The sequence below is a fragment of the Aotus nancymaae genome, unplaced genomic scaffold, assembly GCF_030222135.1.
Source record: "Aotus nancymaae isolate 86718 unplaced genomic scaffold, 86718_ANA_hifiasm-v0.15.2.pri h1tg000053l, whole genome shotgun sequence".
Classification (NCBI taxonomy): Eukaryota; Metazoa; Chordata; class Mammalia; order Primates; family Aotidae; genus Aotus; species Aotus nancymaae.
Window position 1 is genome coordinate 33,218,896 of NW_026988467.1, and position 144,179 is coordinate 33,363,074.

Consider the following 144,179-nt stretch of genomic DNA (forward strand, 5'->3'; position numbering starts at 1 on the left):
CTGACCCTCCCATGCCTCATCTGTGAAAGGAAGCTGATGTACCTTGTGGTATGGTAGAGGGGATTTTGTGAGATACCATCACCTCTATGAAGCCTTTCCCAGCCACCTGATCTAAAATGACAACCCTCCTCTCTTATTTCCCATCCTGCCGCCCGGGTTGTTTTTCCCTTCAACACTTACCACCCCTATTTTTACATGCTCATCGCCTAGCTCCTCCCTCTAGCACAGAAGTTCCCTAAGGGCAGGGAGTTCCGTCTCTGTGGTTTGCTGCTGCACCCCCAGCAACCTGGGTAACATATAGTTCATAGTAGATGCTCACTAAATATAAATGTGAGTGAATGAATGATGGATAGATGTACATAACACAGTCCCCTCCCTCTGTATACACTAAAAGTTTGGGTTGAGTTAATTCATGGAAGCAGAGGAGGTATCTTGGGTTGGGAAGGATTGGGAAGCAGCTAAGCAACCCTCTGGCTCAGCCAGGCCCCGAGGAGACTTCCAAACCCAATTAGCAGTTTTATGAAAGACAATTGGATTAGAAGCATTTGCAGCAAACGTTTACTTGGCTTGAGTTCTCTCTTTCCACCCCCAGGGCAGTGCCTGGCTTCTCTGTCTCCCTGCTCAGGAGACAGGGCTCCCCGCAGGTCTGCGACAGGACCCAGAAGATGGGGGCTGGAGAGCTATAAGACTGGACTCTCTTGTCATCCCCCACTCCTACCCACCACCCTAGCAGGGGTCCCTCCCCTCAAAGCAAAAGTGGGAACTTCACACCCCCGGGGCTTCTGCCCCTGCAGGGGAAAGTGCTGTGTACATTTCCATGGTCAAATTTCCTTTCTTTTTACCCTCCTCTGGGCCTCTGCACTTGCGACATGTTCCTCCCCAGCTCTTGGTGTGGCTGGTACCTTCCCACCCTTCAGCTCTATGCCCAAATGTCACCTCTTTAGGGACACCCTGACTACCCTACCTCAAGGAGCCTACCAAAGTCACCTTGCTATTTCTTTCATAGCTCTTACCGAAGTGAAATGATCTTGGTTTGCCTTTGCTGTACAAGTAAATGATCCCTACATCAACCTTGTAATGTTAATATGATATTTTCCCAATTTTACTGATAGGGAAACAGAGGCACAGAGAAGTTATGAAGTACCTTTCTGAGGTCACACTGCAGGTTGGGGGTGGAGCTGGGAGTAAAATGAAAGTTCAATAAATGCGAAGCCCCTGCTCTTTTCTTGCCATTGCAGAGTCTCCTTCATGAACGGAGGGTCCTGGAGTGACCTGCAGTCACAACTCCTGCGTGCACAGTCTCATTCAAACACAGAGAATGCAAGAATCCCAGCTAGGGGGTGGGGGGTGGATGCGTAGCCCAGTAGGCCAGCCTCCACGCCCCCAGCCTGCTGACTGCTAAAAGCAGAGGTCAGCCTGTGGACCCCAACACGGGAGGGACAGTCACAGGCCGCGTGTCCTCCAATCCTCAGCCCAGCGGGGCCAGGAGGCTTCCCCACATCGGGCCGCAGTATATTCCCACCTGCTGCAGATATTAATTTGGGGTTTATAGAAAAATCCATACGTCGTGAGTTATCCAGGGTGGCGGTTGCTGGGAGAGGCACAAAATCAATAGTGAGAGATTGTCCTCTTTCATGGCTTCTGTAAACGGGGCTGCCTGGGCCACTCAGGGTAGCTACAAGCAGCCGGAGGTCAGTGGGCTCCGGGCCCTGTGCGGTGGCGCTCTGGCTGCCAGCCTCAGGAGACTCGTTTCGGCGCCTGCTGGGACTGATTTGTTTTCTCCCTGGCACAGTCAAAGGGCTCGGTAAATATTTATTAACACTTCTCTGCAGGTGATTGCACCTTCTTGGCTGCAGCTCCTTGGGCATCAGACTGTGGCAGAGATGCTCCTTGCCACACCCCACGGCTTGCCGGTGTCACACAGCAAGGGGGCCCCCAGGGAGCGCAGAAAATAAGGTCCCAGCCCAGGGTGGAGGCAGCAGCTTCATCTTCAGGGAGGGCTCATGAGGTTTTTGTCAAGGAGTGAAATTCATGGCTGGGCAGATGCTGAGTCTGAGAGGACCCCACCACCACCCCCGTGACTCCTGGTCTCAAGAAGGCTGGATCCACTTGACTTCACTTGCAAGCTCTGTCTCACTCTTGGCCGGGATCAGAGGTGTTGGAGCAGCACTGTCTAATAGAAATCTAATATGAGCTCCAGGTGCAATTTTAAAATTTTCTAGTAGCCACATCAAAAAAAGAAACACAGGCCAGGCACAGTGGCTCATGCCTGTAATCCCAGCACTTTGGGAAGCCAAGATAGGTGGATCACCTCGGGTCAAGAGTTCGAGACCAATCTGGCCAACAAAGTGTAACCCCATCTTTACTAAAAATGCAAAGATTAGCTAGGTGAGGTGGTGCGAGCCTGTAATCCCAGCTTCTCGGGAGGCTGAGGCAGGAGAATTCTTGAACCCAGACAGAGGTTGCAGTGAGCCGAGCTTGTGCCATTGCATTCTAGCCTGGGCCACAAAAGAAACTCTGTCTCAAAAAAAAAAGAACAGGTACAATTAAGTTTAATAACTTCTTTTACTTAACCCAATAGATCCCAAATGTCATCTCAATATGTAATCAAAATGGAAAGGGACAAATGAGATATTTTACATTCTTTTTGTTAAGCCATGTCTTTGAAATTGGATGTGTGCTTTTATATGTAGAGCACATTTAGATTTGCACTGGCTACATTTCAAGCACTCAGCTCGCTACCGCATTGGACAGCACAGTTCTAGAAAGCAGTCTGGGTTTCATGTCTTTGCCTAGTACCAACATAGGGCCAGTTGCAAGGTGGGTAGCCGGCGTGGATGGTTGGCCTGGCAGTGTTACCCACCAGATAACTGTGTTCCAGTTCTCTGGGCACAGAGTAGGCTTGAACTTGCTCAGTCTCGGAAGGTGGGGGTGATCACATGACTCGCTTTGGCCAGGGAAGTAGGATTGGATGTGGTATGTGTATCTTTAAGAGTCAAGGAGGGATTCACCATGCTTTCCTTCCCTCTGCCACAGGGACCAGCAACGATCCAGATGGTGGCTATGCTCTGTCTGTGTGCCATCGGTGGTTGTGCTCTGTCTGTGTCGCAGAGTGAGACACTGAGGTGCTGGCCTTGTTGAATGGGGAGGGCTGCTCTCTGCTCCAGAGATGGCTCTGTGCTCTCATGTCCACGTTGTGGAAGGTGGAGGGACGAGAGAGGCTGGGTGACGCCTCTTCTCTAACCGACTTAATTCCATTCACCAGGGCTCTGCCCTCAGGACTTAAGGCCCCACCTCTTAACACTATCACATTGGTGATTAAGTTTTGACACATGAATCTGGAGGGACATCCTCACTCAGACCATAGCACCAGGTGTCACTTGCCCTGTCCACCTTCTGGGGCTGTGGGATGCCAACTCTGGGGTCCCTGGATCTCACAGTAGGCTGCAGGTATATGGAGCAATACCTAATGAGCGAGAAGAGTCCCTGAGTGGCTCTTGAACTACGGTGGGGCAGGCAGAAGCTACTTAAAGTGCTGGCTGTTTTATGCCCTGTGGTGCCCTGGCTCCTTCCCATGAATGCCCACTATTTGCTAAGGTCCCAGATGAATGCACACCTGAAAAAGCCACCTCTGTCTTTATAACTTTGGGAGGGGGTGGGATTTCCTTGGGTCCTTTGTATATTTCCCAATCACAGTCATCCTAGGACTTACTGGGGGTCTGGGTAGAGAGCATACCTGGGGAAGGATGACTGAGGCCAGGCTAAAAGCTGTATACCCACCATGATGACTGTGGAATTATTCGTAATGACCCATCTGGAAGCAGCCCTCAGCCCATCACTAAGGAGTGGAGGGATCCTGCCCCGTGGAACTCTCCTAGCCAGTGGATATGGCCACGATGGTTACTGAGCAGCCCTCGAGGCCCCCACCACGGCTGGCACTGAATGGCTTTGGTGCCCAATGACGGATGCAGACATTTGAAATGTGCAAGGCAGCCAAAGAAACTGGCAAAAGGGAAGAGTAAAGAGTCAAAGGATTAGAAATGATTTTCTCTCTGTATCTAAAGAGCCTTTATTGTTTGTGGGGCAAGAAGAGTGATCATTTGCCACTGCTCTAGTTTCCAGAGAGAAACATTTTCCTCGGAATACCCCCAAGATCTAGCTCTTCACTCCTCACCCCACTTCTCCTTGGGAAGAGGAGGAACTCCTTTGATTGGTGGGTTTGGGCGAAGGCACTGAGCAGCTCAGCTCCTGCCCCTCCTCTCTCTGGGTTCTGCCTGCCTGCAGAAAGATTCCATGCATCTTCTCTTTTTCCACTAGGGAAGCCGACTGTGCCTGGGCGAGGCTGATCTGCAGTTCCAAGAGGAGGTTTTGTGTTCTCCTATGCACTGAAGCTGGAATTTTGATCTCCATTTGTCTGATTTTGGTGGGAAGAGGGGGATGCTATACTGGGCTTTCTTAAGCCTCATAGTGTCAAAAATGCATCTTGCTAAAAAAGGAAATGGATGATTTTTTTAAAGTCAGGGTTTCTGCAAAATGCTTGGCTTCAGACCCAGTGTCCAGTGGGCGATGCCCTTGGTGCTTCACCTGGGACACTCCACTGAATGCTGAAGGTGACCGGATCATGTCACAATAAAAAGTAACTGAATGGCACACTAAGAAGCACCTGAATCTGGAAGAGGCCGGGTGGTGAGGCCCAACATATCACCCAGCCAAGAGGGCACCCGTCTGCCATTCATTACCATATGTCCTTGGACAAGGTGCCTCAACAAATGCGGAGTGTCACACACCACATTGGAGTCACGCAGACCTCGGGGTAGTGTCTGACTTCTCCACTTACTGTGCAATCTTAGGAAAATCACTTAACCTCTCTGAGACTCAATTTCACCATCTATCAAATGAGGTGTTCTTTCTCCAGGGGTCCCAGGGTGCACAGGATGGTCCTGGGCTTAGGGCACCATAACGTTTCATTGCTGGTGTCCGGTGGAATGGATAGTGGTAGCCAAGAGATATCTATGGGCCTCTGAAAACTCTGGAAGTGCTGGAATTGGGCTATTTTCCCTTCCCCCTTGTCTCCGCTCTTCCTCATCTGTCTAAGAACCTTTCAAAAACTCACCCCACCACCCACCACAGAGTCAGGGAGCATGTTCCATGGTCAGTGTTCAACCCCCACCTCAGTTTCAGGCTGATTTCACGCCAACACGTCTTCACATTTTGACTCCGCCAGATCAAGCCTATTTCCCTGCAGAATTGTGGGTTTTTCTCATAAAGTGTTTACTGGGTATGTAAAATATAATCAGTTTTATGAATATGAACTAGATTATTTTAATGATTGCAGGTAATTTAAAACTTAAGGGCAATCCCACTTCCAGCCATCTTATCGTGACTTAGAAACACGAGTGAGCGGTTCTGAACAGCTTCCGTCTCGCATGCCTGCCCCTCAGCAACGGCCCTGCTCCAACCTGGTGTTACAGTGATCTGATTATTGTAATTGATGACATTAGGAATAAGGAATCCACACAGAATAATACAGGCGCCTGTCATGCCAGAGTGGTTTTATTCATAGTTAGAGAAGTTCATAAAGTTGAAAGAAAGCATCTACGTGGGCTAGAACAGCACAAAGCATGTTTCGGTCCTTTCTTAATTTGTGAATAAAATGATGAATTCCAGAAGCCTGCTTTCACTGACAATTGAAATCAGCCCCATACACCCCCGTGCCTGCTCTGTACCCCTGGGAGTTCTGCTCTGTCTTCCAGTCTCTGCAGAAAGCTCCTGTCCTGGCCAGCCCTAGGCTCCCTGCTGTCCCAAGGCCCCAGAATTCTGTGTATTCTTCCTCCATGCTGGCCTCGTGCAATCTCTCCCTTTGGGTACCCTCTTCCCAGTCTGGCTGCAGCGCCAGCCCCTTTTGGATGTGACCAATGATAATAGACATAGGGATCCGGAAACTCTCATTCACCTTTCTAGAACCCAGATCCTCTTTATAGGGGGCATCTGTAAACTCTATGGATTTCTGCTTTCCATTTTGCAATTAAATATAATAACTATCATTTCTTGAGTGTTACAATGTGCAGGTGTGGTGCTTAACTGATTAGCTAATGGAACGACTTGCAGCCATCTCATATTATTGATATTCTTATTCCCATTTTACAGATAAGGACACTGAGGCTCAGAGAGGCTACATTATCTGTCTAAGAACGTATATTTTAGTTAGTGACAGTGACAAGATTCAAACCCAGGCTTTGTGTGGCTTTTAATGGCTACAAAATTGCTTTTCCTCAGAGAAATGAGGGAGGAAGAAAGTGGGATGTACATGCAGGAAAATGTGAATGCAAAGGTGTAGAGGAGTGGGATTTGGAGACGTTCCTGATAACACTTGGAAGCTGGTTTTTGCAGGGGAGTGGGAGGGGAATTGGAAGGCAGGTCCTTGGCTGAACGAGAGATAAGGAGTTAGTTGAGTGGCAGATTGCAGATTGGTGAAGAGGAGAGTAATTTTAAAATATGGAGGGGGATAGGTGGGAGAGTTTATGGACCAGATTCACTTAGGAGGAGTTGAGTGTTCAGATGAGGGAGCAGTCTAAGAATGAGGAGACTCTCCAGACCACATGGTTGCACGAGGTTGTGTGATGTCCTTTAGCCATGTGGGGGGCTGCGGAGATGGAGAAGAGATGAGAGGTGAGAAGAGAGGTGAGGCTGCCTCCTGGTCCTTGGCACGGTGGAGGTGTGGGCGGGGTGGAGCATACGTCATGCAGTTCCAGCCTGTGGTCTACAGGGGAGCACACCCAGGCTGCTCCTACACCCCCACTTTCACCTCTCTGGCAGCCCAGAGCTGCACTCTGCAGGGTGACGCTGCAGATTCCCAGCTCAGGGACATGGTTAAGGCAGGATGATTTTCCTCTCATTCCTGCTAATTTGCTGCTTCTGCTTAAGCTCATAAAAAGTTTCTTAGCAAAACCATTTCGGCCTGAGTTCCTGCTGGAGCCTGCTGAGCTGCTGTAATTAAGCTTTGATTAGCCGGCTATAAATTCCCTTTGGAAGCCAGCATTGCCCTTGGAGGGCCCCAGCAGTGTGTTCCGTGCACGCCTGCCCCAGAACTTGGGTCAAGATTCCCAGCGTCAATGGTCAATGAGCATTGTCGGGGATGGAGGCAGAGATCATCCTACTCAGTCTGACTGAGGTGGGCACGTGCAGGACAAAGACCCAGGCCAGCCTCACTAGGTAGTGTCCACAAGTGGGGCAAGGATGGGCTGGGGTTCTGGAGCCAAAGGGTGCTGGTATGAACAGCTCCTTTGAAAAGCCCTTCCTGGCCTCTGTTTTACAACTCCAAACAATAGGCCCCAGCCAAATGTATTTTTCTAACATCAGAAGCTTGTTGCAAAGTCAGTTTTATGGATGCACTAAACCTGCCTTTTAAATTATCATCAAATGTAATAAAACGGCAGAAAATCATCAATTTTCCTGAGAATGTGAGTAAAGTGAAAGTTAGTTACATGTTGGCCTGTGAGCTGTGGTCCAGCTGTGTCTATAATCGGAATGAAGCCCTGCAAGCTTTGTGGGAACAGCTGTTTTCTCATGGAGCAACCAGGCTTGTATTTTATTTGGAGGAGGTAAGGCTGGAACCTTGGAGAAGTGGCCCCTGCTTGGGAGAGGGAGAACTGAGGGCCTGCATGTCTGTACACTCACCCAGAGGCCATTGAGGTGGAACAAGAGGTTCTGAATGTTTCCCGACGAGGATCCACCTTCCGCTCCAACCCCGCCACAACTTCTAGTGGAGAGCTAAGACAATCAAGATTCGGGATGATCTGGACTGCGCAGTGGGGAAGAGGCAGTAGTGTGCTGTATGTGTGTAGTAACTGGCTCTCAAAAAACAAAACAAAAAAACAAAGCATGACGGGGCAGGGCGCAGTGGCTCACGCCTGTAATCCCAGCACTTTGGGAGGCCAAGGCGGGCGGATCACCTGAGGTCAGGAGTTCGAGAGCATCCTGGCCAACATGGTGAAACCCCATGTCTGCTAAAAATACAAAAATTAGCCAGGTGTGGTGGCGCATGCCTGTAATCCCAGCTACTCCAGAGGCTGAGACAGGACAATCGCTTGAACCCAGGAGGCAGAGGTTGCAGTGAGCCGAGATAGTGCCATTGCACTCCAGCCTGGGTGACAGAGCAAGACTCCGTCTGAAAAATAAAATAGAACAAAACAAAATATACATCTCTCTTAAAAAAAAAGCATGACATGTAGCATATGCTAGCTTCCATGGTGTAAATACTAACAATTTTGAAGTTGGTGCCACTGAGTGGAGCTGGGAAGAGATATACAGTCGGGCACCATTGCGATGCTTCCACCATACAGATTCAATAGATGTAATGTGTAGGAGCATCAGTGGTGTAAAAGATAGCACAGTAATTAAGGCATGATGAGGTTTGAGCATTCCTTACCTTTGTTTCAATACAATTTATTTAACTCTAAGTTAATATAATTTAATTTTTAATAATAGCTGTGTCTAGCTGTGTTTAACAGCTGGCTTGCACATTCTTGAAAAATTAACGACGGACTCTCACGAGCCAGTTTGAGCCTGCACCTGCAACCACTGGCACAGGTCTGGGAGCGTCCCGCCAGATCGCAAAGTCTCCCAAGGCAGGACCGCCTCCGTCTTGCTCACTCACTGCCCGATCCTCTTCATCGAGCTCAGTGTTCAGCACTCAATAAATGTTTCTTGAGTTTATGGATAACAGGTGGCAGGAAATGTCCTTTACAATGCGTTCTCCAGGGGCTGGACTGATTCAAAGCCCAACAGTTCAGCCCCGCCTCTGCCTGGATCCACCAGGGACACTACAGGGTCATCCTGGAGAAGGCAAGGGAAGGGAGGGAAAGGGAAAGGGAAGGGAAGGAAAGAGATGGGGAGGGAAGGGAAGGGGGAAGGGAAGAAAAGCAAGAAGAGGGACAGAAATAGATACAGAATGCCAGCACCTGGACTTTAGCCCCGTGAAGCTGATTTTGGACTTTTGGTCTCTAGAATTATAAGATTGATTTGTATTTTATTTATTTATTTATTTTAGGGGAAGGAATACATCCCAAGTCATTAAAATGCATGTTGTTTTAAAGCCACTAAATTTGTGATGATTTGTTACAACGGCAATAGGAAACTAATACACCTCCTGAGATACACACCCAGCTTCTCAGCACCGACTTCCCTCTGACTCCGACCTGCCAAGCCTCACCTCCAACAGCTGACCTCCAGGAGTCCCATCTAGGCTCTCACTTCCAACTGTCACCTCCAGTCCTGGCCTCTCAGGGTTCACGCTAATCTTTGACACCTGGAGTCTCCTCTCTGACTCCATATCCCCGAAACTCACTTCCCAACTCTCAGCTCCTGAGGCTGACTTCCAAACTCTGACCCATACCGCTCACCTCCAGTTTCTCACTCCTCAAAGTCCCCCTGGTCTTCTAGTCTCCTATTTCCTCAGTCCCTGGGACCTCTCCCACTTAGATCTTCCAAAAGGCCCCCTATAGCCAAGCACAGGCAGGGCCTCGTGTATGACAGCTCTCAATCCCTTCTCCAAGGATAGAGCGAGAAGGCAGGTGCCTTTGGGGTGGCCCCGCTTGCCCGTGTTTATTTATTTTTAATTTATATTCAGGGTACATGTGCAGGTTTGTTATATAGGTATACTCGTGTCACTGGGGGTTTCTCGTACAGATCATTTCATCACCCAGGTACTAAGCTTAGTACCCCATAGCTGTCATTTCTGATCCTCTCCCTCCTCCCACCCTCCACCCTCAAATAGGTCCCAGTGCCTCTTGTTCCCTTCCTTGTGTTCATGAGTTCTCATCATTTTGCTCCTACTTATAAGTGAGAACATGTGACGTTTGGTTTTCTGTTTCTGTGTTAGTTTGCTGAGAATAATGGCCTCCACCTCCATCCATGTCCCTGCAAGTGACACGAACTCACTCCTTTTTTATGGCTGCATAGTATTCCATGGTCTATATGTACCATTTTTTCTTTATCCAATCTGTCACTGATGGGCATTTCTGAGAAGTGGCAAGAGTGCGCAGAATCGTCAGCATATGGGGATTAGCAGGCCGGCACATTTCCTCCTGCAGGAAGCCCTGCTGGGCAGCACTTGGAGACATAAGGCATTTCAGGAGAAGCATCACCGTCTAAGACTGGCAAGGTGAGGCCTTTCGGTATCCATGGATGCCACCCGTCGGCAGGGACCCCTAGCTGATTTAGAATGCAGCCCCATGGGTTACCTAGGTTGATTCCATGTCTTCGCTATTGTGAACAGTGCCGTGATGAACATTCCCATGCATGTGTCTTTGTGTCTTTATGGTAGAATGATTGATATTCTTCTGGGTATATATCCTATAATGGCATTGCTGGGTTATTCCCTGTGTTTTATGTGGTCCAGTAGCTGCAACCACATGATGGCAGAGCAACTGGCTGAAGAGGGCAGAGTTCGGCATTATCATCAATGAGGAGGAAGCAACTGCCTTATTTTGGCAATATACTTTAACAAATTCAACCAAGTAGCCAATAAATATTGAACTGAATTTACCTGAATAATCTAATACTAATCAAAGCTACTGTTTATTGAGGATTTATTATGAGTCTGACAGTTCAGCTACATTTTTCTTCTAATTCCCACAGTTACCTCTGGGAGAAGAAGTACTATTATTTCTCTCATATTACGGGTGAGTAAATCGAAGTTCAGAGAGGTCAAGGGTGTTACTCAAGGACACACAGCTGGAAGGTGGTAGAGCTGGGATTTGAACCAGTGTGGTCCAGTGCTCATGTTCTAATCACACTCTTCATGATTTCTTTTCATTCAAGCCTCAGTGTCCCCAGCTGTAGAAGGGGGATCGTGGCAGTACCAACGTCACAGACTGGTGTGGTGGTAATTGCAGAATTTCTCTGGGGCTCTTGCAGTGCCAGGAGAGGAGTTGGCCTCTGATGGCAGGCCCCAGCCCGGGCTGGGCACTGGTCACTCTGGGTCCTCAGGGACCCTGCTCCTTTTGTATAGAGCCTATCATTCCCAGAGAGCAGGCACTCTTTTCCCATGGCCTTCCCTGGGTTTCCTTTTAACGGCTGCTCTGTGCCTGGACAGTGCTTCTCCTGAAATGCCTTATGTCTCAGCGCCGCAGAGCAGGGCTGCCTGCATGAGGAAACGTGCCGGCCTGCTAATCCCCACACGCCAACAATTCTGCACACGCTTACCGCCTCTGCACTTCTCAGAAATGCTTTTTAAGTGCCAAATGCAGCTTATGTTTCCCCTGTGCCAACAGGAGCGCTTGCTGCCAACACTGATGGCCGCCCTCAGACCAGGAGACAGCCTCATGAGTCCTGGGAGATGCAGATGCTTAGGGCATCTTGAGATGGGCTGGAGCTGGGTTCTAGAGGAGCTAGGGGCCCCTGATGACAACAGGTGGCATCCATGGAAACCGAAAGGCCACACCTTGCCAGTCTCCCCTATCCCAGTCCTGATGCGGTGCCTTACATGTCCCCATGAGTGCCCTTAGGATAAAGGGCCTAGCTCCATACGGGCCTTATTAGACTACAGATGTGGTATGTAAGATGAATGAGATATCAGCAAAGCAGGGGTGGGCTTCTTTAGGGACCTCTCAGGACTGGAAACACTGTGAGTCCCCCAAGGAGGGGCGCTGAAACAGGGATCCAAATAGCACTGGCTTGAAATCAGAGGTAACCCGGGGGTAGCCTGATCTGCCTCCTACCAGCGGGGTGACCTTGGGCCAGCATCTTAACCCTTTCCTCATTTTAAAATGGAGAGAATGATGGAATCTTTTTAAAGGGTGTTGGGGGGATTAAAGGAGAGAATGCACCTTAAATGATTAGCACAGTTCCTGCCTCTTAGTAAGGGACCAGTAACAGACAGTCATCTGAGATCCTGAGGACATCAAGCTCCAGAGCCCAAAACTTCCTGGTCCCAGGCCCCCTCGGCCCAGGAAAGGTGGTTTCTCTGCTCTGGCTCCTTTCTCTTACCTCTAATCCAAGCTCAGAACACACTTTCCTGGCAGGATATGGGCTCATCGTTTGTTCCGGTCCTCTTCTGAGCTTGCAGGCTGCCCCTCTGTCCTCCTGCCTGGATCCCTCTCCCCTGTGCTTCCCTCAACCCTGAGCCACTCTGAGCCTGCGCCCACACTCCTGGGCCTTGCCCATTACCCCCTGACTCGTAGTGCCTGCATCTCCCACCTGGGGCCTGGGAATGCGGATTCACATCGCACTTGCCTGAGGCCCTGGGAGTTGCTGAGTGCCGATTTTCTTAGTCCTTGAGCATCTGACCTGGAAAGTATCCCAGGAATCTTCAGACTCAGCCCCCTCACTGAGCAGAGGGGATGCTCTGAGTTTTCAGAAAGAGAAGGGCCTTCCTAAGGCCCTGCCAAGTGCCAGGGGTAGCACCTGCATTCTATGGAAGGAGGCATAGTTCTGGGGTTAGACAGGGAGGATAACCCAGAGGGACCTTTAACTCCAGAAGCTCCCAGTGAATTGTGGGGATCTGTCCACTATTCAGGGACCCTGTTTCCGACAACCCTCTTTCCTGGTGGTCTGCGTAAGAAGCTCTGTCTTTATTATCCCAGCTAGTCTCCGAGGAGATAAAAATATTTCACTCCTTTGACATGGTTTTTGCACTGTTTTGCTTTTACAATCATTCCCTTTTAAATGTGTTTAGTTTTAAGCTCCTCAAATCCTGTTTAAGTACATGGGGATAAGTCTTCAATGAATAAAGCAATAAACAGAAATAGAAAGACTTGTGAGTTTCCTCCTCTCTACTTTGCCCCTCTTTCCCTGAAGCTGGTACCTAACGCCCCTCCTGACTCACAGCAGCTTGGGGTCATTTCCCTCAAGGCAGGGGATTAAAGTTCACCCAAGGGCTAGAAGCTCACTGTCTGGGTGTGAAGCCTGTCTGCCTACTTAACCTGGGCCAGCCCCAGACCTTAGACCCCATTTCTTGGAGCCCTGCTTGGTGTCTGTCTTAGATTCTCTAGAAGCAGAGCCTGAGACGGGGACTTAGGTGCCTAAAATGTGTTGAAGAATGTGTTGCTTTCAGGAGAGTGAGGGATCAGGATAAGGCTGGGGTGAGAGCTGAGTGAAAAAGGATGAGGTCTCATCTGGGCAGGGGTAGCTTCAAGCTGGGCCCACAGAGAGCTGCAGAGCACAGAAAGCAACGCAGAGTTGGTCCCATCTTAAGGAAAGGGGGCGGCCTTTTTCTGACCACATTGTAGGTGACTGGCTGTGAGTTGCCCTGCACAGTGGAAGATGAGAATCTTAACCTCATGGGTAAGAAGACGCCTGAGACGGGGACAACTGGGAGCCATGAGCAGCCAACATTTCCAGAAGCGGAAGGGCAAGTGCACTGTGCAATCCAAGGGGTCTGGGTGAGGAATCTCCTTTATCCATGACAGCGGCCCAGCATCTCCAGAATGGGCCTCTGCCTTCCTCCACCAGGCTGACCCTCTGTGGTCCAAACCCCAAGGGGAGAAACATTTCAGATTCACCTCAGTGCATTTTTATAAGCTCACAGGGCATGGCTTCTGAGCGCTTCTTTACTGAGGAGGCTCAGAGAGGTTGAGCAATTAATCCAAGGTCACACAGCTGTTGAGTGGTAGAGCCAGGGTTCAAATCTAATTTCCAAAGCTCCTGCTGGTCCCGTGTGCTTGTCCCTGTGCCTGTTAGTCCTCCCGGACTCCACTTTCAGGGACCCTCATTGTCTCCTTCCCAACTGCTCAGCATCCTCTACAGTTTCCCTTCTGGGCAGCTGGTTTCTCTTGACACATTGTCCTCACCCACGGAAGTCACTCATCTCCGGCTTCTGATTCTCTGCCCTTCACCCTACGCAGCTGTGCCTATCTGCCTTCTACCCCCCGGTCCTGCCTACCCCACCTTCAGGGGCCCGAGTTCTGGCAGAGCTGGACATACATGACTTGCCCACAGATTACATCTCACAGGGAGCGCGGTTCCACCGCCACTGCCTGTGCTGACACCTCCATCAACTCAGATCCTCCTTAAGACAACAGACATTTATCCCTGACAGTCAGAGGCACGGTTGCAATCAGATGCTGGAGGCCTGAATTCTGGGTTGTCACCAAGTTGATGATGGCCCTTCAGTCAGAGGAAAGGGGTTGGAGGAGGTAGGGGAGGGCTTCAGAAATAGCCCATCCTTTGTAAGAAACTACCTCCCCTGGGCCACGGCTGGGCTTCAGCCGAAGGACAGCGGGGGCCTGCATTTCCTCTGCTGCTCTTTGGGAGGAGCCATGACAGAAATGAAGGAGGAAATAGGAAAATTCTGAGCTGCACACGAGCTGGCTCTGGGTCCAGGAGAACGAAGTGGACATGGGTACAGAAAATGGCCAGTAACCATGTATACGGAGGAGGACATCACAGGTGCTGGCCAGGATCTGGCTGTCTTCTCCCTCCTGGGCATGAGGAGGATGTGCTCCTACTTCCACTTGCAACTGAGTGGAGTCACATGTCTAGCCCTGGCCTCTGAAATGTGACTGGAAGGAATGTGTGTCGCTTCTAGGCTGAGGCAGCAAAAAGCACTGACAGGATTCTCCATCCTGTTTATTTTTCAGCAAGGCAGTTATGAGAAGACCTCACGTTGAGATGATGGAGTCACAAGATCAAAGTAGACTAAATCACTGATTTTCACAATGGAGGACAGCCAACCCACGAGGAATCAATGTGCATGAGAAATAAAGATCGCTGTGTTAAGCCACCGAGACACTGGGGCTGGTTGTTGTCACGGCACGGCCTGCCCTATCCTGACTAAGGCAATTGCTGTTCCTTGATCACTTACTATGTGCCAGGTATTGTGCTGTGTGCTTTCCACGTATCATCTGGCTAGATCCTTGCAGCAGCCTTCCAGGCAGGACCTCCTATTAACTGCATTTTACAGATGAGGAAACTGAGGCTTAGAGGGATTAAGTAACTTCCACAAGTCAGACAACTAGCAGATGGCAGAGCTGGAAGTCAGGCCTGGGTCCTGAGCTGTAATTTTTAACACACAAACTCCAAAGAGGCCGACTTGGGTTTTCTGCCCTGATTGGGCTGCAGGTGCGATGGCTTGCTAGGACACACAAGAGCATGTGAAGGCTGTCCCTAGTGTGTTACACATGGCAGGGGAGTCAGTCCCTGAGTTGTGCTTGGTCCAGTGGGTGGGAGTCAGTCACAGGCCACAAACACACCACTCTCTGCTCCTGTGGGGCTCACAGTTTGGAGGAGGGACTGGCTAAGCAAATGCATAGAGGCTGAAATGAGTATTGGGTGGGGTGTGCATGTCCCCATGTGTGTGCATGCATGAGCAAGAATGGGATGGAATTGGTTCTGCAGGGAGCCTGGCATGCTGATGAGGAGGGAGGAGGGTATGTATCAGACCAGAGAGAGCAAATGGAGCCCCATCCCCATCCTCTCTAGGGAGAAGGTAGGTGTTAGGTTGAATGGACGCATGGGTCTGCCCTCTACCCATCCAAAGCCCTCCTGCTTTTCAGCTCCATCCTTTTCAAGAGGACCCCATGGCCCCTGCTTTCTGTTTAGGAGGCAGGAGACTGCATCAGGGGACCTCTTCCTATTTCAGGGTTACAGAGTGGAGCTACAAGAATAGGCAAATGGTCCCAGGAAGCAGAGTGATGAGCCCCTTGTTGGACTGTGGTCCTATCCCCACTCCAGGGGCCAGCTGCCTGTCCAGAAGTCAGGGAGCAGCCTTGTTTGGCTTAGTTTTAGCTTTGCAGAGTTAAGGGCTGAGTCCTGAGCTGGGCATAAGATGGTATATAGACTAGAAAGAGGCAGACAAGCATGAGTTCAAATCCAGCTTTTACCACTTCCCCATGAATGACCTTGAACAAATCTCATTCTGATTATCAGTATTCTCATCTGATCAATGGAACAACCACATTTCCCTCGAAGGCCACTTAGGAGGACTAAATGGCTCACAGGAAGATCCTCTCCCTCCCCGCAGCATCCCCTGGAGGATGGAGGGCCGATCATGGGTCCTCTCTGACTTGGGAGCCCTCCTCGGCCCTTCTCTGGGCCATGGAGGGAGGTGTGAGAGGGCTACCAGAGGTCCTGCTGCGGGTGGCCCTGCCCTCATCCGGAAAGGAAAGATCAACTTGAACATAAAGTTGCCCTAACTTCTCCCAGCATCACGTCCCCAGAGGGAGTTTTCAGGCCGAGTAATGTATGGCTCCATTTTTAGATGTTGCCGAATTCCATTTGCTGGAGATCTGTGTTTTATTGCCGTATCAGTGTTTCTAAATTGCACTATATTTTCTTAGCTTGATGGGAATTTACAGCAACTGGATTGGAGTGAAATTGGGCTCTCCCCAAGGCTGGGAAATCACTGGGGTCGACTGCTATGGCTGTTGCCTCCCCCTTGGATTCTTTCTTCTAATTATTCATATTAAGAAGGGATCTGAATCTGAGAATAGAGGCCTGGGAGGCCCACATGATGAGACATCCATCAGGTCTGGGAGGTCTGGGGCTGCTCTCCGTAGGGAGTTGGGGCCACCCAGGAGGAGGTGGGAGGGCTGTGGCAGAGGTGCTTGGACAGAGATGAGTTCCAGGAAGGGGAGCTGAGGGAGGCCTGGCCAGCAGCCAGCCTTGGGATTGGTGTGTTGAGGAAACGCTAGACAAGAGGTTGATGGCCACAGTCGCGGGAGCCCTCACGCTGCGTATCAGAACATCCCTTACTGGGCTCACAGCCTTCTACGTCTTCTTGATTCTTCTGTGAGGAAGAGGACAGAGACTATTAACCCCATTTTCCAGATGAGGACACTGAAGTCCTAGGGGGTTAAGCCACATGGTAGAGCTAAGATTAAAACCTGGGACTGAATCCACACTGGTGTTTACTCTCACTCTCACACTGGTGGATTTTGGTTCCCTCTCCATTTCCACACTGGAGACTTGGGCAGGGTGCTCTTGTTGATGGAGCCCTCACTATGCACCAGTCACTGAGCTAAAAATTCCAGGCGCCATCTCATTTCACCCTCCTACAGGTCGGGGGTATTCAGCCCATTTTACTGAATAGCCTCAGGACGTTAAGGCAGTTTCGCAAGGTCAGACAGCGACTCCTAAGCAACAAAGATGAAATTCTGTCTTAGCTACCATGCTCTACTGCTTCTGATGACACCAGCTCTTCCAACTCCTGCTGATGTAGGAATGAGCTGCCCGGCTATGAGGTGGGAGTCCTGATGCATTCTGGGAGTCAGATGGTGCCCGTATGGTGCTGGCATCTACCAGGCTGCGGGTTTGCCCCACGAAGGCTGGGTGCTCAGGCTGCACCTGCATTTGAAAGACACCATTTCCCTGGCTCCAGCCTCCCAGGGTGATACAGTACCCATCCAGAGCATTGGACAGAGAGAGGAAGGAGTCCCAGGCACATAGCTGGGGACTGCAGGAAGTTCTGGCCTGTCCCTCTGGCAGGTCCAGGCAGTTTATCTCACTTGGCAGCGATCCTCTGTCTAAAAGCACGTCTGACGTTTTGTGCAATAAAGTTAATGGACTTCTCCATCTTAGAGCAGCTGAATTCTCTTGGAGCAGATGCTGAGGGTTATGGATGTTCTAATTAGGAAGCTGCCTTTGGCATTGAGGAAGGGAGGGGAGGCTTGTGATGTTCCACACGCCCTGCAAAGACCCCCTGCCAACCTGCTTTCCCCGAGCCTGCCAGTGCAGACACGCTGCGGCAGAGGAAGGAGGAGAAAACACTTCCTTCCTCTCCCATCTTCCACTTCCCTTCCGGTACCAGTGGTCCTCCGCACTGAACCAGAAGTGACCAGGAGGACCAGGCGGCATGGCCGGCCATAGCCTCCCAGGTCTGAGCAACCACAAGCAGAGTTTAGGGTTGTGATCAAATAAAACTCACAACCAAGTTCATCTGACACATTTATTGATGTGCATAATTGTTATTGGACTGCACTGCAATTAGGCATAAATGGTAGGTCGTTCCTGTGAGTGACTATAATTAGTAATTCTCGTTTTTGGCCCAATCAAGTTTCGATGTTTGTTTTCTATAAGCGTGGAAGTTCCCCAGTGTCTGTAAACAGCATTGATATTGACCACTTTCTGATTCACTCATTCATTTATTCATTCGCCAAATCTGTGAAACAGAGGTCCCAGACTGGAGACTTCATTCTGTTGCTTACCGGGTGATTGTGGGCGAGTAATTTCACTCCTTTCAGCCTTGGTTTTTCCCATCTGTAATATGGGGATGACATCCCTAGCGTATAGGGCTGTGCTGAGAATCCTGTGAGATGGGCATGCTGAATGCCAAGCACAGTGCCAGGCCTAGAATTGTCGCTCAATTAGCGGCATCCTGTTATTATTAGCATTATTAATATTATTTTATTTTTATTTTTATAGAGACAGGGTTTCACCTTGTTGCCCAGGTTGGTCTTGAACTGGACTCAAGCAATCCACCTGCCTTGGCCTCCTAAAGTGTTAGGATTACAGGCGTGAGCCACTGCGCCCAGCCCATTATTATTATTGATATTATTATTCATAACAACTTCTCCTGGAAAAGTGGAAAAGAACCGAGCACTAAGAGCTTGAAGCCTTCAGTCCTCAGATGGGAGGATGATTCTGAGTGCAGAAGAGGCCTGGCCTTTGTTCACCAGAGCTGGAGGGGATCTGGATTATGCAAGAGGATACAGAACCAGTGATATTTGGGCTACGGTGACTGTTGTGACCTCATCGTTACCTGCAGGCAAGTGGGACTGGGAAGTTTCAGGTTTTCCACATCCTTAATTTTACCACTGCCCAGCTCCTGGGAAATGTTGTGCTGGATTAAATCTCCCTACAGAGAGGAGAGTGCCTGCATAAGGCATGGTGCTTAGAAGGCTCTCATGAAATGCTTGGCTCTATTCCTGCCCCAGAAGATGTGTTATTGGAGTTTAGAGAATTCTTAGTGATCTGAGGCTGAATTAGGGGGAAGGAGGGGAAGCTGGTCCTCACAGTAAACTGCAAGTAAGGCTTTGGGCTAGACAGACAGAACAGGGGCCTGCTTTCTCCTGGGAGAAAAGCCTCTCCATGTCTGCGAGCTGCTGAACTCACCGGGAAGAGGTATGCTTTGCCAACACACTTCACGCTGGGAGGAGATGGTCTGGGAGGCAGTCTGCAACAGGAAGGGTTTGTGGGGGCTGTCAGTGAGGCCAGAGCTGCAGGAAGGAGTGCAGGGGATGGGGTCGGGTGGGGATCTGGGCAGGGACCCTGGGAGCCTGAGCTTGCCCAAGGTCCAGTGAGGCACTGTTGATTTCTAGAGCCCAGGAGGCAGACAGCCCTGGGTTAGACTCTGCCCTGCTACAACATACTCACTGGACCTTGGGCAAGTTATTTGGCCTCTCTGAGCCTTAGTTTCTTCATCTGCGACATGGGGCCATAGCAGATGCTGTCAGTGTCTTGCCCTCACACCTTCTGGGCAAGCTGCCCGACTTCCCACTGCTAACAAGGGCGCTGCTCTGCCTGAGGCTTTGTCCTGGCCCAGAGTCCACCTTGCCTCTTGTGGCATGCCAGAAGTACCTGGGATGGGCCATCTCTGGGGCACCAGCCCTAAAGCAAAGATTGATAGGACTTGGTGTATACGTACCCCAGCTCTCTCACTCCTTCAATGGGAGATTCTCGAGTTGCACGTTCCATGCTGGTGTCCGGAGTTCTTCATGGAGTTAAGCTCCAGCTATCCACAGGGGTGGCTGGCTTGATGTTGTGCCCCTTATCAGCTGGCCTCCCTTTGGCATCTCACATCCCTAGTCCCCTATCTTCTTTTTTTTTTTTTTTTTTTTAATTGCATTTTAGGTTTTGGGGTACATGTGAAAAACATGCAAGGTTGTTGCATAGGTGCATATGTGGCAGTGTGATTTGCTGCCTTCCTCCCCTTCACCCATATCTGGCATTTCTCCCCGTGCTATCCCTCCCCAATTCCCCACCCCCCCCGCTGTCCCCCCCACTCCCCCACAACAGACCCCCATGTATAGTGCTCCCCTCCCTGTGTCCATGTGTTCTCCTTGTTCAACACCCGCCTATGAGTGAGAACATGTGGTGTTTGATTTTGTGTTCTTGTGTCAGTTTGCTGAGAATGATGGTTTCCACTCCGTCCCCTATCTTCATCTTGTATTCAAGCCCTTGTCTCAGGGGCCTCTTCCAGGGGATCTCAAACTAAGGGGATAATATCATACTTTTCTCCTAGCACTATGTATGGGGCATGGTGTGAATTAAGTAGCTAACATATTTTGCTTTCTATCTTTTCCCTTATATACTGTTGGATATTGGCAACTTAGTCTTCAAGGGGCTCCAGCTATTGGGGAATCAGGGACAGAGGCCTGAGCCAAGCTGGGCTGACATTCATTCAGGCCTTTGGAGAAAATGGACCACACTCCTAGGACAGAGGCAGGAGCTAGGGGCTTGTCTGGTGGGAAGCCGAGTGTCGCAGGTGCGGTGGCTGCTCCGGAAGTCCTCTCCGTGGGGCCTCCTCATCTCGGATCCTGTCTGGAGGCCAAGGCAGGCAATAAATCCCCTCGGTGGAACTGGTCCCAGCATGGGCCACCCTGCAGAAAGCCTTCATCAGCGGCCTCATTTGCATAAGATAATGAAACCGCAGTAAAAATAGTAAAAGAAAAAATGGCCTGGCAACTTTGTTTCCATAATGACAGATGCTTCTTAAACACTCAGCTTCTGTTTCCCAAGGAAGTGCCATCAAGGCTCCGGGGGAGCCATGCACCCTGGCCCAGCCTGGTTCTTGGAAGAGGGGCCTGCAGCGGCTGGAGTGCCCCAGCCCTGACCTCCTGCTGCTCCTTGGCTTGCTCCAGATGGACCTAGGTGGCAGGGCGGTAGGAAGGGAGAGAGAAAAAACTGAATGAAGAGCAAAAGGCCCTTACAAATAGCCCAATGCCTCACACTTTACACACGCTTTCACATGTCATTTTTAAAATTCCCACATGAGCTCCCTGTTGCTGTCAAAACGGGTACCCCCGATGCACAGGTGAGTAAACCGAGGATTGTGGATTGTCCAAGGCCATCTGCTTAAATTAAGATGGTAGAGGGACCTTAGAATTTGCCCCCTATTCTTAGTCCCTGTCTCCTGTTTGGGCACCTCCATGAGTGACAGGAGGCCCTTGTCAGTGGGGATGGAGGGGGAGAAGGCAGGTCCCAGGCCTAGAAGGGGTGGGGGACTGTGGGAGGTGGAAGCCACCTCTGAGGGTCTCAGACCCCTGTTCTCCAAGCAGGATGAGATGACCAAGGTCAAAAGAAAGAAGGCCACTGTGGGATGGGACTCTCCCAGACCTAGAGACCAAAAAAGAACCATGTCAGAGTGTGCTTCAGAAATACTTCGTCCTCTCACCTCCAAGCCACCAGGGCTCCGTCATGACTGCCTTGGAAGCAGAACTAATGATCATAATAATAGTAACGAATAAATTATGTCAGGGGTGATGTTTCCCCTGCTCAGAGGAAAATCTCTAGTCTAGTTGTGCTTGGCTAGGGTCGGGGGTTCCCTGCCACAGCACCTGCTTTCCTCTAAGTGTTTGGGACAGAGTCCTGATTTCCTGATTCAGTGAAAGAGGGCTTGGCTGCATGGGGTGGGGAGAATGGGGACTGAACAAGTTCTCAGGGCACAGATGGTGCTGACTCATGCAAGATGGCCAGTGGGAGTCACCTGGCTGCTAAGGCAAGTGTCATTTTGAAGCCACTAAGCAAGACATCTAGAGAGGCACCTCTCCAGGCTCTGTACTGGACTCATGCAGGTGCAGATGGGGAGATTATTCCTCGGCTCCCTGGGGCTGGCAACTGAACCTGCATGTTCAGGTGGAACCTGGGAGGCCTCCACAGCTGGCTCCATCTCTGTCTGGTGGTCCCTCCCGTTCCCTCCCAGCCTGTGGAATCTTTGGCCTAATTTGAGAGGTAGTGGAGGGGAAACTTCCAGATGTTTTGGGTCTTAGATTGGGAGCAACACCTTTGCACTTGAAGCTGAGTATCTGACCACTTTGTTTCCTGATTCCTCTGTGCCTGGGCTGGTTTCACCCTTGGCATACTGGGGAGGGGTCAAGTCATTCTTTACTTTCCCTCCACAGTAATAGTTAACGTTGGCTGAGCTAGACTGCGTGCCTGGCATGGACAATCTCATCAATTCCTCATAATGCTTTTCCAAGGTGGGTTTTAGTCTCCCCATTCTGAAGCTTAAAGAATACAGCCGGGTGTGGTGGCGAGCACCTGTGGTCCCAGCTACTTGGGAGTCTGAGGTGGGAGGATCATTGAACCCAGGAGGTTGAGGCTGCAGGGAACTATGTTTGTGCCATTGCACTCCAGCCTGGGCCGCAGAGTGAGACCCTATCTCAAAAAACAAAGTATTGGGGGGAAAGAAGACACAGAGATGCAGAGCAAGAAGCAGAACCCAGGAAGTTGGACTCCAGAGTCCTTGATCTTACTGCCTGGGGAAGCTTGCCCGTCAGTCCTAGCACAGGGGTCTTGAGCGAACTTGAATCCTAAGAGACTTGGGGCATTCCTGCCAGCATAGATATTCTGGGGCTAGATGAAACAGAAAAATATAGGAGTGAAGTGGGATGCTCAGTTAATCAGCATTTCAGATGGCGAACTAGGGGCTCAAGGGAGGGCTCATTTCTATGCTGCTCTTGAATGGGGTGGGTTGTGGCTTGTGCCTTCACAGCATGAAGCAGAAGGATTCCAAGGCCAGTGCTGCATTCAGTGACCCCCCACAGCCAGGCCACTTGCTGTGCTGGCAGGGGACGAGCAGCTCCGCAGCCCCTGAGAGCTGTGGGCAGTGCAAACACCCAAGTGTGTCCCAGACGACTGGACCTCAGCCTTCATCAGAACAAGATCCTCAGGGTGTGTGGGTCTAGAGCAACTCGTCAGATACACCTGTTCTCTGAGAACTTCACCATCCAGCGCTCTCTACTGAAGGGGTGGGCAGATGGATTGGAATTGGGACATTTTCACTGATGTGGGCCCTGAAGCTGGGGAGACCTGAACCAAGATGGGGGTGGCCATGTCCTGCCTTGTACAAGGAAGCAGAGAAGGGAGAAAGGGAATGGGAGATAGAAAGAGAGAGAGGGAGGGAAGCTTGACTGTCTTCTGTCAGACCCCCTATCATGAAGCCCCCTTTTTGCCCCGGTGAGTTGGAGTAGGGGTCTGTTCCTTGCCACAGTGATTCCTGACTGAGGAGCCTCTTAAATGTCCCGCTCCTGGTGGCCGGTGCACTAGAATCAGGAGCCCATGTATGTCCTGGAGACCGGATGAGCACAAGTCATTGACCAACGAGAGGCTGGGGTAGAAATGGCCAATCTTACAGAAACAGGGGCCTGAGCCAGGACAGCCACATCACTGCTCCTGCACCCATTGTGCAGTCAGTAACCTGAGAGGCCTCGCTGGCTCCCATCCAGAGCCCAGGGTATCACAGATGGGCTTCTGAGTTAGGGTCAGCCCTGGAGGGAGGAGTCCCCCTGTCTCTCCAGAGAGGATTCAGGCCATAGTAGCTCTTAATTTTTCTTCTCCCTGTCTTTCCCCTTTTTCTCAATGAAAATAGCTGTCATTTATTGTTGGCTTATGATGCGCCTGCCCTGTGTTAAGCACTCTGTGTGCTTTTTCTCATTTAATCCCCACAAGCACTCCATGAGGGGGCGGCTTTCACACTCATGCATTTTGCAGATGAGGAAACAGGCTCAAGGATGTGAAGTTACACAGCTAGTAGCTGGTAGAGCTGGGACTCATACATAAAATATTTAGTTAAGTCTGTGAATGAATGAATGGATGGATGGATGAATGGATGGATGGATTGATGGGTGGATGGGTGGATGGGTGAATGGATGGATGGATGGGTGGGTGGATGGATGGATGGGTGGGTGGATGGATGGATGGGTGGGTGGATGGATGAATGGGTGGAGGGATGGATGGGTGGGTGGATGGAAGAATGGGTGGATGGATGGATGGGTGGGTGGAGGGGTGGATGGGTGGATGGATGGAAGAATGGGTGGATGGATGGAAGAATGGGTGGATGGATGGAAGAATGGGTGGATGGATGGATGGATGGGTGGATGGATGGATGGGTGGGTGGATGGATGAATAGGTGGATAGATGGGAGGATGGATGGATGGGTGGGTGGATGGATGGATGGGTAGATGGATGGATGGATGGATGGGTGGATGGATCAATGGGTGGAGGGATGGATGGGTGGGTGGATGGATGAATAGGTGGATAGATGGGAGGATGGATGAATAGGTGGATGGATGGATGGATGGATGGATGGGAGGATGGATGGATGGGTGGGTGGGTGGATGGATGGATAGGTAGATGGATGGATGGATGGATGGGTAGATGGATGGATGGATGGATGGGTGCTCTACCTATTCTTTCACCCTCACTGGGGCCTTGTTTCTACCAGGTCTCTTGTCCGTATCCCTCCACTCCTTGCTGGACCTGGAGCCTACCCTGATCTCCAGTGTACTCCTCTCCAGGGATGTTCCTGAACGTGCCCCTCAATGGCTGACACCTGCAACCTACTGCCTTTCCTTGCCTCCTATCTGGCTCAGACCAAAGTCTCCTCCTGGGCTGTGGCTCCAGGTTAGACCAGAGCTCCCAAACACTGTGGCCTTATGGGTTCTGACCTTGACCTCCTCCCCATTCTGCAGAGATTGCTGCTGGTGCGTGGCTTGTCTTCCCCGGCACTTGTCAGCTGATGGGATGGGAGGTGCATATTTTAGGAGACCTGCCAACTCACATTGCCTTTTTTTTGACTTCTCCAGTTTTCCCAACCCTTCTAAAGCAGTGATCCTGGGTCTCACAATTATATTATGTATATATACTGCAGGCAGGTGTGAGAACAGGCCTGGGGAGTGCCCCCCTGCCTTCCCCAGCCCTTCTGCTTCCTCACTCCCTTGAGCCACAGCTAGTTGGACCACAAGTGGCCACGTGACCCAAGCTGGGGCAATCATAGCCACTTTCCTGGGAATTAGGCCTGGGACACTTAAGCCTGTGTTAAGGGTGGTGGACATTTGGACTGAAAGGTCCTGGAGAGTCAGGGCCTGAGATGTGTCAGGGTGTGAGGGACATCTCTCATTCAAAATACATCGTATGTGTTAGGAGCTTAGCCTAGCATCTGCCACATGGAAAGTGTTCAATAACCATGAGCTATTTTTAAGTTGATGTCATAGGTGAACATGGAGGGTTCTGGATGGAAAGGGGACTCTATCAATTAAATCTGTTTGCATGAGAGTTAGAGGCAGAGGTAAGGCAGAGGCCACCTTCCTGCTCCCCTTTGGGCTGTTTCTGTCATAGGAATATGAGGTTTTTCAGCAGCTTCAGTGGGTGCCGAGGAGACTATGATGTGGGGTGGTGGGGGCCCCAGTGTCTTGATGCAGAGACTTCCTGGGCCCTGGATTGCAGCTCTGGGGTGCGTCTTTCCCTCCCAACTCTGGCACCAGGCTCAGAGGTGGTCATGTGCTGGGGGTCAGCTCTGTATTATTCTGGGAGTCATTCCTGGAGGCTCAAGTTGGCCAGGCTCCCTCATCTCTTCCACTGGTTTTATAAACCTCCCTATTGAATCCCTTCCTGCTAGAAATGTCCCGTCCTGAACTCTGATTATATGTGCAGCTTCCATTTCCAGAGGGCAGCTGACATAGAGCTTTCTCCTTTCCAGTTTGAAAAGGCTCAGGCAAGACTCTGACCCAGCTGGGATAAGGTGTCCACCTGACCTCACCAGCTGTGACCAAAGGGACAGGGCCACATGAGTAAGTATGTGGCAACTCCCAAGGGAGTGTGTGGATGGAGATGACTTGGGAGGGATGTTGCCAAGGGAAGGGAAGACAGAGGTCAGACGGTCTCAAGGACAGACACTACATCCTCAATGTCTGAACCAGGAGCCTGGCCGGAGCCATCCACGTGCTGGGCACCAGGGTCTCTTGCCCGGGACACAGTCATCCCTGAGGGGAGATGGTAAGAGTTCATCGTCCAGCACCTTCTGGTTCTATGGAGAGAAGAGAAACAGAAAACCCACCTCAAAGGAGCCCTGTTTTCTAGAAACATTTCTTTATTTAAAATTTAAAACCATATTACTTCATACAGCAAACTGTGTACTTTGATATATCACAGTGTCTTAAAAAGGAAAATAATCGGATTTGTTTGGAAATTTATTTACATCAGCCTAGAATGATTGGCAAGTAACACAGTTACTATGAAACCCAAATTGTTACAAAATGTTTACAAAAAACTATATTCATAGAAATTCTGCATGTCCACAAAGGGCATCCCCTGAATGGCCCAGAGACCAGTGTGTGGGAACCATGTTGAGTGGGAGTGGGGGGTGTCCAGGCACTCTGGTCTGGGTGGTGGGACAGGTCCAGGGTCTCAGAGGCCCATGGTGCTGCGTAGGGGCTCAGCCCAAAGCCTGGGAACTGAGGCCCTTACCATGGACTGGGGGCTTGACGCACAGTGGTAAGAGGGCCCATGATCACTATGGAACCAAGATGGGATCTCCTCACGAGGCTGGAGTCAGGCGTGCATGGTCAGGGCCCCAGAGGCAGACCCAGAGTTCAGTGCAGACCAGTCTGAAGCCAGAGGCTGAAGCTGGGGCAGGTTGCTGACTGCATGGAAGCCCACTCCAGATCTCCTCCCCTGCATGCACGCTCCAGAGATGCTCAGACCCGCAAAAGGGGCTAAAGGACTGGAACTGTGGAGAACAGACCCATCTGGGTGAGCCAGGGACAGAGGCCTGCAGCCTCCTGCAGAGGGGGCGTCCTGCCAACCTCCCTGCAGGGGAGAGAAGGGCAGACAGACGGAGCCTGGGCCGTGCTGGGATAGGAGCTACCTTCTTGCCTCTCGTCTTTCACCTCTCTGGCTCCCAGGCTGCTCCCTGACCGCTGGCCTCTGGATCAGATGGGGTTGAGGAGGTTGTCTGAGGCGAGACAAGCCCTTGGCTGGCATTTCACTGAGGCTATGGCTGCTTCTTCATGTCTGGAAACCTCAGAGTTTCGATCCATAAAATGGAGACAATCTGGGAGGTGATTTGAGGGCCACTGTTCTAGAAGGCAGGAGGACAGGATCAATAAGGGGCCTGGGAACACTGTATCGGTGTGCTGGCAATGCCCTGGGGCGCTTTCTCTTTAACAGGTGCTTTCCCTAGCTGTGAGCTCTGCTGTGTACAAGTTGTAACTGCTTCTGCATGTGGGTGAGCATCAGAGGCAGAGGCTTTTGCTACCTAGAATAACCCCACCTTCTAGGGTATTCTAGGTGGAGCCTGAAACCTACCTGGCGATTCTGCAGGTAGGTGTGAGAACAGGGTTAGGAAGTGCCCTCCACCCCTTTCCCAGCCCTTCTGCTCCTGACGAATTGCCCCAGAACTAGAATGTAATATTGGCACAGGGGCCCAGTGCTAGCATGACATTGCTTCCCAGACACACACAGCTGTCCTGCCTCAGACAGGCTCGGATGGAGATGAGGTCCCTTGGCCACTCCTGCCCCTCCCACAGGAGGTCTTGGCTGTGCAGGACCCACCTGGCAGTGCCATGTAGCTCTGCCCTCTTCTTCAGGGTCTGGAGCTCTGATGTGTGGAGGGCCTTCCCCACCCCAAGGGGCTCTCTGCGACCTCTGTCCCGGACTTTGCTGCTGCAGCCCCCATCTCTCACCTGGTCCCCACCCATGCTGGCTGGGTTATGTACACTCCATGTGCAGACGTGCGGGGAAGGGTTGTATACACATGGGCTACAGGTCATATATACACTGTGCATATATATATATATACAGTATATATATATATATTTACATTCATATATATATTGTACAGAACATTAACCTTCTACCTCAAAGTTTTGTGACTTCACGTATGACCTCAGCTCTGAAATTTTAACTCCAGGGCAAATCCAAGATGGAAAGGAGGGCCTGATTTAAACTGCCATGGGAACAGAGGGCATGGCCCTTCCATGGCAGCGAGCAACCAGGCCCTTTCCAGATGTGTCCACCTGACCTGCAACTTCCAGATTTGACTAATCCAGAGAACTGCCCACAGAGTTGGGCCCATTTCTTGTGTCTGTTCATGGGGCTGGGCCCATCCCAGATGTTAAGTCCATGCAGCTGCTTGTCCAAACCTCTAACATCTTTGCAGCTGGGTGTCCGCACAGGACCATTTCAGATGTGAGCCACAGAGGCCAGCCTACTTTCAGATGTTTGTGCATGTACCTGGGAATGGCTCAGGGAGGGACCAACTTCATGCTGACTGACGAAGCAGGAGCTGTGACCCACCCCCCTACCCAGTACGCCCTGGAAAAGCAGGCAGAAAGGGAGCTTTTGATTGTTCTTGGTGAGCACATGCCTGGTGGAGAGGGAGCAACTTCTAACCCGTTTGGCTCTTTGCCCCGGCCTGAGCCAGGATCCCATCTTCCAGGGCCTGGGGCATAGCAGGGGTTCAGGGTGGAGCCAGATTGTGCTTCCAGCTTAGGTAGTCTTGGTTGTGAGGAGGGGGTGGCCCTCCCACCCCTCAGACACTCAAAGTCCAGCACATTGGCCAAGGGACATCTCCCCTCTTGAGAGACTCTTGCAGCATGGGGCCACTTGAACATTGACAACGCTCTCAGGATTTTCTTCTGCCCAGAGCAGAGAAACCAGCAGCAGAACAAGGGGAAAATGATCGGGAGGGCTCACTGTCCTTAAGCCCCAGGGCAGGGATGGTGGGGGTCAGTGTCTTCTCACCACTGCCCCTCAACTTGGCCAGCTGGAGCAGGTGGAGAGGAGGCACTGGCATTTGGGGATAGGGGGACATTCTTCTGTTCAGGGCAGGCATGTGGCACTGGGCAGGGACAGTTCAGCATCTGCTCAGGCAGATTCCATCTTCTGGTCCATCCAAACCAGCTTTCATGCTTCCCATTACCCCTCAGTGCCTGCATGTGTGCATAAGCACTACACGTGCACACACACAAATACACACACACGCATGCTTCTACCCCAGCTCAGCTCCACGCCCACTGGCAGGACAGACCTAAACTTAGAAAACACATGATCTGCCTCACTGGAAACACCTCCCCACTCCGTCCCACCTCACAGATGTAGCAGCACTCTCAGTCCCTGGGAGAAACAAAGCTCATACTTGGGTGGCAGTGGTCCCCACTGCACTTTGAACACTAGGACAAATGCAGGATGTCAGCCAGAAGCCGAACATCAGCCACACTGACAACACCTGAACATCGGGAGGATGCAAGGCTTGCATGGGAGAGGAGGTGAGGCAGCGTGCCCTCCTGCTTCCACACAGGAGCCTGAAGACCAGTCAGTCCCTTTTGCGGGGGTTTCTCTAATTGAATCGTGCCTCTATTTGTCCACTATTCTTTGCTCGTTTTATAAAAATTCTCACCACTTCTTCTTCCTCCTGTCATAATCCACATATATACATAGCCTCAGAAGGACATAACATGCTCATGTAGCATCACACACACAACATATGTGTGAGACAAGAGCGTGAATGAGGCGCATGCTATGAAACTTACTGGACAAAGTAAGACGGCGGCTCATGATTGTGTTTGCTGAGAGCAAACTTGCAAATACCTTCATTAGAATCCCGTTACCTGGGAATTACAAAAAAAAAAAACGTTTCCCTTCAAACAGGACATGACGTCTACAGCAAAGGCATCAGTAGCATGAGCCCCTGAAGGGTCACGCCCCCACTTAGCCCGTCTCCTGGCTAGGGTGCCCATGCAACCTCGGTGAATCTCTGTGACAAACAATCTCTCTCATGACATAAGTGCAAACAGACCCTGGTGCCCGGCCTTCCTGATTGTCCGTCTCTGCTTCTACTGTGACCTGGAACATACGTATGTGTCCCACACACACACTCGGAAACTTCAACCCCACATGGCTTCTTGTCTACAGCATGCATTGATCCATGTCACACAACCCTCTGGTCCTGGCCTTCCCTCTGCTCCCCACTGTGCACACATGCCTTCACATACCTGTCCACATGCACTCACACATGGACCCCTTGGTGACATGGCTTCTCCTTTTACACATATTTGGCTAGCTGCAGGTAGGATCCTGTCCTCCATCCTGTGCCATTCAGTGTACAAGTGCACACACACACACCAGCATGCACACGTGTGCATGTGTGCTTACATACGCATACTCACCAGGGCCCCATTATGACATGGCTTCTCCTGTTTTTACATATGTGGGGCCCTGCTGCTCACCCAGATTTGTCTCCCTTGTCCCCAATTCACTCACATACACATACACACGCATATGCACACATCATATCCCCAAGGATTCACCTATTATTGCATGCCCTGGACTGTGTTATATGTCCAGATCTGTCCTGCGCCCCAGCCCCCGAAGCTCACACATCCAAACACAAAGACACAGACACACATGCACACGCCCTCTGCACCCTGAAGCTTATGACAGCATGGCTTTTCCTAACATTACATGCATGGGGCTGTGGTGACTGTCTAGCCTTCCTCTCCCTCGTCCAATATACACAGCCAGTCGGAGCTGTTGAGATTCTGGGAACCCGTGGTTTGGTCCTGCAGCTCAGTCTGGAGGAGGGACAGTGTTTATCACATGAACCCACTGTAGTCTTCTGCTTTGCTAAAGATTAACCGTCACCCGGATGAGAAAACCCTTGAGATCCAAATGCAGCTCTCCTAACCAGGCTTCCCAACCACGCAGGACAGAGGTGGGAGGGGAGTGGCTGGTGTCTCCCAATTTGTATCCAGAATCTCCAGAACCTCCCTCCCCTGTTCAAAGACTGCCCTCCATCCTTGGCCATGGCAAACCTGCTAGCCTGTCGTGTTCTCTTTAAGGACACTTTTTTCCTAATCTTTCCTGTCTCATTCATTCCAAGACTCTTAAAGTCACAGACCTCTAGAGCATTCATCACAGCAAGGTGGAACTCACAGATCATCTGGTCCACCCCCTGGCTGGTACCCCACCTGCTGCTACTTCTCTGCTGTCTCCCCCAAGCCCCACAAGGTCGCAGCTACTCTGGACAACAGACAACGGGCCAGGATGGCCTTGTCTCTCTGTGTGGGGTCTTTGGTTAATTCTCCAGGAGGCGGCCTCTTCTTCCTCACCCTTGGGGCCTCTGTCAGCTAGGATATTATGTCCCTGGAAACTTTCTTTTTCTGGGGAGCATCTCTAGGTTTGGTAAGTCCAGGAGACCAGAAGTTCTTTTGGTCCCTTCTGGTTTCCCCCACCTAGCCCAGAGTTAGCCTGTGTAGTAGAATACTGACTCCTTTTTTGAGGAGGGGCAACTTGACTTTCACTTCAATCAACTCTTCTCCTTTCCAGAGGACAGAGGGAGGCCAAGGTCAACCAGCCAGGAATGGGGAGTTGTTGATGAGAAGATGGCAAAGAACCCAGGTTTCCAAATGCAAACAGGGTTTAGACAACAGCTTGCCAACCAGCAAAGTGAGAGCCCTTGGCTCAAGAGCTGGTGGGGCTTCTGTGGAATCTGCTTTTCCTCTGCTGGGCTTCAAATATCGGCTGAGTCTTTGGGCATCCTTTGTGAGAGGTTCGGCGGGTGTGGGGGGGCTCTCTCTTCTGGCCAGAAAGTGGGGAAGAATTTTTGTGGCCACTCCCCCACTTATATTCCTAGAGACCTCCCAGAGGAGTGGGAGCCACTGGGTCATGGTCCATAAGAATCCAAAATGGCGGCCTCTATTTGTGCGTTCTCTTCTCTGCCATACCCCAAACTCCTCTTTTCCCTTGTGTGGCTCTGTCTTCAATGCTGCCAAAACCGGGGCTGCCAGGGGTGGGACCAAGTCCAGAAGATCATGACCACGTGAACAGCCCAAGAGGGATGAGGTCTTCCTTCTGCCCAGGCATATGGGAGAGGGATCCCCCACCATGAGCTCCCATTGGCAGCCATGCTAGAAGCCATCCTTAAGGTGCCAAAGGCTTGTGTCTCTGGACTCACGGTCAAGCTCTAAGAGGCCTGGGCTCTTGGGGAAGGAATGGCAATATAAGAGCTGTCTTCCGTTTTCTGTGGCCTCTGTAGGGCTGTGGCAGAAACTTCTGACTCTGGATGAGAGTTGAGGGGCGGGTGAGTTTGGCCTGAGAGAGGCATGTGCTTCCTTTGGCCTTGGCTATCTTGGCTGGCAGCTTTAGAAACCCACAGAAGAACTGAGGAGGATGAAGCCCAAGCAGCTGGCCTGAGAGCCTGCTGGCTTCCTGGCAGGTAAGGGCAGGAGGCTCCTGGCCCAACAGGCAGGTGGCAGCTCTGGTCCCCAAGCCCAGTGTAGGGATAGAGGACGTTCCTTCCAATCTCCTTTGCTTTCTTCTGCCCAGCCCCCAGGCCTGCGGTCCCCACCCTAGCTGTGCCTAGGGGAACACAGGAGCTAAGGATGTGCTGCAGGCCATGCTGTCCTTGCCGGGAAGCCGGCGGTCATTGAATGTGTGCATGTTGATGACGGCGTCAGTCTTGACCATCATGGGAGGCTGCGGCTTGTGCTTGACTCGACGCTGGCAGGTGAGGGAGAAACGGATCTCATCGGCCACGGTGCTGCAGAAGGAACGCTGCAAGAGGGTGGAGAAGACGGGTCGGAAAAGGGGCACAGAGTGATGCCCGGTCCTGCAATTCCAGCCAGCTCCTTCCCTTTCTCCCAGAGTCTGTGCTAAGGCTACCTGTCTTTCTCACACCTTCACCCCACCCACCCCTCTGCCACCTGCAGGATGATCAGTTTGTGCAGCAGTCTACAACACCTGACAGTCTTGTTTGGAGACTAAGGTACCTGTGGCAGGCATCATCATCTTAACTTCATTTATAGCTGAGCAAATGAGGCTCTGACTGGCATGCGCGTTCAAGTCTGAGGAGCTCTGGTTTACCCGTGCCATTTTCTTCACTAGACTTGGAGAAAGGAACCAGCCAGTTTCATCCCCATGAGCCCACCCCCCTCCGAGCCCTGACCAAAGCACTAGCTTTGGCTCAGGGTCAGAACTCAAGACACATTTGACGAATATATGGATAAACTTTCTCCCGGAAAGGCTTCCAACTAAGGGGAAGAATCAGCATCTTCCCACTTAGGGAAGTCCAGCACGTGTTTCTCAAGGTGGAAAACTGGGAGGCAGGTCTCTGTAGGGCTGTTGGGTGGCAGTGACCTCCTTCTGGCCTGGGTCCCTGCACACAGCCAAGAGGGACAGCAGGAGTGTAGCGTTTCCTGCAGGCATCTGATGATGGTGGCTTCCAGAGGTTGTCCTGCAGCTTGCATGGAAGGCATTGGGGGCTGCTGATACCTCAACTTACCCAGTGAGACCAGGGCACTAGCACCTGTACCACTTGTATGCAGGGGTTGGGACTAGGCTTTGAATTCTGGCTCTGCCTCCTACCAGCTGTGACCCCTCCAGGCTTCCCTTTCCTCACCTACTACATACAGAACACCATCCCTCCTCACCTCCTTCTCTTCATTCCTCAAATACTTAATGTGACCCTACTATGTGCCAGGCACCGTTCCAGGTGTTAGGCATAGAGTAGTGAAGAAGACTGATAAGGTCAGAGCCCACTCAGGGAGCTAATGATGGGATGGAACAGATAATAAACACGTGAACAAATAAATAATTTCAGACAGTAATAGCCATTAGGAAGAGAATCCAGCAGTGAAATGGGACGGAGAAGAGGTGGGAATGGGAGCAGGTTGGTAAGGAAGGCTACTTGAGGAAGTAACATTGGAGCTGAAATAAGAATGACCAGGAGATGTCAAGAACACACACCCTCGGAAAGGAGCATTCTGGGAGCAGCACGTGTAAAGGGCCTGAGGCAGGAATGTGCTTGGTGTGTTCAGGACTGAACAGGAGGCCAGTGTGTGTGGAGCAGAGTAGGGGAGGACAGGGAGAGAGGAAGGTGGACAGAGAAGTGAGTAGATGGAGCCTTTAGGCTTTTTGGTGGAATCAGGAGCCCCTTTTAACTGCAATGGGAATTTCCAGCGAATCTGGTTGTTGTTCTTTTTTGATGTATCATAATTTTGTACCAACAGAGAATCATTCTCTGTTTAGGTGTTTACCTCTCCCTCCCATCTTTTAGTGTTATAATTTACACTTTAGCAAATTTCCCTGTAAATAAAACTGCACCTATATTTGACCACTTACACAGGGTTCATTTCTAAGAGTGGAAATTGACTGGCCAAATGTACGGATACTGTGGAAGGCTCTGAACACGCCGTGAAGTTGCCTTCCAGAAAAGTACCTGCAGAGACTCCCCTCAGCAATGCTGGACAGCGTCCCTTCCCTTACACCCTTGCAAATTCCAACATCCAGTATTATCTTTCCCCTCCTCTTTGTTGACGAGGGCTTGCTGGTTATAGAGGATTCCATTTCATTTTTTATGGATATGTAAGTTGCTTGTTTATAACGTGCCCCTCTATATATAATTTAACTGCAATCTCCCTGAACTTCTCCATGAGTTGTGCTTCCCCCAGCCCAGTGACCCTCAACTCAGACACACATTTAAATCACCCTGTAGGCTTTCCTAAAAGCACAATGCCGGCTCCACCACAGACCAATTAAAACAGAGTCTCTGGGAGTGAGGCCAGGGCATTAGCACTTGAAAACTTTCTCCCCGTGATTCTAATTTGTGACTGGGATCCAGAACTACTGCCCAACTAGGCTTGAATTAATCAGAAGGTTTGAGTCTCGTTCTACTGTCTATATGCTTGGGCCAACCCTGTTAACTTTTCTTTTTCAAACTTTTGATTATGGAAATTTCCGCATATATGCGAAGGTAGAGAGAACGGTATAATGAACCCCTATGCAACCAACACCCACCTTCCACAATTACCCTGGAGGGTTTTATGCAGGAAAATGATATGGTTTGAATTAAGTTTTAAACAAGGCTCTGGCTGCTGTGTGAATTGTGGATGGTGTTGGGGAAGCTTGAAGGCTGGAAGGTCAGTTTGAAGGCTGCTGCATAATCCAGCAGGAGGTGATGGGGCTTGGCCTGGGGTGGGGCATCCTAGAGATGGAAAAACGTGCTAGGTCAGGACAGAGGTAGAGGGCGGGGCTTGCTGGCAGACTGGATGCAGGGTGGGCTGTTGTGAGGCTGAGGTGAGACAGCACTGCGTGCCTGGCACATAGAGGGGCGAAATCGGCACAAATCTCCTCTCCCATCCTGTGTAGACCCCACGCTCTGAGGCTTACCTGCTCTCTCTCTGCTGTTTTGCGGAGCTTGTACACAAACTCGCCCACGGCCACCAGCACAGAGAGGACCAGCCCGGCGGCCAGGACAATGAAGATACCCCCGATCTTCTGGACCCCCAGGGCGCTGGCCTCTTTGTTTTCCTCCTCAGGACACCCGCTGCCCCGCCACCATTTCTCCTTCATGATGTGCAGCTTGTCCTCCTCCTGAAGCTGCAGGATGGCAATGGTGATCTTGTCCCTGTATGGGGAGCCTGGGCAGGGAGAAGGGACTCCTGGCCATCAGTGGCGAGTAGCCCATGCTGTGTTTGGCCCTGCCAACACATTGTTCAGGCCACCACCACCAGCCTTCTGGATCAACTCTTAAAAGGGGGGCCCTATCCCTGAGGGTCTCCCCTTTAAATGAATGCATGGTATCTGGGTGGGTGGAAATGTTCCGTTTTGGCAGGCGGTTGTGCCCATTGCGAATCAGTCCCTATGGGCTTCCCGAAGGCCCAGTGCCCCTGAGCTGCGTCAGCAGGGGTGGGAGAGGGAAGACAGGAATAGCCTCTGGGAACTGCCCTCGAACCTTGCGTCTGTTCCAGCTCTCACTGCTTAGACCAGGGCCACCCTCACAAGGCATGTGGCTCTGTCCCTCTGCTTCTGGGCTAAGAAAATGTCCCCTTTATCAGCCTCATGGAATGAGCTGTGAGAGGGAGCGTGAGTGGACCTGGGGGTGGAGTCCACCCTCTGCCCACACCCCTGCCCCTCCCGCCTGCAGCTCCTCGCTCACCCATGGGCGTGCCAATGCCGTAGCCCTTGGAGTCGATGAGGCCCCCGATCTGGGTGAGGTTGCAGTTCCTCTGCGTGACGTACTCGATGGTCGTGGACTCCATGAGCAGTGCGTAGTCCGCCGTCAGGGCCCTCTGGATGCCCTCCTCGTTGTTCTTCACCAGCGCCGAGGGCTTGCTGCTCATGAAGGCCCACATCTTCTCGAAGGTGGAGATTTTGGATTTCTAGGCCGCGAGGGAAGAGGTGATGCATACACCGTTAACTGGGCGCATCAGGGACCAAGCACCACATACCCTGCTCAACGCACTGTGGGGCCTTGAACTCTGTCTGTGATCTTCAGAGAAAGGGAGTGCTACACAGTGCTCACAAGTAGAAACTGAGGCCCTGGGAGCAAAGGTCCCCAAACACACAGCTGGCCAGTGATAAAGCGGAAATGCAGACTCAGGCCTGCTTCCTGGAAACCCTGGCCATGGCATGAATTTTTTGAGGCACAGTCTCGCTTTTTCACCCAGGCTGGAGTGCAGTGGCACAATCTTGGCTCACTGCAACCTCTGCCTCCTGGGTTCAAGAGATTCTCTTGCCTCAGCCTCCCAAATAGCTGGGACTACAGGCATGTGCCACCACACCCGGCTAATTTTTTTTTTATTTATTTTTTTAGTAGAGATGTGGTTTCACCATGTTGGCCAGGCTGGTCTCGAACTTCTGACCTCAGATGATCTGGCTGCCTCGGCCTCCCCTGCCCTGGCTGATCCCAGGGGAACAGGTGGCTCTGCAGGCCCCACTGAGACCAGCTGGTTCCAAATCTAGCTGTGCCTGTCTGACTTTTTATACATGTATTTTCTTTCTCTAAAATTTGTGAAAAGTTAGCATGTTCAGGCTTTGTTCTAAGAGCTTTACCTGCATTAACTTGTTGATTCTTCACAGCGATCACAGGAGGCAGGCACCATCATGAGCCCCACTTGACAGATAAAAAGATCCAGGCACAGCTAAGTCACTTGCCTAAGTTTACCCAGGCACGAAGTAGAAAAGCCAGGCTTCAAACTCAGGCCATCTGGCTCGAGTCCATGCCCCTAACCCCTCAACTGCCCACTCACAGAAACCACTATGAAGGCGGAGGGGGAGAAACGGCTGCCCATCAGGGCAAAGGTGAGTGGGTCCCAGGTCTCCCCTTTCACTTCATCCAAAGGAGGCCTCTTTTATGTCCTATTTCAGGGGAAGATTTTGCCTGAAACATGTTCCACTTCATTACTGTGAGGAAGGAGCAGGGTGAGAATTGCTGAGGGGGAGAAAAGTAAGAGGAGTCGGAGGAGGTGGTCTGCAAGCCCCCTTCAGCTGCACCAGAGCCCAGGGCTGTAGAGTCCTGGGCTGGACACGGTTGCATGGACAGAACCAGAATCCCTAAGACTGGGTTCAGTGGGTGGGAGGCTATGCCTGCCCTGGGGAGACACAGAGAGGTCACTGGGGCCAGGAGAGAGGAGGGCAATGGCTGAGTGTCCCTTGCTGCCTGGGAGACTGTGCAGATCAGGGCGTACGGCATTCATGAGATTTCTTGAGAACTTAGTGCTTTGCCAACTGCCTGCTCCCAGCAGGGATCCGCCCTGCCCTGGCTGATCTCAGGGGAACAGGTGGCTCTGCAGTCCCCACTGAGCCCAGCTGGTTCCAAGTCTAGCTGTGCCTGTCTGTGATGTCAGCCTGTCTGACTGGCAGCCAGCCCAGCTCCAGTGTGCCTGATGGCATGGGTGCACTTGAACATGCTGGTGCAGGGCTGGGGCATGGACAGGGGATGGGGAAGAAACCGAGTGCCAGTGATGCCTCCTTTGGGCACAGGGCTGGGGGCACCTTCACAGATAAGCAGCCACTCCCCTACCTACAAATTTACCTTCCCCAAAGTCAAAGGCATGAAAGGGCCCAGATGCCTGCAGCTCTCACTGGCCTCTCCCAGCCCCTCCTGGTCCTCAGCCTGCCCTTCTTTCAGCCATTGCTGCTCTCCAGCTACTCCAGCTCTGCAGGACTCCCTTACCTCTGCAATCCCTGCCTCCAAGCCTTTTATGTTCTCTGTTCTCCCACCTCCCCAGCTATTCTTCCACCTCAGTGCTTCTTGTGACCCAGGCTGTGCCCCACTCAATACTCTTGCCCTTAAAAATCTTCCTGATGTTCAGCTTTTCCACCTCCCCAGATATTTACTTTCTAGAAAATTTCTGATAAGCAGATTCTCCCACTTCCAACTTCTTTTACTTCCTCTGTTCCATTCTCACTCTGCTGTGCCACCTCCCTAGATTCTCCTGTTGTAGAAAGCTTCTAGATGACTCCTAGTGATCCCCATCTCTGGTATTCACACCTTTGTGTAGCCCCCTCTTCTTGAATGTGACTCACTTTTAACTCCCTACAAAAGTGATGGGATGTCATGTCCAAAATTAGGTTACAAGAGACTGTGACTGGTACTCTCTTGGCTCATCTCACTCTGATGGAAGCTGGCTGCCATGTTATGAGTTGCCCTATAGAGAGGTTCCCAGGGCAAGAAACAGAGGGCAGCCTCTGGCCAGTTATCAGTGAAAAATGGAAGCCCTTAGTTCAATCACCCGGGGGGAGCCGAGTGCTGCCAACAAGCATGCAGTGAGCTCAGAAAACGTGCCCTGAAATGACTGCAGCAGTAGCCAACACCTTGTCTGCAGCCCCTTGAGGGACCCTGAGCCAGAGGAGGCAGCAAAACTGCCTGGATTCCTGACCCACAAGCTGTGAGATAGCAAATGTTGTTTTAAGACATGAAATTTCGGGTAATCTGGTATGTAGCAATAGATCAATTATATACCCTCTTAACCACATACTCACATAAGTGACTTCTGTTCTCAATATAGTTGCTTTTTCAGATAATCATCAATTCCAGCTATTCCTCTGATCAAATTATCCTAGTCCAGTCATCCCTGCTTTGCCAGATATACATGTTCCCAATACTCTGCCATCCTGGTTATTGGAACCTAAATACTTTTCTCCCTCTAGTGATTGCAGCTCTTCAGCTCCTTTCCATCCTTTCTTGTCTCTTCTGCTTTCCCAATTCTCCCTCTTCTACTAGAGGTGGGAACCAAAGACAGATGAAGCAATCAGACCTCCTAATGCATCTGTCCATCTAATCTATCTTTCCATCCATCCACCCATCCATCCATCCACCCATCCTTTCACCCATCCATTCATCCATCCATCCATCCATTCACCCATCCATTCATCCATCCATCCATCCATCCATCCATCCATCCATCCATTCATCCATCCATTCATCCATCCATCCATCCATCCATCCAACCATCCATCCATCCATTCACCCATCCAACCATCCATCCATCCATCCATCCATCCATCCATCCATCCATCCAACCATTCATCTATCCATCCATCAACCACTCACCCACCCATCCACTAATATTATCTGATCATGCTATCTCCCACACACCATCTACACACTAGTTCATTCAACTAATCTGAGTATCTACCTATTACTTATCTATCCATCCACTTATCCGTCTATCCAACCATCTATCTATCCATCCATCCATCTGTCCTCTTACCTACTTATCCATCCCCCAACCATCCATCCCTTTCTCCTCCTCACCCATCTTACCCACTCACTCTTCCATGTCACCCACTCTGCCAGTCATCCATCCAAAAAACTACAAGTCCTGAGAAAAGTAACTCGACAATGAATCACTCAGGAAGCCCCGCCCACTCGTTCTGTCTCAGAATGGGATAAGAACTTCTCTTTCTCTAAACTCCTCTTTATATCCTCCTGATACCCCAACACTTTATTCCTCCTATACACAGGCCCGCCTGACACCAATCCATATGCTTTTTCCAGTAACACAACACCATAGATGAAGATGGGAGGTGAAAACAAGGCATGAAACTGGCTGTGACATTGATTTTAAGAGGTTCCTGGCTCTGGAGCCTCCTGGCTCCAGTACTAACTAATTTATTACCTCCATCACCTTTAGGGAGATGGGTCTGAAATCTGCTTTCCTAGAATGGTCCCCCACTGTCCTTGTCTTCTTTCTTGGGGCCCCCATTCTCAACTCCATCTGCTCACAGTCTCTGCTTTCCCTTAAGTTCTGTCCTTCTGTCCTTGAGTAGTTCAGTGATTCTGGGACACAACCCTGAAAAGTTTCCTTCTGGCACGACTAAGCAGGGATAGATAAAACCAGGGCCCTTCATGGACTCTCAGGTCCTTCTCTCCCATCTCTGGCCTGAGTTCCCATCACTGGCCTGAGCTATTGTCCCCACTCCAGGGAACTAAGTCCCACATACCAAGCTCCTGTGTCATTTTGCCTGTCCCAGTCCCAGTGGGAACCTTAATAGGGATTGTTTCAGGTCACCCAAATCAATTAATGGAATCATCTGAAACAACCAATACAGGGCAGTGTGCCAGAACACAGATGCTTTTTTTTATCAGCAAAATTGGCAAGAAAGTAAATTTCAGGCTCACGACTTTCAATTCCAGCCTCCTCAAAGAAGCAAATTTATTTTCCCTGACTGAAGATACTTAATCTCGAGAATTTAACATTTCTGTACAAGAGAATGTATGTAAGTCTATATATATATATATATTGCAATTCTAAAGGGAGCTGAATTTCAGGGAATGTGTGGAGAGAGGCAGTAGCAATGGGACTACATACAAGACCTTGAGTGTTTTCCATACTGGAAAGGAGACCTTTTCCCATATTGATTGGCTTTCTTATCTCTGGGTGTGGAGTCTTTGGCCTTATTGGATAATGGACTTGAGCAGTTACTCATTTCTCTTGGGTCATTTCTGTGGGGACAAAGTCCTCTTTGAGTCCACTACCTCTGCCCGCTGTTACAGACTCCCTGGTAAGAACAGACTAGCTCACCCCTCATCCCAGCAGCATCCCCTGATGGCTGGACATGCCTGAGGCCTGCTTGAGGGGGACTGCAGGCTGGGGTGGAGGTAGTGAGAGGGGTCAGCTCCACTGCACTCTGATGGTGTCGCACCAGCCTGGGCTCAAATGCCAGCTCCTTCTGTGACCACAGGCAAGCGATGTCACCTCCCTGAGCCTTACTTTCCATATCTGTGAAATGGGTGTTGTAAGAGTACCTGCTTCTTTGGGTTATTGTGAACATTCAGCAAGAAAAGGTGTGTGAAGTCTTTAACACAGAGCCTGCTCCTAAGGTTCTGCTTAATCTTGAGAATTTAACATTTCTGTACAAGAGAATGTACATAAGTCTATATATACATGTGTAAGTAGACTCACGGACTCTCAGATCCCTCTCTTCCATCTCTGGAAGAGTTCCCATCACAGGCCTGAGTTCCCGTCACTGGCCTGAGCTGTCGTCCTCGGCCCGGGGAACAAAGTCCTACATACCTACAGCTCCTGTGTCATCCTGCCTGTCCCAGCCCTGATGGGAACCTTAATAAGGATTGTTTCAGGGCTAGTCACCCAAATCAATTAATGGAATCATCTGGAACAACCAATACAGAGTGGTGTGCTGGCCCCAGTTACTCTTTCCCTTTAAGGCTTCTTAATTCTCCATAAAGCCCAGTTTTCTCACCTCGAAACTGGGGATTTCTCTATAGTGCTGAGTTGCTATGGCACTTAAAGAGGTAGAAACTCAAATGCTGACAGGGGCCAGGCAGGGTATTGAAATAACTAAGAAAGGCTGGGTGGGAGTCTGTAAACCGGAGATAAACATTGCCTCTCAGCTCCTGAGAACTGCTGCAATTGATGTTTTTTTTTTTTAATACGTATATAAATAAGTGATGTGTGGCCCCTCCAAATCATGTGGATGGGCTGCACAGACAGACCTGTGTGTCACCAGTTTGCAACAATAAACAATAAAAAGTTAGCATTCGCTGCATGCCTACTTTGTGCCAGGTAATGCTGTGAGCTGAATACATGAATTCTCCCATTTAATCATCTCAATAACTCCATAAGGTGGGTGCCCATTAGCTGGTCATCTCCAGTGTGCTCCACTTAAGTAATCTGCCCCAGGAGGGAATTTCGGGACAAGAGGAAAGGGTCCAGCCTGCTTCCCTGGCTTCTGTTCAGCCCACTGGGGTGCTGTGCGGAAGAGAAAGCCTTAGACCTAAGTGCTCCTGTATGCCTGGTTCCGGGCTAACCACTGTACAAACAGGAGCTCCCGAACCCTCTTGCCAACTGCTGCATGGTGAAAATAAGTATCCAAATGGAATACTTCCAACAAATGGAAGCCCAGAGATGTGAAGTGACTTGTCTAAGGGTCACCAGCAGAGACATCACCCCAGACTCAAATCCTGGTCTGTCTGACTTAAAACTGATATAGCTTGATGCCAACAGGCAAAACCACACTGAATTCTGCCTGGGAGTTACATTTTGGTCCCCCTACCTGCTTCTGCTTGAAGGCAGGGCTAAGGCTCTATGTGAGAGAGGCCAGCAGATGGGTCAGGAGAAGTTGGAAGCTGAGTTTGGGGAGCATCATCCTAGATCCTCCAACTCAGGGAAGGGTCTGTCATATAGCTGGAGGCAGCCGGTGGGCCGATGACCTCTCTGAGAGCATGCCTAGGTCAGATGCCAGGACCCAAGCTGTGCAAGGGGGAGGTCCCGACAATACACAGGGACCCAGGGAACCTGGCATTCTCGCCCCCCCCGCCCCACTCCCACTCCTTTCCTAAGCCACTTTCCTTCTCACCTGATATATGCTCCCCCACCCCCAACACTGAAAAAGGTCTAAGTGCTTGGAGAAGCTGTCTTCTGACGTCCTCTTTCTTCAAAGCTGTGCGGCCCTCCCTGCAAAGAACACGCTTTCCAGACGTTCTCCTTTACATTTTGCCTACATATTTTTACAGCCAAACGGTGCTTTCAAAGGCCTCCTTTTTCATCTCCTAATTAATTTTTATCTTCCAAGGCGGAGGGAGGACAACACAGGAGACACTGTTTGTGATGTCTGCTGCTCCCTGACAACTCTTCAAATGAAATTTCCTTTGGAATGATGGGGCTGCAGGGTGGGGGCGAGGGATCGAGGGTCCCCAGAGAGCCCGGCGTCCCGCTTCCTGCTGTTGCTGTCTTTGGACAGAAACAAGTTCCCTCCCTTGTGAGTTCTACTCTCAGTCAGGGCGTTCTTTAAGACGGTGTGCGGCCTAACCAGGACGATACTAACCACAGAAATCAAGTTCATCCGTCCTGCACTTCGGGCCTTCGAGACAGGCTGCTTGCTCGCTTCCTGTCCTTGACCTTGTCTCCCGGATTTGTGCCACTTGGCTGCCGCCATTTTTAAATCCCATCCTTTCATTCAACAATGGCATCCATTCAACATGTATTATAAGAGCAACTATGACGTGCCAGGACTGTGCAGGGCTGGGTATGCGGTCAACTGACTGTGGCTTCACTTTTCCCCTGCTGCCTCCTGAGGACTGTGGCTGGGCCCTTAGAGAAGCAATATGAACACAGCTACCAAGAGCATAGGCACTAGAGCAAGGCTGTCTGGGTTCAAATCCCAGCTCTGCATTTCTCTAGCTGTGGGACGTTAGGCAAGTCAGTTAGCCTCTCTGGGTCTTCCTTTCATCATGTGTCAAATGGAGACGACACATGATGTCATCCAAGGCTTTCAGGGCTGTTACGGAGGATGTTATAAGTGAATACAGGTAAAGTGCTTGGAATGGTGCCTGACACAAAATAATTGTTCATTAAGTGTTACTGTTATTGTTGACTCTGCCAACGTCTCCTAGATATCTGATGGCTCCTCCTGGACCTGCCTCCTGTTCAACAGTGGTGCAGGCTTGCCATATACTCTCACGGGCAGGGGAGGACCACCACCTCTCCCGGAGAAGATCCTGGAGTGAATGTGGGAGAGGCACTGGGTGTGAAGACAGAATGTCTGACTCTGTATTCGGCTCCACCACCGATCTGCTGTGTGATGATGGGCTGGGCCTGTTTCTCTAGGTTAATCTCAGGTCTCCTTCCAGCTCTAACCTGCAAACATTCTGTGCTAATCATGAGGCTATCGCCTGCCTGTGGGGAAGGTTTAACTAGGAAGTCCAACTACAGAGGGCAGGGGGTTGGGAAGGCAGGGGATCAATTCGTCCAGGGACCTTTAGGGTGGACGTAGTGCTTCTAGCTCATCTGATGAGGGGGGTGGTTATTGTATCTACATTTAGGCTCTTCTCCCGGAAGTAACAGTCCCATTACTGCTGCTGATGACAGGGAGCCTGGGCCAAGGAGAGCTTCACTAGAATTAAGGCAGGAGACAATGAGGCCAGGCATAAAGAGGAATTAATTGACCATCGGGAGAGCAAGAAAGTGGAGTTGGTGATGCAGGGGGTGTGGAGCTGTTGTTTCTGACCCACAGACCTCTGTGAGCATGAGCCCATGAGCCCTGGCATCCCAGCTAGGTGACAGCATTTGTGTCTCTCCTCTGCCCTCCTTGCTGTGCCATGTGCAGGGAAGGTGGGTGAGGGCGCAGGAGGGTGTGGGAGGTGGTGCTTGATGCTGGGGGCAGGAGCTCAGTGGGGAACTGGGACTAGGCTCTTGGAAGCCAATCTGAGCATCTTAGCATGGAGGGAGGCAAGGACATCCAATCAGCGGCAATGAGCCTGCACCAGGCTTATTTATGCTGTTTTCCTTTGATCGGGAGCCCTGCTTAGAGATGGGCTCATGTGTTATGCATGAGAGATGCTCTGGCACAGTCAAAGGGCTGGGCCACAGCCTGGGGATAGGCATGAGCAGGCAGGCTTGTGTGCACACACATACACACACATACAGACACACATACATACACAGTACATTATACACACACACACAGACATATACATATGCATGCATGGACCATTATACACAAACACAGCCCCGCCACACACAGAGACACATATGCATGCATGAGCCATTATACACAAACACAGCCCTGCCACACACAGAGACACATATGCATGCATGAGCCATTATACACAAACACAGCCCTGCCACACACAGAGACACATATGCATGCATGAGCCATTATACACAAACACAGCCCTGCCACACACAGACACATATGCATGCATGGGCCATTATACACACATGCATGCAGACATATATATATATGCATGGATCATTATATACACACATGCAGATACATATGTATGCACAGGCCATTATACACACACACACACACACAGATTCATGCATGCATAGGCCATTACACAAGCACACACACACAAAGGCTAGTGTACACACACATTTAGACACACATGCCATCACGGGCCATTATACACACAGGCCCATCTGCCCTCCACTGATCTAGGCACACCCATGAGGATATTCAAGCAGACAGACACATGTATTTTTTCTGCACACATACATATGTAGACCCTCTGGTACACACTTGTACGTACACATTCATAGGCATGTGTTCAGATCACAGAGATGCATCACACATATGTTCAAGCACACATACGCATAGATGCAGACACATGTCCTAACACAAATCCACACGTCCCCACACAGGTAGAGTTGTGCACAGCCACACGTGTGCACACATACACACACATTCCCACATATCCTATACTGCTGCATGCACATGTGAAGCCATGCATGTATACACATCCTCACCTACTCGCTCACAGGCAGAAACACAGAGTCCCATGATAACGCTGTTATCTTCCCCTCACTCTAAATCCACGGTAGTGACCTCTTAGGCAAGTCAACTAACATCTGTCTTAGCAACATCCAAGAGGGTTGAATGTTGCTCCTTTCCTCACTCACTGTCTCTTCACTACAAAGCTGCTTTCAAAGACATGGTGGGGTCTGGGCAGCGAGGAGGGGAGAGAGTGCTGAGGGGCTGCAGTGCCCAGTAGGTAGAAGTCTTTCCCACCCAACCCCTTCCTTCTCTCTTCTCTGAGGCCCCACTGAAGGCTCCACCTACCATTCAGAGGCGTAGCCTAGGAGGAGGCAGGGTGGGCGATGGGGAATCAGAGCCCAGAGGAAAGGAAAACACCCCAGGCTTCCATTCCAGGTTGATTGAGAGCAGTTGAGTAATAGAATAACATATAAATAAGTGGGCCTGCAGTCACAGAGTTCCCAAATCCTAATCATTTCAGAGACATAATTAGAGCAGTGGTTCTCCAAGCATAGAGCCTGGGCCAGCAGCAGCAGCATCACTCTGGAACCTTTTAGAAATGCACATTCTCAGCTCTATCTAGACCTAGATGGTCTAGATGGTCTAGAATCAAAAACTCATAGTGTGGGGCCTGCAAGCTGTGTTATCACAAGTCCTCCAGGTGATCTGAATCCACATGCACATCTAAGAACCACTGGCCTCGAAAAGGGGTTTCAAGAAGGCAGGCCAGGGTCACACCTGGCTCCTCCGGCTGGGAGTCCCTGGACAAACCACTTTGCTGCTCCGGGACTCAGTTTCTACACATGCAAAGTGGAAATAATTTGAGTACCAGCCTCTCAGGGTTTGTCACGAAGGTTAAATGAGGCTCAGCATTTAGCACAGTGCGTGGCCCACTGTGACATCTCAGTGGCAGCAGCTAGTGTTATGATGGCTTTAATTTCTGGGAGAACCTTTGTAGTTTCTGGTTCTCGGGGCCAGCCAGAGTCTCCTGAGCCCTCAGCTACTCCAGTAGAAAGCGGGAAACATTAGGGCACTGCGCCAACACTTCACAGAGCAGGAGGAGCAATGAAATCATGGCCAGACACCCATTAGAGCAGTCTCTTGGGCAGGTGACAGGGGCTTTATCTGCTGACACCAGCATTCCTAGAGTGTAACATGCTCAGTAATGTCTGTAAACACTTGTTCATGTTCTAAGCCTCCTCCCTTCCTCTCAAGATTTGGCCCTGCTGCTGTTTCCCCAACCTCAGGCTAGCTTCCTCGAGATGGATGGCACTGAGCCCCGAAGCCAAGGGCAGGGAGCCCCCTGGCTCCAGGCCTGTGTGTCTGGGCCACTCCTCCCCTCCTTCCCGCTTCTCCAGGCCCCTCTCTCCACCTGTCTCCCTCTGATGACTTAAGGAATCATAACACATTCACATTGCTCATCTCAGGCACAGAAACTTCTAGGATTTGTGCTGAGGCCAACCCATTTGACCCACATCACCGCAGCTCCCCAAAGTCAACTAGTCCTAACAAGGCGGGGCTGAGCCCTGGGGGCTTCTGACCCATTGGCCACGTGTGATTAGGGAAGGACAGAGACTCCGTTTCCTCTTCTGCTCAGTAAAGGGTCCGGATAGGATCAGCTCACGGTGCTGCACTAGGAGGGAGAGGGCCTCACCTTGAAGAAGGTCATGGTGGCCCCGTCCTTGACAGCCCCATACTCGATTTTGGTTTGCTTGGCCAGGTCATCAGCAGAGTCAATGGGTGATTCCATGCGCTCCACAGTCAGGAAGGCAGCCAGGTTGGCCGTGTAGGAGGAGATGATGATGAGCGTGAAGAACCACCAGATGCCACCAATGATGCGCGTGGACAGGGCTTTGGGCATCAGCTCAGACCCTGGTGAAGAGAGGAGATAGGCAGTGCCGTACAGCATCCAGGCCAGCGCTGCTCAAGTCCCTTGGGTCAGGGATTCCTCTGATACTCTAGTGAAAGCTAAGCCCCTTTCCCAAGACCAGTGGTTCTCAAAAGTGTTGTCCCTGACCGGCAGCAACAGCATCACCTGGAAACTTGATAGAAATGCACATTCTTGGGTCCCACCCCAGCATTCACTGAATTTCCGAGGGTGGGACCCAGCAATATGTTTTGAGTAAGCTCTCCAGATGATTCTGATGCAGGCTGAAATTTCAAAATCACTTTTCTAGAACAACACATACATTCACATTTCACAGGCTCATCAAAACCTCAGATGCCTAACCGTGGAGCACTTATGTGGTCCCAGCTTAAGAACACTTGGGAGTCAGGACCCCTGGATTCTTGAGTGAATCCTGCTCCCAACTCTCTGTGTGGTCTTATGCCTGACACTTCCCCTCTCTGGGACTCTGCCAAACATGAAGAATTGTCCTTCCTCTCCCAGCCTCACATAAATACTATGGGTGCTGCAATGATATAATTTAAGAAGAAATTGCTTTGGAAATACAAATGGTATACAAATACACAATTGCTATGCAGTGCTTTGCAGGAGGGAAAAAAAACCAACACTTTTTGAAGCTCTTTGCCAAAATATATCACTTTTCTTCCCCAACCTTACGTATGGAGCGCAATTGAGATGACACCTTCTAACTGAAGTAATTAGCTAGGCGGCTTTCAAGAGATTTAAATTGCAAGTGACTCCTGAACTTTCCAGAATATTTGGACCTGCAATCTGAAAAGCGTCTGCTTTGATATGGATGATTATTTTTTTCTCAAAGAAGTCACTCAAGGGAGAGATTTTCAAATACATAAGTATTTTTCTCCATCCTAATCAAAACCACATGGAGGATACATCAGGGGCCAGTGCTTTGAGTAGCAGCGGGAGGTGGAAGAAGAGAAGTTATTATTGCATTGAGGGGCTTCCAGATCTTCCCCAACTGTCACCGAACAAAGCTGATGGACAAAAAAGCAAGGTGAGGCTCCAGGACACTCATTAATAGCAAGGACACACTGAGACACTTCCCTTGGAAGCTGCCTGTCACTTCCTAGCTGCTGGAGACCACTGAGGCTCCATGTCCCCTCCTCCAATCGGCCACTCCCAGCCTCCCTAGGTTGTTCCAAACCAGGTTTTGAGCTGCTCCCAGAGGGAGAGTAGCTTATTTCGGTGACTTGATTGGTGAGTTCTGCCAGGCCTGCTAGACCTCTGCCCAAGTCCCTGCCCTGGCCCCTGCCATGGTGGAGAGGTTTCTCGCATGTGGGACGGATTTGCTTTTTTCCTCTCCTCCTTCATTCAAGTGCCCAGCACAGAGCCTGGCATGTAGTGAGTGCCCAGGACACATTGGGATAACACCATTCACTCATTCATTGGGCATTTGCTGATGGAGGTCTACTGAGGACCAGGGTTTGTGTAGGTTACACGCAGATGACTGAGGGACAAGGACATTTTCTCTGTCCCTTGAAGCTCCTTCCCTGCCTGCCCCCTAGGTAGGTCCCTCAGTGAGACTCTAAAAGGCAGAGATTGTCTGCACTCCCTAAGGTAAGAGGCTCTGGACATGGGACTCCACTGGCAGAGGCAATGAGCACATGGCTTGTGGCCAGCAGGACTGGGGCATGGTGTCCTCCCCGGGGGTCTCTCCTGGCTGGTGGTCCCCTCTCCCTGTACCTGCTCTCCTGCTCCCTGCCATCTCTGCATCTCACTCCCAGCAGTTGGAGCAGGTGTTCTCCTTTCTGAGATATTTGAGTAGCTGCAGATATTTCCAAATCACATTGGCCTTCCATCCAGAGTATGTAAGAGAATTGCATCCCAACTGTCACCAAGGAGCCTCACCTTGCTTTCTTGTCCATCATCTTTGTTTGGTGACTGCTAGGAAATTGCATCCTTTTGTGTACCTCATCTTTGATGCACTCAGGCTGAAGTCCTCAACTCAGCCATGATCCTTCCTACTCCCAGGCACCTCACAGCCAAGCAGCCATGGAGTCCCGTCCACAGTGTATCCTGAACCTCTCTTAGTCCATTTCTGCCCTCCACTCCCAGGGCCACCACCTGGCTCAGGTCTCATCACCCCATTACTGCAGTGGCCTCCCACCCAGGCTCCCTGCCTCTGGTTTCCTTCCATCTACAAGCCCAACTTGCACAGCTGGATTGTGTGGTGATGAGGCCATGGGTGGGGTCAGCCGCAGTCAGCAGGGTACTCTATGTCCACCTCAGCTGGAGCAGGAGGTGGGGGAATGTTTCCCGCATGCCGTGAGCTGGGTGGATTTCTTAGCTTCAGACCCTGAGCCAGCTCCAGCCAGAGTGGAGGTGGAGGTTGGGGGGTCTGGGCCAAGGGCACACACCTGGGTATCTCGGTGTCTTCAACATTCTGCTGGGTCATCAGGGTCTGAGGCTGCCCCTAGAGGTGTGTGCTAGCTCTGCTGATGCCAAAGAGGCTGAAGACCTCTTGGGGAAAGGAAACTCTGTACGGGGAGGCCCTGGGAGAGGATCCCATACCTTGCTGCATCAGTGATCCCATTCCAAACCAGAAGCTGTTCAGCAGAGTGAAGTTATTTTCCACCACCTCGGAGCCAGGGTTGCAGGGGTGAGCATCATACCATTCATAAGGGCTGAACCTGCCATAGTAGGAGAGGGACAGTCAGCCTGGGAAGCAAGGGGCATCCACGCCCCGGCAGGTAGTGGTTTAGCAAACACAGCTGTGCCAGCAACCTCAGCATCAATATCCTCATGGTTCTGCTGGGAGGCCGGGCAGGGGAGATCGAGCCACGTTTCTTCTTATTCTTTATTGTTAGTGTCCTTTTCTGGTTATAGAGGTAATTCATCAGCATCTCTTAAAATTAAAAGTGCACATGCTCTTCAGTCCCGCAGCCCCGCAATTCTGCAACTCATTATCCACCCCAGAAAAAACACTCTTACATGGGCGTAAAGAGAAGCACATAAAGGTGTTTATCAAAGTGCAGTTTGTAATGGCAAAGAAACTGGAAACCACCAAAATGTCCTTCAACAGAGGAATGATTAAATAAACGATGCCACGACTGTACTGTGAAACATTATGTGGCCGTTAAAAGAGAATGAGATACTTGGGATGTCCCAATGGGGACAGATCTTCAACATACATTGTTGAAGATCTAAGCAATAAAAATATTAAAAGCAATGTAATAAAGGCAATAGAAAATAAGAACAACATGACCATACTTACATAAATCGATTTCCGAAGAAATAACTATTCAGTGCTTTATGTGTACTCACATGCAAATACATACTAAAGGGTCTGAAAGGGTCTCTCTATAAAAAATATCAGTGTTTACCTCTGGGGAGGGGCATCCAAATAGCAGAAGGAATTTCAGGAAGGCCTATTGCTCTATATGCATTATATAAATTTTTAAAACTGAGAACACGGTTTTGAATTTTGGGTATAATAAAAAACCTTAAAGTGGAAAAAAAGCAGAAAACACTCTTTATAAAATATTCAGACAGTATAGAAGAATACAATCTGAAAGGGAATGTACTCCAACATCCTATCCCTCGGAGAGAACAATGTGTTATATAATTTTTTTAGATTTTTGTCTTTGAATACACAAATACATATATGACAGGGAAAAAATGATTACTTCAAACCTCCTACTGCCTTCTTAGGAAGAGGAGTCCTGATTACTGAAGGGAGTTTTTGTTTACTGCGTGAGTTCCAGTTGAGCATACCTATGTTTGAAGAAGCTTGAGAAGTTGAGGGACCCTGGCTGGGGGACATTTTCTCTAGGTTTGTGTGGGAGGTTTTAGGATGCTGAGAGGACAGACCTGGAAGGAGAGACAAGTCCATTGGAATTTCGTTTTTTAAAATGCAATTAAGTGTGATGTTGTGACATCTCTTTTCTGTCTCCCTTCTAGAAACTGGAATATATTATACATTGATTATCAGTGCTTATGTGGAAAGAATTTTATTTTCATGAAGCGGGAAGATCCCTCAAATAGGAAATTCCAAAGAAAGGTTTCAAACCAAGCCAGGGATCTTCAAAGGAAATGACTACAAACTGGTTAGAGGCTCTAAAATCCACAGGGAAGAGATCTAGGATCGAGAAAGAGATGAGAGGCTATTGTGAGAAGGGTTTTTGGAGAGAGCATTTGAAGGGCTGGGTGTCTGGAGCCCCCACTTCCTCCACCAAGTTGAGGGATAGGGGCTTCCCAGGAGGCAAGGCAGCTCAGTGCCTGGCCCTGTAACTGGAGCGGACAGACCTGGAAATTCCGAAGGGCAGGGGTTGGGCTGATGGGTGCTCCGTCGGCGGAGCCGGGAGAGTCCCTGCTGCATGACATTAGCCTGCAGGCCCAGACACCACCAGGACTCAGGACACTGGGTTCACAGTGCTTCCCTTGGACCAGATGGACCCATGCAGAAGACAGATCCAGCCCAGGCCGACCTTGACTCCCATCCTAGAAGGGCAATAAGATTCCAACAGGGCAAGACCATGGGGCACAGGCTGCTGGAGGACTGGGACCTGAGTGGGGAGTGGGCCACCACAGGAGGCCCTGCCAGAGGGGAGCCACGGGGACAGCATCCACCTCTGAACACCCTGGAAGGTGGGTGGGAGACAAAGTAAAGATGATTTTTGATGAGATCTCCCGTGTCCTGCTCTTTACATGTACCGGGCACACATACACAAATATGACATACATGGTATTTTTTAATGCAAAAAAATCCCATGTCATACCACTATACTGTGTGAGAACTTGGCTTTTCATTTAATGTCACCAACCTCTTTGCAGGTCAGTTCTTTCAGATCTACCTCACGCTCTGTAACCACTCCGCAGGTGTTTCTAACCATGCCTGGACTGATGGGCACTTAAGCTGTCGTCTCTTTCCAACTGTGGTGCACTCTGCTGGAAAAGCATCCTTGGACACACCTCTGTGGGCACTGATGCCCAAAGGTGGCCTTGTACTCTGGGGCTTGGCTGCAAAGGCGTTCTAGATTTGGGAGAATGCTAAAGTTTGGCTCAATGGTGATGTTTCAACAGGAGGAAGTTCCGGGAGTGGAACTGCTTATCATGATAAGAATAACTGGTTCTAGAATGGGCTTCTTGGTTATCAAATGCTGTTACAGGCTGGGATCCTCACCGCCTACTGAGAGGTGAGAGCATGCAGGGTGCACATTTCACAGATGCAGAGGCCGCTAGGACCCTGTAGTCAGTGGTACAGAGCATCCAGGCTCTAACCCTCCTCGGCCACAGGAGAGAAGAGGAGTGGAATGGTGGCTGGGCAAGGAGGGAAGGTGTCACCTGGAGTTAATGGTGCATCTTGGATTTGTAGCTTGTGGCTGCAAGGGCTTCTCCAGTCTTGAGAGTAAACAGGAGTTAGAAGTTGACCTGGAGACACTCTGTCTCCACAGAGGAGGCTACGCTCCGTCTCCAGCTGGAGTGTGGAGGTGTAGACAGGGCATCCCCTGCGGCCAAAGCTCTTGCTTCCCCAGGATACTCATCTGTGCCAGATTTGGCTGCAACATGGCTCCCAGGAGCTAGCTGAGCTGCTCACCCTCAGCCCTGCCTCCTGGGTCAGGCACTTAGGATCATCCACTGTCATGAGTGCCAACTGTCCTGCTCTTTGTGGTGAGAAAGTACCTTCTGTGCCCTCCCTGTTTCCTCCTACCTTACCAGGCATGAAGCAGAATATCCTGGTGACAGCGAAATACCTTGTGCAATGCCTGGTCCCTGATGTGGGCCAAACAGACTGGGCCAGGCAAGTGTGCAAGATGGACAGTCCTGTGCCAAGCTGGAGTTGCCCCAGAGTGGACCTGGGGACCTGCTCACCCTTCCCAGGCCCCACATCTTGGGAGTGTGGGCAGCTGTGTCCAGATCTCCAGCAGCAGGCATGGTTGCCGGGTGTGAAGGGGAGATGGCCACATTCACCCTACAGGTATGTTGTGCTTGACCCTGCCAGTGTTACAAAAAATCAAACTAGTGGCCCACACAGAAAAACCATGAGACGTCACATAAAAGTCCCAATCTCTCTCTCAAAATCACGAGCTCTGCAACATTGGTCCTGCGTCTATGCCTGGTACAACGTGTTGGAGCTGAGCAGTGGCCGCCCCCTTCAGCCAGGTGAGCTCTCCAGGGTGCCTCAGTCCCTACCACTCCCCGCTGCCTGTCCCTACACCTGCTTCACTCCCTTTGGCCCTGGCAGGCACTTGTGTTTGTCACCCTGGATATAAAGTTGGACGGATCTGGGTTTGAAGCCTAACTCTGCCAAAGAAACACTTTCTGACTCTGGGCAATTCACTTAATCCTCCAAGCCTCAGTTTCTGCTTCTATAAACTGGGGATAATTAAACCCACCTCAAGACAGGTGTGAGTGGAGTTGTGTGGTGCTGAGTGAGGTGACAAGCGCCCTCTGATGCTCTTCCCAGTTCTGTGGCCAAAACTCTTGTCCCTCTCCTCTCTTCTCAGGGGTCTCCTATCATTCCAGCAGCTCTAGGAATCCCATCTTTTCTAGAAAGTCTCCCAGCCTAACCTTGGGAAAAATGCTCTCACCTTCCCAGGTAGGCGTCAGGGTGGGAAGCAGGCGTGGCTGCCGGCAGCTGGCCAGGGGCCAGGAGTGAGGCAGGGATGGGACACACATCAAAAGGGCAGAACAGATGCTGGAAAAGCCGGAGGGCGTGGGAGCCAAGAGACCGCGGGAGCTGCTGAAATCGTGGTGTGAGCTCTGGAGGGTGGGCCCTGGCTTTCAAAGCCTCGTTAGACCATTAGAGACAAGAGGCATGATGAAGGCCTCTCGGCGGCAGGCTTGGCGGTTGCTGTGCCCACCAGGCAGGGAGGCCCTGGCAGCTCCAGGCCTCTGGCAGCACAGGGCTTGGGAAGCAGGACATTTCATGGCTTGCAGCCTTCCCTTTGGTCTCTCGCAGTGAGGGAGGAGGCAGCAGGAGGCAGCGAAGGGAGCGAAGTAGGGGGAGGGTGGCTTTGAAAGAAGGCTCTGGAGAAAAAAAGGCTGAAAACGCCAAGTCGTTGGATCTCAAATTCCCTCTCCAGAGAAGTCTCTCTTTGTACTTTGTTAGGATTTAGAGAAAAAAAAGGACCAGATCAGGGGCTGGGGCTGGAGCCCCAAAGGAGAAGGCAGAGGGCCCAGCTGGAAAGGGGCAGGGAGCTGGCCCCTGCAGCCACCAACCTGGGGCAGGGGTGGACCACTGGACGGAGGTGTGGGTCGTAGATAAAAGGCTTGGTGACCCCCACGGTCAAATGCGGCAAGGGTCACTTACCGGCTGTATGACTGGCAAGTGGTGAGACTTTCTGAGTCTCCAAGGGAGACTGGGAGAATTAAGTAAGATAACGGCTGCAAAGTGCAGAGCATAGTGCTTGGCAAGCACCAGGCGTTCACTAAACACTGGGCTAAACCTGCCCCTAGTGACCTCCTCCTACCACCCACCAGCAAGGGTGTGCTATGTCTACTTTATTTGAACAACCAAATGTGCACACATGTTGCTAGCGTGGAGCCCAGACAGGGATGTGTGTATGTGTGCCATGTTTCTGCATGTGGAGATGGGTGTGAGTTTATTGGGCACTGTTCCCCTGCTGTTGTGGCTTCGATAGACACACCTGTTTCCCAAGTTCTAAGCCACCCGCTGGGCCCCCCAGTGCCCTGGGTCTGCTGCACCAGGTGCCTGGCTCAGGTGGTGCAGCTTTGGGCAGCAACTTGACCCCTTCAAGCCTGCTAACGGGACCTGAGGTGCAACTGCTGCATCTCAGAGTCACAGACACAGACCAGGGTGAGGACCAGGTGATTCGAGTGTGGGGCAGGGGAGGGGCAAGGCATGGAATGTTCCCTGAGGGATACAAAGGAATCTGAGCCACAGAGTGGAAGAGGACTGGGCACAGCGGTGGCCTGAGCCTTGGGCCTTGTGTGCCAGGGGCTGAGGAGGTGAGGACCTGCCTGGCCCCTAAACCTTCAACCTTGGGCCCGACATCTGGCCAAGGAATTGCCTTACCTGGCGATGACGAAGAGGACACAGCTGACACCCAGGTAGGCGAGAAGCACATACATCCAGATGTCTGGGGACAGGGGATTGAGGAAGGAGAAGACGCTGGGGTTGGTGCCATTGGGCTTTCGATACAGGATGCTCACACCGAGTGTCATGAAGGGCTTGGAGAAGTCAATGGCCTTTTCTCGAACATGGGTGATGGTCAGGGGGGCCACAGCCAGATCTGCCTTCTGCAACCAGACAGAGAGAGAGAGAGAGAGACCGACTGTGAGCAAAGTCTCAGAAAAGCGGGAGACAGAACACCCTTGCTGGAGGAGAGATGAGGGTGGCGTCAGTTGTCCAAGTCCCAGGTCACTAACCGTTCTTCTGTTTCCACATTTACTAACCCTCCTTCAGGGCCAGGTCAGGGTGCTGGGGAGACAATGATGAATTCAACTTAACCTCTGCTCTCTGAGAGCTCACGGTCTTGAAGGAGAGCATGGTGGAGTAAACATGCAGAGAATGGAACTCTATTAAAGCTGTAACCCAAGCGCTCCCCTCTCAAAAATGGTGCTTTGTCAAATAAATGCAGTTCAGTAACCCACAAACATTCAAAAATAGCTCTCGCTTTTTATTGGTGTCTTTCAAAATCACAAAGAGGACACAGAATGCACCACGAGGCTTACTTAATTCTCTTTCCTCTCGTATCCACTTCTCGAATGCTTCACCACATTCTGGATTTTATATCCTAAAGGCCCTCCAAACATGAGTTGGGCAAAGGTAATACCCCTGTTGGGAGAAACTAGGCAGGCAGGCTGGGCGTGGTGGCTCATGCCTGCATTCCCAGCACTTTGGAAGGCTGAGGCAGGAGGATCGTTTGAGCCCAAGGGTTTGAGAACAGCCTGCATAACACAGCAAGACTCCATCTCTACAAAAATTTAAAAAGTTAGCTGGGTGCAGTGTTCTGTAGTCCCAGCTACTTGGGAAGCTGAGGTGGGAGGATTACTTGAGGCTGGGAAGTAGAGGCTGCAGTGAGCCGTGACTGCGCCACTGCACTCCAGCCTAGGCAACAGAGTGATATTTTGTTTTGAAAAATAAGAAAAAAAAAAGGAAAGGAAACAAAACAAGCAAATCCAGGGCCCTCATTAATAGGAGGTGGTGCGGAGTGGGAAAGAAGCGGGTGGAGTAATGCTAGGAATGCCATGTTAATAAATTTTCGCCTATCACAATTTTAATAAGGGGAAGAATTAAAGTTCAATTTCTTTGGTCTGAGCTTTTCCTGATTAAAAAATCTAGATTCCTTCATCCCATCCCATCTATTCAGCCTCACCCCACTAGCATCCTCCCCCATGAGGCCCCAATTAAACCACTTCCTGCTTACCGCAGTCCCTCCTTCAGCCCCATGCTCTGCACATCCCACGCTGTTTCGGATGTCCTTTTCCCGTTGTCTCCTTCTCACCATGTCCGCCTTCCTCTGCACACTCTGCCTCTTCCAGAAACCCGCCCTCGCAGCCTCCATCTCTAAACTCCCATGAAGCCAGCTCTGCTCTGCTTGAATGGCGGTCTGTGCCCCCTGAGACATTGTGTCTGATCTGCTTATTTGCCTGTGAGTTCCTGAGTGCAACTGGAGCTGGGGCAGAGTCTCTGCTTCTTTTCTCCAACCTCAAGCCCCATCTCAGCCTCTGGAATATTTGTTAATTAATAACCTTCCCCTGTGAGAGGCTGCCCCTGGAGCTTCTGTGGATATTTACACCTCAGAGTGTGAACTAAGTTATCACTTCCCTTCCTCAAGTAGGACAGGACAGAATGGGAGGCTGGGGCCTTACAACCAGCTTTAAAGTCCTTTTTGCCAAGGGGGACCTCCCTCTGATGCCCCTTTCCAAGGCGATGCCTCTAGGTGGCCATCTATTGACTTGGTCCAACTCCATTCATCCACTCATTGTGTCATGAAATCCAAGAGACACCAGGGATACAGAGCTGACCCAAACAGACATGGCTTCTGCCCTCATGGAGCTTACAGTCTAGTAGGAGAGATGGACATTAATCAAACTGTTTCCTAAAGGGTAGCTGCTAACACTAGCTCTGACTTCACTCATCTCAGAACAGGAACTAGCAATCCAGTCAAAATCAGATGTCAAGGAAGGAAGGGCTAGTATGGGTGGAATGGCAGCTCTGGACAGCTCTGCAGGTGCCCCCGGCTGGGAGCAGTTGGGAAATACGACTTTGACCCTGCCCACCCAATGTTTCTCCTTCTAACAGCAGCCCCCACACCCCATCTGACACTTGGAGTCCAAGGATTTGATGATCTTCAGAACCTGGGAAAGATGGGGAGGAGGAGCCTATTATAAAGGCTCTTTCTTTTGTAAATTTCTGAATATGTGAGTTGGAATTTGCCTGGCTGAAGGCAGAAGAAAGAAGAACCGGCAAGCTGCTGCCACCCCAGCTTCTGGAGTCCTCTCAGTTCAGGGTGCATACAAAAGAAAGCAGCAGCAGCAAAAAAAAAAAAAAAAAAAAAAAAAAAAGAACTGTAGAGTGGTGAGCAAGAGACCTAGTCCCTGGTGACATGGAGCTTCCGGCTGAGTGAGCCCCTGCTGGGGCTGTAGATAGGATTGCTGGGTAGGGTGGGAGCGTGAGTGAGACACCCTGAAAGGTTCCTTTCAGTCCTAAAGTTCTAGGATTCTCCATAATGTTGACGTGACAGAGATGTAGAGGGCCTCTGATTCTAGAACTTGGCGTCTCCAAGTCCTGTCCCTTCAAAGTCCAGTCATGTGCTGCCCAACTGTCTTGGTCAACAGTGTACTGCATATACAACAGTGGTCCCATAAGATTAGAATACTATTTTTATTGCACTTTTTCTATGTTTAGATAAGTTTCCATACACAGATGCCTATAGTATTCAGGAGAGTAACATGCTGCACAGGTTTGTACCTAGGAGCAATAGGCCATACCATACAGGTGAGGTGTGTAGTAGGCGCTGCCATCTAGGTGTGTGGAAGTACAGCCTATCATGTCCCAACTACGATGAAAATGCCTGATGACATTTCTCAGGATGTATTCCTGTTAAGTGATGCTTGACTGTATATTGCATTGGGAGGTTCTGTTCTGACTCCAAAGTCATTATCGTTGCTCAAAATGCTTTTGGAATTGGTCTCTGGAAACGGCCTCCTGGGCTTGGAGTGGATTCTTGGGAAGAACCTCAATGTCATTGATGGTGGAACCTCCCTTTGACTTTTGATGGCAAGTTGGATAAAAGAGTTGTGACTGGGGGATAGGGGTGTTTGAAGCCAATGATTATTTCAGGGACTGGTGAGAAAGCGAATCACATGGTTTTCTTGCCAGCCCTTCCCCTAGATCCTCTCAAAGCATTTGAAATCTCCCTGCCGTTCTTCCTGCTCTTTGGCTTTAATGGGATTGGGAGACCGAGGCGTCCTCAGCATTCTGTACCTGCGTCGGGAAGACACGGTCAATATGACCTGCACCGGGAGTTTGGATTTGTGTTCTCCCTTGGGCTTCAGGAAGGCTGGAGTTCTCCACTTCACTTCTGGTTAAGGTAGAAAATACTACATTTCAACGTTGGTTACGATTTCCCTGAAAAAGGCATTATTTTGTCCAACTTCTCTTGAAAGATGGGAACAGATGTCAAGCCTTTGCTGTTTCAGTTCATTACTCAGAATGAAAGACCCAATCTTGGCAGGCTCTTCCCACTTGTGCAAGTTTTCTTCGAGGATGATTCATAAAATCATAGGTTGTCAGAGCTGGATGAGAGACCTTCAAGTCTATTTAAGGAATACATCTATTCCGACCCCACATTTTTTTTAACAGAAGGAAACTGAGGCTTGAAGAGAAGCTCCTTGGTCTTTGCTATAGTATTTACAGTAATCATGTCCTTGAAAGACATCAAACCCCTCACCTGTACAACACTTTCGTTGGTCTTACAGGTGTTTTGTCAGCCCTCCTGCCTCATCAAGGACCTTTCTGTACTATTTCTAAACCTTTGGACCCAGCGGGACAATCTTCCCAGGATATTACTTCATCCCCATAAACAGCTTTGCACTTGCCAAGAATCTGTTGGGATCCTCCTGGCTCCTCTTCTTCCCAGTCTCCTCTATCCTTGCTTGAGGTCATCTGGCCCCATCCATCCTACCATGCCCCCAGCTCCCAAAACTGAAGGTAAGAACGATTTAAGCTGCTATAGCTCCAACCTTTGGTCCTTAGTCTCCAGATACCCCGGCTGCTGGTTGAATCTTGCCTTGTACCCTAGACTAAAACCTGGACATCTTCCCACCAGGTTCTAGGAATGGGGTTGGGACTGTGGTCCCGGCTCTAACAACTTGTCACTGATAAGCCTTCTCTTAGGACAGGGGTCCTCCCCAGGATCTGAGATCTGGCCCCTGACTCCCAGCTTGCTGCCTGTGTCTGATGTCACTGCTGGTAGCTGCCTGCGTCGATTCCCAAGTATGGTCCCCACCAGATTCCTCATCTCCGTTCTTCGCCTCTTAGTTGGGATCCCCATCAGACATGCCAAGCACGACTCATTGTATTGCATATACCGCCTATGCGATCTCCCCAGTAGCCCTGCCAGATAGTCAACATCCTCACCATATTCCAGATGGGGACAGGGTGGCTCAAGCAGGCTAGGAGGCTTATTTAAATTGGTAAGTGGCTGAGCTGGTACTTGGACCCAGTATACTGTGATTTCAAAGCCCAACATTTTACCACTCTACCATGCAAGCCACATGTAATGGGTTGAATTGTGCCCCCCTCCCCATTATGTTCAGATCCTGACCCCTGGTACCTGTGAGGGTGACCTTATTTGGAAATAAGGTTTTTGCAGATGAAATCAAGTTAAAATGAAGTTATATGGAATGAGGGTGGGCCCCAAATCCAATGACTGGTGTCCGTTTAAGAAGAGGAAAAGAGGAGGCTGGGCACAGTGGCTCACGCCTGTAATCCCAGCACTTTGGGAGGCCAAGGCAGGCGGATCACCTGAGGTCAGGAATTTGAGACCAGCCTAGCCAACATGGTGAAATCCCATCTCTATTAAAAACACAAAAATTAGCTGGGTGTGGTGGCATGTGCCTGTAATCCCAGCTACTTGGGAAGCTGAGGCAAGGAGAATTGCTTGAACCTGGGAGGTGGGGGTTGCAGTGAGCTGAGATCATGCCACTGCACTCCAGCTGGGGCTACAGAGCAAGACTCTCTCAAAAAAAAAAAAAAAAAAGGAAGAGGGGATGCACAGATACACACAGAAGGCCATGTGATGCTGAAGGAAGGGACTGGAATAGTAGATACAAGCCAGAAGCACCAGGGACTGCCAGCCACACCAGAAGACCGGATGAAGAGAAGCATGGAACAGGTTCTCAAGACTTCGGAGCCTCCAAAAGGAACCAGCCCTGCTGACACCTTCATTTCTCATTTCTGACCTCCGGAACTGACAGAATAACTTTCTGTTGTTTGGGTTTGGCAGTTCACAGCCATTTGGTGTGGCAGCTCTAGAGAACTAACACCTGCCACTTAGACCCTATGCAGGACGCACGGGGCTCCTTCCACGTCCTGCTGCTGTCTCCACTCCAGCACCTGTTCCACTGTGAAGAGCAAGCTTCATGCCTGGGCCCACCCTGCCTTGTCCTGAGCCCAGTGTTGCATTCCCGGAGACCTGAACTTGACTCTGGCTCCTGACCATGGGGCTTCCCAGCATATGGCAGCTGTAGGAAGTTGCTGGTAAACTTTGCCAGCCCCAGGTCCCTCCGCTGCTTCCACAGCTGCCTAAGAAAACCAGCCTCACTCCTACCATGCATACAGGACTCTTCCTCAGGGACTCTGCTGGCATCCCGCACACATCTCTAGTATGTGGCATCATGGAATTCACCTTCTGCTCTTGTCCTAAAGTGGTGTTTCTCCAACTAGAATCTATCCCTATCCATGGTGCTAATTAAAGTAGGTCAGGACGTCCTCATGCCTCTTACTAGGGTTGCTTACAGCCATGCATGATCTAGCCCAGTGCTGTCCAACAGAACTTCCTGCAACTATGAAAATGTTCTCTATCTGCCCTGCCCAATATAGCAACTGCGGGCCACACGTGGCTGTCCAGCAACTGGCTTGTAAGACTGAGGAACTGAATTTATACTTTAATTGAATTTTAATGAATTAAAGCTTAAAATTAAGTAACCCAGTGTGGCTGGTGGCTGCTGCATCGAAAGGCTTCCAACATTCCTTACACTGTCCTCCCCTCTTCTCTTCCTCCCAGCCTTCCTGCAGCCCCTCCAATCCATGCTCTCTCTCTTACCTCCGGATGCTGCACATGAACTGTTCTCCACCTAGAGCCTCTTCCTCCCCAGACTCTTTGTCTAGTGAATGCTGACTTCTGCTTCAGATCTCAGCCCAATCATCACTTCCACAGACACAAGCCTCAGAGGAAATCAGGACTCCCTGGAGACGACTCTCATCGCACCAGGCACTTGTCGCTCCCAGCACTGATCACGGTTGTGATTTTAGAGGTATTGGCTGATTCTCTGGGTGTTTCCCCACCGCACCTCCAGCTTCTGAAAGTGAAGCTGGAGCCTGTTACCTTTCACTGTTGTGTGCCCCATGGCTGGCACAGTGTGTGGCACACAGTAGGCCTTTTGTAGAGACTCTGGGAATGAATGACTAGGATACTGCTGGTTAAGAGAAGACACCCAGCGAGTGTGTCCTCAGGGTCAGCTGGCAGTGCACACGGCCCTTTACGAGAGGATAAAGCAAGTCACAGACGGTGTCTGCTGCTGAGCCACAGCCCCTAAGCTTAAGAAAACGCTGTGTCCCTGAAGGGCCCCGGACATGAACCTGGCAAACCGACACACTCAACAGTCCACACATTTGGACAGAGGGGAAGCGGTGCTAGCACATTCGTAAGTGTCAGCCAGTGTGTCAACTACTAGTACCTGTGATTCATTCACCGGCTTCCTGAGCTGACAGCAGCCTCCCTGCCTAACGGCAAGGAAAGATGTGTATGTCGCTCCTGGGCCTGTGAGAACAGCTCAATTCCTGAGGACCGGCAAGCTCCATCCCTGTGCCTCTGTCCTTCGGGAAGGATGGGCAGGTCTTCCCTGCTTCATAGACCCCATAGGGGTCCCCAGGATGGGTGCACCATGGGCTCCATGTCCCATCACTGCATGTTCTCTCCCCCCCACCTCATACACTGACAGTCATATCAGCCCAGACAGGGCATGGCCTGCCCTAGCAAAGTCCAAGGGAGCCGAAGGCTGTGAGCCCCCTCCCCACAGGCTAGGTCCTGGTTAAACACTCCCATAGCGCCCTAACTGCTCCTTTGTGCCCTTATCATTGTGGAATTTTTACTTGTAAGTCACTATGGAATGCCCAGCTCCTCTGCCAGGATATACAGTCCAGGAGTGTGGGGAATGAGCTTGTTTCACTCCCTGATGTGTCTCTAGGGACTAACACAAAGCCTGGCACAAAGTAGGGGCTGAATCAAGTTTTGCTGGAAGAACAAGCATCAAAATACCCACAAGGGTCCTGCTCTCCCCTTACCACAGCCTAATGGGCTGAGCTCTGTCCTCAGGTCCACTGCATTACCTCCCACCAGTTCACCTGATCCTGTCCCCTGCCCACCTCTCTCCAGAGTTTAGAGCCTGCTGCTTGTGGCCTGGCCCCTGATGAAACCACCTGAATGCTGGGTTACACACTCTTCTTCCTTCTGACCTGTCAGTGAACCCTAGCACTGATAGCCCTCGTGTGCCCTCATTCCCACCTCAGACAGGTCCTGGTGACATCCTTAGCTCCACAGAGCTCCCCAGTCACTGCTCTGGGCAACCAGGCTGTCCTGTGGAGGGTCCACCTTTGGAACCCATCTCTTTCCCCTGCCCCCAGGTGAGCTCCCAGCATGTCCAGCTCCAAAGAGCCCTGCTCCAGGCTGGGGCAGTGGGATTGGGCGGAACCTTCCCTGGAGTTGCAGACAGGGGTTGGGGCCAACACATGCAGGCCAGAACTAAGGTCCAGTTCCTAGCTGGGAGGAAGATGGGACACGGCGGGGGCAATGGTAGTGTGTCTTTGACAACAGATCTGCCCCCACACCTGCCAACCCACCTGGAGACTGGGAAACCAGAGTTCATAGTGGCATTGTCTATCCTCCCCTCTCCTTTTCCTCCCAGCCTTCCTGCAGCCCCCCAATCCGTGCTCTCTGTCTTACCTCCAGATGCTGCACATGTTCTCCACAGTTGGGGTTGGGGGACAGCTTCCCGAATCCATGTCCTCCTCCACCCAACCCTCATCACCAGCTTCTGCTGCATAACCAGATGCCCTTCCTGGATTCCCCCGACTGCTGCTGGTGAAGGGGACAGGCCATGGCTAGCCCCAACCTCTCGAGCCTCCAAGATCTTCCCCTAAAGTTTCCCGGGATGGATCACAGTGACTGCCCACTGCTCTCTGATCTACAGGACCTATCAGCCCAGGCCCCAGCCTGGGAGGAGCCAGGGAAGCTCTTCCACTCAGCCACATTCCTTGCTCAGAAGACTTGCCCTCATCGAGTGTTTATATCTATTCGTAGATAACTGCCCATTTCTTCCACTAGCATGTAGGATCTTGAGGATCAGGGAAGGGATCCTGCCTGTTTTGTTCACTGTTGTATCCACGGCTGCTAGCATGGGGCCTGACTTGATAGATTTATTGAAGAAATGAGTAAATCAATCACTGGGAGCACTGGAGGTTTAAAAGAGATCTCTCAGCAGGCGCTGCCTCAGGAGTGCCACCCTGTAGGTGGTGGGGGCAGGGAAAGGGGAGCAGGGGTGGGGGGACACTGAGTCAGAGAGAATATCTGTGGATGACCTGCCACCCAGCTGTCAAACTTAACAATTAGCACTGTGGCTATCCATAACCTTGGAAAACAGCACCCTGAAAAGCCCACATATGTCTAAATAGATGGGGAACAGGAGCTAGAAAATTTGTGTCAACCAGTGGGTCATGTCCCTGTGGTTGGCACACAGGTCTCCTGAGCTGATGGATGTCTGACAGTGAGAAAGGATGGGTGTGCCTCTCCCAAGTCTGGGAGAACTGCCTGGTTCCTGAGTCCCCACGAGCACCAGCCTGTGCCTGTCTCTTAGGAAGGCTCAGCGGGATTTCCCCATGGCAGCACTGACCAAAATCTTAATGAAACCTCACTTGTCTGATTCACTGTTTGCCCCTGAAGAGTAAGGACCATGTCTGCCTCGGGCACCCCACTCCCTAGTCACTGCCCCGGGTCTGGTACATTATCAGTCTGGGCTAGGCTCAGACCCCTCTCAGGCAGCCTTCCAGATCCTCTGGCTCTGGCCATCCTCATGCAGGTCTAATCTGATGGCATTTCAATTCCTGCCCACCTGGCCACCTCTGGCCTCCAGCTCTGTGGCTTCTCATAGACACTGGGTCCCATGCCCACCATGCCAAATCCAGAATGCATGGGAGTCAGGAGATGGTGGATAAATCTGTTTTCCCTTTCTCTGCTTACCCCAAGAGATGGTCCTGAGACGCACTTTGTAAGGCTTTTCCGGGGTGCAGACTCATAGACTGAGATGTCAGTCACCCTCCAGGGCAACCAGCTCAATAACACATCCTGTGTTACCTTCCTCCTTCCCGCTCCACGTCCGTTGCCCTTGCCCTTGCCCCTCATTCTGTCTCTGGCATCACAACCCCGAATTGAGTAATGGCATAACCCCCTGCCTCAGGCTCTGCTCTCCAGGCTCCCCAGTTGAGACAGTGCTCAATAAAATTTTGTGGAATTGATAAAGGAAGGAATGATCCTCAGCAGGGGAGCTTGCGTGTTTCAGCTGCTCTTTCTGACCTCGGTTTCCCCCATACTCCCTTCATCCCTGAAGCTCTGCTGCTCTCTTGAACCTGATTGTCTAGACCTGGTCCCCTGCCAGGCTCTTTCCAGCCCTTTTCCCAGGCTAGTCTGTACTCACTGAATTCTGGAGCTGACAGTTCTGCAGGGACTCTCAATGGGGCCCCAAGTCCGTCCTGCGCCCCTCACCTGCCTACCTGGTCTCCCCAGACAGACTCTGGAGACATCCCGAGCTTCCCCAGGGCTCCACAGTCATTGTTCTGGGCAACCTGGTTGCCCTGACAAGAGTCCAGCTTTGCAGTTTCCCTTGCTCTCAACTGCCCTGTCCCCTCCAGGATTCTGACTTGCCCCAGCCGAGCTCCCAGCATGTTTCGCTTGCAAATGTGCTGGCCCAGCCCAAAGAAGGTAGCTTGGGCAGAGCATTTCCTGGCCACACAAACAAGGGTGTGAGGCTCCTCCTGACACCCATGTGGGCCAGAACTCACACCTGCTTCCAGTGGACAACGGTGGACACAGGGGACAATGGGGTTATGCGTTGATGTGAGATCCTCCTCTCACACACCATGGCTGCGAAGCCAGCTAGTTATGACCCCACAACCATGTCTCTGGGCAAAGCATGCAAGTCCATGCATTCATCCATGTGTCCCTCATTCATCCAGGCTGCTCTGTGTGTGTCCAGCCCATGCCGGGTGTTGCGGCAGCCGCCAAGTTTGGCCCACCAGGTACTCCTCATTGGAAGAAGCGTCACACAGGGTAACGGGCACTTCTATCCATTCCACCCTCCCTGAGCTGCACTCAGCGTTGCCGGGAAGCAGAGGGGATGTGTAGGGGGTGCAACCTCTTTCCAGGAAGGTGTACAGTATGCTAAGGCTACCCGTGATGACTCCTGGTCTCCACTGTGTTCCATACTTCATCCTGGTCCAGCCCCATCTATGAGCCAGGGAAAACTCCTTATCTGGCCATCCACACTGCAATGAGATGTAACAGCTTAGAGAGAAAAGGACAAATTTCCTGTGGCCTGCAGAGTTTTTACGCATCCCCTTTAGCCTCCCTCCTGCTCTGATGCAGGAGCCTGGGAGGCAGCCAGGACAGAATTCTGGGTCTCCGAGGGTGAAGTGTGAGAACAGGAGCACTCAAGGACTCTGCTGGGGCTGACCCAGTACCCCCGGGAGGTCATGCTTGTACTAACTCGTGGATGCTCGTTCCTCATCTCCCTTGACCTCCTTGCAGCCTGTGACCCTCCTCCCTTTCTAGTATCCTCTCCTCCTTGGGTCTCCCACACCCCATGCCCCTCTGATTCTCTTCTTTCCCTTGCCAGCCCAGGCATCTTATGGCTTCCACCCTTTCATGTGTGCCATTCAGGGTGCCACCCCAGGTCCTCATCTCTGCTCTCCCTGAGCAGCTCTCTCCACCCAGGCTCCCTGCAGGATGTGCTGATGACTCCTAGAGCTCAGCCCCCAGCCCTGCTCCTTCCTCCAAGTGCCCAGCCACAGGGCCAGCTATCTACAGGGATCCCAATCCCAGCACATCCCAAATGGATCTCACTACATTTCCCAAATCCTCAAGTTCTCCAGGGGGGCTTTTGATCTGGGCAGGACACCATCACCTCCCTAACTGTCCAGAATAGAATTCCATGCCCCGTTCTTCACCCTTTCCTTCCCCACCTCCTCCATCCAACCAGCCCCAGCCTCATTGGTTCCACCTGCTTGTCTGCTGGCTGCGCATCTACTTCCCTCCTTTCCTAGAGCAGCACTCAGAGTGAGGCCACCATGCTCTCCCTGCTCAGGTCCCAGCAGTGGCCTCCATACTGGCTCAGGTCTGGCCCAGCAGCATAGTGACCTTCCTCAAATGCCAAGTCAATGTCACCCCCGGCTCCACCTTAGTGGGTTCACATTCTCCATAGTCCTCGGGATTCAAGTCCAGTTCCTCCATTCAACACCTGCGACTCTTCAAGGCCTGTCTCCTTCCCCCTTCTCCAGCAGCAGCCCTCCTCTTGGCTCCAGGCATTCCACTCTTGGGGTTCTGCCTCCGCACTCCCCAAGCGGGCTCCTGGGCACCTGGTGCCAGGACACAGAAGCTCTGGATGGCAGATGGGAACTCCCAGTGTCATAAAAGGCCAATGCCCCAAGTAAAGTTAGGGGGTGGCACCTTGATGGATGCCTCAGTTCCCTGTGAGTCTGATCAATGTGAGTCAGTTCCTCGAGGCTCCTTATTTGGATCCAGTGGGGGTAAGGTCTAAGTTCTGGACTACTGTGGCCTGGCAGGATGACCAGGGCTGAGAGGCCACCCTCCCACCACCATCAGGTTCAGTCATGGACATACATTAGGCAGGGAGGCTGTCCCTGGAAGGAACAGTGATGAGCAGGACAGCTCCTGTGTAATGAGCGTTTACTGAGCACCAGGAACTTGACAAAGCATTTTGGTGCCGTATCTCATTAAATCTTCTCACCAATCCTGGGCAGAAGGCCCTTTTATTATCCCCATTTCATAGATATGGAAATGGAGGACAGAGAAGTGGAATAACTTTCCCACTGTCAGCTGAAATGTGCTAGACCTAGAATTTGAACCCATTTCGGGTAGATTCCAGAGTCATCAAAACACGTGGGAATAATTTAAGGCACGGATGTGAGTAGAAGATTTTTGAAAGAGGAAACAGACAAGCAGGCAGTAAATATAGAGAGAGCGAAATTTGGAAGAGAGTGGGGGATGGAGGGAATAATCACTGCTCTGTCTAATCGTGTTCGTTGCCCCATCGTTCAAGGCCACTTGGGCAGGCGAGTGTGTCAGTAGGAAGCGATGCATCCTCTAGTTACCCCATCTTCCTCTGCAACCCTTGGAAGACCATGAGGCATGGGACAGAGGCGAGCAAGGAGTATCTAGATAGGGCTTTTTAAGTTCTGCCGGTCAGAGGCTTCACCTAGGGCCTCCAAATGGGCCCCGGGGGGGAGATGCTTACAAAGGTGGGCATTCATCATCTTTACACCTACATTCAGATCCCTAATAAGGAAGTAATAATATTGGCAAGCCTTTACCATGCTTTCTATGGGCTAGTGAGAAGACTAATTATCTGACGACACTAATAAATGGTTATGATGTTATTAAAAATGGCACCAAGCTAGGATTAATGGGCTCATCAATTGCAGGGAATCGGGCTTAACAAGGTACCCTGCATGTCTCGTCAGGTCTGTAACCCTGATGGATACTGGGTTACCCAAAGCACCGCCTGGCTGCGTGGAGGCTGTGGATGACACTCCCACCTTTTCCCAGCAGAGGGTCAGCTTAGGAAGGCCGGGCTGACGCTGGGCTTCCCTGATCACATTCTCTTGCAAACAGCTCTTCAAAGCTCTGGGGCCACTGAAGATGCTGTGAGTGGTGAGGCTGGCCCAGCCCCGCTCACCTCCGCACACGGCCTCCACCTTCTGCGGCTTCCTCCCAGTCCAGCTTGCCGCTGCGAATGACAGACTCAGAGCCTAGCCGAAGTCCCAGACTCCAAGCCCCCCTCATAAACGCAGGGAAGTGGATAAGATGGAGGTGCCTCTGGGGCCTGCTGACTAATTTCCATAATAATTATAGTTATTACTAATAATGGTGACAACACCACTCCCTTCCGTTTATATTGAATTCTACAATCTAGAAGCTGCTTCCCCACCAGTTGTCTCCTTTGAGGCTTACAACAAGCTGTGAAGAATGTGGGACAGGTATGATTATTCTCACTGTCAGGTTAGGAAAGTGCAGCTCAGGGAGATAAAGGGACTTCCTGAAGCCCCCTCCCCAGCCTACAAGGAACAGTTGTAAGGATAAAAATAAAAATAATAATAGTAAAAACTGACATGGTGCTGACTACGTAACACACCGTTAACTTAGTCCTCATAACAACCTTATAAAGTAGGTGCTATTAATAGCATTTCCCTTTGACAGATGCAGAAACTGAGACACAGAGAGGTTAAGAAACTTGTCCAGAAATGCACAGTTAGCAAGTAAAAGAGTGGGAGTTAAACCTGGCTGAAATCCATGCACTTTACCATTTGAGTCTCCTATTAGACTTCCACAGCAGCCCAATTTGCTGGGGACTGGGGAATGACTCTGCTGGGCCAGGCTCCAGCCCTCATGCCTTGAGCTCCAGCCTCCCTCCCCACTTGCAACCTTCAAGGTCTCTGTAGGGCAACTCCCCTCAGTGGCAACGGGACTTAACCGAAGGCCCCGATGCTGCCCGCTCCCATCCTGGAGGGGCAAAGTCATAATAAACCTTTGGCTGGTACTCTGTGGGTTGCAAAGATCTCTGCATGAATCTCCCTCTGTCCTGGCCCCGGGGGCCAGATTGGTTCTTGGTAGAAGCTGGAACACAGGGCTATGAGGCAGGGAGCCTCCAAAGCCACCACTTTGAATTCTGGCTCCACCACTTCATCTTTCTCTGCCTCAGTCTCCCCATCTGTAAAATGGGTGTTAATAACAGTACCTACTTCACTGGGCTGTTCTAAGGATAAATGAAAGAAGGAATCTAAGGGGTCCAGTATAGACCAGGTCCTTGAATTCAGCAACAGCTCCTTGATAGAAAATGCTTCAGTCAAGTTGAAGGCCCTGAGCTGGAAGGCAGGTTATGTTTACTGTGTGCCAGGTAAGTCTGTGGAAATGGTGCCTTATTTAATTCCCTCAACAACCGTAGGAGCTACGGTGGTTGCTAATTACTCCTATTTTAGGCAGGGCATGATGGCGCAAGCCTATAATCTCAGCACTTTGGGAGGCCAAGGCAGGAGAATCACTTGAAGCCAGGAGTTTCAGAACAGCCTGGACAACAAAGTGTGTCTACAAAAAAACTTAAAAATTAGTCAGGTGCAGTGGCTTGTGCCTGTAGTCTCAGGTATTCAGGAGGCTGAGGCAGGAGAATCACTTGAGCCCAGGAATTTGAGGCCGCAGTGAGCTGTGATGGCACCACTGCACTCCAGCTTGGGTGACTGAGAAAGATTCTGTCTCTAATAATAATAATCATAACAACAACAACAACAGCAACAACAACAACAACAACAACAATTACTCCTATTTTAGAAGTAAAGAAATTGAGGCTTAGTGAGGTTGATGAACTTACCTGGTCACACATCTACTAGGTGGCAAAGCTGAGGCTTGAACCCAGACCTGCTGGGCATCTGAGAACTATGATGTGTTTGCTCACAGCATCTTGCCAGGGTGCCTCTTACTGAACTTACTCTGGGGGAGCCTTGTGCCACTATGGCAACAATCGCATGAGGAGGGAGTATTAACATGCCCAATTTACAGATGGGGAACTGCTCAGAGAGGTCGAGTGACTTGCTCCTGTTCACAAAGCTAATGAGGAACAACTGGGGCTCGAGCCCAGGGCCTCCTGATTCCTCCGCTTCTGTGGTGTCCTTAGCCTGTGGCTTCTCCCTCTTCCTCCCAATGTCCCAAGAAGCCTAGGTCTCTCCCGCTGCCTGCTTGGGCTCCTGGCTGCCCTCAGTCCTCTCCTGATCCCAGGCAGAGGAAGAACTGACTCCTCGGTGCTTCTAGCCGGGGCTTGTTCATTCTTTCTTCCCAGACTCCCACTAGACCCAGCGTTACTCAATGCAGTGACAGTTTTCTCTCTGTGTTCCAGAATCTGGTGAAATGTCTCATGTGGGTGCCTTGTCCCCAGAGCTGGGGCAACCTCTGGTGGCTTTTAAAGGAGCAGAAGGCACCAAGAAGCCACAAGCCTCCTCCAGAGCAAGCTCATCAAAGATGCCATCTGAATCAGATGGGGGCCAGTGCATCTGCGTTTGTATGAGAGGAATGGCATTGGGAGCATGAGCGAGGCAGCCCACAAGAGCTGGGTACACTTCTTCAGCCGAGCCCCCCTCCCCAGTCCTCAAGGTCACAGCATTTGTCTCCATCGCTCCTGCCCCCAGGGCCCTCCTCTGCCAGGATGCTCAGCCCTGTGGTGCAGAAGGCGCTTGACCAAGCCTCCCCGGGGTCCTGAGCCCTCCCGTGCTCCCATCCAGGCTTACGTGGTCGATGAGCTCCTTGACCATGCCGTTCCACTGGCCCTTGTCATCCTGCGCCCCGTATTTGCCGTCCTCCACCAGCCGGATCTCATAGGAGAAACCGAGGATGTGGGCCAGTTCTTTAAGCAGGTCGATGCAGTAGCCTTCGAACCGGTCGTTCCCGTACAGGGTCCTGTCGGACTTCCGAAACATGACAAACGGCTCCTCCTGCAGAGACAGATGGGTGGGGGGTGACAGACTGAGCGGGTAGGGCAGAGGCAGGCTTGCGCTGGAGAGTCGGGGCCATGACCTCAGCTCATGTTTTTATATACCATTTGGTGTGGGGCCCCTTGAAGTCAGGAGAAGGAAAGCATATGTCCTGAGGGCCAGCTGGGGCCTCACGAATGGCTACCTGGCACTGGGCAGGAGCTCAGTAGGCACTTACTCATTTAACTGCCCAGTGGTTACAGGGCTAGTGAGCGCTGGAGCAGGGCTTTGAGCTGGAGACTGATCCCAAACCCACGATCTCTCTGCTGCACCAGTAATAGAGGCCAGGGTTCTCAGCGTGTGGCCCCTGCATGGGCAGCATCTGCATCACCTGGGAACTTGTTAGAAATGCACATTCTCAGGCCCCACCCCTAGACCTAACTGAACCGGAAACTCTGGGGAGAGCCCAGCAATCTGTGTTTTCAGGAGCCCTCCAGGGAATTCTGACATCCACTCACATCTGAGGACGCTGCTACAGAAAGCCCTTCAGAAAGCCGTCTGCTCTAACTTCTCTCCCAACTCTGATTGACAAGATTAGATTTACACGCTCCCGGATGCCGTTCTCTCTTTCCAAGAACCTCCTCAGTCCCCAGTGTTAGGGTCCCAGGGGAGTGATTGCTGGTAAGAGGGACAGCTCATCGGTATGTGGCTGTGCCAGGCACTGGTCAATTAGCAAATGAGTTCATGCCCATGGGGGCCTGGCACAGAGGCCAGTAGACCCCAGAGCTCAGTAGATAGGAGCTGGCATCACCTCATTTTGCCTTAATGTCAGCCTCCCGGCGTGGGTATGAATACTCCCATTTTATAGGTGCAGAAAGTGAAGTTCAGGAGGATACGTGACTTGTGTAAGTCCCCCTAGCTGGCAGGGAGAGAAGATCTGAATTCAGGTTAGTGTGACCCCAGAGTGTGAGTTCTGTGCCTGAGGGCTTGAGGCCCATGGTGCCCCTCCCTGGGGGGCAGGTGGTCCCTAGGAATGTGCTTGTGAGTCAGAGATGCCTGTTCCATGGCAGACCCCCCACCCCCACCCACCACAGGCTTCTTCCTCTCTGGGTGATGGGGAACCTGGGAAGGGATTTGAACAGGGCATGACTTTGATTTCTCATTTACAAACAAACCTGTGGCAACCTTGCAAAGAACTGGGAGGAGAGGCAGAAGAGGCAGTGGAGAGAAGCGGTGCACTTCATCCAGCCTGAGGTCCGCAGCGAGAGGAGCTGTGGGCTCTGATGCAGCCAGGTCCCCGAATCCAGGTCAGCATGCGAGTCCACATTTCTGTTGGCACCATCCACCCGGCTTCACTCACAAAGCCCCATCCCAAGCCCGTGATGGATGTGCTGAACTCCCAGAAAATTCAACACAATTGAGTTCCTACTCTGCACCAGGCACTGATTTAAACTCTTTGTCACAGGCTGTTTGATTTAAGCCCCACTAGCTTGCAAGATAGTAACACTGTCCCCATGTGACAGATGAGGAAATTTGGGGTCAGAGAAGGTCAGTAAGTTGCCCAAAATCACACAGGAGCTGAACTACAGTGATGGGATCCAATTCCAATCCTTCCCAGTCAGCCTCGCACCTCTCTCTGGCTTGGCTTTCCTGTCTGTTCCCTGGGGTCAGACCTTCCAAGTGAATTGGCTTTTCCAGATCCCCAAATCAGGTAAAGAGCTGCCATTCCAGACCCTGTTCCTGGACAACTCTAGTCTTCTTCTGACTCAGCTGGGGCCTCCTTCCTTAGCCCGCTACGCTGTTCCTGCCTATAGCTCCTCAACCTCTTCCTGTCAGTCAAACATCCCCAGACCTGCCTCAGCACACCCATGTGACAGAATGCCTCAAGCCTTCAGTGGATGTGTGACCACAGTTAGCTGACAGAATGCATGTAAACCAGGAAGCTCACATCCACATGCCCACATTAAGGCACATGCTTGACTATAGAGGTGCCTCATCCTTCTCTCAACTGGCGGGGCCATTCCCTTGACCTTATGAGCCCCTGGGGTGGGGTGAGCGCTGGAAGTCCCGGTGAAGACCCTCGTGGGAGGTCCAGGAGCCGAATCTCACCAGCAGCTGCCTGCGGGGCTCCCTCTGTGGCGGGCAGGCTTGAGTCTTGTCCCTGCCACCCAGCAGCGCTATTTCTCTAAATCCCATCCTGCCCCATGCTTGGTCCACTGGAGCTCTCCACCAGTCCTTTGGGATGCTTCAGAGAGGAGCTGGTGGGGGCGGGGCAGTCTGTGAATCCCCTAGGGGTTCCCAACTATCCAGGGATTCTGAGAAAACCACTTCCCAGCTAACTGGGTAGGAAGCTGGACCCTCAGCTAGGCGCCATGCTTAACCTCAGTGCCTCTTTCATTTGCCTTCCAACCAAGTAGGCAACTCAACAAGGTTTGAGAAGAGTCCATTTGGGGCCTGGGAAAAGTGCTGAGGATGGAGGAAAGAGGACACTGGCCGGTCCATGCACTGCCTTTGTGCAAATTTGTCTCTGGGCAATGCTCCCGCACCCTGGCATGGGGCCTGGCGAGCAGGGTCTTTTGGTTGATGTTCTTGTACAGTGAACAGGTTGCACCTCTGGACCTGGTGGCCCTGACTTTAGCTGATGGAAAGAATCAGAGAGACAGTGCCACCTTTCCCAGAGGACCCACCAACCACACATAGAATCCTAGGCAAATTTCACCTTCTGCTGTAAAATGGGGAAAATAATAGAACCTACTTTATAAGGTTGTTGTGAGGATAAAATGAGTCAGTCTATGAAAAGCACTCAGAACAGTGCCTGGCAACTGTTAGCTGCCAATATTATTATTATTGTTAATCATCATCCTTATCTACTTCCTGGATGCTATTTGGCTGGTTAGTGCAGTGACCTTTCCAGCCTAGAGGCCACGCCCAATGTCATCAAAGGTTAAAAACTCGGCTGATAGTGGAAAACTGTTTCAGGAAAGGTCCTGAGATAGCTTACTTCCTGACCCTGTCTTCACGCCCCTCCCTGGCCTGATCCTCTAAAATTAGCACTTCATTTGTGAAGCCACCACAACCCCAGAATCTATACATCTCCATATAAATATGCTGCCTTCAGAGCAGCTGTAAAATGCCATTAATTTCGGGAAGTGCTTTGCGGATGGCATACATATTTAACAGCCAAAGCCCAGAGCATTAAAATGGTGCTCGCCTTAGTAATGTGTCTCTAGACCTGCAACATTTCCTAGGGGGTAATTCTGAACTCCGCCAACTACTTATTCATGGACTATTTCACAATTTATTACTGGAAATGTCCAGACAGCCAATTCACAAGCTCTCTCGGCTGCTAATCGATTGCTCAGTGAAGGTGCCCTCAATTTCATAACTTCACGCTCTCCTATTGCTCTGGGAGAACAGCCGTAGGAACAGGGGTAATATTTCTCTTCAACAAGTCACAGAAAACAGGGGTCCAGAAAAATAACCGTTTCTGACTTTCCATTGCCAGGGCTCTTCGTCCAGTTTCTCTCCGATCACTTACCCCAGCGTGAAAATCAAGCCTAGTGCTAATCCTCTCCCAATGACAGGACCCATGGAGTTGGAAGAGGGAGTCTTGGGGGTTATCCCCAAGTCAGGAAGGATCCACGGGTTAGCTACCTAATATCTGCATTCTCAAGCTCCCTTCTGACTTAGGCAATATCAGCCTATAGCCGCACGTGCGCGCACAAGTATACACAGTGTCCTTGGCACAAATGCACCACATTTTCAGATGTCCTGTCTGCCCAGCCCTTCTCAGACACAGAGGTCAAGAACCCTGGACCTGAGGCCTTGGCTTTGGCCAGTTAGAAGCAGCACACAGTATCAGGAGGGCTGTTCTCCCAGCAGGAGGGGCCTACAGTGGCTCCCTGCCTGGGATAGTTCTCCCAGCCCACATTCTAGCCCTAGCTTTTTCCCCTCTCCTGCTGCTGGGTGCTGAGTGTCAGGCCTGCCTGGCAGTTGAGCCTATGTGGGTCACGATGTGCACACGGCACAGATTCACCCCTCAGTAAGTATCTAGACACCCGTGTGTAGCTGTTCCCGCACCCACCCACATACCCACACGTGTGCCCACACCATGGCTCACATCGGCAGCCAAACAAATCCTGAACGTTCAAAAGCTGGGCCCCCAGGAGTGGGATGGGTGTGTTTTCTCAGTGTGTGAGCTGAGGTTTGGGCAGATGAATTTTTCATGAGCTCGTGGAAGAGCAGAACCAGAACAGAGGCTGGGGCTGGGCAGGGAGAGGGCGGGGGAGGGCAGGCATCCAGGCTCCTGCCGCTGCTGTTTCGATCTCAGGAATCGGGAAGGCTGCCAGTGGCTCTGAGGGGCCAGAAAGGGCAGTGCCAGGGATCTGTCCATCTTTCTGTCCAGGGTAAGACATCTTTAGCACATAACCCTGGGGGTTCAGGAGAGGGGAGAATAGCAGGTAGGTTTGGGGGCAGCTCACACAGAACTGCTGCTTTCTGCCACACCAGACTCCTGGGGAAGAAAGGGGAGGAGAAGTCCCCTCATCAGGGGTCTTGGATCCAGGCCCTGTTCTCTAGAGGCAGAGCAGTTTGATGTTGTGTACTGGTACCTTGGGATCTGCCTGTCACTCAAAGTGCTGTTGCCCTGACAACATCCTCTCAGACAGGCCCAGGCTATGGTCTCAGCAGGAGGAGCTGGCCCTGCATTCAGGCTGCCAAGCATGGGGCTGTATTTTCAGAGGCTGGGGCTGGGCCAGGCTAGGCCATTCCTTGTCACCTTGTAGCTGTCCCAAAGAGCCCAAGCCTGAGGGCATCCCCTAGGGCCCCAAAACGTGCAGACCATGCTGAGCCTTTTGGGAACATTCTCTGGAGCATCTGGAGCAGCTCTAGTTTCAGGGGGCCCTAGGCCAGTCCTTGTAGGTGAGAGAACATCTCTCTCCCAGGAGACTCTGAGGACACTTTCGGCTAGGCAGACTTTCTTGGAGGCCCATGTAAAGACTGTGTGACATCCTCTGTCCCCATTAGCGATGCTCCAGAGGTCATTCCCTCCATTCCCCTGCCTCCAGGAAAGAGTAGGCTTCTCTCACTGCCCCACAGGGAGAAGCACAGCTCGCCCTCCAGTGATCCCTGGGCAGTGGGGATGGAGAGAGCTGAATCATCAGAAACTCCCAGGCCGTGTGCGTATTTGATATTACATGATGGGGTTAAGATGGCCCCATCCATGAGCGGTGGGATAGCTGCTTCAGGAGCTGAGACCATGGAAAGGGAGAGAATGAGGTGGTGGTTGATCTAGAGTTCTGTATCTCAGTGGGAGACTAGAACTGTGAGGGACCCATAAGGCTGCAAACCCTAATGCCTTCAAGGACCAGCTGAGAAACAAAGCTATAAGAAGCAGGCCAGTGCAAATGGGGAGGGCTGGGGGGCAGAGTGCTGGACTATGGTGAGCCAGGGAACGGCCATGAACCGGAAAGGCATTCAAATGCAAATTAAGTTTGTAACATAACACCCTGTGCTAGAGACCACCTCTGTGGCCCTGGGCAGGGGTCAGTCTTTGGTGAAGTTCAGGGCTCTGCCTGTAGACAGAAGTGGAGGTTTTCTCCAGATCTCTCACTCTGCCAGCTGTATTAAAGCTGAGCTCACTGGGGACTGGATTTGTAATCAATAATAATGAAAAACAATAGCAGCTGTCACTTAGACAGCACTCCATGCCACTTAATTAATCATCCGTTCTCTGAACTCTATGAAGTAGGTACGGTCATCATCACCTTCCTTTTTCAGACAGAGAAACTGAGGCACAGGGCAGGTAAGCAATTTCTCAGGCTCAAATGGCAAATCAACAGCAAAGCCAGGACTCCATCCCAAAGATCTGTGTTCTTGATCATCAAACTGCTCTTTCACCATGTCCTGCTCGCACTGCATGTCCCAAAGAGCTGCCGGGCTCGTGTCTGCCCAGATGCCTTGCAGCTGAGAAGCTATGGGACAGATGGAGCTGTGACCAGGCTATGGGCCAAGAGGGGTTTTCTCCCTTCCTATCCCTGGGGTGTCTAGGAACCAGCAGGATGCTGGGAATGCAACTTCCGGGGAATCAGTGAGCACAGAACGTAGGGGACCTTCCAAGAAGCTGCAAGTATTGACAGAGAAGCTGTGAGTACTCACAGGTCAAAGGCGTGGGGTGTCTCCTGGATTCTGCCTCTGTTGATGTAGCAAAAATCCCCCGTGCCTCTGCAGAAGGGTTTTATGCCCTTGAAATCAGGCTGCTGCTATTTTAATAAAATTTAACCCCACGGTCTTTCAAGGTGCTTGTATTTTGCATCTTTGGTATATAATCTTTAGCTTGCCTCTTGCTGTTCAGAGTATTGTTTTGTGACTGAATCACCTTAGCTCGTTTAATCATCTCTCTTCTTAATCTCTTAAATCATCCTAGTTTTACCTTTTTCTAATCTTGCCTTGTGCAAAGTGTTTTATTTATATCTCACATTTTATGCCTCTGCTTTTAATCTTTTACCACCTTTTTATTATTTTATTTTTACCCTTTTATATTTCAGCTTTGTCGCACTTTTATCCTTTCGCTTTCTGACATTTGGGTGTTACATTTTTTACCTTGTCTAGTCAGAGCTATAAATTATTTAATTTTTCATCTTTCTTACTATCTTTCCTTTTTATCTCATTCCTTATCTTCATTTTCTCTTTATTATTTTCCCTCTAACCTTTTTATTTTGTTCTCCTTTTAACTCTCCTTTATCTTTTCTATTTTTATCCACATCAGTATCCTATTAATTGCACATTAGTCTTCACCCTAATCCCTTTGCTCTTGTTTTTTATTTTCATCCTTTGCATTTTTACATTACAAACCCCGTTCTTCTTGACATGTTTTTGCTTCTTGGTTTTAGCAGACTGATTTTTATATTTGTTTAGTTATCAAAAATTTGATCAATAAAGACCAGCAGGATATGTGGTTTTAGGGAAGATACTAGTCGGGGTCTTGCCTCAAAGAGGGGACAGGTGTACCCCGAGACCACCTCTTCAGGCTCTGTCGGCAGCTTGTCGGGAGCCGCTGTGAGATCTCCATCATCTTCAGCTCAGATCTTCTCAATCATCCTATCCCTAAGGGCCGATAGTGAGACTCACAGGCTAACATTTCTCTCTGGATGCTGACAGGATGCCTGGTACCTGCCACTCACTGGGCTTCCCGGAAGAATGGCTTTTTCCCCATGACTTCCCTTCCTGTTCATGACATCCGCTGCCCAGCCACCAAGCACATATACGGTGAATCATCCCATGGAGGAGGACCTGAGACCACACAGCAGGGCCTGGTTCAGCTGCCTCTGGGAGCACGTGGGTGAGAACAAGCTCCGTCTGAGCACCGTGGAAAGGTCCAGGTATAGGGTGACCAGCCTGTCCCGGGTTCTGCTCTGAGGCAGCCTCACTACATCCAAAACAGGCTGAGCTCCCTTTTGTGTAGAGGACTGACCCCGGCACGTGGTCCTTATAAACATATTTGCTTTATTGTACGTAGCAGTTGACTAGAGCCAGCACTGTCCTCAAAGGGTCTTCCGCCAGCATTCACCAGGCTGTGACTGGGCTGCCTCTCCCCAGGATGGCCTGGCTTGGGCTCCCAAAAGCGGGGCTATGTCCCTCAGAGGATCTGTCCTGAGTCTCTGGACACCCGAGGCCTTCCAGGAGGGACAGGCATGCGTGGAGTGGGTACAGCACCGGCAGCCCAAGGAGGCCGGTGGCCTGGGTCTGTTCTGCCTACAGAGAGCCCATGGGAGGCCCCTAGAGTTGCTTCTTGGGTTGAAATGGGTCAGGAGAAGGCAAAGTTATTCAGCTGGGGAATGGAGAGAAGATGGGGGTGTGAATCCAGGTGGGGGTGTGGCGGTGCTGACGGCTCTCGGAAAGGCACTGTAGAACGCAGCGTGTGTACAGGCTCCCAGCACCCGCTAGGCTCTCGTGGTGTGGCCACAGCACCCACCACAGCTGCGGGCACTTGTGGGAAAGGTTTTTGCCTGGGAACTGGGCTGGGAGAGGCAGATCCTTACTCAGGTTGCAATGGGCAGTCAAACCCCCTTAATTCCACCTCCAGCATGGTTCCTACTCAGATATCAAGGATTTAGGGAGTGGATGGGAGTGAGACGCAAAAACGCAGCGGCTTCCGCCCGTGGCAGTGAGCAGCGCTGCTGCATTCCAGCTCCTCTCTAAGAGCTTCCTACTGACCCTAAATGTCTCCACCTACCTGCAGCCTCCAGGTTCTCGGTGGAGGACCTGAGACCACCCAGCAGGGCCTGGTTCAGCTGCCTCTGGGGGCGCGTGGGTGAGAACAAGCCCTGTCTGAGCACCGTGGAAAGGGCCAGGTATAGGGTGACTTATAGAGGGGACTCTCTAGCCCAAACGGCCACCCACCCCCAGGTTGGACAGTCCTTCCTGCGGGGCTGCAGGCTCTTACCAGCACTGTGGTGACAATGAGTGACCTGTTTGTCAGAGAGTCGGTAACATTAGGGCCTCGGCCTTTGGCAACCTCTGTGATGTTGAGCCCGTCTGCAGGACTCCACACCCCAACCTGGAAGGACGGACAGACAGAAAACAGGGTGCTGAGTCCTTGGTCTACCCATCCTTCTTCCATATCGACAAGACCTTCATCTCATTCCCATTCACCATCAGCCTCATTGTCACGATCATCGTCATCATCACCCCTGCCACTGTGTTTCCAGGTCACCGTTCTGACAGCATCCCTGCTGCTCTCCCTCCTCTCCTGATGAGGATCCCAAATTGTTGAATCCCTGAATTTTGCCACCTCCCTTGCTGGCAAGCCCATCACAGCTGAAGGGGAAAATGCAGAGAGAGACAACAAATGCGAAGGCAGCCGCAGGCGTCTCAAGGCTGAGCAGATGCCAAGCAGGGGCTGGAGGGAATCAGGGGTCCATGGTCAGTGCCAGGCCCCGCCCTGGGACAGCTCCTTGGGAGACCCAGGGAACCCAGCTGCTCATGTATTGGGTCTCAGCCCCAGTGCCAGCTCCCGGGTGTAGACTCCTTCTAAATCCTAGGATAGGTGCTGGAACAAGGGAGATGTTCACTAAACATTTGTGGACCTAGTAAAGGGTAATGGATGTGTCATGTGCAGGAGGGCAGTCTGGAACAGGCGGCCGGTCTTTGTGGCTGTTTTGTGGTGGTGGCACAAGGAAGGCATGGACCTCGGCGGGGGATGCTGCTGGGTTTGAAGGCAGTTGTTTGTTTTGTGGTTTAACATTAAAAATTGGCAGACACCCTGACCAAGCCAGCATAATCTATCTCTCTACAACGTCCTTGTGGATATGGGGCCTGAGGCTAGAAGTAGAGAAGGAGAAGTCAAGCTTAGAAATCATGCTAAAGCCCTGGGCCTCCTGAAGATCCTTTTTGACCTGGCTCTGGCCAGCTCTGCCTGATCTCAGCTCCTCTCACTCAAGGAAGGCTTCTTCATGCCCACTCTGTCCTTGGCCCAGCCGGGGGATACTCAGGACACTTAATCAATTAAACAGAGAGGCTGAATGCAAACATCCCATTAAGAGAGCTGTGCAGAGCAGATAGTAGAGAGACATGTAATTATGCTTGGGTAATTCTGCCTTAATCCTCCCAAAGCCACCGGCTGGAGCTGGCTGGATCAGCTATGACCCAGCTTAGCAAACAGAAGTGGTAATACGAGAGGCAGACTGGCTGTGTTTGGGAGCTCAGCATCCTCTCAGGGCAGGATCCCTGCCTGTGTAGACCACCCAGGGCCACGAGGAGAGGAGACAGGCAGACGGCATTGAAGAGGCTCTTCTCTTAAGAGGGCTGAGCTCAGAGCCAAGCTCAGCTTGAGCGTGCCTAGCAGAGCACCTGGGTGCAGAAGGTGCTCGGCAAACATCTGTTCAGAGGCCACATGAACAGCACAAACCCTCACTCCAGCAAGCAGCTCCCGAGCTCCGACTGCAAGCCCTGTTAGATACCAGGTGCTATGGGGATGTGAGACCAGTGAGGACTGAGGAGGACCCAGTCTGCAGAGGCTCTGTGCTCACAATCCAGGTGGCTGTGACCCAGGGCGTCTGGTGAGTGCCTTTGGCAGGCTAACCTCTGTCCAGGGATAATAGAGTTTTTCTTGAGTATTAGCTATGGCCAATTTGTACCAGCTGCCTGGAGGGCTATTTGGAGAAGGAGGTTGCAGGTGGGCTCAGATGGAAAGAGTACTCAAATGATGGATTATTGATGCCTTTTATGGCATGGAGCGGGAAGTGGTGGCATATGTGCCACCTGATTGTTCTCCCTAGAATTTTAGGCTATCCCTGGAGATGGGTAGCTCAGATAGCAAACATGGAACAGCTACTTGAGTGAATACTGTATTCACTAGAGCCCTGCCAGAGGAGGAAGGGTGCTCTCCACCACTGCAGGAGCTTAAATAGAAGCTGGAAGATCGCTTGATGAGAACTCATATAGTTTGCATAGGGTTGAGCAAACGGACCCCGATGATCTTAGGAGGGGAGGCCACAGCCCCTGTCATTAAGGACTGATGCTGTATGTGGCATGAAATAATCACAGAGTAATAGGGAGGCTTCCCTAGCCACCTCCTCCCATGGTGGCTCCCATGAGTTGGTGGGAAAGCTGGGAGTGACTGGAGTAACTGTGGTCACAGGTACAAGGAGGACAGCATTGAACTAGGCAGAGCCAGGCCTTTGCCTGATGGACAGAGGTTACATCCTGCAACCAGGGCAATTGTGTGGGCATTGGCCTGGAGGTCCAGGAGGGAGGGAGCGTGACGAGACCATGGGGTATGTTTCAGGGAGATGTGGAAACGAGGCCCAGAGAGGCCAGTTGGTACATTTCGTGAAGTGCCTTGCAGGCCCGGGTAAGGGGCTGAAGTTTAATGACTCGGCACTTGGGAGCCATGGGCAGTTTCAGAGCAGGGCAGAGCTGTGCTTGGGGAAGCCTCATCTGTGTGCACACTGAATGGCTGGAGAGCTCAAGAACCAGGGCGGCGTGTTAAAATAATCCACCTGAATGGCTTGAACCAGGGCAGTGCGGGGTGGAGAGGACAGAAATCAGAGTTCTGAGGTACAGAGGCATCTGAAGTGGCCCCTCCACTCGGCTGGCTTCTGCTCCCTACATTCATCCACAGCAACTTGCAGGGTTGAGGAGGTGCCCTTTTGGCTCCCAGGGACCAATGTGCTGGGGACAGAGTGTGGTTGAGCCCCCCAGAATCCAGGTCCCAGGGGATGCTGTGAATTGAGGACTCGTGTTAAATCTCCCTCCTGGCCCAGCAGCCTGACATCGATATAATATGCTGAAGGCTCCCAGGGACTGGAATTGGCCTCATTAAAACATTTCTATGTTAACCAGATGGGAGGCCCCAGCCCCAGGCAGGCCTGCTTTCCTACTCCAAACTCTCCGGAACTGCAGGGAACTTAGAAGCCCAGAGTGAAGGAGCTCAGAATCCATGTGCTTCGACCTCTTTCCAAGGGTAAGAATCACCTTCAGTCTCCTAGACAAACAACTGCTCTATGTTTGCTTAAATGTCCCCAGCGACAGTGAACTCACTACCAGGGGAGACACTCCCTGCTGGTTAGAAAGGTGTTTTGTTTTCTTAAATTTTTACCCAAGGACATGTCTGTTCTTCTGCTCCATGGCAGCCCTGCAGGGACTCAGAGACAGTCCATCCACTTCATCAGCTTTTTGTTATGCTTTCAGGTTAGGCATCCCCGACGGCCCTTACTCACAGAGTGACGGTGTGAGTGTCTGCCACAGCTAGGCCGCCGGCTTCTGGAGCCATGTGACCTCCAGTCCTGACCTTCCTGTTCTCTGACGGGCCTTTAGGAGGCACAGGCTACACCACACTGAGTCAGTCCCTGAGGGGCAGCTGGACTGTGTCTCGTCCCTTGCCTCTGGGTCTCTGCCTGAGGTCTGCCCTAGGAGACTTAAGAGGCCCCTGCTCCTCCGCCTGCCCTCCCTCTCCTGAGCCCACGCACCTTCTCCAGGCCATCCTCTTTCAGGCTGATGATGTCCAGATCAAAATCCGTCCGCAAGCCACTAGTTTTGTTGAAAACAATTCGTCCAGTTAATCCTTCCCATTGAGCCTGCGGAGGGGAGAGGGCAGAGCAGCAATTCCTCGGGCTCATAAATCATCATTCGGTACAACTGTACAATGCTTCATTTTAATTACTCCTTGCACTGATACTGTTCCCCCAAGACCATGATTAATTAATAATCACCTCCATCATTGCTCGGGCTGCGGTGCGAGCCAGCGATTTCCATAAATTCTATTATGCTCTTTAGCCAGCTTTACATTTTCACCTTCTCGTGTACAACATGGATCTCGGATGCGCTCAAATGAGCCCCCGCCCTGAAGTCATGGGAAGGGGGAGCCCACGTCAGGTCCTAGGAGAGGGGCAGGGAGGCAGTCGGGGAGGGGTGCGGCAGGCGCGGCCTGCCAAGAGGCAGAAAAGCCAAAGGGCCAAGCTGGCCTTGGCGTAGCCCCCTGAAAGGCAGGGGAGAACGAAATCACCCCCACCTCCATGTATGTTGTGGTTAAGAACTCCTGGGTCTGAATGCTGGGTCCAACCACAATTAGCCATGTGACTTTGGGTATTTCTTATCCCTCTGCCTCAATTTCCTCAGCTGTATGTATGCTGTGGCTAAGAACTCAGCCAGCCATGTATGCTGTGGTTAAGAACTCCGGGGTGTGAATGCTGGGTCCAGCCACAATTAGCCGTGTGACTTTGGGTATTTTTTACCCCTCTGCCTCAGTTTCCTCGTCTGTAAAATGGAACTAATCATTGTGTCCATCTTACCAAACGCTATAAGGGTGAAATGAAATAAGTCATATAAAATACTGAGAACAGTCCCTGGCACAACATGAACCTTCAGTAAGTGGTAGCTTTTGTTATTTTTGTATCGTCATTAGCATCGTTAACAGAGAGAGGCAGGCAGAGGTTGGGGCAGACCTAAACTGAGAAAAGCTCCACCTTTTTTTTTATTTGAGATGAAGTCTGGCTTGGTCGCCCAGGCTGGAGTACAGTGGTGCAATCTCTGTAATCTCTGCCTCTCGGGTTCAAGCGATTCTCCTGCCTCAGCCTCCTGTGTAGCTGGGATTACAGGCATGCGCCACCATGTCCAGCTGATTTTTTAATTTTTAGTAGAGACAGAGATTTTCCATGTTGGTCAGGCTGGTCTCGAACTCCTGACCTTGTGATCCACCCACCTCGGCCTCCCAAAGTGCTGGGATTACAGGCGTGAGCCACCGCACCCAGCCGAAAAGCTCCATCTTCTATATCAGAGGCTGCCATACTATGGCTAGAGGGTCAACCCGGCCCCTGGCTGCTTCTGTAAATGGTTTATTAGCTCACAGCCATGCCTCTGTGTTTAGATATTGCTTTTGCACTGCAACTGTGGAGTTGACTAGTTGTAGCAGAGACTGTGTGCCCTGTGAAACCTAAACTATTTGCTATGTGCCCCTTTACAGAGAGAGCTTGCTGACTTGATTCTAGATAACATCTTTCCTGCAGGCTGAGAGCATTGAGTCTACATGGTCCTTTTACACGGTTCATGCCGTGCAACCTCCACCACAGCCGTGGGAGGTGGCCACGCAAGGATCATGGTTCCCACTTTATAGATGAGGAAGCCGGCCTCGAGGGGGCCATGGGCCACCCAAGCACATAGAGTGAACAAGAGGCAGAGCCAAACTAGAACCCGGGATCACAGGGCCCCACACCTCAGTCTGGACCTGTTTCCCTCCTACAAGAACTTGGGGTGGCAGCTGGTACACAGTTAAATACCCGAGGTTTCTGTATCGGGGGAAGATCAAGCTCCACACATCCTGAAGTCTTTGGGAACAAATGTGGGCTTGGGAGCAATGGGAGGGGAGAAAATCCGGGAGCTCATACAGTCAGACTGGGCCAGAGAGAGGTATCTGGAGAAGAGGCACGGGGCAATGGAAGGTCTAAGCAGTGGAAGCCTGGTCCAAGTCCTTGCTTTGCTGCACTGGGTTCCTAACCACTCCGAGCCATACCCCCGTGCAGATTCTGAATTGGGCTCCACAACCTCTCCCTGCAGAATGCCCCCACAAGCACCCACACATACACTCACAGTTCAACCCACAAGGTCATGGGTCCACAGTTCCCTGGAGTTTTATTGACAAATCCCAGAGGAAAACCCTTAGACATCTCCAAGCGCATGGGCAGCTCCAAGGTACTTTTATAGGCAAATGGGTAGTATACACACTCAGGCAGTGGGGAGTGCTTTGGAGGGGAGGGAGGCTATAAAGCCAAACTGGTTAGAAAGTGGTCTCTGCACAAACAATGCAACCACTCTGAGCTTCGGGAAGAGCGAAACTACCTACTTCACAGGTATAAAAACACAGAGTGCTGAGCACAGTGCCTGCATATATAATCGCAAGGGTGTGGCAGAGATGATCACTTCTCCTTCGTGGTTTCCATCTGTGCAGCTCCGTGGGCTGGCCCTAAGCTGGAAAGGGAGGACTTGGGCCCAGGCCCGAGGCTCCAGTAGACAGCTGGTCGCAGAGGGCTATTATCCTTCCGCACGAGAGCTCATTCAGTTCTCACTGTGATCCTGCAAGGTGGACGTCAGCATTGCCCCCATTTTACAGATGTGGACACTGAGGCTCAATGAGGGACTGAACGATGCAGGGGTGGGATACTTGGGGCGGGACAGGACAGATTCACTGCAGTAGCAGCGCTGAAAGGCCTGGGGTAGAGGCACCCAAGGTAGAGTCGGGAGAGTTTACATGGTGCCCAGGGAGCTGAGGGCCGAGGGTCGGGAACAGAGATTAAAAGATGTATCAGAGAAGGTAAAAGCCACTGCTTATGACTTCACAGGGAAGCTCAGCTTCCCTCAGGCTGGCTCCCCAGTCCCTCGGCCTTTTCTCCTCTGCAGCCCCCACGCCCTCGGGCTGTCTCTTAGCCCCCAAGGGAAATCACAGCAGGTGCCTTCAAACCTGCACTGTGAGGGAAGCCTTCCTGCCTGTCAGCTACTGAGGAATGAAATGCCAGCAGGTGCACGGCCTGTCTGTGGGCGGGTGGGCAGGGCAGGCCAGGGAGTGCAGGCGGCTCCTCCCTGTGACATTTCCTGCTCTGCCTGCCCCCTCTAGCCACCGCTCAGGACTTGCTAAATGAAAGATGCTTCACACGCTCTGAACTTCGGCCTGGTATTTTCCAGCTCCTCTCAGAAATGCCAAGTCTTTAAAATGATTTAGTGTCACACAATCAGATGGGGAGATGGGCAAGTTGGGAGTGGTCTGAGGGAGGACGGTGCTGGGCTGGGGCAGGCATCTGAGCTTCCGTTGTGGCCAGCTGTGGGACCACAGGCACCGTGGGGCTACCCTGGGCCTTGGCTATGTTCACGGCCCTAAAATGAGACAGGATGAATGTTTCTGAGAGCGCTCTGTAAGGGAGTGTGAGCAGTGAGGGTCAGTCACTGGGCCTGGGGCTAGACATGCCACCCCAGGCTAGTTGTCCCTGGGAAGAAGAATGGAGCTCCCCTTTCTATGGTGGGCAGTGGTGAATCTGCTCCCCTCAGGGACTCACAGTTGAGCCTCAAGATTTCCAAGGGGTAAGGGGTGAAGTGTGAACAGATGGGTGTCCCTGAAGCGATGTGGCCTGGAGACCTGCTAGTGGAACCCCATTAGCAAACAGGAAGGCACAGGGATAACAGTGGCGATCATGGAAGTAACAGTGATGGCAGACACCCTGTTCAGCACCTGCTATGAGCCAGGCACTGTCCTCAGTGCGACACATGTGCCGTAACTCACCCATCCTCAGAACAACCTGATGATAAGGTGCTACTGCTATCTCCACTGGACAGAGGAGGACACTGAGGCACAGAAAGCTTCAGTAGCTTGTCTGAGGTCATGCAGTTAAAAAGTGGTGATGCTTCCAAGCCACTTTTGTCTGGCTCCTAGGGCTCCTAAATCTCCTGATTGAGCCAGAGGAGCAATAGGACCAGGTTGTGGCCTGGGATGTGAGACCCTCACAGTGGCCTTGGGGTTGCTCAGCAGAAGCCTGCTGAGGAAGGGGGTGCAGGGGGCTGAAAGTCAGGTCTCAGAGTTCCCTGAGAGCAAGCCGCTGATTGCCCAGTCAGGGCCCTGCTCAGGGCATTGGACAGTGGGATGTCCTGTGCAGTTTTGAGGGATGAGAAGCTGGATGAGAAGGTATCATCAGGTCCTTATACCAAAACATCTGGGACTGGAGTCCCTTCTAGGGGTGAAGAAACTGTATCCAGGGACTGAACTGATCCCTCACAGTAACTATGAGGTGGAGTTTGCCGGGTGCGGAAACTGACTCAGAGACAGCCCGTAACTTGTCTGAAGCCACACAGCTGGGAAGAAGTGGAGACAAGATCCAAAGGCACATGTGTGGTGCCCTAAAAGCCCTATCTTATCCGTATTCCTCCTAATGTTGGCCTACTGCGTGAGGGGAGCTGTACTTGGCCTCATCTGGAAGCAGCAACGGTGAACTCGGAACGTCAGGGGAAGCTGCCCTCCCTTGACCCCCATCCAAAGTGGGGCGTTTCTTTGCGGTTCTCTCTCTCTCGTGGAGCTTCCTTCCTTTGCATATGAGATTGTCTCCATTAGTGCTGGGACCTGATGAATGCCTCCCTCCCTAGGCTCTGCATGTGCACAGGCGAGTCTGTTTTAGCCCTGCTGAGACCCCAGGGCATAGCTCGGAGCCTGGAATCCAGCTGCCAGTGACAAAGTGCTACTGAATAAATGAGTGCACTCCTAAGAAGGCAGCCAGCTTCGTTTCTGGCCCGCTGTGATCGTTACAGGGAGCTCATCTATCCTTTCTATCTGGAGTCCTCCTACGGGGCTTCCCCTCTGCCCTCGGTGTTGCTCTGGATATGGTCACTCCCTCTGGCCCAGGGTAACTCTGCCTAGATCTCATCTTCCTGAACTTTCTTTGTCTACCATCTGCTGGGATCTGACTCTGGCCACGTTCCGGGTTAGGTGCTTTGCACATAGTTTTTCACTGTTTTGCCGACACTGAGGCAGGCACTCACTATACCATACTGGAGATCAAAGAGTTAATCATCTCACCCAAAGTCACGCAGCTAGTTGTGATGGAGCCAGGGTGCAAGTTCAGGCCTTAACTTTCTCCATCCATAAAGCGGGGACAATAAGCCCTGCCATCCAAAGCTTGTTACAAGGACAGGGGCAGATGGAGAAGTCTTTGAAATACACACTGTGTGATCCATGGTCTTGGAGGCAGGACAGGTTCCGTGTTGCCTGGTTTCTCTAAAATCAGCTCCATTGATGGGTTTTTCCACAGGAGAGCTGGTACCAGGAGAGGTGGGTCCCAGTGGGGATGCTGGCTGGGAAGTTGGTCACTGGGCCCGTGATGTGAAGATGAGTTTGTGGGGCTGATTTTTATGTAATGACCCTCATCCTGCACTAAGCACTTTCCAGGCAATGTCTAACTTCATCTCACATGCCCACAAGGTAGGTTATCCTTCATAAACCCATTTCACACAAGAGGTGACTGAGGCTCAGCAAGGTTCTCCAGCTCGCCCAAGGTCATACAGCCAGGAAGCAAACACGCTCAACTCTTGTACTTTCAAGCCCGTGCTGTATCCTGCTGGCAATGCTGACCACCTACTGGGCACTTACCACATGCCCAGGATGCATGCTTCTCAATCATGCCATAAGCTTGGTCCTATGGAGCTGATTTTCACACAGGGAAACTGAGGCTCAGAGACATGAGGCAACTTGCCCGAGGTGGCATGGATGAGAATCAGTCGTGCCTGACTCTCAGACTGCTCTGCTGCTCTGCAGGGCCCACAGCCCACGGGAGACAACCTCGGTGGGGGCTGCGGGGCACTCACCTCCTTGATGAAGTTCATGAAGCGGCCGCCAAAGCGCCAGGCCTTGTGCCGATGGCATTGCAGGGAGTTGACGGTCATCTGCGGCGCCCGCTGGTAGCACACGGACACGATGTGGACAGCATCATACAGTAAGGCTGCATCAGTCTGAAGGGAAGGGCCTGCCTGAGAGCGGCTCCCCAGGCCCTCCTCTGGTCCTCGGCCCACCCTGCCCTGTCTTCCTTCTCCTCCCCTGCCACGGGACATGATGTCCTGGTGAGCTAACAGGCTTGGAGGTCCTGGACTCTGTCCCTGCCTCTGGGGAATGGCCAGGCTTGGCTGACTCTGCTGCTCCATAGATACACTGAGCACCTCCCTCTGCAGCTCAGATCTTCTCCTGCCCACCCACCCCACCCCTGCCACCTAGGCCCTGACCACGCCTTCTTCTTTCTGCCTCCTTGGCCTTCACACCAGTGTGTCACAGCCTGAGGTCCTCTGTGACCAGCATCCCGGGGCCTTATTCCTGTTTTCTATGACCTTTTGCTTACAGGTCTGGATCCCCATCAGATGGGGTCCCTTGGGGAGGAACTGTGTCTGTTTCATGTTTGTGTCTCCAACCCCTAGCCTGGGGTCTGGCTGACACATGGAAGGTCTCAAGAAGAGAAGTGGTGGAGGGAAGAAAGAAAGAAGAGGAAGGAGAGAAGACAAGAAGGCAGGCAGGTGGGCAGCCCCTGGAATCCACCCCGCCCAGCCATCGTACCATCATCACTCCATCCAGCAGGCCAGACTCGGCCTTGGGAGCCGCCTGCAGCCGCTCCATGGACCACTTCTCCACGATGGCTGAGACGTGTGGGTTGTCCACGTTGAGAATCCGGAATCCCGTCAGGTTCACGCCTGAGTAGCGGTAGGGCTCCAGATCTAAAGCGTAGAGATCCTGGATAGAGAGAGGTTTGTGTATATCAAGGCATGCTCACTGCTGAGAGGTCCAGCCCCACCTACCTTCTCCCTAATCAGGGCTGCCCAGGGCCTGAGGCCGCAGAGCCCTGCAGGAGGGGTGCAGGATCTCGGGGTGTCACAGGAGCACCCATAGGACCACTGCACCTGGAGTCTGACTCAGAACTTAGGCAACTGACCTCCCCACGCCAACCAGGGGATCTCAGCCTGTTTCTTCATCCACAAAATGGGGATCACTCCCCTTTCTTGGACCCAGTGAAATAGCTCACATAAAACACCCAGCCTCACACACAGAGGAATCTTAATGATGCTGCTTCCTTTCAAAGTGGGGAGACTTACTAGATCTGAGCATCTTGTTACAGAGGGAGGCTGAAGGGAGCATTGTATCCCATAGAAGAGGATATTTAAAAACAGTCTTTTCTGCCTAGGACTCAAAAAGTATGGCCATCTTCTCTCTCCGGCCGGGACCTCCTCACCCCCAGCCTCCTAGGAGCAGCTGAGCAGTAGTCAGCCTGCCTGTCATGGGCCAGGTAGGGCTGGCCAAGGGTCTAGGAGAACAGGGTCTCAATGCAGGCAAGCCTGGTTCTAGCCCCTCCCTTGGGCTGGTGAAGGAAGGAGGCAGAGAGGGGCAGGGAGTGAAGGGAGAAGTCAGGCGTCCCTAAGCTAGTTAGAGACGTCAGCAGAGGAGGTAGCAGGTGGGAGTGAGAGGAACAAAGATGAGCTCTGTCCTGTCGAACACCACCCCAAACGTGGAAATTAGGCAGAAGGGGAGCAGCGTGTTTTTCCAACATAACAATGAAGCATGGTTTACCAGGCCCGCCAGGATTACTTCATTCTGGGTTTGACTTCATTGTCAGCTACTCATTAAAAGCTCAGGCTCTGGGTTAATTTGTAGAATGTTGTCTAATAGAGAAGATACTCCCCAAGGTTGCAGTTTTATTGTCTTACAGGACATTAATCCATTTTTCTATGCAACCTAGAAGTCTTAGTCTATGCTCCCCACAACCCCGCCTGAAATATCTATAAATACCCGATTCCTCAAATGCTCCTTGAGTCAGCTTTTCCATCCTACCAGTTCCCTCGTCAGTGAGTTGAATCCATCTCTGACGCATGTTCCTTCTATATTTGCATGAGACTCATGGTTTTGACTTTTTGAAATATATACTTGCGCAGTCTAGATCGTCCCTATCCCATTAGTGGGGAAACTGAGTCTTGAGGTCACTGTCTGAGCTCCTCTTCATCCACTGTCTATACTCTCCCACATTCTCCCCTCACCAAGCTGCCCTCCCCCTGGCCCCCAGCCTGTCCTCTCCCCTGGGACCCCACTTGGTCACTCCATCCAGTGCTGGGAGACAGAAGCTGGGGACACACTTGGGCTGTGCTTGTCTCTCGGTGACTGCCACCGTCATGAGGAGCATCTAGCCCCATCACAGCCACAGCTTTGGTTAAATCAACGATGACTCGTGGAAAGATGATGAGTGATAAAGCCTGGAGCCCTTTCATGCTGGACTGGCTTCCTCTGGTCTCTGAGACGTCTCTAATGGGTGCTACACTTCTCCTGTTCCTCCTGCACCCCCAAAGTGGCCTCTTCTAATGCACTGTGTTGGTTTCCTCTTTGATGATCTGGGGAGTAGGGAAAGGATTTGGAGCAGACTTAAGCCCAGGCAAGAAAGTCTGGTCCCAAGCTTGCTCAAATAAATATGGCCCTGATTCCAGATCAGGATCTGGGACGGGGAAGGGGCTGGATGACAGCAGGAGGGAGGGGCTTCAGCAGATGTGGGCTTCCCACCGAGATGGCGAGAGGGTGTCTATGTGGCCTCAGTGTCAATAGGGGATTGGCAGTGCTCAGCCCTGCACATGGGCTCCATGGCTTCATCTTCGCAGCCCCCTGTGAAGGAGGCACTGAATAGCACTCTATTCTATTTTTACAGATGAGAAAAGAGAGTCGGAGAGGTGAGGTGACTTACCTGAGGTTACACAGCTCATACAAGTCAGAGTCGAGTCTGCACCCAGGTCTGTTTCAGTGGTGTGCTGGCACTGCTCACACTGGCTAGTAAGAGTTGAATGTGAGCATTTCTTCCCAACTCTGCCTTCAGTAGTATTACATGGCTAGCTTGGTATTGGCCATGGTGGGAGTATTTGTACCATGGAAATTTGCAAGCATGACAAATCAGGATTTCTGTGTTTTGTCTTTTCTCTCCCTTTCAGAGAGCTGGTTATTAAACATTGACTAATGCATCATTGTTTGTCTTACTCCAAACCCTCCATGTTCTATGTCCCCCGGTGGGTGTCCAGGATGAGGCGTGCATCAGAATTGTCTTTGGAGATATTTTATTTTTGTAGAGTGTGAACCACACTGAGATACTCTGATGTCGGTTGTGGGGCCCGGTGACTGTGTTTTAAGAAGCCACTAATCTAAGTGATTACTCGTGACTGAGAAACACACACAGATGGGTCTGGGTTTCCATTGGGATGCCTGTTGAATCGGAGAAAAGCAGCAAGGAGGAGAGAGAATGAACATCCCAGAAGAGGTCTCCCTCCCTCAGCTCCTCCGGGGCAGCTCCCTGAGGTGGCCAGACACAGGCCAGACCACCTGGGCTCAAGTGTCACCCACTCTCCTCACCTCAGTTGCCTTATCTGCAAAATGGGGTTGATAATGCCACCTACCATATAGAGTTGTCATGGAAAAGAAGTGAGTTTGTGGATGTCCTTAGAACATGTCTGGGACGTATTAAACATCAAGTATGTGTTTGACACATGTTTATGTTCTGCGCCGTCTGGCAGCAGGTTGTGACAGCTACTGGGCACACCCCCCAAGGGCAGACAAAGTTTGGGGCCTTCCTACCTTACTCTTCTTGGCAGTATCAGAACAACCACAGGCAACTCACATTTACTGAGCACCTACAAATCGCAGAACGGCAGGCATTGTTCAAAGCACCTTGTTTGCATTAACTCATTTAATTCACATGGGCACTCTACTAGGAGGATGTTATTATCACCCCATTTTAGAGGAAAAAACTGAGCCACACAGATATTAGGTCTTTGGCTCAAGGTTCCATAGCTGGGGAGTGACAGAAGCAATGCCAGGCTACCCAGCTCCAGAGCCCTCCCTCTCCCCTATGGCGACGCATCTCCTCCCACGCAGAGGCTCTGGCCGCCGCCTGGCCCCCAGCTCAGGTCCACTGCCAGGGCAGTCGCCCTCCAGGCAGGGACCAGAAGGATCTTTCTAAAGTATAAATCCAAGCCTGTCATTTCCACACTTCACATATTTCCATGACTTCTTGTAGCCTTTAAAGAATACAGTGCGAATTCCTTCATACAGTTTTCCAAAGCTCTCCACTCCTCCGGCCTCACTTTCCTTCTCATCCTCACTTTTTTTGTTCCAGGAACACTCAACTGCATTAGCCTCCCTTTCCCATTCTCTCTGGTTTCCATCTCCTTGGTCCTGGTTCTCATCCCTTTGTCCAGCACCTTTGTATGCCTTCTATCTCCTGGCAGGGTCTTCTTGACCCCTTTTGGGTAAGCTGTTCTCCAAGATTCAGCTCAAGTGTCACCTTTTCCAGGAAGCCTCTCCTGATTGTTCCTGTACACATGCACAACAGTGTGGGTCAGAGGTGCTTCTGCTCTTATCCTGGGACTTCTGGATCTTCATGCCACCAGTAATAACTGCTTGTGTCTGAGTCTGTCTCCCCCACGAACCGTGAGCCAAATACTCCTGTTACCCAAAGTGGAAAGAAGGGTCAGCCAGCTGAGTGGCTCCTGGGGCACTTAAACATCACTGGGAAGAGCCTGAAATGTAGCGACAAGTGATTCACATCCTCCTCTCAGGGGAAGCTTTAAGGAATGGCAGGTGACAGTGTGAGGTTGGTGCAAAAGTAATTGTGGTTTTTGCCATTACTTTTAATGGCACCAACCTAATATCTTCCCCATGATATAACTGTTATTACTGGGAAGTGTCATTAATTGTGATTGTTTATTAATTTATTATAATTCTTTTTTCAGCTTCAGGCTTTTACCTACACATGATACGTAGCAGGAGCCGAGCAGTGGCTGATCAACTTCGGGACTATCTACAGACTGGAAGTTTAGGAGTGGGTTGGTAAACTTGCCTGGGGTGGAGGATGAGATCTTTCCCAAACTGCCTTTCAACAAGGAGGATCTGGGGAGCTGGAAGGATTTCGTTCTGCACAGTGGTGTTGTGTGAGTTTGGGTCAGGGCTGACCTGCTGCCATGGGGGAGAAGCTGAGCTCTGCCTACAGGGGGCGCCCTCCTCATCCTTCCCTGTAGGGGGTTCAGCCTCTTCTCCAATTCAATGTTGACCTTATATCTAAGGCTTGAAAGACACCAAAGCATTAGCCTGCCCAGGGCCTCCATGACTCAGTTTACCTTCATCTAGGACCAGAGGCCAACCTGATTCAGTGTGAAGGGCAGCATCTCTGGTCTTGGCGGGGGTTTGGGTGTGGTGGACCCAGCCCTTCCAGTCTCCAGAGGCAGCATTTGGTCTGTTGAGAGGGATGCAGAGGCTGTAGCTGCTCACAGCCCGAGAGGGGGCAGGTTGGGGTGGCAGTGCTGGGGGTCATCTTCTTCCCCGTCACCCCTGAGCCTGGGCTTAGCTGCAAAGTGTTGTAGGGCCTGTGGCACAGAGTGCCCCCTCCCTGTAACACAAGGACAGTGACAATGGGGAGCTGATGAAGAGGCCTCTTTGTCCAGCTCCAATTTTTTTTGTTGTTGTTCAGACTGCCCGGGGCCAAGACCCCAAGTGCTGTACACCGTGAACTGTGTGCAACCTTGCTGCTTGGCAAAAAGTTGCATTCTCGGTGCCAAATGTTGACACACTGAATTCAGTATCGACGAGGGACCTTTTAGAAACATTCAGCATAACATAATAGACTAATTCATTAGCACCCCATGGGTCTGAATGGGTAGGAGCTGAAGCTTGGAAAACATCGCCTTAAGGAATGACAGATGAAAATATCTTCCCCATGATATAACTGTTATTGCCGGAAAGTGGCATTAATTGTGATTGCTTATCTATTAATTTATTATAATTCTTTTTTCACCTCCAGGCTTTTACCTACACATGACATGTACCAGGGGCTCAGCTGGGGCTGATTAATGTGAGGTTATCTGGGAATGGCTCAAAGCTGGTTGGAACAGATAATGGCAGCTGGGGTAATTAAAATGTCTTCTGCATGGGAGAAGCAAATTTGGAGAATTTTTTAGAGGCAAAGAATTGGTGATGTGGGTTTCCTAAAAGGAAGGCAATAAATGCCAGATGCCACTGCCCTCCAAAATAAGCCTCAACTGACCAATGGGCACAAAGAGGGAGGATCACGAGGTAGAGGCGTCAGCAACAGGGCCAGAAGAAGATGCTGAAGCCGAAAGCAGGATATGAGCTGGGGGAGAGGACCAGGGCGGCACAGCTGGTGCTCTGACAGATGGGGCTCTGCTGGGAGATACCCTGGTAGACACCCCCATATTCCACTGCAGAACTGTGTGTATTGCAGGAGCTGTGTCTCCCTGGAAGGGTCCATTCTTCCCGACCCTCAGATTGTGTGGGGAGGAAGGACGGTGAGCCAGAACAGCCACGGACAAGACCAGCAGTCAGGAGCCAAGGCCTCTGTCACTGATCTGCTACGAGGCTTCAGGCAAGTCCCTGATGCCGGGTTTCCCCACCAGTCAGTGGGGAGTGCAAGTTGCCCTGCTGCTGGCAAACACAGAAAGAGGAAAATCAGAGGGCTTTCCTTTTTAAAGTGACAGGGTCTGGCTCTGTCCCCAAGACTGGAGTACATTGGCGTCATCATAGCTCACGGCAGCCTCGAACTCCTGGGCTCAGGCAATCCTCCTGCCTCAACCTGCCTTCCAAGTATTTGGAACTACAGGCCTGCCCAACTATGCCTGGTTAATATTTTTATTTTTGTAGAGATAGGGTCTCACTATGTTGCCTAGGCTGGTCTCATACTGGCCTCAAGTAATCCTCTTGCTTTGACCTCCCAAAGAGTTGGGATTATTGGTGTGAGCCCTAAAATCAGAGGGCTTTGGAACTGGTGAAGCATGGGCGCTGCTGGGATTTCAGGAGGTTCCATTTCCCCATTGACTTCAATCACCATGCCTGAACCAGCATGACCAGGCATTGTGTGAAATCTGAGCCTGCCAGAGGAGGCCAGGGAACACTTGGTGTGGACTTTCAGCATGCTAGATTTCAGCGGAGGCTTTGGAGCTGGACAGCTCCCTGGTGCTCTGCCCCTTTCTCGCGGAGTGACCTCTTTGAGCCTCAGTTTCCACGTTTCTATAAAACTGGGAGAGTCAAGCTCCCTTGGAAAGTTGTTCTGAATTTTGGATGGGATGGGGTATGTTGAGCACACAGAAAACAAGAGCAGGAGTTATTTAGTTTATTTAACACTGACAGAGTAATAAGTGCCAAGCATTGTTCTAAGCATTTTACTGACGTCAATGCACAAAATACTCAGCATAACGATCCTGTGAGGTAGTAATATTACTGCCACCGTGGTATAGATGAGAAAATGAGGCACAGAGAGGTTACGGAACTTGCCCCAGGGAGTGGAAGTCTCAGTTCTAACTCAGGACAACTGGCATCAAAGTGGTTTTAACTGACCGCTGCTATGATAATATGTTGACAGTTTCACTGATTACTTTCCACATCGTATTGCAGTTATCCATCATCTGTCTATCTGTCCATCCAACCAGACATTGCACCCACCATGTGCAATGTTCTATTTGGGCGCTGGGGACAGAGAAGTTAACGACACAGTTCTTGATTCTTATATACAGGAAGGAAGCCACCAGCTTATGAGCTTTGTGTTGGATCTATCTCTGTACACCCCTCCCACCCAAGTGCCTAGCACAGTGCCCAGGACCTTGGAGAGCATTTGTATACAGCTGCTGGATAAATCAATGATTGATTGAGAAAATGAAGAAGAATGAACACTGGCTGGGGTTAGTCTGTTCCCTAGAGACTTTAGCACACTACAGCTGCCATGGGTGTATCATATCCCAATTGACCATCCCTTCCTCCTCTGCCTCTTCTCACTATCTCTTTCTCTGTGCATCGCCCACTCTCCCAAATCCAACTGTGGACTGGCCGAGCACCAGTCAGTGTTTCTCAATGGCGCACCATAGTCATCTGGGGCTGGACGATTTGTCTCCAGAATCCTGCCCGTCATAGAATGTGTAGCATCCCTGATCCCCACTCACTAATTTCCAGTATTGGTAACAAATAAATAACTGGCCCCTACATAGCTAAATGCTCCCAGGGTGGGGGTTGTGTCACCAGCAAGATTGCAGAAACCACTCTTGGGACAGACAACTACTTTTTGGCCAGTTAGCTGAGGTCTGCCCGTGGGAAGAGAGGTAGAATGCTCTCTTGGTCCCGGGCACTGAGCTAGGCTCCTGGGTGGGACGGGTGTATAGAGATGGATCCAATATAGAATACAAGACACGGCCACCAAGCAGAAAGCCTTGGGATATTGGGAGGTTCCAGTAGAATCAGGTGTGGTCAGAGCAGGAACAAAATCTTCCTATCTCCTTCACCCACTCTGAGTACTGCCCTTGCCAACCACTCTGTCCGCACAGGGCCTGTGGTTAAACCCCCTCTGGGCCTTGATCCCAGTCCCAGCTGTAAATATCCTATTAAAAGCATCTCTGCCTGGCTCAAGCCTCATTCCAATATCAGAAGGGTGGGTCCTCAAGCTAATGAAATGGCAGGGCCTGAAGCTTAGGCCCCTCAGCCCTGGCTGACCTTCCAGACAAGATTCTGAGGAAGGTACCAACCCAGTGACCCCAGTACCCTCCACAATAATGTCATTGCCCCACTGGGGTCAAGGTTGAAGGTCTTAGGGATAGGATCGTAGTGTCCGTGGGTCCAGGAGTTGGTCTTAGCACCCTAGGATCCCAGGATGGGACGGGGAGGGCTGCCATGAGTGGGGAGAGTGTTGTGGACCCCTGGAATGTGCCCTACCCCACCTTCCCAGTCTTGCTCCTCTGCCCTGCTCCCAGTTCTGAACAGAGGTAGAGTATTAGGGGTCTGGTAGTGTCATCCTAAGCCTCCATTGACTTTCCAGGAGACAGCATGGCAGGAAGAAGCCAGCTTGGGTGGGTGGAAATCCAGAAGGGATTCAGGGGAGCTGGCTTCACCCTCCCTGATCTCAGTCTCCAGCTTCCAGGATCCTGTTCTCCCAGTGTGGCTCCGGGCAGGTCCCCAGGTCTGAGCCCTGGATCAGGAGAAATGCAGGTGGCTCCTGTGGGCACAGGGTGTAGTGGGAGGGGCTGTAGGGAAGGTAAGTGCTTAATAACCAGCTCTCTGGGGGAGGGGGCCCTTATTCGTAGCATTTGCTCACTTCCATCGTGTAGGTTCTCCCATCGTGGTAATTTCAAGCTACCAACATGACATAGACTTAGGAGGGGGTAATGCAATTGGCTCTCACCCACTAGATCAAGCCAGCTCCTGCATACCACAAAGACTAATCTGTCTCTTGGCCTTTGCTTATGCTGTTCCTTCTGCATAGAATGTCCTTCCTCTTTCTCCCTTGGTGAACTCCTACGGATCCTTCGAGGCCTAGTTCAAGCATCTGCTTTTCTGTAAGACTCACTCAAACTTCCCACCCTCCACCAGACCCTCAGAACCTAGGGGCTCCTAGGTTCTGGGTAGGGAAGGCTAGCTGGGTGCTGGACAAATGAATGAATATGGTTAGAGGCCTGCAGAGCTGCAGTGGCCGGGCCGACACATACTGCAGGAGGCTTTTTGAAAAGCGACAGGATAGTCAGTGAGGCTGTCACGCGCCCCAGACCTGGGATGGGTGGAATAGTCCTCCCAGGGCCCCAGCAAGGTCTGAGGGTGTCTATCTGCAAGGCAGGGCGGCTCAGGGTGGGTGCCCTTCTGGCACAGGAATCTCTATTCTGCTGATCTCAGGCCACGGCTAATTATCCTAATGGGTTTAAATGGACCTAAATGTTCACAGAGTTTGGACAGGACCCATCTGGAGCCTGTAGGTGGGCTGGGCTAGCTGACAGTGAGTGGGCAGACTTCAGTATGAATGTTGCCAGAATCCAAAGCGTAAATTCCCGTGAGGCCCGAGGCATGCGTGGGGACGTGTGGGCTAGGAACCGAGGGTCATCATAATCATAAGAGCGAATACTTCCGGCACTCTGCATGTACCAGGCATTGCATGTTACTTTATTAACTCATTTGGTGCTCACATCAATCCTAGGAGGCAGAAGCCCATTTTGCAGAGGAGGAAACTGAGGCAGGGAGGTTAAGTGACTTAGCCAAGCTCCTACCGCCAGTGAGCAGAGGAGCTGGTGTTCACACTGGCTCCAGAAGCCACGTCCTTAATTATAACATGAGGTTGCTTCTCAAAAGTGGGCAGGTCACTAAGACATATGTGTGCCCTTGCCTGGGGCCACCCCCACAGCCTGAGGAAGCAAGTCCAGCTTGGGTCTCCTCTAGCTGCAGCAATTGACCCCAGTGGGCTGGCACAGACCAAGCCACAGTGACCTTGATCCTAGAGAGTCCCATCTTTTTCCCGTGCCAGGACCCAGAGGTACATTACCAGAGTGGTGAAGATGAAGTGGTAGTACTCGGTCATCATGCCCATGGCCATGGCCTGCAGAAAAGCAGAGTGTTAGCGATCAGCAGGGAACCCCTGCACAGCCCTCTCCCCATCCCCACCCAGGGCTGAGAATGGGTCTGGCAGTGGGTTGGGGAAGCCTGGCTGCTTGGAGTAGGGTGTCCTCTGAGACCACCTCTGAACAGTGACAATGACTGCCCGGCAGACAGCACTGGATTTCACACTGAGGTGTGCTGTGAAGTCACCTGGCACAGATTACAATGCAGATTTTTGGGTCACATTCTTCGAAGTTTCCAAATGCTGCAGGGCTGGTGGGGTCTGGCTGCCTCTTTTGAGTAAGCCTCCCCTGGTCTGCCACACTTAGAGAAATGCTGATGGCGTCAGTCTGAGGCTGCCTTCTCACGTGCCCTGGACTCTACTCAGCTGAGCTCCCTGCCCTGGATCCAGTACATTTCCCCTCAACCCCACTAACTCCCTGGCCCAGCCAGGCCTGAGCTGGGAGGTCTGTCTTCAGCCTCCCCAAGAAGGGCTGAGACATCTCTGCTCCCCTGGCTGACCACAAAGCAGGCCACATGGCCACTGTGGATTTCTTACTGTGTGCCATCATGACGTCTACATTATATATAGTTTATGTATTTTATTAGAAGCCTATGATCTATAATACTAATGACTATAATGCATTTTCTACAGAGTTCCTCAGAACGCTGGGCCCACAGAGTGCTCTGGGGGAAAATGTCACCGGGTCAAGTACGCTTTGCAAATGCTGCCCATTCCCTCCCACCTTGGAAGAGTCACAGCCCACCTCAGCACCTTACAGGCTCAGAGAAGTCCTGCAAGAAGCAGGTTGGCGTAGCTTCCTTTAAATCTGCCTTTAGCTGAGCACAGGATCTTCCATTTCTAAGTCTAGAAGTTTTAAAATCAGACAGACCTGGGAGTCCATTCTGACTTCCTGCCTGGATGACCTTGGGATCCATTACTTTCCCCTCGAGCCTCAGTTTCCTGACCTATAAATTGAGCATGAGAATTGTCCCTATTTCCCAGTATGGTGGTAAATGAGGAGCTACACAGACCTGGCAGACAGTAATTGCTCAGTAAACCAAAGTTGTGGTTGTCACCATTCTTCTGTTACACATGCTGGGGAGGGAGGAGAGGCACTGGGCACAGCTGACTGGGAGGCTGAGGGTTACAGGCATTCTAGGGAGTGTTTATTTCCTCGACAGCAGCTTTAAAGATGGCCAGCCTTGGGTGTCAACTGTACACTGGGCATCAGAAGAAACTCCTGATGCTTTCCTCTTTGCACTGGTGCCTCCATTATGATATGAGGTGGGGATTATGAACCTCATCTACAGAGGACAGGAATGACTCCTGGGCCACTTTCTCCAGGTGCACAGCGAGAAAGGGCAGAAGCAGAACTCAAACCCTCAAATGAGCCTTCTAAGTGTGGTGTAAAGGAGCTTCCTTTGTGGGGAGCCAGGGATAGAGGCTGCCATTCAGGCCTGGTACCCCTGATGGGGTCCAACTGGAGGATGGGGCTTGCCCCAGCTCAGCATGCCTCCTCCTGTGCCCCCTAAATCACCTGGACCTCGAGAGGTCATGTGTCAAAGCCCCACAGAATGCCTCCTCCAGTCACCAGAAATGCTTTCTGGGATGACATAATTGCCTTTGTCACAAAGCGCCAGCTCACATCAGTGTTTTTGGTTTCAGCTGTGGCACCCTTGGAGGGGGTGGTAGGCGATTTCACTGTTTATTTTCTTAGGTGACTGGCCGAGCTTGGCTGTCGTCCCCAGCATGCCATGCTGAGCTGTGTCTGGGAATGAAGGCCCACCCAGGACTGAAAGTCATTCTCCTCCTGCTCTGTCGCTGCAGAGCTGAGCAGATGGTACGAGAGCCTCGATAAACCTCCCAGTAACAGGAGAGTAACACCAAGTGCCGTGGGCTACAGGGAATTAGTCACTGAAAGAGGCAGTGAGGCATTCTGGGGGCCATTCCTGAGAATCTGAGGCCTCTCTGCTTCCTGGAGTGCTCTGCTTCTGTGTGGCTACGGGCACCTCCCGGCAGCCTCTGCCTCCAACCGGCACAGAAGTGGGATGGAAACTCGCGTTTGCTCAGTACTCTCCTTGTGTCAGGCCTGGCTGGGCGGATAATCCATTCTCATGCTAACTCACAGAGTAAAGACTGCAGTGTCCATTTTGCTGTTCATGAAAACGAGGCTCAGAGAGGCAGAGTGATCACCCGAGGTCACAGAGCAGGAAAGTGGCAGAGCTAGGAGTCAAACTTAGATCTGGCAGCATCAGGCCTGCATTTGGGAAGGGGAGGGAGAAGAAGTGGCCAGCAGACCCCATCATCCCTCCTGCTGGCCAGCACTCACGCACCTGCTTGAGGATCTGGGCTGCCATAGTGTGGCTGCAGTCGAAGATAATACGGAATTCCCGGCCTCGCTTCATCTCCTTGAGCAGGGGGCGCGAGTCGTCAGAATCGATGGGGAGCTGACGGATCTTCAGGCGGATGTTGTATCTCGATGGGGCCATGATGAGCTCCTGCAGCCGGATGAGCCCTGAGGGGCCATGGGGCACAAAAGACACATGTGTACCACATGTAACTACAGCTCCAGGCATCCACTCGGACTCATGTGCACATACATGCCCATGGCCACAGGTCTGCAGACACACACAGACCCAGATATGTGGCCCACAGAGACATGTGGACATGCATGAACAACACTGGAGAGCAGGTGTGTGTGCACATCCAAACGCATGGCAACACGCACGGGCATGTCCATATGGGCAGGAATACACCTGGGCTCATCAACACATGTGTATATGTCGATTCAGGCCTGTACACACACAGGTGCATGTACACACATATGTACATTCAAAAGTAGGCACAGATAGCAAATACCCGCTGACCACACCCATCTGCTCCTCTCTAACCCAGAATGGATGTAAAGACTTTGAGGCCTAAATCAGAGGTCACCCTTCTTCTGCACCTACCCCCAACATTGTGAGACATAGGACATGATTTCCCTCAACATCTCCAGTGAGCTGCTTCCTGGATGTGGGCACAAAAGGCAACTCCAGCCTCAGTGGTACTAACCTGTACCAACGACTGGACTGGGTAAGGCCAGGAGGTATTTGTGTCTCGTCCTCACCAAGGGCAGGCTGCCTTGCTAACCTTACCCACTTTTTCAGGTTTAGTGCAACCACCTCCTCCATGAAGCCTTCCTCTTTTGTTCTATCCAGAAAAGATCACCCTCCCCTCCAACTCTGTGGCCTCCCTTAGCACCGGCCTCCTCTGACCCCACCTCATTCCCCTCATGCCGCCACCAGCACCTTGATATCTGGGGCTGGGTCCCCACCCCCCCGGCACAGGGCCCGGCACTTAGGTGGTACTCAACAAAAGTTTCCATAATTGGATTGACTTACTGGGCTTTTTTTTCCCCTCCGCACACTGAAAAATTTATCCTCTACCTTGGCTGGCATTTTTGTAAAACCACTTAATCTGGGGACTTCCAGGGAAAACCGAATGTCACTTCCTGGAGACAAATGGCTTGCTTAGGTCTAATTAAGTTCGTTTCTGTCCCTATTTCAAGGTCCATTTTTGCTGACTTCTTTCTGCATAGCCTGGGAGCAAGCCTGCTTGCTACTCTCTCTACACTCCCCGCCCCCTCCTCCCCTCCAAAGAAGAAGCTGAGCCAGCACAGGGCCAAGTCTCAAGCAGGCCATCCCCTTCTGCCTGCTTGGGCTCTAGTCATCCCCAGGCTCAGTGTCTGGTCCTGGCTGCGTAGTTCACACAGCATTTTCCATCCCTGCCCCCCACCACTAATGGCACTTCCATTTTCCTTTGGGGAAAAACTCCTCCCCCACTCCTAGTTTCTGTGACTCAGGAGAGGTCCATTGCCAGCTCCAGGGGCAAAGCATGTGGCCCCAGCTTGGGAATAGGTATTGATTCAGAGATAGATACAATACCATCGATCCTATCAGAGTGACTCCCAGAAACTGTGTTAGAGCAACTGGCACAAAAATGGGGTGAGAAACGCTCTCTTTTTCACTCAACTTCAAATAGGGAGGTTGTAAGTCTCGGGTCCCCACGTAGACCTGGAGAAGGATTCCAACAGGACAGATGTCAGAGAGAACAAGGGCAAAGAAGTCCTAATGATCCTCCCTTCAGCCTCTGGATCAAATGGTGCCTGAAGCTAAAATTAGTCCCAAACTTTTCTGTAAAGGTAACCAAATTTCCTCGCCCCAGTATTTTTGCTTAAGCCAGTTTGCAATGGATTAAAGTTTGCAATCAACTGTTACTCTATCTGGAAAGAGTTCCCCCCACCCCCGACTCAGCCCTCTCCAAAAGCCTTCCAGCAGAGAGTCCCAGTTTACAAAACAATCTCTGGCACACACCTCTGAGTCCGGTCAGCAATGATTCCCATTCCTGAGGGCTGGAAATCAGGAAAGCAATCTGATTGGTGTCTATCATCTCACTTTGCTTCGGGGACAAATACATCCCTGTAACCTAAGCCTCCTAAAGAGCTTCCACACAAGCTTTGCCATGACTGGGCATCAGGAAGCCCCAGCCCACTGAAGTCTCAAACCCATGTGCTGGAGTTGGGAGAGGGCTCTGGAGTCCCAGAGTGGTCTGGATCAAACAGGTGCCCAGTGCTTCCTAATACCAGACTTGTTGGGGAGGAGGAAGAGGCTATCAGTTGACCATCACATAGAAGGGAGAGGCCACAAACTATCCCCAGTTACACACCCAGGCTACCCCCTCCCAATGTATCCCAGAAATTCTTGATTAAGCTGAATGATGCTTCCCTTTCACACCTGTTACCCCATGAGGTCCAGGGTGCACAGTTTGCTCCTCCCTGTTTGGTTTTGAGAGTTATGTGCAGCATCAGCAGGCACGTGGGCTTTGGGGACCCAGGCTATGAGGATTGGGACAGGCTGGATGCTGGAGCAGAGGCCACCAGGGCCTTCTTGCCAGCCAAGCACATCGCCCCATGTAATGCATGGTGACCCACATTCTCCAGCAGCAAATGTCAGACCTCCTTCCCATCAGTGTATTCCCAAAGGAGACCAGAGGCTCCTCTCAGCCCACCCCAACAGAGGACTAGGCTCTCTTTGTTTGCCTGAGATGAGCTTTCCTTCCTGGCTGCTCCCCTAATCAATTTCTCTTAAAATATCTGCAGTGACTCATGGTTGTTGGAATCATGCTTTTCACTCACAAAGCGCTTCTGCATTCATTACCCTATTTAACCATCTCCCAATCCTAGAAGGCATACAGAACAAGGATCTTCATTTCAATGTTACAGATAAAAAAACCTGAGGACCACAGAGAATAAGTGACCCCAGAGAGGTTAAAGGATTATGGAATCATAATTAGAGACACAATAATATTTTGACTCTTAGGCTTCGACCCTTTTCTTCATCTCAGGTTTTTTTTTTTTTAATCCCATCCTTTCACCCTCAAGATGAGTTGTTGTTATGCATAGAATAGATTAGGCACAAAACTCTTGGGGCAAACACTGGCTACCTCCTCAATAGCCACTCCCCTTGGGGGAGATTGCAGCCATGACCCCAATTGTTCACCTCTCCCTATAACTACACCCTTTTCCAGGTAACTTTGCAGGGCCCTCCAACTGGGCTTACCCATGTGATTTGTTTTGGCCGGTGGGATTTTGGCAGTCACTATGCAGGCAGACAGTTGAAATGGAATTGTACGTTGGGTTTGTTCTCTTGCCCCTCTGCAACTGTCATGACAACGTGCCTGGGCTAGCCTGCTGGAGGATGAGAGGCATATGGAGAGCCGAGCACACCTGCTATCTCAGTCAAGGACAGCCTAGATCAACCAACAGCCAGCTGACTCCCAGGCAGGTGAGTGATCCAGGTGAGCCCAGAAAAATGACGTAGCCAAGTTCAAGAAATCACTGGCACTGCGGACTTGTGAGTTAAACAAATGCTTATTATTATAAGCACTGAGTTTTTAAGGTGGTTTGTCACACAGCATTATTATAGTAAGAGATAACAAATGCACTCCCTTCCAGCATGCTAAAAGAACTGTGACTGTGTTTGGGTGGTGATGCAGCCGTCCCATGAGATGACTCATGATTGGTAGGAGCCAGTCAGTGGCAATCCCATTCCCATCTGACCATGTCTAGAATAGTAGGCATGGACCCAGTGAGCTATACAGGACTGTCTTCTAGAATGTTCTGGGACAGGTCTTCCTCTCTGATAAGAAGCATGAGTCGCATTAATAAAAATTTCATTGGGCTGGTTGTGGTGGCTCATACCTGTAATCTCAGTGCTTTGAGAGTCTAAGGCAGGAGTTTGAGACCAGCCTTGGCAATATAGCAAGACTCTGTCTCTATTAAAAAAACTAAAAATTAGCAGGGCACGGTGGGATGTGCCTGTGGTTCCAGCTACTTTGGAGGCTGAGGTGGGAGGATTGCTTGAGCCCTGGAGTTCAAGGTTGCCAGGAGCCATGATGGTGCCACTGCACTCCAGCCTGGGTGATAGGGTGAAACCCTGTCTCTAAAACAAATAGATAATGAAGAAGAAAAAGCCCTTTGGCCCCTACCTCCTGTATGCTACCTACTGAAAGCTTGCAGCTTCAGCAGCCCTGTTGTGACTCTAAGTGGAAGTCAGTATTGCCACAGCTCTACTGTCAGAGCTAAATCAGCCCAGGAAAGACCCATCTCTAGAATTCTTGTCAGTGACATAACTGTCTATTGCTTGAGTCAGTGTGAGTTGGGCTGTCTGTTACTTGCAGCCAACACATCCTAACGGACACAATCTCCATAGCAAACACTGCCAAAGCCTGCTGTGGAGTGCTTCCCACTCCACAGGTCTGACATCCCACACATTGTCCTGCCCTTTCACGTATCCTGATTCTGGGAGCACACTTCTTTCTACTCACTGTACATCATCAAAGTTATATTATTTGACTGAGGCCAACCCTGAACCCCTAGTACACATTGTCTTCTTGATCAAACCCACTCCCCCATTGACGACCCTATGTTTTAAATATTTGTTGAACTGAATTGAGTTGAATTTAATTGAATCAAATTAAAAATAAAGTTGAATTAAACTCTAATTAAATATTGAAGGAAAGAGGATAAGGATGGAAAAATGAAGATGCTGTTATCCTATCTCCTTTTGAGAAGTTAATTGCATTACAGAGGACTGGGTGCCTGCCCAGGGGTCACAGGTAATTCCAGGCCATCAGAGCTGGGAATAAAGTGACATGTACTTATAGTCAGAGCCAAAGGCACTTGGGGTAAGAGCCGCAGACCTGAACATCAGCTCTGACCAGTTTTGCTAGCATGGTATCCATCACCACGCCAAAGCACCTTTTCCTCTGCAAAGCCACTTCCTCCACCCTCCATCTAGACTGGACAGTGGGCAGTGGTTTTTGTCAGTGCCTGCTCTGACCACTCTGTACCCATGACATTCCAGTTACCTGTCTTCTCTTCCATTCTGGCCCCATGTTCTGTTCCAAGCACCCCTTGAATTCTGGCCTCCTTTGCTCCTGCCTGGACCAGTGCAGCCCCCTGTGCTCCAGCCTCCTTGCTCTAGGCTCTCTTTCCAACCTTCCCTGCGCATTGCTCTCAGAACCACCTTCTAAAACTCTGCTTTGATTATTCTACTCCTTTGCTCAATAATACTCAATGATCCTTGGCTGCTTAAAAGATAAAACCTGAACTCTGAGGCTGGACATCAGAGACTCTGCACAGCCAGCTACACTCTGTTAATCTGACATTTTCCTCCCGCTTCTATACTTGAATCCTCTCCCCTAGCCAAGGTGTCCTCTTGGTAAGGCTGCCAGGTACAGTCCAACCTAACTTCTGCTCGTGCTGCTCCCTCCACCTGTTAATTCCCTCATGGTTCCTATCCTCAATCACCTGTCCTCAAGGCCCTGCTCAAATCTCTCCTCCTCTGCTAAGTCAGCTCAGACCAGCCAAGGCCACAGAGCTTCCTCTCCTCAAGTCCTCTGGCTCTGACTGAATGCATATGTCATTTCATTCTTAGCTCTGATGGCCCAGAATTACGTGCAACCTCTGGGCAGGTGCCCACTCTTCTATACTAAGATTAACTTTTCAAAAGAAGACAGGATAACAACATCTTCGTTTCTTCACCCTTATACTCGTTCCTCCAATATTTAATTAGGGTTTAATTCAACTTGATTTCCAATTCAATCCAATCCAATTCAGTGCAACCAACATTGAAAAACATCTAAACCAGACCCTGTGTTACAGCCTGGAGGTGCTGATTTAACTCCTGGTCTGGAAGCAGAAACAGATCATAGATAGATAACCATTCACAGTGGTACATTAAGAAACAACTCCACAATGCTGCAGAAACACTGGAGTGGCTGGGAGGGGGACAGGGGTGCAACTGAATGTCAGGGTCTTCATGCTGGGGCCAATAAGCCGGTCTAGGGACCCCTGCTCTCAAGGATCGTCTGTCTGGTCTTTGGAAATAGCAGGAATTCAATAGATGCTAGTAGAAGCCTGAGTTAAATAAACAGCTTTCCAATTGTCTTTTCTGAGGGAGTCTCTCCCTACTATTTCCAGTGCCCATTAGGAGGTAATCAAAAGCTGACATTGAATCACAGGCAGCAGAGAGCTGGAGGGCTCTTTTGAGGTTGGATGCAGCAGCTCTTACATGTGGGCAGAGCAAGGCCAGATGGGTTAAGTGACTTGCCAAGGTCACTCTCTCTTATAAGGCCAGGCTAAGAAATATACTGGGACTCAAGTCTTTGGAAAGAAAGAGAAAGAGAAGAAACAGCTCCATGCTGGCTAGCAGCATGGACTTTAGGCTCAAACAGGCCTGTAGGTGCGTGCTGGCTCTGGCACTCACTAGCTGGGTGACAGTGCACAGGGCATGTCACCTCTTTGGGCCTCAATTTCCTCATTTCTAATTCATTGCTCCAGGGAGTTATTATGAGATTAACATGAAATGAGATCACACTTGCACCACTTGGTTCGCAGCAGGTAAACAGTAGCCTTCTTTAGCAGATGAATCCAGAAGTATGTATAAATTCCGTCTCTAGGGGACTCTCCAGGTCTGTCCCTGTCCCACACACCCTCACAAGGATGACTTAAGGATGAAGGCAGGGACTGGACAGCGGTCAGTGCCCTCAGTGGCTCTTCTCTCCCCCCAATCTCCCCTGCTTGCTCTTTTTGTGACTTATGGCAGCCCATTCTCTCTCTGTACATAGAGCTACATAGAGACAGCTCCTTTCATGGAGACAGCTATTTGATCCCCTGTTCATGTTTCCCTATGATATGGTGCTTGCCAAGACTAAAAACTGAGTTTTAGTGCAGTGTGATGGCTCACACCTGTAATCCCAGTACTTTGAAAGGCTGAGGTGGGAGGATTGCTTGAACCCAGGAGTTTGAGACCAGCTTGGGCAACGTAGCCAGGTCTTATCTCTACGAAAAATACAACATTAGCCAGGCGTGGTGATGTATGCCTATAGTTCCAGTTATTTGGGAGACTGAGGTGGGAAGATCTCTTGAGCCCTGGAGGTCGAGGTGACAGTGAGCTGTGATGGCACCACTGTACTCTAGCTTGGGTGACAGAGCGAGTGGGTTTAATTATCCAAGTATCTCCAGATCCCAGCAGTGAATGAGATCCAGAGGAAAGGCCAGAGTGCTTTTGCTGGATTTGCTGGTGGTTAGCTGCTAGGTGTGTGCTCTGGACCCTCACTAAGGGCCTGGGACTTGAGAGGCAGGGGGTATCGCTTTGCAGCAAGAGTTTTCTGGAAGTCAGGGCCCAGGCTGGACTTGGAAGGCAAGGCAGGAGTGGGTCAGGTGGGTCCTACCCAGAAAAATGTGGGCAGCATTAGCTCCAGCTGGCAGAGCAGGTGGGACAGGTGCAGCCACACCAGGGAGCCCAGCTTTGGGCCCGCAGCTCACAGCCACAGGCCCCGCAGAGCCTATCTCCTCCCTTTGCGCTGGCAGGATGAGACAAGAGCCTGGTGCTGATGTCCACAGGCTTGGCCTTGGCTGGGGTCAGTGGTCAAGTGGATAGGGCAGGGGCTGGTGTGTGTGTGTGAGCAGAGCTGGGCATGTGCAGGTGTCTCTGTGTGTGAGTGTGGGTAGAGAAGGGTGTGTGTGGCAGGTGCAGGTGTGAGGAGGATAAGAAGAACCAACCTTCGGTGCTCACTGCCTGCCAGTGCTTGTCCCTGTCATCTTGTAAGCCCACATTTTACAGGTTTACATTTTACAGGAAACTGAGGCACAAAGAGTCTACACTGCCAGCAGGTGACAGCTGAGATTTACAATCAGGTGGCTTTGGCTCCAGTGCGTACACACTTAACACTAGGCCATGCCATAAGCTAGGTGTGTGAGTGTGCAAGTGTGGGGGCAGACGTGTCTGCAGCAGATGGAATTGTGTGAGCAGGAGAGAGTGGGCAGGTGTGGGCGTGGCTTGCAGGTGTGTGTGCCGCTGCCAGGGTGGGTGTGGAATGCAGATCTGAACACTTGTGTGGCTAGAGGAGGAAGTGAGTGTGAGGCAGGGGTGAGGTGGGCTGGGGTTGAGTGAGGTGTGAGTGTGGCTGGCGTGCATGGGGTGTGAGTAGGTGCAGGGGTGAACATCAGCATGACTGAGCGGAACTGGGGTATGGAACACAGCCTCTTCCCCAGGGGTAGCTGTGCTGGATGAACAGACAAGAGCCTGATCCTGGGCCTCTGCCCCCCACTCCCCCATTGCCCCCAGCCTAGCCAGGCCTGGCCACCCACCTGTACTGTCATCATAGACCACAGTCGCTGACCGCCACTTGAGGTACTGGACCAGGTCGAGGATGGCATGGCTGAGCGAGGCATAGTCGGGGTAGAGGTTCACGTAGAAGGTGTCCTTGTTGTCCAGCGGGTGGTGTTTCCAACGCAGCTGGATGTGGGGCACCTCCAGGGCATTGCAGATGGACTGGACGGCGTTGGTGCAGGAGCCCTGCGACGGCCCGAAGATCGCCACCACACCCAGTGCCAGCTGGTCACAGGCTGCAACAGAGGGAAGGGCATCACAGAGGTCAGTGTGGGGGCAGTGGGCACGGGGACAGCGATGCTAACGGTCCTGGAAATGCAGGAAAAACAGCAACTGGAACCCTCGGCGTGTGTACAATGGATGAGGTCTCTGAATCTCAGTTTCCTCATCTGAAAACAGGTGTTCTAATAGTCCCTGCCTTGCAAGATCACATGAAGGTGGAACGACTTGGCTGTGAGAGACTGGAGCACAGTGCCAGGGTATGCCCCTGTTCCTTAGGAAGCACCCATGACAAAGAAGGGATCATCACCTTCGATGGTATCATCCTGCATTTAGCATCACCAGCTCTGTGCCAGGTCCTGTTCTGGGGGGACTTTGAGAAACAAACAGGAATCAGACCTCTGCTGGCTGATGATGCTTCAACTTCAACCTCCAGCCCGACCTGTTCCCTACCCCGGACCTGTGCATCTCACCTGTTACTCAACGTCACCAGCTGGGTATCTGACACGCATATCAGATCTGACATGTCCAGCACAGGATCCCCCTTCTCCCAGCCTTCCCCACCTCAGTAAACAGCAGCTCCATTGTTGCTGGACCCGTATGCTAAAAACAATGGTTCTGTCTTGACTCTTCTCATTCACTCATATCCCACACCCCAATCCATCAGCAACTCCTATGGCTTCACTTGCCAAATACATCACAATCCGACCACTTCTTGACACTCCCAGCCCCAACTCCCATCCTAGTCCAGGCTGCCATCATCTTTCGCTAGGATTATTGCAGAAGCTTCCTCAGTCATCCTTCCTCCTGTCTGTTCCGCACTCAGCAGCCAGGGTGAGACTTTCACAGTGTAAGGTAGATTACATCACTCCTTTGCTCCAGGGGCTCCTCAGTGCAAAAGCAAAAGTCGTAACAGCGGCCAGAAATCCTGCTTGTTGCCATTCCTCCCTTGCCTGTCCCCACCACCACCACTTTTCTGACTTCGTCTCTCATCCTTCTTTCCCTCCCTCACAGCATTCAAGGCCCGCTGGCTTCCATGATGCTCCTTGAACATGCTAAGTGCACTCCTGCCTCTTTGCATGTGCTGTCCTCTCTGGCTGGAATGCTCTTCCCTCATATAGCCTCAAAACTCCCTCCCTCTCTTCCTTGAGGCCTCTGTGTCTGTGTCTTACTAGGGAGGCCATCACTGCCCAACTTATAATGGCGATCTCTGTCCCCCCAGATGCTGTTTATTTCCTTCTTTATTAAATGATCACTGGAAGTCTTGTCCATTGGTTGACTTTCTCCTCTCAGTAGAATGTAAGTTCCAAAGAGGCAGGGCCTTGATCTGTGTGGTTTACTGCTGTATCGACAGTGTGGAACCATCATCTGAATGTTGAGTAAATGCTGAATCCCTGCCTTCAAACAGGTCAGGTTTTGGGGAGGTCCAAAAACTTAGGCAGGTGAGGCAGCAGATGCTTTCCACCGGTCTGGGATGGTCGAACATCAATGGGCACGGCAGAGCACCAGATGAGCCGACCCAGGGCAGCTGGGGCTCAAAGTGGGTGATTTTGCCTAAAGATCCATAAAAAGGGAAACACTCAGAGTCATTCTGGGGTGGGCCGGAGAGCTCCCCAGGAGCCATTCTCCCTTCTCTCAACTGTCTCTAATTTTCCCTGGGGCTTCACCCACTTTTCCACTTTCAACCCATTGGAGCAGAGAACGCAGCTTACACCCAGAACACCACTCACTCACCTTCCTAGTTCACAGCCATGGGTTTAGAGGACAGTTGTGGGCCAGTTAGAGCCAGTGGGATGCCATGAGATCCACTGGACTGAGAAAAGGGCACGTCCCTTTTCAACTGAACCTTCAAGGAAGTAAGAGCTGGAGCTGCAGTGGCCGTCTTGTGCTCATAAAGAAAGAGGGGTGCCTGTCTGTGAACATAGCCAGTGTGGGGTGAGCAGAGCCGAGAGAAAGAAAGAAACGAGTCGCCGACCAGACAAAACACTGGACTTGGAATGTGCATGAACCCAGACTTATGCCATCTAGGTTTTGGTATTCTATCACGTGGAACCATCAGAGATCCACCAATAGATCATGAGCAAGCTCACATACCTGTGGGCAGGAGAATGACACTCCATGCACACGTATGACATATAAACACACAGGAGAAGGCAGGACAGAACACTGAAGCAGGAATGAATACACTGTGGATTCAGGCACACCCTGGCTGCCTCAAGGGCCTCTGGGAATGACCCACTGGGCACAGACCCTAAGACTGGCAGGGCCCAGGGCCAGAGTACAAGTGGAAGCCCACATACCATATGGCTAAATAGTTACATGTTGTTAGTGAAGCTAACAAACTGTTAAATCAAACATGTCATTTTCTCCTACCTTGACAAACGTACCTTTATAACCATCTGGAAAGTCAGGTGACAATGGAGACTTCTCCTATGCAGTGACATGGGGGGAGATGGCACCAAGACCCTGTCTTGCCCCTTTCTCTGTTACCACTGACTCTGTCCCAAAGCATAAGGGACCTTGCACTCTCTGTGGACACCTCAACCCTTATGCCCAAACACTGCCTACACCCCCTGCAAACAGCTGCCCCTTGGTCACCCCTAGGTCCCAAGAGTGTACCTCCTGGAAGTATGGCTTTCCCTCTGGAAGACAGATCCAGGGAAGAGGCCCATGCATGCCCTGAAAGTGGGCTCAGGGCCAAGTGGGCAGGAAGTCCAGGGTTTAGATACTTAGAGAAAAGTCTGCAAGGGCAGGGCACAGGCTCCTGGTGGGTATGTCCCCTGGTCCCACTGACTCCTTGTCCCGGGAGGAGAGGCCAACCAGAGGAGGCACAGGGCAAGGCATCAAAGCACAGTCCCTGGGAAAGGGTCCTTCTTGCCTGGGTTTAAGAATGGTACAGATTGACGCAGAGATACAGGGTAGTTTTGAATTCATCAAGAATGTGCGGTCTTGGGGTGTTTTCCCTCTTGACTAACATCCATCACTCCCACTGCTTCCTGGAAATGGGAGGTATTATGTAAAGAAGTTATTTTTCCTGAAACTTGTACTTCTCCCAGAAACACTAGAGACTGCCACTTACCGCCAAGGTGAAAGATACAGCAATGTGGGGAGCTGGTTAGTTTTTGTTGGGAGTCTGCTGGAGCCCCCTGGAACACAGGACAGAACAGCAGCAGTGCCAGCATAGAGGACATCTCCCGGGTGACCCAGGATTCTTTGTTCCAAGGTCAGGTGCAGGAAAGCACATACAACGGGATGCATGGCATCCTCCTGGTGCTCCTGCAGTTCTGGGACTGGGGGCCACATCGGGGAGCCACCATTTTGTTCCTGCTCTTGTCACCCTTGAGTCAATAAGCCTTGGGTAGCCCTCGGTGTGAGTGGGCGTGCGAGACAAACCACAGTGATAATACATGCTTTAAAAACAGGAACTCTGGGTTTGTTGGTGAATTTAGGGATAGTTCTCTTTTCCAGCTCCCTCTCCCCAAGGAGGCCACGCTCGGATCTGTACTCTCACTGCCCATTCATGCTATTCTTCTGCTATCTGGGGATGTTGAGTGTCTTCCACAACCACCTTGTCTCCTTCAGATTAGACGCTTCCTGAGGAAGGAGGCCATGTGTGAGTCACTCTGCAACCATGGGGGCTGGGTACCAACAGGAAAGGATGTGACAGTGAGTAATAGCAGTCCAGCGAGGCCATGGGCACCCTGTAAACACTGCAGGTTTCCCTCATGCTCTCTCCTACCTCTGTTTTGAACCTTCTAGTCCCCTCGTGTCTCTGGTTTCTGTCCCACTATATTCTGTGCCTATTCTTTTTCCCTGAACACCTTCAGTTTGAAGACTTGGTTGAATGACTTGAATGTCTCATTCCCTCCCACCACCACCTCTAAGAATCTGCCTCTTAGATTTCCGTCACTGATTGATGCCTTGAAGCAGGCAGGTGCATGTTTCCCTGCCGCTGCTACCCTTACACAGCCTGGCCTCTTAGGTCATGTCCAAGGTCTGGACATCTTGTTTGACCAAGGCAAGGGAGAGTGGACCAATACAAAGTCTGATGATGCAGAGGATTGTAAGAGTGTTCTTTAAAGAAGTGACTTCGATTTTGACACAGACGGTGAGGATTATGACAAAGGCAACTGAAATCATTGTGATAGTAAAGACCATATTGTGAGGCCGTCGATAGTAATGGTGACAACATTGCTGAGGGTGAAACTGATCATGTTGATGTTGTGAGAGTAATGGCGGGATGGTGATGTTGATGTTGGTGTTGATGAGACTGACAATGATAAAGGTGTCAGCGCCTTCACTGTAATGGTGATAATCACAGGGGATGACGGATGTCAGCATTGATGAGAGAGGAGGTGATAACAACGTTGATGGTACTGACAGTATCAGTGGGATGGTGGCAGAGATGTTGGTGCTGACGAGGCTGGTGAAGATGAAGATGCTGCTATCATGGCAGTGATGGAGGTGATGACAGTAGGGGTGGTGCTGGTGGTGCTGATACTAAGAGTGGAGGTGATACCATTGTTGCTGGTGAAAACAGTAATTATGGTGCTGGCGTGCGGGTGTTGATACTAGTGTCAATGGTGGTGGCGTGATGATGACGACCACACCGTGTTTCATTCTGCAAGAGATGCAGTGATTAGACCTCACTCTTGCATAGCAGGAAACATCAGTCCTGCCCTTTACCTACTGCTTTTCCCTGGCCTCTTTCCACTTCCCCTTTCCCGTCTCCTCCCTGTTCCTTCCACCCTCTGAGGACTTCCCGGCTAGGAAGAACATTGCTGCCCCACAGGGACCAGGGCAGGGTTTACAGTAGCAGCAGCAGCAGCTTTTCCTCCAGATGTTTCCAGGGCAGCAGCCAACTCTTGTTCTGGCAGCCCTGATCACACTGCAGTAATTACATTATTTGTGGCTTCAATTTTGAATCCATTTTCTGGTCATTTTACAGTAACTCAATGGTTCACAGTCATTGCATGAGTCCACAGCCTGAATGCCATCCCCCCACCCCCTTTCCATGGCAATTGTAGTTATAGCAAAAATTATCCCAATCAATTTGTGTCTTAAAAGGAATTGAGCAGCCCAGAGAATAAGTGAAGGCGGAGGAGCCTGGGGAGCCCTGGGTCGATTCCAGGCACACTCCGGTCAGCCTTGGAAGAAAACACAGACACTCTCTGCACGCTGCTGCCTCTGGCGCTGCCTGGCAGTCACTCATCTTTTAATTTTCCACAAAACATGTAGAGATAAAGACAATAAGTGAAAGTCCCTTTCAATGGGGAAAGGCCCCCTGGGCCTTATGTGGAGGGAAGGACTAATTCAAGCAGTGCTGGCAGGGCAGGCGGTGCCAGGCTTTGTGCCTCTGTGTCCCTTCCCCCCATAGGGCCTGAGGTGGCTGGATCCAGCTGGAGGGGAAGAAAGCAGTGACGAGGACTTCTGTCTAGGGAAAATGAATTATCACTGTATTAATTAGAATTAGCCCCAAGCCCCTTGGAAGAGTCCTAAAGATGCCTCAGGGGAATGCTGTTTAAAAAACCAAAGATCAAAGGAAAAAATAAAGATCACGGGAACCTGGGGCTCCCTGAGGGATGGGGGGTGCCCAAAGTGGAGGGTGATCCAACAGCAGGAATGTGCCAAGGTCTGTCAGTGGTGCTTCCTGTCACAGCGGAGGGATGGCCTCTGTCTTGGGCGTGTAATCAGAGGGACACTGAGGGTTACAGAAAGATGACACTTAATTTTTTAATTGAGATATAAAATATAGTAAAGTGCATTAATGTTAAGCACATGAGTGTTACAAATTTTCACACAGAATTTCATTTATATGTCATGCACCCATGTACGTTATGCTGTCTCAGTCAAGATACAGAGCATTTCCAACACTAAGAAAGGTCTCTCTCACTCCTTCCCAGTCAATATCCACTCACTGCACACCACTTCCTCCCCTAGAGCACATCTCTTTTCTTTCATTCAATACTATATATGTGAGGCTCATCCATGATGTTGAGTGGAGCAAGTTTATTCTTTTTTTAATCGCTGATGAAAATTCCATTGTATAATTATATCACAGTCTATTCATTCTCCTATTGATGGACCTTTAATTTGCTTCTAACTTTTGGTTATTATCATTGAAGTGGCTAGAAGCATCCTTGCAGGGACAAGCTTTAGTAGATACTGCCGAATAGTTCTCCTAAGAAATGCAAGGTTTTACTCGCATCAGCATTGTATAGAAAAAATAAGCCCACACCCCTACCTCCTACCATACACAGAAAATCAACGTGAGATAGATCACAGAGCTAACTATGAAAGATAAAACAAAGGCACTTCTAGGAAAAAATAATGAGAGAATATCTTCATAACCTTAGGACAGAAAAAGACCCCTCTTTTTCACAAAAGGCATTAACCATAATGGAAAATACTGATAATTTTTTCTTTAAATTAAGAAATTTGCTCCTCAAAAGAAACGAGAGAATGTAAAGGCAAGCCCACATGTAATGGATATATGCAATGGAGATATCTCTCCAACAAAGGGCATAAGAATATATAAATCAAGAATATATGCTGGACATGGTGGCTCATACCTGTAATCCCAGCACTTCGGGTGGCTGAGGTAGGTGGATCTCGAGGTCAGGAGTTCGAGACCCGCCTGGCCAACATGATGAAACCCCATCTCTACTGAAAATACAAAAATTAGCTGGGTGTGGTGGCGGATGCCTGTAATCCCAGCTACTTAGGAGGCTGAGGCAGGAGAATAGCTTGAACCAAGGAGGTGGAGGTTGCAGTGAGCTGACATGGCACTATTGCACTCCAGCCTGGGCAACAAGAGTGAAATTCCATCTCAAAAAAAAAAAGGACTTCCACAAATCAAGCAGAAAATGACAAGCAACTGACTCAGTTTAAAAAGGTGACTGAAAGTCTCAAAAAGGCCCTCCAAGAGAAAATATTCAAATGATCTATTAGCATAAGAAAATGTGCTTAACATCTCTAATCATCAGGGAAATACAAAATAAAGCCACAGGGAGAGACTCACTACATAAACTACCAGAATCGCCAAAATTTAAAAATAAAACTGACTTTACCAAGTGTCAGTGAAGATGTAGGGCAACTGCAACTCCCATACGTAGCTGCAGGGAGTGCAGACTGTGCAGCGGCTTTGGAAAACTGTTTGGCTGAACATATGCACATTCTGTGACCCCCACACTTCCACTCCCAAGTACACACCCAACAAAGATGAGTACACATGTGCATCACAAGACGTCTACACGAATGTTCGCAGCAGCAAGGCAGGTAATAGCCCCAAGCAGAAACCAACTCATAAGTATAACAAAAGTGAAATGGATTTTTTAAAAACGGGGTATATTCATGTAACAGAATACTGTTCGTCAATGAAGAAAAATGGACTACTGTTATATTCAACCACGTAGTCAATCTCACAGATACGAGACAGAGCAAAGATCAAGGCTCAAAAGAGTAGACACTGAATAATGTAAAGTTCAAAAACAGCAAAAATCAGTGTGGGACACCAGCAGTCAGAACAGTGGTAACCTTGGGAGAGGAATGACTGGGAGGGGCACGGGGGCTTCTGAAGGGCTCACATGGTCTATATCTTGATTTGGGTGGCAGTTCCTTTTTTCTTGATCTGGCTGGAGTAGGCATCTGTTTCTTACAAACTAATGTTCTTTGACCAAGCCAAGGCTCCACCCTCCCTATCCTGCACTCTCTCCTGCAACTCCCAGTACAGCACCTGTTGCTTCGGCCACTAGATTATAAGCTACATGGTGGCAGCAACCAGCAGCCTCTGCCTTACCCTTTGGGATCCCCAGCACCTGGCACACAGTGGGTGCTCAACAGAGACTTCTCAAGTGCATAAACTAACCTCCTTCAAACAACTTGCATTTTCCACTCTACTTTCTGCCTTATCCGACTCCTCACTGTTTCCCACCATCCTTCAAAGCTCAACTCAAACCTCTCCTCCTCCAGGAAGCCTTCCTTCTTGTACCACAACCCTTCTGTAGCTCTCTCTCATTTTCTGGTTGTTATAATTATTGGTCCTATGACTTAGCTTTCTTGGGCATGACCTCTAAAAGGCAGGGCCTTTTCTCCCGCAGGGATCATAAGGAAAAATATTCATTAAGTGAGTCTGACACTTTTACTTGTGTACCCGACCAAACAACCAAGACTGATGTTGTGCCTCCTGTGTGCCAGGCCCATGCCAGGTTCTAGAGTGGAGCAGTAGATAGACATGGGGGCTTGCAGACAAGTGGAAGACATGTACAATAATCACATAACCTCTGTTTCACACACACAGGTCAGGCTTGTGAAAGAAAAGTTCAATGTTATAAGATAAAAGCAAGGAGACCTGACCTTGTCTAGGGGGTTGGGAAGGACCTCCCTGAGGACTGGAAGTTTGAGAGGAGAAGGATGGGTTGGTGAGACAAAGGGCAGGAGAGGATGGGCTGGGGAAAGGGGATTGCAAGCAGAGGGAACAGCATGTGTGTAAGCCCAGAGGTGGGAGGACGCATGGTACCTGGAGGAGGGCAGGTATGGCTAGAACCCAGGGCCTAAGGGAGCAAATGGCATGGATGTGGCTGGAAGGTCAGGTTGGGGCTAGACTGAAAAGGCCCTCATGGGCTCTGATGATGATTTGGAGAAAGATCATGAGATGTTCCATCCAAGATTTTTTTTTTTTTTTTTGGAAACAGAGTCTTGCTCTCTTACCCAGGCTGGAGTGCAGTGGCACGATCCCAGCTCACTGCAACCTCTGCCTCCTGGGTTCAAGCGATTCTCCTGCCTCAGCCTCCTGAGTAGCTGGGATTACAAGCATGCACCATCAAGCCTCGCTAATTTTTAAATAGAGACGGAGTTTTACCATGTTGGTCAAGCTGGTCTCAAACTCTTGACCTTGTGACCCACCCTCCTTGGCCTTCCAAAGTGCTGGGATTACAGGTGTGACCCTGGCGCCCAGCCTCATCCAAGATTTTAAGAAAGCAAGTCATCTAATCTGGCCGGGGGAGGTGGGCATGGAGGGAGGCTGTGGCTTTGCTCACTTGGAAGCCTTGGGCTAGAGTTTCAGGCATTGGGGGTTTCTGTCTTGGGCCTGCTCACCAACGACTTGGCAGTTTCACATAGAACAGGGCTGTAATTTCCTGGACGAAGTACCTCTGGGAAGGCTCAGAAACTCTGCCCCAGGTTCCCTGCCTGGCTGGGAAAGGTCCCTGTGCTGAATCACAGGTGTACCACTAGGGAGTCACTGAATTATTTTCGTAATTTTTAGAAAACGTGGAAAACCCAGTCTAGCTTTTTGTGGGTGGTTGTACCCACGTGGGCCCTGCACTCTGATTCCAGGCATTTGTTCTGTATCCTGACCTTTTTATTGAGCAGTTTTGGTTGAGTTCAGTCATTTTCTGGCTGGACAAGGCCGGGCAGAGGTTGTCAGCGTGGACTCTCAGCAGGGAGATGGGCACTTCACTGTACAGGGTTGGCTGCAGGGCATGCTGGGAAAAGAGTGGGAGGACACAGGCAGGGAGAGGGCACAAGAGCAGAGAGAGGGGTCACGGGTGAAGGATCACTTTTAAGATGATCCAGGCTAAACCAGTGTGGGGCATCTCTTGTCTGTCTGCAGATCAGCTCTGAGATTCAGCAGAGTTGCCTCAAAAATGTCAGCAGTGGCCGGGCGCGGTGGCTCACGCCTGTAATCCTAGCACTTTGGGAGGCTGAGGCAGGTGGATCACCTGAGGTCAGGAGTTTGAGACCAGCCTGGCCAACATGGTGAAACCCCATCTCTACTAAAAATACAAAAATTAGCCGGGTGTGGTGGCATGTGCCTGTAGTCCCAGCTACTCAGGAAGCTGAGTGAGGAGAATCGCTTGAATCTGGGAGGCAGAGGTTGCAGTGAGCTGAGATTGTGCCACTGTACTCCAGCTTGGGCAACAGAGTGAGACTAGAAAGGCCCTAATGGGCTCTGATGATGATTTGGGAAAAGACCTCAAAAAAAAAAAAAAAAGTCAGCAGTAACTGCACTCAGTATCAGGGACTCTCTGACCTCTGGCACACAAGGCAAGGAGAAGCAGGTGGGTGGGACACAGAAACTGGGTCACTGACCTGGTAGCTAAGTGCAATAAGAGCAAAGTCCTATATGGTACTTCCTACATGCCAGACACTGCTCTAAGCACTTTACAGAAATGCATGCATTTCGCAGATGAGAAAACTGAGGCACAGGGTATTTTGTCCAAGGTCACACAACTAATATCAGAGCAGCTAGGATGCAAGTCCAGGCAGTCTGGCTCCAAGCCCAAACCAGGTGGAAAAGGCTCTGAACCTACCTGGAGCTCTGGCCCATTCCCAGGATCTTGGACACAAATGCAGTGCCTCCTCTCCCCAGACTAGGAAGAGAACCGAGGCAGGAGCTGCACACTCACCCTTTTTGGTAGCCTCGAAGCTGTCATGGAAGTGAATCCTCTGTATGTCATAGGTCAAAGTTGTGTTGGGCAGCAGAGTTCTGTTCCTGTTGATGATGTTGGCAGAAAATCGAAAGGCATGCTCCTCGGCGTTCATGACCTGGGCGTTGGGGCCATCCGCATACTCGAAGATTCCTCCTGTGAAAGATGGGTAAAACAGTGTGTGGTTGGGAGGAGGGATAGGGCTCTAGCAAGCATGCTTGGCTCAGAAGCTTTTATAGACAAGCTGCCCACTCCCTGAAATGTTCAGTAATATCCTAGGTAATTGCCATACCTAGAAAGTGTGCAGGAGCACAAGAAATAAGAAAATCCTCCTCATTCATTTCACTCAACCAGCAAATTCCTGATAACAGAGCCCGACAGGGCCAAAATAAGATTACCAACTTATTAATATTGTTGTGAAAATTCTCAACAGAATTCTGGCAAGCAGAATCTACCAGAGTATTTCCAGGATAAATATACCATGACCACGCAGAATTTTATTCTATGAATCTAAGACTGGTTCAATATAAAGAAATCTATGAATATCATTCCATCACATCAATAGTTCAAACAAGAAAAAAATACATAATCAACTCACAAAATGCAAGAAAGCATTTGATAAAATCCAATATCTATTGCTGTTAAGAATGCTTAATAAAATAGCTCCAGAGAGATACTTCCTTGAAGCATCTTTTGCTTAAATCAGCCTTTAATATCATACTAATGGTGAAAAACTAGAGGCATTCTCATTACAGAAAAACAAGAGGCATGAGGGAGGATTCACACCACGCCATTAACCAGCAAAATAAGAAAGAAAAATAATTTAGAGACACAACATTTGGAAAGAAATAAATTCTTATTTGCAAGTGATATAAAAACCCTTAAAATAATCCCTAAGCATGAAAACAAGTAAGAGCTAGTAGGCGAGTTAAGTTAAATGACCAGTTAGTACAAATTAATAGTGTTTCTTCATATCAGTGACAATCAGTAAAAAAACTTAACAGCAAATGAATTCCTTTTACAATATCAGCAAAAACATTAAATAAGTAATAATAAACTAAATAAGAAGTGTGCAATTCCAGTTTTATTTATTTATTTATTTGTTTGAGACAGAGTTTCCCTCTTGTTGCCCTGGCTAGAGTGCAATGGCGCAATCTCGGCTCACCGCAGCCTCTGCTTCACGGGTTCAAGCGATTCTCCAGCCTCAGTCTCCCAAGTAGCTGGGACTACAGGCACTCGCCACTATGACAGGCTAATTTTTGTATTTTTAGTAGAGATGGGGTTTCACCATGTTGGCCAGGCTAGTCTCAAACTCCTGACCTCAAGTGATCCACCTGCCTTGGCCTCCCAAAGTGCTGGTATTATAGGTGTGAGCCACTGCACCTGGCTGCAATTCCAGTTTTGAAAGATGACAAAAGCAGACTGGGAGCAATGGCTCATGCCTGTAATCCCAACACTTCCGGAGGCCAAGGCAGGAAGATCAGGATTGAAGCCAGGAGTTCAAGACCAGCTTGGGCAACAAAGTGACACATAGTCTTTACAAAAATAAAAACAAACAAACAAAAAACACCTTTAGTGAGAGATATCAACATAGCCTTAAATGAAGATGCATGGTGTTTTTCTGAATAGTAAAGTTCAAGTGTAGAGGTGTCAATTTTTCCAAATTAATTTTTCAGTTTAATTTAATTCCAATCAGAATCACGAAAGGATTTTTCTTTTCCTGATAAACGACTCTAAAATGTATCTGGAAGACTAAACATGAGCTAATGACCAAAACATGTTTTAAAAAGAATGATGAGAGGTGACTCCTACTGCCAGATTTTAAAATATATCATTAAGCCAAATAATTAAAATCATGTTGTAATAGCATGTGAAAACACAGACAGATCAAAGAAACAGGATGAAAAGCTCCCATAAAGAGACTCAAGTAAAGATAAGCATCCAAACATGAGAAAGACGGCTATTTCCAATCAATAAGTAAATGAATTATTCATTAACTGTGCTATGACAATTATTCAATTATTTGGAAGAAATTGAAGTTAGAATTCAATCTTAATCTATACATAATTTTTTTTTAATCTGGAAAAAAAATTCCAGATAAATTAAAGATTAATGGCAAATGGATAAGGGGAGGAGCAGAGAAAATACTATAAAAGCACCAAAAAAGAAAATATAGGTGAATATTATACAATATTGGGTAGAGGAGGCCTTTGTAAGTCTTTCAAAAAAGTCAGAAATCACAGAAGAAAGATTGATAACTCCACAAAAAAGCATAAAACTTCTTCCCACCAAAAGTACTATGATCAAAATTAAATTACAAGCACATATAAATAAATATTTGTAACATATATGGGAGCATAAAGATGGATGCTCTTATTTTATAAAAAACACTTAAATTCAACAAAAAGGACAAATACTTCCATAGAAAAATATGCAAAGGACAAGGATGCACATTTAACAAAAGAAAATAATACAAATGAGCTATTAATGTATGAAGTAGTGTGCAACTTCCCTAACAATTAAATAAACTCAATTTAAACCAACAATGAGATACTGTGTTTTGCTCATCCAGTTGGTAAAGATACAACATAAACCATGGCTCCAGCTTTGGTGTGGGAATAGTTGTTTAGAAATAAACACCTGCTTAACTGTGGGTGGAGGGAAATATATACCCAGCCTGTCTTGATGGACATTAGAAATCTACCAAAAGCCCTAAAAATGTCCGCGCCTTTGACTCAGTACTTCGATTTCTAGAAATTGACTCCAACAGCAACAATGGGTACGTGGATCATGTATGGGGAAGGAGATCTAGGGATGTCCAACCAGAGAAATAGTAAACTATTGTGTATGTATTTACATATAATCACAAACATTTAATGACACAGGAACCACCCATGATATATTTTTAAGTGAACAATGAAGGTTTCTGGCAGAGGTGCTGTACAATTCCCTTTAGAAGAAGAAGAGGAGGAACTTATGTCTTTAACATAAGAATAGAAGAAGACTTTTTTTTGTTCTTAGTGTCTTTCTATATTTTTTCCAATAAAACCCTTATTATTTGTAATAATTGATTTGATTGAGGTACTTTTATGTTCTACAAGATTCACCTGCTTTAAAGTGTACAATGATTTTTACTAAATTTACTGAGTTCAATGACCATAAGCACAATCCTGTTTTAGAACCTTCTCATCACCCGATAAGATTCCCCATGCCCATTTACAGTGAATTATAGTTTTCATTCCCGCTCCCAGGCAACCACTAATTTACTTTCTGTCACTAGAGATTTGTCTTTTCTGAACATTTCGTACACATGGAATCATATAATAGGTGGTCTTTTGCATCTGGCTTCTTGCATTTTGTGTGCTTTTGCAGTTCATCCACGTTAGTATCATGTATCAGTACTTTATTCCTCTTTATTGCTAGATAATATTTTGTATAGACGTACCACATTTTGTTTATCCATCAACCAGTTGATGGGTATTTGGATTGTTTTAATTGCTTTGAAAATTCTTAAAAGTAGTGGTTTCCAGTCTCTGGTCATGTAAGAAGCTTGAAAGTCTGTCCTAACAACCAGTGAAAGCTGAACAAACTGAAAAATCAACTCTTCTTAGATCTGTAAGAGAAGTGAGGTCACAGGGCAAACCACTGCCCTCAGAATTGGAGAGATAGGTAAATAGAGAGAATTACAACTTATTGGAGCAGAAACCTCCATGGGAATCCGTGTGCAGGTAGGAAAACTGGAAGTGTAATTGACAAGTTGCTGGAGGCTCAGTGTGGGTAAGTCTGAGACAAAAACCTCAGGGGAGGCCTTCACTGGGCCCAGACGCTTTTGTGAGTTTTACTCCTGGAGTTCTACCAGGTTCTTAAGTGAATATTGGAGAAAAATCCCCATGTGCTTCTGGCAGTGGAAATGGGGAAGGGGAAAAAGAATCATTTTGAAATATGCCAGAGCATTCTGTTCTTTTTAACAAGGTTTATCCTCAGGGAAAACTAGTTAGCCAGACCCTAACCTGCTGGGGTTTAATGAGACAAATTGACCTGGTGGAAGGGAAATACTCAACTCCAGCCCACCCTAGCCATCCTATCCCATTTACACGTGTGTGTTGAGGGGGAGAAGCACTTGTCAAGTTCACAGTCCAGGGGCACAAACTCACTGAAAGACTAAAAGGTAGTCATAGCACTATAGAATGCTTTCCCCTGTCCCCACACCTTACCACTACATCACTAAAGGCTTTATTTTCAGCAGTTCCTTTTACCCTTTCACCAGTACATCATGTCCAGCTATCAAAAAAAATTACAGGGCATAAAAAAAGGCATAAAAAACATAGTTTGAAGAGACAGAGCAAGCATTAGAACCAGATTCAGCTATAGCAGGGAATTTGGAATTATCAGACCAGAAATTCAAAACAACTACGATTAATATGCTAAGGGCTCTAATGGATAAAAAGGACAGCTTGCAAGAACAGATAGGCAAAGAGATGGGAATTCTAAGAAAAAAAAAATAAATGTTAGAGATAAATAAACAAAACACAACACTGTAACAGAAGTGAAGAGTGCCTGTGATGGGCTTATAAGTGGATTGAACGCAGCTGAGAAGAGGGTGACTGAGCTTGAGGGTATCTCAATAGAAACCTCCAAAACTGAAAAGCAAAGAGAAGAAAGACTGGAAGAAGAAAACAGAATATCCAAAAATTGTGGCTGTCAAGATGTCTAATGGAAATGCAAGAAGGAGAAGGAAGAGAGAAATGATCAGGAGAAATATGTCGTTCCTTAAATTAATGTCAGACACCAAACCACGGATCTAGGATTCTTAGAGAACATCAAGCAGCAAACAGGAAATATGCCCCCAAAATGACACTGAGGCACATCATTTCCAAACAGCAGAAAATCAAAAATCAAGAAAAAAATCCTGACAGAAGCCAGAGGAAAAATATATCTTATCTATAGAGAAAAAAGATAAGAATTACATCTGACTTCTCTTCAGAAACCATGCAAGCAAGAAGAGGGTGAAGTGAAATATATAAAGTATTGAGAGAAAATAAACACCAATCTATAATTCTGTATCCTGAGAAATTATCCGTCAAAAGTGGAGAGAAATAAAGACTTCTCTGACAAACAAAAATCAATGAAATTTGTTGCCATAGATCTGCCGTACAAAAGATGTTCTTTAGAGAGAAGGAAAATAATATAGGTCAGAAACGTCAATCTACATAACAATAAGAACACTGAAGAAAGAATAAGTGAAGGTAAAATTTAAAAAAACGTATTTTTCTTATTCTTGATTTAACAGAAAATAGTTTGTTCAAAATAATAGTAGCAACAATGTATTCAATATATTCACTTACGTATGCTTATATATGAGCAAAATGAATGACAGCAATGATATAAGGATGGAAGGGAGGAATTAGGATTATTTTGTTACTCTAAAATACTCACACTATGTATGAAGCAGTATATAACATTATTTGAGAGTGGACTTGGATTAGTTGCATATATATATTGCAAACTCTAGGGCAACTACTAAAAAATGTATAATTGATATGCTAAGTAAGGAGAGGAAATGAAATAATAACGTGTTCCATTAAAATCACAAAAGTCAGAAAAGGGCTGGAAGACAAAAATAGGAACAAAGAACAAGGGCAACAGATAGAAAACAGTGACAAATAAGGTAGATATTAATCCAGTTATATCAATTCTCATTTTAAACATCCAAGGTCTAAATGCATCAATTAAAAGACAGAGATTGTCAAAGTGGATCAAAAAATAAGATCCAACTATATGTTGTCTACAATAAACCTACTTTAACTATAAAGACACACATAAAATAAAAGTAAATGAACAGAGGAATAATTTATTCCTTGAATGCAAGGATGGTTCAAAACATAACAACAGATCAATGTAATACATCAAATTGACAGAATAAAGGAAAAAAATGTGATCATCTCAATGAATGCAGAAGCAGCACTTGACAACATTCGACAATCTTTCATAATAAAAGACACCCAACAAGTAGGAACAGAAGGAAACTATCTCCACATAATAAAAGCCATTTATGAATAACCCATAGCAAATGTCATACTCAATGGTAAGAGACTGAAAGCTTTTCCTCTACGATCCGTAACAAGGCAAGGATGTCCACTTTCACCAGTTCTATTAAACACTGTACTGCAAGTTCTATCCAGAGCAGTAAGGCAAGAAAAAGAAAAATAAGGCATCCAACTTGGAAAGGAAGAAGTAAAATTATCTGTCTGCAGATGATATGGTCTTATATGCAGAAAACCCAAAGTATTTCACAAAAAAACCTGTTAGAGCTAATAAAGGAATTTGGCAAAGTACCAGAATACAAAGTCAATACACAAAATCAGTTGCATTTCTATACCTAACAATAAACAATCTGAAAAAGAAATCACAAAAATAATTCCATTTATAATAATCTCAAAAGGACAAATTACTTAGGAATTAACCAAGGAGATGAAAGACTTGTACCTGTACACTGAAAACAATATGGGCAAAAGGTTTAAATACACATTTCTAAAAAGAAGACATGCAAATGGCAAGCAGGCATATGAAAAGGTGCTCAAATCACTGATCATCAGAAAAATGCAAACCCAAACTACGATGAGCTATGATCTTATCCCAGTTAAAATGGCTTATATCCAAAAGACAGGCAATAATAAATGCTGCTGAGGATGTGGAGAAAAGGGAACCCTCATACTGTGTTGGTGGGAACGGACATTAGTACCATCACTATGAAGAACAGTTTGGAGGTTCCTAAAAAAAACTAAAAATAGAGTAATCTCACTGCTGGGCATATACTCAGAAGAAAGGAAATCAGTATTTTGAAGAGATATCTGCATTCCCATGTTTGTTGCAGCACTGTTCACAATAACCAAAATTTGGGAGCAACCTAAGTATCCATCAATAGATGAATACATAAAGAAAATATGGTGCTTACACACAATGGAGTACTATTCAGCCATAAAAAAGAATGAGATCCTGTCATTTTCAACAACATGGATGGAACTGGAGGTCGTTATGCTAAGTGAAATAAGCCAGGCACAGAAAGACAAACATCACATGCTCTCATTTGTTGGATCTAAAACCCAAAACAATTGAAATCAGGATGGTGACCAGAGTCTGGGAAAGGTAGTGGTAGGGTGGGTGGGGGGAAGTGGGGGTGCTTAACAGGTACAAAAAAGACAATTAGAAAGAATTAACAAGACCTAGTATTTGATAACACAATAAGATGACTATAGTCATTAATAATTTAATTAACTAAAAGCATATAATTGGATTGTTTGTCACACAAAAGATAAATGCTCGAGGAAATGGCTACCTCATTTCCCATGATGTGATTATTACATATTGCATGCCTGTATGCCTTACAAGAAATATTAAAATATGTTCTTTAGAGAGAAGGATACTAATATAAGTAAACATCTTACATACCTCATAAATATATACACCTATTATGTACCCATAAAAATTAAAATGTAAAGTTTAAAAAACCCTTCAAAACATTGTTGAAGGAAATTAAATAAGACATAAATAAATGTGAACACATCCCATGTTCATGGACTGGAAGACTTAATATTGTTAAGGTGTTAATACTACCCAAATAATCTGTAGATTCAATGAAATCCTTATTACATTTCAATGTCAATGAAAATCTCAATGACATTTTTTTCAGAAATAGAAAAACCAATCCTAAAATTCACATGGAATTGCAAAAGACTCCAAATAGTCAAAAACAATCTTGAGAAGAACAAAGCTGAAAGACATTTCCTGATTTCAAAACTTACTACAAAGCTACAGTAATCAAAACAGTGTGATACTGGCATAAGGACAAACATATAGAGTCCAGAAATAAAACCTCATACGTATGGTCAAATGATTTTTGACAAAGGTGCTAAGACCACTGAATGGGGAAAGGGCAGTCTTCAACAAATAATGCTGGAATAACTGAATTACTTAACACCATATACAAAAACTAACTCAAAATGGATCAAAGACTTAAATGTAAGACCTAAAACTATAAAACTCTTAGAAGAAAACACAGAACAAAGGCTTCATGACATTGGATTTGGCAATAATCTCTTGGATATGACACCAAAGGCACAGACAAGAAAAGAAAGAAAAATTGAGCTTAATAAAAAAATTTCCAAATAATTGTGTATCAAAAGACACTATTAACAGAGTAAAATGCAACCTATAGAATGGAGGAAGATATATGCAAATCATGTACCTAATAAGGAATTAATACCCAGAACATATAGAGAACTTTTAAAACTCAAAAACAAACAAACAAAAAACAACCCTTTCCAAAAATATATAAAGGACTTGACATTTCTCTAAAGAAAATATACAAATGGGTAATAAACACATAAAAAGATACTCAACATCACTAATAATTAGAAAAATTCAAATCAAAACTACAATGAGATACCACCTCACACCCAGTAGGATAGCTACTATGTAAGGAAAGAAAATAAGTGTTGGTGAGGATGTGGAGAAACTGAAACCTTTGTGCACTGTTGATGGAAGTGTAAATTGTATAGCCACTATGGTAAACAGTATAGCAGTTCCTCAAAAGATTAAAAATATAATTACTATATATCTAGCAATTCTTCTGGATATACCCAAAGGAATTCAAAGCAAAGACTCAAATAGACATCTGTATATCTATGTTGACAGTAGCATTACTCACAATAGCTAAAACATGGAAGCAACACAAGCGTCCATTGATAGATGGATGAATAAGCAAAATGTGGCATATACACACAATGAAATACTATTTGGTCTTAAAAAGGAAGGAAATTCGGACATATGTTATGACATGAATAAACATTGAGAACATTATGCTAAGTGAAATAAGCCAGTCACAAAAAGACAAATACTGTGTGATTCCACTTATGTGAGGTACTTAGAGTAGCCAAAATCAGAGAATCAAAAAATAGAATGGTGGTTTTCAGGGCCTAGAGGAAGGGGGAAAAGTGGAGCTATTCTTTATAGATATAGAGTTAAAGAGTTTCCGTTTTAGAAGGTGAAAAGAGTCATGGAGATGGATGGTGCTGATGGCTGCACAACACTGTGAATGCATTTAGTACCAACTGCACACTTAAAAATGGTTAAGATGGCAAATTTTGTATTATTTGTATTTTACCACAATAAAAAAGTAAAGGAATGAAGACACACCATGCTAATATCAGTCAAAAGAAAGTGAAAGTAGCTGTATTAATACAGAGAAGACTTCGGGTCAAGGAACGTTATCAGAGATAAAGAGAAGCATTACATAATGATAAAGCAGTCAATTATCCAAGAAGACTTAACAATCCTTAATGGATATGTGCTTAATAAGAGAGCATCAGAATACATGAGGCAAGGAGAAATGGATGAATCGACTATTATACTTGGAGACTTCAACACCTTTTTATCAGAAATGGACTGATCAAGTTGATAGAAAATCAGTAAGGTTATACTTAAACTCAACAACAGCCTCAATGAACCAGATATAATGCACGTTTATAGACTACTTCAGTCAACAACAGCAGAATACACATTCTTCTTAAGCTCACATGGAACATTCAGCAATATAGACCACGTTCTGTTCATAAATCACAGCTTAACAAATTTAAAAGAATAGAAATTATATAATGTCTACTTTCAGATCACCATGGAATTAAACTAGAAACCAATAACAGAATGAGATCAGGGAAATCCCCAAATACTTGAAGATTAGACAATGCTCCTCTTCCCCTTCCCCTTATTCCTTTTCTTCCTTATTTGTCCTCCTTCTTCCTCCCTCTCCTCCTCCTCCTCCTTTTTGTCTTGCTATGTGGACTTAAACTCCTCTGCTCAAGTGATCCTCCCACCTCAGCTTACAGAGTAGCTGGGACTACAGCCACATATCATTGTGCCCAACTTAAACAATGTACTTCCAAATAACACGTGGGTCACAAAAGAAATTTAAAAATATTTTGAACTAAATAAAAATGAAAACATAAATTATCAAAATTTGTGGGATGCAGTGAAAGCAGTGCATAGAAAGAAATGTATAGCACTGAGTGCACAAAATAGAAAAGAAGAAAGATCTAAAATCAATAATCCAAGTTCCTACCTTAGGAAACTGGAAAAAGAAGAACAAATTAAATCCAAAGTAAGCAGCGAAAAAGAAATAATAAAAATTAGAGCTGAAATCAATGAAATTGAAAACAAGAAATCAATAGAAAAATATCAGTGAAACCAAAAGCTGGTAATGTGAAAGACAAATAATTGATAGGCCTCTAATCTGGCCAACTAAGAATAAAAAAGAGAGAAGACAAATTATTAGCACCAGAAGTGAAAGAGAGGACATCACTACAGATCTCATGGACATTAAAAAGATAATCAAGGAATATCAATAACTCTATGTCCACTAATTTGATAACCTAGATGAAATGAACCAATTTCTTAAAAAACACAATTTGTCAAAATTCATGCAAGAAGAAAGAGACAATTTGAATAGGAGTATTTCTATTAAAGAAATTAAGTTAATAATAACCTTACAAAGCAGAAAGCACTAGGCCCTGATGGGTTCACTGGTAAATTCTACTAAACAATTAAGAAAGAAATAATACAAATTCTCTACAACCTGTTTCAGAAGATAGAAGCAGAGGACTATTCTTAACTCATTTTACAAGGCCAGCATTATTCCAATACCAAAACCAGACAAAGACATTGCAAGAAATAAAACTACAGATCAATATCTCCCACTAATACAGATACAAAAATCCTCAACAAAATGTTAGCAAATCAAATCTAACAATGTATAGAAAGAACTACACAACACAATGAAATGGGATTTACCCCAGGTATGCAAGGCTGTTTTAAGATGCAAAAATCAATTAATGTAATCTATTATATCAATATCAACAGGCCAAAGAGGAAAAATCACATGATCATATCGATAGATGCAAAAAATGCATTTGACAAAATCCAACACCCCATTAATGATAAAAACTCTCAATAAACTAAGAATAAAGGGGAATGTCCTCAACTTCATAAAGAATATTAGCAGAATACACATGCTTCTCAAGCACATCTACAAAAACCCTACAGTTGGCATCACACACAATAGTGAGAAACTTGAAGCTTTCTCACTAAAATCAGGTGCAAGGGAAGGATGTCTCTTCTCCCACTCCTTTTCAACATCACTCTGGAAGTCCTAGCAAACACAGTAAGACAAGAAAAGGAAATAAAAGAAATTCAGACTGGGGAGGAAGAAATAAAACTGTCTTTGTTTACAGATGACATGATTACTTACGTAGAAAATCCACATGAATCAGGAACAAAAGAGAACACTGCCTCTTGGAACTAATAAACAATTATAGAAAAGTGGCAGAATATAGGTTAATAAGCAAAAGTCAATTGCTTTTCTACATACCAGCAGTGAACATGTGGAATTTGAGATAGAAACAAGACCACTTACATTAGCATGAAAAGAAAAGAAACACTTTGGTTATAAATCTAACAAAATATGTACAAGATATAGTTAAGGTAAAACTCAAAACTTTAATGAAAGAAATCAAAGAATAAATAAATAAATGGAGAGACCTTCAATGTTCATGGATAAGAAAAGTCAATATTTCAAGATGTCAGTTTTTCCCAATTTGTTTTACAGATTCAATGTAATCCCAATCAAAATCTCAGCAAGTTATTTTGTGGTTATTGACAAACTGATTCTAAAGTGTACACAGAGAGGCAAAAGAGCAGAATAACCAAGGCAATATCGAAGGAGAAGAACAAGGTTGGAAGATTGATACAGCTCAACATCAAGACTTACTATAAAGCCATAGTAATCAAGACAGTGTGATAGACAAACAGATAATTGGAACAGAATGGACAGTTTAGATACAGACCCACATAAATAAAGGCAACTGATCTTTGACAAGGGAGCAAAGGCAATACAGTGGAGAAAAGATAGACTTTTCAACAAATGGGCTGGAACAACTGGACATCCACATACAGAAAATGAACCTAGACTCAGACCTTAAACCCTTCACAAAAATGAACTCAAAATGTGTCAGAGACCTAAAGGTACAATGCAAAACAGTAAAACTTCTAGAAGATAGCATAGGAGAAAATCTAGATAACCTTTGGTTTGGCAATGGCTTTTTAGATATAAGACCAAAGGCTTGATCCATGAAAGAAAGAATTGACAAACTGGACTACATTAAAATTAAATTTTTTGGCTCTGCAAAAGACACAGTAAAGAGAATGAAAAGCAAACCACAGACTGGGACATATCTGGTGATGGACATTTTTTTTTGAGACAGAGTCTCACTCTGTCACCCAGGCTGGCATGCAGTGGTACAACCTTGGCTCACTGCAACCCCTGCCTCCTGAGTTCATGTGATTCTCCTGCCTCAGCCTCCTGAGTAGCTGGGATTACAGGTGCCCACCACCATGCCTGGCTAATTTTTGTATTTTTAGTAGAGACGGGGTTTCACCATCTTGGCCAGGCTGGTCTCAAATTCCTGACCTCAAGTGATCTGTCTGCCTCAGCCTCCCAAAGTGCTGGGATTACAGGCACGAGCCACCACTCTTGGCCTGATGATGAACTATTATTCAACATATGCAAACCACTCTTAAAAATTCAACAAGAAGAAAAAAGTGGGCCAAAGACCTTAACAAAAGATATACAAATAGAAAATAAGCATATGAAAGATATTCCATATTATATGTTATTGGGAAAATATAAATTAAAAAGATACCATTACACATCTATTAGGATGGCTAAAATACAGAACGCCAGCAACAGCAAAGTCTGGCAAGGATGTGGGCCACAGGAACTCTCATTCATCGCTGGGGAGAATGCAAAATAGTACAGCCACTTTAAAGGACAGTTTTCCAATTTCTTATGAAATTAAACATACTCTTCCCAAGCAATCCAGCAATGGCACTCCTTCCTATTTACACAAAAGAGTTGAAAACATGTCCACACAAAAATCTGCACACAGATGTGTACAGTAGCTTCATTCATAATTGCCCAAACTTGGAAGGAACCAAGATATCCTTCAGTAGGTGAATGGATACAAAAACTGGCTACATCCAGACAATAGAATGTTATTCAGCGCATAAAAGAAAAGAGCTATCAAGCCATGAAAAGATAAGGATAAAACGTAAATGCGTATCACTAAGTGAATGAAACCAATGTGAAAAGGCTACAGACTATATGGTTTCAACTACTGACATTCTGGAGAAGGCATAACTATGGAGATAGTAAAAAGACCAGTGGCTTCCAGCAGGTGGGGGTGGGAGGGATGCATTGGTAAAAGCACAGAGGAATTTCAGGGCAGTCAAATGATTCTGTATGATACTATTATGGTCAATACATGTCATTATACATTCATCAAAACCCACAGAATGCACACCACCAAGAGTGAACCTTAATGCAAACAATGGACTTTGGATGGTGATGATGTGTCAGCATAAGTTCATTCATTGTAGCAAATGTACATCTCTGGTGGGGGATGTTGATAATGGAGGAGGCTATGCATGTGTGAGGGCAGGGCGTATATGGGAAATCTCTGTGCCTTCCACTCAGTTCTGCTGTGAATTTAAAACTGCTCCAAAAAATAAAATCTATGGAAAAGAAAAAAAGGGAATGTTTTAAGACGTGAACACATAACTCTGTCCCTTCCAGAGTATCCCCGTATGCTGACAGTTTGTAACACTTAAGTGTGTACGAGTGTGCATAGAGACGCTGAGCACGTGGATAAAGCAGGACAAGAAGAGTGCGTACCAAAAGTGAAGGGTGGTTTTCTCTGAGTGGAAGGCTCATGGGTAAATTTAATTTCCTTCTTAGTGTTTTTCTGTATTTTTTAAAAGTTCTCCAGTGAACATGTGTTACATTTCTAATCAGAAAAGCCATCGTGATTGTGTGTATGTGTTTAAAGGGAAATAAATGATCAAAATACCATATGACCCAGTAATTCTATTTCTAGGAATATAAATTTAGAAAAAGTTGGAGATATATAAACACATTTATGGATAAGGATCTTTTTTAACATAATATTGAAAAAAATAGAAACAACTCAATGTCCAAAAGCAAGAGTTTACTCAATATATTAAAACCCACCCATATGGCAAGACAACTTGCAGGCATTATCAATCAAAGCATAGGAGGATACAGTGACTGAAATTGGATTCAAAATGTGAGAGGAATTTTATTCACATGATACAAACGGGGTACAAATGGGGTGGAAGAGGCCATGGGTTTTGCTGGGGCCAGATGAGGGGCACATGAGGATTCATGATACTACTCTCTCTATGTGTGTATGACAGACATTCTCCATAATAAAATATTCCTGAAAATCATGATGAATAAGATGAAAACAGCAAATCACGGTGTTGCAATCAGAAAAGAGACACAGTTAATATTACTTGCAGATGCTTATTACGGTTCCCTTAAAAACCCAAGAGAATCAGGTGAAAACCTAGCAGAAAGTAAACAGAGAGCGCATCAAGAGGCCAGCATGCTAATATAGAAAAACATATTGCCTCCCCACACAGCAGCAATAAACAGCAAGAAATTATAGAGGAAAAAAAGGACCCTACTCACAAAAGCAACAACCAAAAAATAAAACACCTTACCATAAACGTGCAATTCCTATATCAAGAAAACTACAAAACTTTACTAGAGGACATAAAAGAAGACTTGAATAAATGGAGAGACATAACTTACCCCTTGGAAGGGATGGCTCAGTATTGTAAAGATGTCATTTCTCCTCAAATTAATTTATAAATTTAATGCAATTCCAATTAAAATCAACAAGGACATACCAGAAGGACACACACCAAAATGTTAACAGAGGTTCTTTCTAGAAAGTAAAAAGATAACGGATTGCTCTTGCTTGGTAAGTTTTTTTTTTTTTTTCCAAGTCCTCTGCATTGAAATAGAGCTTTGATAATAAGAAAAAAACAAAGCTTTAGCGAAACGTTCTTAAAGAATATTTAACGGCATCGAAAATCTTCATCCTCTCCCTGTTCCCCAGTGCTACAAAATGATATTGCAGTATGATAATTATTTATCAAACAGAAAACATATTTTATATTTACAGAAGAAAGACCGGAAGGATTTGTCCCAAAATGTTACCAGTGAATATCTCTGGATAGGAAAAGTTTAGGAATAATTTTTATCTTATTCTTTTTATTTTCTTGATTTTTCCAAAATTATTTACATCAAGTATGTGTTATTACTTTAAGATGTAAAAACAAACAAACAAACAAGCAAACAAACAAAAAAGCCTGGAGGGAGGTCTGGTTATTACAGGTCTGAAGAAAGATACCTCTGCCCATCCCAAACGGAGATAAAAAGTCAGGGGACAAAGCCATCTCCATAGGGCTTCATACCCTCTTCCCGCCTCTCAGACCTCGGCAGGTGTGGAGGAGAGAAAAGAGAGGGGCTAATGTCTCAACAAGGGTGATGACATGTCTCAGCCGTTAAGACCTAAGCCCAAGGGATGGAGCCTCTGTCTTATCCTATATAAAATAGCTCCATTAATACCCACCAATCTCTGCCCTGTGCCACTCTGTCACTGGGCCCTGGGATACCAAAAGAAGTCAATACCAGGCTCCTGCTTTCAAAGAGTGCTCAGCTCTGCAGGGCAGCTGAGAAGAACAGAAAACAAGTAGCACATGCACGGCGCTCCACTCAGGTGCGACGCTGGGGAGGTTCCCAACCCAGGTATCAACGACAGCCACGTTTCAGTCTGAAACCTAGCTCTATCCACTGGAGGAAGTTACTCAGTCTCTCTGGGACTCAGTTTCTCCATCTACAAAATGGGGTACACATCTTAGAGGGCTGATTATTGTGAGGAAGACATAAAATAATGGAGCTACTGCATGGTACGTGGTGAGGACTTAATACACGGTAGCTATCAAAGTCAGAGAGAAACAATGAATGCTATTATACTATTTAGAAAGCAGCAAATAAACGCTACCATGCCGTTAAGAAAAACAAAGAGAATTGTGAGCTTCCACATTTTCTAGGGCAGGGCTGACAAACGTGTCTGCAAAGGATCAGAGAGTAAACCTTTTAGATGATAAATATTTTTGGCTTTGTGGGCCAGCCAGTTGTTGTTGCAAGGACTCACTTCTGCCACTGTAGCACACTGGCAGCTGCAGACAATGTGTCACGATGGGCACAGCTGTGTTTCAATAAAACTTTATTTGCAAAAACACAGAATGGAGAGAGGTTGATTCATGGGAACAAATATACAGCTTGGTCGAAGAAATAAGAACTAGTGTTTGATAGATCAGTGGGGTGACTATTAACAAAAATTTACAATAGCCTACTGTTTATTTCAAAATAGCTAATGGAGAATAATTTGAATGTTTCCAGCATAAAGAAAAGACAATTATTTAAGATGATGAATATCCTAAGTATGCTGATTTGATCTTTACAAATTTTATGAATGTATTATATTATCACCTATACCCCCAAAACTCTGTACATCTATTATGTATCAACAAAAACATAAAATTAATTCAGAAAACAGTTAGTGGGTGGCTGGATTTGGCCATCAGGCTGTAGTGTGTACTTGTTCTGTGGGTGGGCAGCCTTTATTTCAGAGGTGAGTGAGTGTTTCCTTAGGAAAAGCACCTCAGGGCCTAGGTAAAGAAGGAATGAAATCATGGTGCAAAAGAAACAGATAGGATGCTGAAGTTTTTGAGAGGAGAGGATGTGAGTGAAGGAGGAAGGCCTAAGAAAAAGGGAACAGAGATGACGTGGGCTCCAAAGGGCAGAACCCAGGTCCAAAGGTGGGCGAGGCCAATAAGAAATTTACCACGGCAGGAAGGGGCCATGCGTTTTTCATACAGTGATGGTGGATGCTGCGTTTTAAGTTAAGCCTCCCTTCCTTCCAGGAGCTCCACGGTTAGAAAAATTGGCCACCGAAAACTGACACCAGCTCCTTCTGTTTGGAAGAAAATGACAGAAGGTGGGCAGGGTCCAAAACAGGGTGAGTCAGGGTGAGAGAGGACAAGAGGCGCAAGAGGCGAGATGAGAGGAGATAGAAGACTAATCAGAGGACACAGGAGCATGAGGTCATCAGGAGAAAAGGGAAGCCCTAGAGCATGGTGGGGAAGAGGCTGCCCTTCCATCCCTAAACTCAGTACAAGGATGGGAGGTGTTCTAATGAGCCTGTAAGGGCAAGGTGACTGCAAAGGCTTAAATGTCTTGGGACACCTAGGCAGCAAATATTTGGGTGCACCACAGAGGTTCAGAGATTGGGTCCTAGGCACAGGCAGACCTTGATTTGAAATTTGGTTCCACTCACAGGCTACCCCTTTCTCTAGGGAATTGTTCTCAGTGGGAGGGGCCCCCTTACCCAGGAGGATGGGCCATTCACCTGGGCCCCTGGAAGCAGCCTACAGTCAATAACCAACTAATAGTGGGTCTCAAAAGGCAGTGCGGACCCTTGTCTAGGGTGGGGACAATCTGCAGCATGACATATTCTCCAGAGCCCCTCCCCCACACTCCCCACCTTGCATCAGGCAAAAGCCAGATCCTGGTGGAGGCACATCTCTGCCCAACCACATCCTCTTCCCAACCCTGCCTTGTTCATTCCCCTACAGGGTTTTTCCGAAGAACATTCTTACCCTCTCTATAAACCCCATGCATCCAAATCCCTGCTTCAGGCTCTGCTTTAAGGGGACCTGATCTAAGACAGGGGTGACATTATTGGGGAATGGTGTCATCTGCACTTACTTTAGTGTTGTTGGAGGAGGGGAAGGGGACACTGAACCTCATTAACTGCTAAATAGTCAAGGTTTTCCACTACCCTCTCCCTCCCGGGCCCTCCTGCTTCCTCTCCCTTCTGCACAGCGGCTTCCAGAGAGCCCACAGCTTTGGGAGCTCAGGGGTCTGACGGTTCTGGGTTCTGATCCAAGCTCCGCCCATGCAAGAAGGGTTACTTTGGGTCTCAGCTTCTGGAGAGAGTTCCCTGCCCCACTGGAGGCTGCCCCGCTTTCCACTGGCTCCTCTCCATTCTCTGCCTTCCCATACGTTCCTCATGATCGTTATTTAAAGAGGCTAATAAGTAGGTTGGCACCGTTGATTAATGCATAATCTTAATCATGATTGCATAGTGTAATTGGCATTAATTTGAAGAGCCAGTTCATTATGAAAATAATTGTCACTGCTTTCTGCTTTAATAAAATGCAGCAGAGACACTAAGGCCTCTAAGGAAATGGGTTAGGGTGCGTGTGTGTGTTTGCATGTGCATGTGAGTGTGTGTGTGTGTGTGTGTGTGTGTTGGGAGGGGTGTGTGAGTAAGATAAGTCCCAGAAGACGTGAACAGGGAGGGGTGGAACAGGGCGCAGCTGGAATATTTTCTTCAAACAAAACCTATGTGGAAGCCCAATGGGTAAAACAAATAATAATAATGACAACAATAACAACTGACTCTGTTTCAGGGATGATGCTGCATGCCTTTCATTCATTACATTTAACACTCATGAGAACCTCTACAACCCCATTTGAGAGAAAGTAACATTGCCTCAATTTACACAGGAGAAAGGGCAGTCCAGGGAAGTTAAGGATGTTGCTAAAACTATGAATTTTCTTTTGCAGCCAAAGCCAGTGATGTACCGAAGCCAGTTAGTACCAGCTTTCGGGAGCCAGCTGTTACATTTTCAGGAATTTTGAAACCCAGTTATTAAACCACTGGCAGCCTGAAATCAGCCATAGTGAGAGTATTTACACCACAGAAATAAGCAAATGCTACAAATCAGGGATTTTTTTTCTTTTTTATCGGCATGCCCTGCCCAAACCCATCTGGGTCATCTGGGCTCTCAAAGACATGATGCTGCAGCTTCTGAGAAAGTGCTGTGGCTTCCTAGGCTCTGAGTGTGGCAGGAAAACCACTGCTCAAATCTAACCCCTAACTGAGAGCCGGGGTAGGGGAGGAGGGGTAGACCTGGCTATGTCAAGTGCAACCAACTTCTTTCTTGCTCCTCCTATGAGATGTTGTTATATGTCTCAGGAAACATTCTGAATACCCTAAGCATTAGTGCCTATATTTTTTAAAATTGCATTTTATGCCTCCAGAAATGTCCCCAGTGGTGGAATTCCTCTGCCTTCCAGTTGAGGATGCTATGGTGGCTGTGTCAAGCTGAATGCGACCTCCAAAACCAGGGGGAAACATTGTCACTATAGCCCTGCCACACTTCACCGTCAAGGACAAGGGTCTCAGAGGCAGCCCACTGCCCCAGCCCCCAGACTCCCTCCGTCTGGGCAAGACGATCCTAGAGAGTCCTGAGGCACAAGTGCTAGGCAGATAGGAGCAGAGGGCCAAGCCCCTTGCCTAAGATGCTGACCTCATGACTGTTTAGGTGTCCTCTGGAGCCCGTTGAGGTTTTCCTTTCTCTTCAATAACTCCGTGCTCTTAAATTTAGCCAAGCAGCCCAGCCAGCCTGGCCCAGGGCGCAGGGAGCCTGGGAGACTCAGGCAGGGCCTGAGGCCCGCCGCCACTCGGAAGAGTCCCAGAAGACAATCACGCTCCCAGCACCAGGCCCAGGCTCCATCTGTCCTCAGGGGCTGGTGCCTGCTCTTTCTTTTCTAGACTGCTTTGTTCTTTTTCTGAAGTTTCTGAGGTGTTGTGGAGATTAATTGAGACGCTGATCAGCGAGATTATTGCTAACAGCCTCTTCCCAGGGCCCGCCTCCCTGTCTGTTCTGATCAGGGTTCTCTTTGCTTCCTGCCAGGGCCCCTGCAGTTCAGTGCAGCCGTGGGCTGGAAGATCCAGGCTCTGTTCTCTGCTGCGCCTTAGCCAGCCCTTTGGGGGCCCTGGTAGTGCCTCTGAACCTGCTTCTTAGGCACCTCTGTGCCCTCTCTCAACATGAGTGGTGGTGGGGGGCGGGCAGGGACAAGTCAGTTGCTTTCCCTGCTGGACATGGCACGTAGTTTACAGAGGCTGAGCAGCACCCAGTGAAACAGTCCAGGGATGGGCTTTCTCACATCCTGGGAAAGGAAAAGGAGACAACGAGACAACGATATGTGTGTCCCCCTTTGTGTTCATTCAGTCCTTCATTCATTCAAATACTCATTCATTCCAAAAGCAGGTAATTGGCCACAACCAGGAACAAGGCACTATGCTGGGCACTGGGTGAGTCAGCGAAAGATTAGACTCAGCCCCGTCCTTCAGGAGCTCCTGGCTCAGAACAGGAGGTGAGCGGAGGGGCACAGCTCAAAATGCTGTCAAGGTGAGAATGCTCCATGTGATAACCACAGACTGAACACTGGGGAGACTCAGAGGAGAGGGCATCTTGCGGACGTCTTCGTGGGGGAGGCAGCACCTGACCTGCTCAGAGCTGAGCTGTGGAAGGAACACAGCAGCCAGCAGGGGGACTGGCCTTGGATGGGTTATCACGGTGACGAGGGCCTGTACAGAGTAACCGGGGAGAGAGGGAAGGAGGGGGCCTGGCAGGAGCGGAACTGCGTGGTTGGCTTTTCTAGGATTGGTCAACAATAAACTGAGGGAAGGAGATGGGGGTCTGGGAGAGGGTGCATTCAATATGACCCCAGTGTTTGAATGAGGACGAGGTACAGCTAAGCATATGGACTCTGCAGCCAGACTGCACCACTTCCCAGCTGTGTGACCTTGGGCAAGTCCCTTTACTGCTCCGTGTTTCTGTTTCATCATCTGAAACAGGGATATTAATAGTGCCTACAACATAGGGATATTTTGAGGCTTAAATGGCATAAATCACCTGAAGCACATTGTAAGACTTTGACAAGAATAAGAAATTATTATGAGGTGACAGGAAGGCTGGGGGCCTTGAACGGAGCTGTGGGCAGGCATCCAGAGAAGGGGCAGATCTGAGCAGAGGATGTGCACTTCCCTGGGGTCCCGGGGGGCCTCCTGATTGAGTTCCGGGGCCTGGTGGCAGTTGTTTTAATTGATCTAGTGCTATGCGGAGCTTTGTCTGTACAACTCAGGGACATGCAAGTCAAATATTGCAGAATCGACCTAGTTGGGAGGATGGCTGGAGGCTCTTGTGCTGCCCAGAGACCCTGATGAGGGATGGGCTGTCATCAGGCAGGAGGAGCAGGAGCTGGGCCCGTGGGCAGAGGGCTGAGTGGGGGGTGGTGGAGGGGCCCTGTGAGCAGTGTCTGCCCTTGCTGGAGGGGACAAAGGAATGGAGATCTAGAGCCACCATGCAGGCCTCCCCTAGACACCAGCAGGGCTGTCCCACCTCCGCAGTCGGTCAGCAGAGCAATTCCACAGCCTGGCTTCACGCACACCCACCAACAGCAGAAAGGCCAAGCCTGGTGTTTGGAGCCCTTCCCCGTCCAGCCTAGCCTCTCTTCAGCATCTACTCTTCCCAGCAGGGTGTCCTGGCCCCGTGCTGATTCTCACCCTCCCTTCACGCACGCCTTCCTCTGCATCTCACTTTTCCTTCTTTCTCTGGGTTCTGTCCTTCAGACTCTGGCTCACACATTTCTCTTCTGAGCCTCGTGCAACAGACAGGATCCTTGCTCCCTGATCCCAATCCCAGAGGCCACTGCAGACGCTTCCTCCGCATGCCCTTAGCTTCCTCCATCTCTGATATTCTCTGGCAAAGGCGTGGATTTGGCCAGCACATGGGACAGGCTAGGGAGGCCTGGGAGCTGGTGGATAAACGCCTAGCTTCCTCGCCCCACACAGGCACCATTGGGAGGCATATTCTATGCAGTTTCTCAAAGGACCCCAGCAGAACAGAACTCCCCTCCTCCCACCCCCACTGGCCACAGTGTAACCCATCTGCCTGTGCACCCTCGCTTGGTAGGGGAGCCAAGCGAGGGTGTGCAGGCAGGTCTTGCTTCCCTGCTTTCTCATGGTCCTGATTCCTGGAGCCGCCTCCCAGATAAACTACTTACACCCTAGCCATCCTCACAGGGCCTGCATTTGGGAGTCCCTGACTAAGAGCTTTCCTAAGCGCACCATGTGTCCTCCTCCATACCCTCGCACATGGTGGGGGGCCGCGTTGTGCTGTGCTGGGTCCTGGGCTCCCCTCTCTCCCCCTCTCCATTAGGCTGAGGTCATCTAGAGGGAGAGGACACACCTTTGTCATCCTGGCATCTCCTTCCCTACCCCAGCGCCTAACACACCATCTAGCACAGATAGGATGTCAACATGTTTGTTAAATAAATGTATATGTATGTGTGCTTAAAACACATATGTTGCTTGTTTTAAGATGCTAATTTGAGTTCAGGACTTTGATATTTACATGACAAATCAAAGAACATGCAAATATCTTCCAGACCATCTGTAATGATTATGCACAGCCAGGAGGACACCAGCTCCTGCTGTTCCCAAGCCCTCCCTTACCCCAGCTCCGGCAGGGATCTGCTATTAGTAGACAGGGAGACTGAGGCTGAGGGACCTTCAGTAGACACCCTGTCCCTTGCAAGGATGGATAGGGGCCATGTGCCTGGCATGGGTAGGCAGCTGCAGAGAGAGGGCCCGGGTCTCCCTGGCTGGGGGCATGTCCCACCACCATCCCCAACTTGAGCTTATCCCCAAGCCTGGGCACCTGCTCCACAGCAATGCCAAGCTCAGGAAGAGAGCCTTGCCTCCAGCAGCCCCTCTGTGCCAGCCCGCCCACCCACAGACCTGCCCTTAGAATGCCAGAAGGCCCAATCTAAGGCCACTCCAGAAGTGAGAGTGGGCAGAGGCGAGGGTCAGGGGAGCAAGACCTGGAAAATTAGTGGAGGAGAACGGAGCCCCCTGTTCATTCTGTGTTATTACTTCCATCCTCATCTGTTTTAAATATCAATTGCTATGCAGGTTAAATACTTATTCAGATGCCTTTTAGCTTAAAAGCAAGCTAATTGATCTCTGGAGATCCTGAATGAACACTGAAGAAATTGCACTAATTATAGAATCAACTTCCACTCTCGATTTTGTTTTGTTTCTTCTCTAACGATACTGGCTGGAGTGACAGAAAGGGGCCTGGTGGAGCAAACACACAAAGCACATGTCATTCTTATTAGGGAGCAACAACACTGAGCCCCACAGTCCCTCCCCAATCCCTGCAGGGCCTTTGACCTTTGGGGAGGAGCTCTCCCAGGCAAACCTCTCCCAGATGGGC

The 144,179-nt window shown here is 49.3% G+C and overlaps 1 protein-coding gene across 2 annotated transcripts; it reads right to left on the reverse strand.

Annotated features, from left to right (window-relative positions):
• Positions 1-26,004: 26,004 nt before the first annotated feature.
• On the reverse strand, positions 26,005-121,212 carry GRIK3 (glutamate ionotropic receptor kainate type subunit 3). 2 transcript variants are annotated; one of them, XM_064363692.1, is made up of 15 exons: positions 121,041-121,212; positions 110,391-110,648; positions 102,028-102,209; positions 99,638-99,691; positions 89,875-90,048; positions 89,139-89,282; positions 83,273-83,380; positions 79,747-79,860; positions 71,121-71,324; positions 55,344-55,567; positions 49,877-49,995; positions 47,096-47,313; positions 35,873-36,095; positions 35,104-35,354; positions 26,005-32,490 (listed from the first exon to the last, which is right to left on the reverse strand). In XM_064363692.1, exons 1-15 carry the CDS (start codon positions 121,174-121,176, stop codon positions 32,296-32,298), a joined length of 2,604 nt encoding a protein of 867 aa, XP_064219762.1. In that variant the 5' UTR covers positions 121,177-121,212; the 3' UTR covers positions 26,005-32,295. The 2 variants fall into 2 exon arrangements, with proteins under 2 accessions (XP_064219762.1, XP_064219761.1); XM_064363691.1 differs by lacking the exon at positions 110,391-110,648 and having other exon boundaries at positions 121,041-121,207.
• Between the last annotated feature and the right edge of the window lie 22,967 nt (positions 121,213-144,179).

Coding starts and splice junctions, on each gene's coding strand:
- GRIK3 (XM_064363692.1), bottom strand. CDS start 121,176: ATGAACGCCGAGGAGCATGCCTTTCGATTTTCTGCCAACATCATCAAC. Junction 55,568..71,120: donor TCAAGGAGCTCATCGACCAC/GTAAGCCTGGAT, acceptor GTCTGGTTGCAG/AAGGCAGATCTGGCTGTGGC. Junction 49,996..55,343: donor GTCCTCTTCGTCATCGCCAG/GTAAGGCAATTC, acceptor CTACTATGGCAG/GTTCAGCCCTTATGAATGGT.